The following is a 141,855-nucleotide window of genomic DNA, read 5'->3' on the forward strand; positions in this document are numbered from 1 at the left end:
TTTTTCAAAAAAATCTTTTTCTGCCGGTTCAGTTGTCGAGGGCTGATTTCTTTTCCTGTGATAAAAAGCCTTCTATTTTGACCGCCAAACGTCTCAGGGGAGCATTTTCAACCGTTTGGCACCATTTTTGAGTGAATTGCCGAAAGTCAGATTTTTTATGAAATTGTGACCCCCGGGCTTAGGATTTTTTCAAAAAAATCGTTTTCTGCCGGTTCAGTTGTCGAGGGCTGATTTCTTTTCCTGTGATAAAAAGCATTCTGTTTCGACCGCCAAACCTCTCAGGGGAGCATTTGCAACCGTTTGGCACCATTTTTGAATGAATTGCCGAAAGTCAGATTTTTTATGAAATTGTGAACCCGGGGCTTAGGATTTTTTCTAAAAAATCTTTTTCTGCCGGTGAAGTTGTCGAGGGCTGATTTCTTTTCCGGTGATTAAATGCCTTCTGTTTCGATCGCCAAACCTTTCAGGGGAGCATTTGCAACCGTTTGCCACCATTTTTGAGTGAATTGCCGAAAGTCAGATTTTTTATGAAATTGTGACCCCGGGGCTTAGGAATTTTTCAAAAAAATATTTTTCTGCCGGTGAAGTTGTCGAGGGCTGATTTCTTTTCCTGTGATTAATTGCCTTCTGTTTCGACCGCCAAACCTTTCAGGGGAGCATTTGCAAAAGTTTGCCACCATTTTTGAGTGAATTGCCGAAAGTCAGATTTTTTATGAAATTGTGACCCCGGGGTTTCGGATTTTTTCAAAACAATCTTTTTCTGCCGGTGAAGTTGTCGAGGGCTGATTTCTTTTCCTGTGATAAAAACCCTTCTGTTTCGACCGCCAAACCTTTCAGGGGAGCAGTTGCAAAAGTTTGGCACCATTTTTGAGTGAATTGCCGAAAGTCAGATTTTTTTATGAAATCGTGAACCCGGGGCTTAGGATTTTTTCAAAAAAAATTTTTCCTACCGGTTCAGTTGTCGAGGGCTGATTTCTTTTCCTGTAATAAAAAACCTTCTGTTTCGACCGCGAAACCTTTCAGGGGATCATTTGCAAAAGGTTGGCACCATTTTTGAGTGAATTGCCGAAAGTCAGATTTTTTATGAAATTGTGACCCCGGGGCTTAGGATTTTTTCAAAAAAATCTTTTTCTGCCGGTTCAGTTGTCGAGGGTTGATTTCTTTTCCTGTGATAAAATGCCTTCTGTTTCCATCGCCAAACCTCTCAGGGGAGCATTTGCAACCGTTTGGCACCATTGTTGAGTGAATTGCCGAAAGTCAGATTTTTTATGAAATTGTGACCCCGGGGCTTAGGAATTTTTCAAAAAAATATTTTTCTGCCGGTGAAGTTCTCGAGGGCTGATTTCTTTTCCTGTGATAAAAAGCCTTCTGTTTCGACCGCCAAACCTTTCAGAGGAGCATTTGCAAAAGTTTGGCACCATTTTTGAGTGAAATGCAGAAAGTCAGATTTTTTATGAAATTGTGTCCCCGGGGCTTAGGATTTTTTCAAAAAAATCTTTTTCTGCCGGTTCAGTTGTCGAGGGCTGATTTCTTTTCCTGTGATAAAAAGCCTTCTATTTTGACCGCCAAACCTCTCAGGGGAGCATTTTCAACCGTTTGGCACCATTTTTGAGTGAATTGCCGAAAGTCAGATTTTTTATGAAATTGTGACCCCGGGGTTTAGGATTTTTTCAAAAAAATCTTTTTCTGCCGGTGAAGTTGTCGAGGGCTGATTTCTTTTCCTGTGATTAAAATTCTTCTGTTTCGACCGCCAAACCTTTATGGGGAGCATTTGCAAAAGTTTGGCACCATTTTTGAGTGAATTGCCGAAAGTCAGATTTTTTATGAAATTGTGACCCCGGGGTTTAGGATTTTTTCAAAAAAATATTTTTCTGCCGGTTCAGTTGTCGGGGGCTGATTTCTTTTCCCGTGATTAAATGCCTTCTGTTTCGATCGCCAAACCTTTCAGGGGAGCATTTGCAACCGTTTGACACCATTTTTGAGTGAATTGCCGAAAGTCAGATTTTTTATGAAATTGTGACCCCGGGGTTTAGGATTTTTTCAAAAAAATCTTTTTCTGCCGGTGAAGTTGTCGGGGGCTGATATCTTTTCCGGTGATTAAATGCCTTCTGTTTCGATCGCCAAACCTTTCAGGGGAGCATTTTCAACCGTTTGGCACCATTTTTGAGTGAATCCCCGAAAGTCAGATTTTTTATGAAATTGTGACCCCGGGGCTCAGGATTTTTTCAAAAAAATATTTTTCTGCCGGTGAAGTTGTCGAGGGCTGATTTCTTTTCCTGTGATAAAAAGCCTTCTGTTTCGACGGCGAAACCTTTCAGGGGAGCATTTGCAAAAGTTTGCCACCATTTTTGAGTGAATTGCCGAAAGTCAGATTTTTTATGGAATTGTGACCCCGGGGTTTCGGATTTTTTCAAAACAATCTTTTTCTGCCGGTGAAGTTGTCGAGGGCTGATTTCTTTTCCTGTGATAAAAAGCCTTCTGTTTCGACCGCCAAACCTTTCAGGGGAGCAGTTGCAAAAGTTTGGCACCATTTTTGAGTGAATTGCCGAAAGTCAGATTTTTTATGAAATCGTGACCCCGGGGCTTAGGATTTTTTCTAAAAAATCTTTTTCTGCCGGTGAAGTTCTCGAGGGCTGATTTCTATTCCTGTGATAAAAAGCCTTCTGTTTCGACCGCCAAACCTTTCAGGGGAGCATTTGCAAAAGTTTGGCACCATTTTTGAGTGAATTGCCGAAAGTCAGATTTTTTATGAAATTGTGACCCCGGGGCTTAGGATTTTTTCAAAAAAATCTTTTTCTGCCGGTTCAGTTGTCGAGGGCTGATTTCTTTTCCTGTGATAAAAAGCATTCTGTTTCGACCGCCAAACCTCTCAGGGGAGCATTTGCAACCGTTTGGCACCATTTTTGAGTGAATTGCCGAAAGTCAGATTTTTTATGAAATTGTGACCCCGGGGTTTAGGATTTTTTCAAAAAAATATTTTTCTGCTGGTGAAGTTGTCGAGGGCTGATTTCTTTTCCTGTGATAAAAAGTCTTCTGTTTCGACCGCCAAACCTTTCAGGGGAGCATTTGCAAAAGTTTGGCACCATTTTTGAGTGAATTGCCGAAAGTCAGATTTTTTATGAAATTGTGACCCCGGGGCTTAGGATTTTTTCAAAAAAATATTTTTCTGCCGGTTCAGTTGTCGAGGGCTGATTTCTTTTCCTGTGATTAAAATCCTTTTATTTCGACCGCGAAACCTCTCAGGGGAGCATTTGCAACCGTTTGGCACCATTTTTGAGTGAATTGCCGAAAGTCAGATTTTTTATGAAATTGTGACCCCGGGGCTTAGGATTTTTTCAAAAAAATCATTTTCTGCCGGTGAAGTTGTCAAGGGCTGATTTCTTTTCCTGTGATAAAAAGCCTTCTGTTTCGACCGCGAAACCTTTCAGGGGAGCATTTGCAAAAGTTTGGCACCATTTTTGAGTGAATTGCCGAAAGTCAGATTTTTTATGAAATTGTGACCCTGGGGCTTAGAAATTTTTCAAAAAAATATTTTTCTGCCGGTGAAGTTCTCGAGGGCTGATTTCTTTTCCTGTGATAAAAAGCCTTCTGTTTCGACCGCCAAACCTTTCAGGGGAGCATTTGCAAAAGTTTGGCACCATTTTTGAGTGAATTGCCGAAAGTCAGATTTTTTATGAAATTGTGACCCTGGGGCTTAGAAATTTTTCAAAAAAATATTTTTCTGCCGGTGAAGTTCTCAAGGGCTGATTTCTTTTCCTGTGATAAAAAGCCTTCTGTTTCGACCGCCAAACATTTCAGGGGAGCATTTGCAAAAGTTTCGCACCATTTTTGAGTGAATTGCCGAAAGTCAGATTTTTTATGAAATTGTGACCCCCGGGCTCAGGATTTTTTCAAAAAAATATTTTTCTGCCGGTGCAGTTGTCGAGGGCTGATTTCTTTTCCTGTGATAAAAAGCCTTCTGTTTCGACCGCGAAACCTTTCAGGGGAGCATTTGCAAAAGTTTGGCACCATTTTTGAGTGAATTGCCGAAAGTCAGATTTTTTATGAAATTGTGACCCCGGGGCTTAGGATTTTTTCAAAAAAATCGTTTTCTGCCGGTTCAGTTGTCGAGGGCTGATTTCTTTTCCTGTGATAAAAAGCATTCTGTTTCGACCGCCAAACCTCTCAGGGGAGCATTTGCAACCGTTTGGCACCATTTTTGAGTGAATTGCCGAAAGTCAGATTTTTTATGAAATTGTGACCCCGGGGCTTAGGATTTTTTCTAAAAAATCTTTTTCTGCCGGTGAAGTTGTCGAGGGCTGATTTCTTTTCCGGTGATTAAATGCCTTCTGTTTCGATCGCCAAACCTTTCAGGGGAGCATTTGCAACCGTTTGCCACCATTTTTGAGTGAATTGCCGAAAGTCAGATTTTTTATGAAATTGTGACCCCGGGGCTTAGGAATTTTTCAAAAAAATATTTTTCTGCCGGTGAAGTTGTCGAGGGCTGATTTCTTTTCCTGTGATTAATTGCCTTCTGTTTCGACCGCCAAACCTTTCAGGGGAGCATTTGCAAAAGTTTGCCACCATTTTTGAGTGAATTGCCGAAAGTCAGATTTTTTATGAAATTGTGACCCCGGGGTTTCGGATTTTTTCAAAACAATCTTTTTCTGCCGGTGAAGTTGTCGAGGGCTGATTTCTTTTCCTGTGATAAAAACCCTTCTGTTTCGACCGCCAAACCTTTCAGGGGAGCAGTTGCAAAAGTTTGGCACCATTTTTGAGTGAATTGCCGAAAGTCAGATTTTTTATGAAATCGTGAACCCGGGGCTTAGGATTTTTTCAAAAAAAATTTTTCCTACCGGTTCAGTTGTCGAGGGCTGATTTCTTTTCCTGTAATAAAAAACCTTCTGTTTCGACCGCGAAACCTTTCAGGGGATCATTTGCAAAAGGTTGGCACCATTTTTGAGTGAATTGCCGAAAGTCAGATTTTTTATGAAATTGTGACCCCGGGGTTTAGGATTTTTTCAAAAAAATCTTTTTCTGCCGGTTCAGTTGTCGAGGGTTGATTTCTTTTCCTGTGATAAAATGCCTTCTGTTTCCATCGCCAAACCTCTCAGGGGAGCATTTGCAACCGTTTGGCACCATTGTTGAGTGAATTGCCGAAAGTCAGATTTTTTATGAAATTGTGACCCCGGGGCTTAGGAATTTTTCAAAAAAATATTTTTCTGCCGGTGAAGTTCTCGAGGGCTGATTTCTTTTCCTGTGATAAAAAGCCTTCTGTTTCGACCGCCAAACCTTTCAGAGGAGCATTTGCAAAAGTTTGGCACCATTTTTGAGTGAAATGCAGAAAGTCAGATTTTTTATGAAATTGTGTCCCCGGGGCTTAGGATTTTTTCAAAAAAATCTTTTTCTGCCGGTTCAGTTGTCGAGGGCTGATTTCTTTTCCTGTGATAAAAAGCCTTCTATTTTGACCGCCAAACGTATCAGGGGAGCATTTTCAACCATTTTGCACCATTTTTGAGTGAATTGCCGAAAGTCAGATTTTTTATGAAATTGTGACCCCGGGGTTTAGGATTTTTTCAAAAAAATCTTTTTCTGCCGGTGAAGTTGTCGGGGGCTGATTTCTTTTCCTGTGATTAAAATTCTTCTGTTTCGACCGCCAAACCTTTATGGGGAGCATTTGCAAAAGTTTGGCACCATTTTTGAGTGAATTGCCGAAAGTCAGATTTTTTATGAAATTGTGACCCCGGGGCTTAGGATTTTTTCAAAAAAATATTTTTCTGCCGGTTCAGTTGTCGGGGGCTGATTTCTTTTCCCGTGATTAAATGCCTTCTGTTTCGATCGCCAAACCTTTCAGGGGAGCATTTGCAACCGTTTGACACCATTTTTGAGTGAATTGCCGAAAGTCAGATTTTTTATGAAATTGTGACCCCGGGGTTTAGGATTTTTTCAAAAAAATCTTTTTCTGCCGGTGAAGTTGTCGGGGGCTGATATCTTTTCCGGTGATTAAATGCCTTCTGTTTCGATCGCCAAACCTTTCAGGGGAGCATTTTCAACCGTTTGGCACCATTTTTGAGTGAATCCCCGAAAGTCAGATTTTTTATGAAATTGTGACCCCGGGGCTCAGGATTTTTTCAAAAAAATATTTTTCTGCCGGTGAAGTTGTCGAGGGCTGATTTCTTTTCCTGTGATAAAAAGCCTTCTGTTTCGACGGCGAAACCTTTCAGGGGAGCATTTGCAAAAGTTTGCCACCATTTTTGAGTGAATTGCCGAAAGTCAGATTTTTTATGAAATTGTCACCCCGGGGTTTCGGATTTTTTCAAAACAATCTTTTTCTGCCGGTGAAGTTGTCGAGGGCTGATTTCTTTTCCTGTGATAAAAAGCCTTCTGTTTCGACCGCCAAACCTTTCAGGGGAGCAGTTGCAAAAGTTTGGCACCATTTTTGAGTGAATTGCCGAAAGTCAGATTTTTTATGAAATCGTGACCCCGGGGCTTAGGATTTTTTCTAAAAAATCTTTTTCTGCCGGTGAAGTTCTCGAGGGCTGATTTCTATTCCTGTGATAAAAAGCCTTCTGTTTCGACCGCCAAACCTTTCAGGGGAGCATTTGCAAAAGTTTGGCACCATTTTTGAGTGAATTGCCGAAAGTCAGATTTTTTATGAAATTGTGACCCCGGGGCTTAGGATTTTTTCAAAAAAATCTTTTTCTGCCGGTTCAGTTGTCGAGGGCTGATTTCTTTTCCTGTGATAAAAAGCATTCTGTTTCGACCGCCAAACCTCTCAGGGGAGCATTTGCAACCGTTTGGCACCATTTTTGAGTGAATTGCCGAAAGTCAGATTTTTTATGAAATTGTGACCCCGGGGTTTAGGATTTTTTCAAAAAAATATTTTTCTGCTGGTGAAGTTGTCGAGGGCTGATTTCTTTTCCTGTGATAAAAAGTCTTCTGTTTCGACCGCCAAACCTTTCAGGGGAGCATTTGCAAAAGTTTGGCACCATTTTTGAGTGAATTGCCGAAAGTCAGATTTTTTATGAAATTGTGACCCCGGGGCTTAGGATTTTTTCAAAAAAATATTTTTCTGCCGGTTCAGTTGTCGAGGGCTGATTTCTTTTCCTGTGATTAAAATCCTTTTATTTCGACCGCGAAACCTCTCAGGGGAGCATTTGCAACCGTTTGGCACCATTTTTGAGTGAATTGCCGAAAGTCAGATTTTTTATGAAATTGTGACCCCGGGGCTTAGGATTTTTTCAAAAAAATCATTTTCTGCCGGTGAAGTTGTCAAGGGCTGATTTCTTTTCCTGTGATAAAAAGCCTTCTGTTTCGACCGCGAAACCTTTCAGGGGAGCATTTGCAAAAGTTTGGCACCATTTTTGAGTGAATTGCCGAAAGTCAGATTTTTTATGAAATTGTGACCCTGGGGCTTAGAAATTTTTCAAAAAAATATTTTTCTGCCGGTGAAGTTCTCGAGGGCTGATTTCTTTTCCTGTGATAAAAAGCCTTCTGTTTCGACCGCCAAACCTTTCAGGGGAGCATTTGCAAAAGTTTGGCACCATTTTTGAGTGAATTGCCGAAAGTCAGATTTTTTATGAAATTGTGACCCTGGGGCTTAGAAATTTTTCAAAAAAATATTTTTCTGCCGGTGAAGTTCTCAAGGGCTGATTTCTTTTCCTGTGATAAAAAGCCTTCTGTTTCGACCGCCAAACATTTCAGGGGAGCATTTGCAAAAGTTTCGCACCATTTTTGAGTGAATTGCCGAAAGTCAGATTTTTTATGAAATTGTGACCCTGGGGCTTTGGATTTTTTCAAAAAAATCTTTTTCTGCCGGTGAAGTTGTCGAGGGCTGATTTCTTTTCCTGTGATTAATTGCCTTCTGTTTCGATCGCCAAACCTTTCAGGGGAGCATTTTCAACCGTTTGGCACCATTTTTGAGTGAATCCCCGAAAGTCAGATTTTTTATGAAATTGTGACCCCCGGGCTCAGGATTTTTTCAAAAAAATATTTTTCTGCCGGTGCAGTTGTCGAGGGCTGATTTCTTTTCCTGTGATAAAAAGCCTTCTGTTTCGACCGCGAAACCTTTCAGGGGAGCATTTGCAAAAGTTTGGCACCATTTTTGAGTGAATTGCCGAAAGTCAGATTTTTTATGAAATTGTGACCCCGGGGCTTAGGATTTTTTCAAAAAAATCGTTTTCTGCCGGTTCAGTTGTCGAGGGCTGATTTCTTTTCCTGTGATAAAAAGCATTCTGTTTCGACCGCCAAACCTCTCAGGGGAGCATTTGCAACCGTTTGGCACCATTTTTGAATGAATTGCCGAAAGTCAGATTTTTTATGAAATTGTGACCCCGGGGCTTAGGATTTTTTCTAAAAAATCTTTTTCTGCCGGTGAAGTTGTCGAGGGCTGATTTCTTTTCCGGTGATTAAATGCCTTCTGTTTCGATCGCCAAACCTTTCAGGGGAGCATTTGCAACCGTTTGCCACCATTTTTGAGTGAATTGCCGAAAGTCAGATTTTTTATGAAATTGTGACCCCGGGGCTTAGGAATTTTTCAAAAAAATATTTTTCTGCCGGTGAAGTTGTCGAGGGCTGATTTCTTTTCCTGTGATTAATTGCCTTCTGTTTCGACCGCCAAACCTTTCAGGGGAGCATTTGCAAAAGTTTGCCACCATTTTTGAGTGAATTGCCGAAAGTCAGATTTTTTATGAAATTGTGACCCCGGGGTTTCGGATTTTTTCAAAACAATCTTTTTCTGCCGGTGAAGTTGTCGAGGGCTGATTTCTTTTCCTGTGATAAAAACCCTTCTGTTTCGACCGCCAAACCTTTCAGGGGAGCAGTTGCAAAAGTTTGGCACCATTTTTGAGTGAATTGCCGAAAGTCAGATTTTTTATGAAATCGTGAACCCGGGGCTTAGGATTTTTTCAAAAATTTTTTTTCCTACCGGTTCAGTTGTCGAGGGCTGATTTCTTTTCCTGTAATAAAAAACCTTCTGTTTCGACCGCGAAACCTTTCAGGGGATCATTTGCAAAAGGTTGGCACCATTTTTGAGTGAATTGCCGAAAGTCAGATTTTTTATGAAATTGTGACCCCGGGGCTTAGGATTTTTTCAAAAAAATCTTTTTCTGCCGGTTCAGTTGTCGAGGGTTGATTTCTTTTCCTGTGATAAAATGCCTTCTGTTTCGATCGCCAAACCTCTCAGGGGAGCATTTGCAACCGTTTGGCACCATTTTTGAGTGAATTGCCGAAAGTCAGATTTCTTATGAAATTGTGACCCCGGGGCTTAGGAATTTTTCAAAAAAATATTTTTCTGCCGGTGAAGTTCTCGAGGGCTGATTTCTTTTCCTGTGATAAAAAGCCTTCTGTTTCGACCGCCAAACCTTTCAGAGGAGCATTTGCAAAAGTTTGGCACCATTTTTGAGTGAAATGCAGAAAGTCAGATTTTTTATGAAATTGTGTCCCCGGGGCTTAGGATTTTTTCAAAAAAATCTTTTTCTGCCGGTTCAGTTGTCGAGGGCTGATTTCTTTTCCTGTGATAAAAAGCCTTCTATTTTGACCGCCAAACGTATCAGGGGAGCATTTTCAACCATTTTGCACCATTTTTGAGTGAATTGCCGAAAGTCAGATTTTTTATGAAATTGTGACCCCGGGGTTTAGGATTTTTTCAAAAAAATCTTTTTCTGCCGGTGAAGTTGTCGAGGGCTGATTTCTTTTCCTGTGATTAAAATTCTTCTGTTTCGACCGCCAAACCTTTATGGGGAGCATTTGCAAAAGTTTGGCACCATTTTTGAGTGAATTGCCGAAAGTCAGATTTTTTATGAAATTGTGACCCCGGGGCTTAGGAATTTTTCAAAAAAATATTTTTCTGCCGGTGAAGTTGTCGAGGGCTGATTTCTTTTCCTGTGATTAATTGCCTTCTGTTTCGACCGCCAAACCTTTCAGGGGAGCATTTGCAAAAGTTTGCCACCATTTTTGAGTGAATTGCCGAAAGTCAGATTTTTTATGAAATTGTGACCCCGGGGTTTCGGATTTTTTCAAAACAATCTTTTTCTGCCGGTGAAGTTGTCGAGGGCTGATTTCTTTTCCTGTGATAAAAACCCTTCTGTTTCGACCGCCAAACCTTTCAGGGGAGCAGTTGCAAAAGTTTGGCACCATTTTTGAGTGAATTGCCGAAAGTCAGATTTTTTATGAAATCGTGAACCCGGGGCTTAGGATTTTTTCAAAAAAATTTTTTCCTACCGGTTCAGTTGTCGAGGGCTGATTTCTTTTCCTGTAATAAAAAACCTTCTGTTTCGACCGCGAAACCTTTCAGGGGATCATTTGCAAAAGGTTGGCACCATTTTTGAGTGAATTGCCGAAAGTCAGATTTTTTATGAAATTGTGACCCCGGGGCTTAGGATTTTTTCAAAAAAATCTTTTTCTGCCGGTTCAGTTGTCGAGGGCTGATTTCTTTTCCTGTGATAAAATGCCTTCTATTTTGACCGCCAAACGTATCAGGGGAGCATTTTCAACCATTTTGCACCATTTTTGAGTGAATTGCCGAAAGTCAGATTTTTTATGAAATTGTGACCCCGGGGTTTAGGATTTTTTCAAAAAAATCTTTTTCTGCCGGTGAAGTTGTCGAGGGCTGATTTCTTTTCCTGTGATTAAAATTCTTCTGTTTCGACCGCCAAACCTTTATGGGGAGCATTTGCAAAAGTTTGGCACCATTTTTGAGTGAATTGCCGAAAGTCAGATTTTTTATGAAATTGTGACCCCGGGGCTTAGGATTTTTTCAAAAAAATATTTTTCTGCCGGTTCAGTTGTCGGGGGCTGATTTCTTTTCCCGTGATTAAATGCCTTCTGTTTCGATCGCCAAACCTTTCAGGGGAGCATTTGCAACCGTTTGACACCATTTTTGAGTGAATTGCCGAAAGTCAGATTTTTTATGAAATTGTGACCCCGGGGTTTAGGATTTTTTCAAAAAAATCTTTTTCTGCCGGTGAAGTTGTCGGGGGCTGATTTCTTTTCCTGTGATTAAATGCCTTCTGTTTCGATCGCCAAACCTTTCAGGGGAGCATTTGCAAAAGTTTGGCACCATTTTTGAGTGAATTGCCGAAAGTCAGATTTTTTATGAAATTCTGACGCCGGGGCTTAGGATTTTTTCAAAAAAATCTTTTTCTGCCGGTGAAGTTGTCGAAGGCTGATTTCTTTTCCTGTGATAAAAAGCCTTCTGTTTCGACCGCCAAACGTCTCAGGGGAGCATTTGCAACCGTTTGGCACCATTTTTGAGTGAATTGCCGAAAGTCAGATTTTTTATGAAATTGTGACCCCGGGGCTTAAGATTTTTTCAAAAAAATCTTTTTGTGCCGGTTAAGTTGTCGAGGGCTGATTTCTTTTCCTGTGATTAAAATCCTTCTGTTTCGACCGCCAAACCTCTCAGGGGAGCATTTGCAACCGTTTGGCACCATTTTTGAGTGAATTGCCGAAAGTCAGATTTGTTATGAAATTGTGACCCCGGGGTTTCGGATTTTTTCAAAACAATCTTTTTCTGCCGGTTCAGTTGTCGAGGGCTGATTTCTTTTCCTGTGATAAAATGCCTTCTGTTTCGATCGCCACATCTTTCAGGGAAGCATTTGCAACCGTTTGGCACCATTTTTGAGTGAATTGCCGAAAGTCAGATTTTTTATGAAATTGTGACCCCGGGGCTTAGGATTTTTTCAAAAAAATCTTTTTCTACCCGTTCAGTGGTCGAGGGCTGATTTATTTTCCTGTGATTAAAATCCTTCTGTTTTGACCGCCAAACCTCTCAGGGGAGCATTTGCCACCGTTTGGCACCATTTTTGAGTGAATTGCCGAAAGTCAGATTTTTATGACATTGTGACCCCGGGGCTTAGGATTTTTTCTAAAAAATCTTTTTCTGCCGGTGAAGTTGTCGAGGGCTGATTTCTTTTCCGGTGATTAAATGCCTTCTGTTTCGATCGCCAAACCTTTCAGGGGAGCATTTGCAACCGTTTGCCACCATTTTTGAGTGAATTGCCGAAAGTCAGATTTTTTATGAAATTATGACCCCGGGGCTTAAGATTTTTTCAAAAAAATATTTTTCTGCCGGTGAAGTTCTCGAGGGCTGATTTCTTTTCCTGTGATAAAAAGCCTTCTGTTTCGACCGCCAAACCTTTCAGGGGAGCATTTGGAAAAGTTTGGCACCATTTTTGAGTGAATTGCCGAAAGTCGGATTTTTTATGAAATTGAGACCCTGGGGCTTTGGATTTATTCAAAAAAATATTTTTCTGCCTGTGAAGTTCTCGAGGGCTGATTTCTTTTCCTGTGATAAAAAGCCTTCTGTTTCGACCGCCAAACATTTCAGGGGAGCATTTGCAAAAGTTTCGCAGCATTTTTGAGTGAATTGCCGAAAGTCAGATTTTTTATGAAATTGTGACCCTGGGGCTTTGGATTTTTTCAAAAAAATCTTTTTCTGCCGGTTAAGTTGTCGAGGGCTGATTTCTTTTCCTGTGATAAAAAGCCTTCTGTTTCGACCACGAAACCTTTCAGGGGAGCATTTGCAAAAGTTTGCCACCATTTTTGAGTGAATTGCCGAAAGTCAGATTTTTTATGAAATTGTGACCCCGGGGCTTAGGATTTTTTCAAAAAAATCTTTTTCTGCTGGTGAAGTTTTCGAGGGCTGATTTCTTTTCCTGTGATTAAAATCCGTCTGTTTCTACCGCCAAACCTCTCAGGGGAGCATTTGCAACCATTTGGAACCATTTTTGAGTGAATTGCCGAAAGTCAGATTTGTTATGAAATTGTAACCCCGGGGTTTCGGATTTTTTCAAAACAATCTTTTTCTGCCGGTGAAGTTGTCGAGGGCTGATTTCTTTTCCTGTGATAAAAAGCCTTCTGTTTCGACCGCCAAACCTTTCAGGGGAGCAGTTGCAAAGGTTTGGCACCATTTTTGAGTGAATTGCCGAAAGTCAGATTTTTTATGAAATCGTGAACCCGGGGCTTAGGATTTTTTCAAAAAAATTTTTTTCTACCGGTTCAGTTGTCGAGGGCTGATTTCTTTTCCTGTAATAAAAAGCCTTCTGTTTCGACCGCCAAACCTCTCAGGGGAGCATTTGCAACCGTTTGGCACCATTTTTGAGTGAATTGCCGAAAGTCAGATTTTTTATGAAATTGTGACCCCGGGGCTTAGGATTTTTTCTAAAAAATCTTTTTCTGCCGGTGAAGTTGTCGAGGGCTGATTTCTTTTCCGGTGATTAAATGCCTTCTGTTTCGATCGCCAAACCTTTCAGGGGAGCATTTGCAACCGTTTCCCACCATTTTTGAGTGAATTGCCGAAAGTCAGATTTTTTATGAAATTGTGACCCCGGGGTTTAGGATTTTTTCAAAAAAATCTTTTTCTGCCGGTGAAGTTGTCGGGGGCTGATTTCTTTTCCTGTGATTAAATGCCTTCTGTTTCGATCGCCAAACCTTTCAGGGGAGCATTTGCAAAAGTTTGGCACCATTTTTGAGTGAATTGCCGAAAGTCAGATTTTTTATGAAATTCTGACGCCGGGGCTTAGGATTTTTTCAAAAAAATCTTTTTCTGCCGGTGAAGTTGTCGAAGGCTGATTTCTTTTCCTGTGATAAAAAGCCTTCTGTTTCGACCGCCAAACGTCTCAGGGGAGCATTTGCAACCGTTTGGCACCATTTTTGAGTGAATTGCCGAAAGTCAGATTTTTTATGAAATTGTGACCCCGGGGCTTAAGATTTTTTCAAAAAAATCTTTTTGTGCCGGTTAAGTTGTCGAGGGCTGATTTCTTTTCCTGTGATTAAAATCCTTCTGTTTCGACCGCCAAACCTCTCAGGGGAGCATTTGCAACCGTTTGGCACCATTTTTGAGTGAATTGCCGAAAGTCAGATTTGTTATGAAATTGTGACCCCGGGGTTTCGGATTTTTTCAAAACAATCTTTTTCTGCCGGTTCAGTTGTCGAGGGATGATTTCTTTTCCTGTGATAAAATGCCTTCTGTTTCGATCGCCACATCTTTCAGGGAAGCATTTGCAACCGTTTGGCACCATTTTTGAGTGAATTGCCGAAAGTCAGATTTTTTATGAAATTGTGACCCCGGGGCTTAGGATTTTTTCAAAAAAATCTTTTTCTACCCGTTCAGTGGTCGAGGGCTGATTTATTTTCCTGTGATTAAAATCCTTCTGTTTTGACCGCCAAACCTCTCAGGGGAGCATTTGCCACCGTTTGGCACCATTTTTGAGTGAATTGCCGAAAGTCAGATTTTTATGACATTGTGACCCCGGGGCTTAGGATTTTTTCTAAAAAATCTTTTTCTGCCGGTGAAGTTGTCGAGGGCTGATTTCTTTTCCGGTGATTAAATGCCTTCTGTTTCGATCGCCAAACCTTTCAGGGGAGCATTTGCAACCGTTTGCCACCATTTTTGAGTGAATTGCCGAAAGTCAGATTTTTTATGAAATTATGACCCCGGGGCTTAAGATTTTTTCAAAAAAATATTTATCTGCCGGTGAAGTTCTCGAGGGCTGATTTCTTTTCCTGTGATAAAAAGCCTTCTGTTTCGACCGCCAAACCTTTCAGGGGAGCATTTGGAAAAGTTTGGCACCATTTTTGAGTGAATTGCCGAAAGTCGGATTTTTTATGAAATTGAGACCCTGGGGCTTTGGATTTTTTCAAAAAAATATTTTTCTGCCTGTGAAGTTCTCGAGGGCTGATTTCTTTTCCTGTGATAAAAAGCCTTCTGTTTCGACCGCCAAACATTTCAGGGGAGCATTTGCAAAAGTTTCGCAGCATTTTTGAGTGAATTGCCGAAAGTCAGATTTTTTATGAAATTGTGACCCTGGGGCTTAGGATTTTTTCAAAAAAATCTTTTTCTGCCGGTTAAGTTGTCGAGGGCTGATTTCTTTTCCTGTGATAAAAAGCCTTCTGTTTCGACCACGAAACCTTTCAGGGGAGCATTTGCAAAAGTTTGCCACCATTTTTGAGTGAATTGCCGAAAGTCAGATTTTTTATGAAATTGTGACCCCGGGGCTTAGGATTTTTTCAAAAAAATCTTTTTCTGCTGGTGAAGTTGTCGAGGGCTGATTTCTTTTCCTGTGATTAAAATCCGTCTGTTTCTACCGCCAAACCTCTCAGGGGAGCATTTGCAACCATTTGGAACCATTTTTGAGTGAATTGCCGAAAGTCAGATTTGTTATGAAATTGTAACCCCGGGGTTTCGGATTTTTTCAAAACAATCTTTTTCTGCCGGTGAAGTTGTCGAGGGCTGATTTCTTTTCCTGTGATAAAAAGCCTTCTGTTTCGACCGCCAAACCTTTCAGGGGAGCAGTTGCAAAGGTTTGGCACCATTTTTGAGTGAATTGCCGAAAGTCAGATTTTTTATGAAATCGTGAACCCGGGGCTTAGGATTTTTTCAAAAAAATTTTTTTCTACCGGTTCAGTTGTCGAGGGCTGATTTCTTTTCCTGTAATAAAAAGCCTTCTGTTTCGACCGCCAAACCTCTCAGGGGAGCATTTGCAACCGTTTGGCACCATTTTTGAGTGAATTGCCGAAAGTCAGATTTTTTATGAAATTGTGACCCCGGGGCTTAGGATTTTTTCTAAAAAATCTTTTTCTGCCGGTGAAGTTGTCGAGGGCTGATTTCTTTTCCGGTGATTAAATGCCTTCTGTTTCGATCGCCAAACCTTTCAGGGGATCATTTGCAAAGGGTTGGCAACATTTTTGAGTGAATTGCCGAAAGTCAGATTTTTTATGAAATTGTGACCCCGGGGCTTAGGACTTTTTCAAAAAAATCTTTTTCTACCGGTTCAGTTGTCGAGGGCTGATTTCTTTTCCTGTGATAAAATGCCTTCTGTTTCGATCGCCAAACCTCTCAGGGGAGCATTTGTAACCGTTTGGCACCATTTTTGAGTGAATTGCCGAAAGTCAGATTTTTTATGAAATTGTGACCCCAGGGCTTAGGATTTTTTCAAAAAAATCTTTTTCTACCCGTTCAGTTGTCGAGGGCTGATTTCTTTTCCTGTGATTAAAATCCTTCTGTTTCGACCGCCAAACCTCTCAGGGGAGCATTTGCCACCGTTTGGCACCATTTTTGAGTGAATTGCCGAAAGTCAGATTTTTATGACATTGTGACCCCGCAGCTTAGGATTTTTTCAAAAAAATCTTTTTCTGCCGGTTCAGTTGTCGGGGGCTGATTTCTTTTCGCGTGATTAAATGCCTTCTGTTTCGATCGCCAAACCTTTCAGGGGAGCATTTGCAACCGTTTGACACCATTTTTGAGTGAATTGCCGAAAGTCAGATTTTTTATGAAATTGTGACCCCGGGGCTTAGGAATTTTTCAAAAAAATATTTTTCTGCCGGTTAAGTTGTCGAGGGCTGATTTCTTTTCCTGTGATTAAATGCCTTCTGTTTCAATCGCCAAACCTTTCAGGGGAGCATTTGCAACCGTTTGGCACCATTTTTGAGTGAATTGCCGAAAGTCAGATTTTTTATGAAATTGTGACCCCGGGGCTTAGGAATTTTTCAAAAAAATATTTTTCTGCCGGTGAAGTTCTCGAGGGCTGATTTCTTTTCCTGTGATTAAATGCCTTCTGTTTCGATCGCCAAACCTTTCAGGGGAGCATTTGCAACCGTTTGACACCATTTTTGAGTGAATTGCCGAAAGTCAGATTTTTTATGAAATTGTGACCCCGGGGCTTATGATTTTTTCAAAAAAACTTTTTCTGCTGGTTCAGTTGTCGAGGGCTGATTTCTTTTCCTGTGATTAAAATCCTTCTGTTTCGACCGCCAAACCTCTCAGGGGAGCATTTGCAACCGTTTGGCACCATTTTTGAGTGAATTGCCGAAAGTCAGATTTTTTATGAAATTGTGAGCCCGGGGTTTCGGATTTTTTCAAAACAATATTTTTCTGCCGGTGAAGTTGTCGAGGGCTGATTTCTTTTCCTGTGATTAAAATCCTTCTGTTTCGACCGCCAAACCTTTCTGGGGAGCATTTGCAAAAGTTTGGCACCATTTTTGAGTGAATTGCCGAAAGTCAGATTTTTTATGAAATTGTGACCCCGGGGCTTAGGATTTTTTCAAAAAAATCTTTTTCTGCCGGTGAAGTTGTCGGGGGCTGATTTCTTTTCCTGTGATAAAAAGCGTTCTGTTTCGACCGCCAAACCTCTCAGGGGAGCATTTGCAACCGTTTGGCACCATTTTTGAGTCAATTGCCGAAAGTCAGATTTGTTATGAAATTGTGAGCCCGGGGTTTCGGATTTTTTCAAAACAATATTTTTCTGCCGGTGAAGTTGTCGAGGGCTGATTTCTTTTCCTGTGATAAAAAGCCTTCTGTTTCGACCGCCAAACCTTTCAGGGGAGCATTTGCAAAAGTTTGGCACCATTTTTGAGTGAATTGCCAAAAGTCAGATTTTTTATGAAATTGTGACCCCGGGGTTTAGGATTTTTTCAAAAAAATATTTTTCTGCCGGTTAAGTTGTCGAGGGCTGATTTCTTTTCCTGTGATTAAAATCCTTCTGTTTCGACCGCCAAACCTCTCAGGGGAGCATTTGCAACCGTTTGGCACCATTTTTGAGTGAATTGCCGAAAGTCTGATTTTTTATGAAATTGTGACCCCGGGGCTTAGGAATTTTTCAAAAAAATCTTTTTCTGCCGGTGAAGTTGTCGAGAGCTGATTTCTTTTCCTGTGATAAAAAGCCTTCTGTTTCGACCGCGAAACCTCTCAGGGGAGCATTTGCAAAAGTTTGGCACCATTTTTGATTGAATTGCCGGAAGTCAGATTTTTTATGAAATTGTGACCCCGGGGCTTAGGATTTTTTCAAAAACATCTTTTTCTGCCGGTTCAGTTGTCGAGGGTTGATTTCTTTTCCTGTGATAAAATGCCTTCTGTTTCGACCGCCAAACCTCTCAGGGGAGCATTTGCAACCGTTTGGCACCATTTTTGAGTGAATTGCCGAAAGTCAGATTTTTTATGAAATTGTGACCCCGGGACTTAGGATTTTTTCAAAAAAATCTTTTTCTGCCGGTTCAGTTGTCGGGGGCTGATTTCTTTTCCTGTGATTAAATGCCTTCTGTTTCGATCGCCAAACCTTTCAGGGGAGCATTTGCAAAAGTTTGGCACCATTTTTGAGTGAATTGCCGAAAGTCAGATTTTTTTATGAAATTGTGACCCCGGGGTTTAGGATTTTTTCAAAAAAATCTTTTTCTGCCGGTTCAGTTGTCGAGGGCTGATTTCTTTTCCTGTGATTAAAATCCTTCTGTTTCGACCGCCAAACCTCTCAGGGGAGCATTTGCAACCATTTGGCACCATTTTTGAATGAATTGCCGAAAGTCAGATTTTTTATGAAATTGTGACCCCGGGGCTTAGGATTTTTTCAAAAAAATCTTTTTCTGCCGGTGAAGTTGTCGAGAGCTGATTTCTTTTCCTGTGATAAAAAGCCTTCTGTTTCGACCGCGAAACCTCTCAGGGGAGCATTTGCAAAAGTTTGGCACCATTTTTGATTGAATTGCCGGAAGTCAGATTTTTTATGAAATTGTGACCCCGGGGCTTAGGATTTTTTCAAAAAAATCTTTTTCTGCCGGTGAAGTTGTCGAGGGCTGGTTTCTTTTCCTGTCATTAAAATCCTTCTGTTTCGACCGCCAAACCTCTCAGGGGAGCATTTGCAACCGTTTGGCACCATTTTTGGATGAATTGCCGAAAGACAGATGTTTTATGAAATTGTGACCCCGGGGCTTAGGATTTTTTCAAAAAAATCTTTTTCTGCCGGTGAAGTTGTCGAGGGCTGATTTCTTTTCCTGTGATAAAAAGCCTTCTGTTTCGACCGCGAAACCTTTCTGGGGAGCATTTACAAACGTTTGGCACCATTTTTGAGTGAATTGCCGAAAGTCAGATTTTTTATGAAATTGTGACCCCGGGGCTTAGGATTTTTTCAAAAAAATCTTTTTCTGCCGGTGAAGTTGTCGGGGGCTGATTTCTTTTCCTGTGATAAAAAGCGTTCTGTTTCGACCGCCAAACCTCTCCGGGGAGCATTTGCAACCGTTTGGCACCATTTTTGAGTGAATTGCCGAAAGTCAGATTTGTTATGAAATTGTGACCCCGGGGTTTCGGATTTTTTCAAAACAATATTTTTCTGCCGGTGAAGTTGTCGAGGGCTGATTTCTTTTCCTGTGATAAAAAACCTTCTGTTTCGACCGCCAAACCTTTCAGGGGAGCATTTGCAAAAGTTTGGCACCATTTTTGAGTGAATTGCCGAAAGTCAGATTTTTTATGAAATTGTGACCCCGGGGTTTAGGATTTTTTCAAAAAAATATTTTTCTGCCGGTTAAGTTGTCGAGGGCTGATTTCTTTTCCTGTGATTAAAATCCTTCTGTTTCGACCGCCAAACCTCTCAGGGGAGCATTTGCAACCGTTTGGCACCATTTTTGAGTGAATTGCCGAAAGTCTGATTTTTTATGAAATTGTGACCCCGGGGCTTAGGATTTTTTCAAAAAAATCTTTTTCTGCCGGTTCAGTTATCGGGGGCTGATTTCTTTTCCTGTGATTAAATGCCTTCTGTTTCAATCGCCAAACCTTTCAGGGGAGCATTTGCAACCGTTTGGCACCATTTTTGAGTGAATTGCCGAAAGTCAGATTTTTTATGAAATTGTGACCCCGGGGCTTAGGAATTTTTCAAAAAAATATTTTTCTGCCGGTGAAGTTCTCGAGGGCTGATTTCTTTTCCTGTGATTAAATGCCTTCTGTTTCGATCGCCAAACCTTTCAGGGGAGCATTTGCAAAAGTTTGGCACCATTTTTGATTGAATTGCCGGAAGTCAGATTTTTTATGAAATTGTGACCCCGGGGCTTAGGATTTTTTCAAAAAAATCTTTTTCTGCCGGTTCAGTTGTCGAGGGCTGATTTCTTTTCCTGTGATAAAATGCCTTCTGTTTAGATCGCCAAATCTTTCAGGGGAGCATTTGCAACCGTTTGGCACCATTTTTGAGTGAATTGCCGAAAGTCAGATTTTTTATGAAATTGTGACCCCGGGGCTTAGGATTTTTTCAAAAAAATCTTTTTCTGCCGGTTCAGTGGTCGGGGGCTGATTTCTTTTCCTGTGATTAAATGCCTTCTGTTTCGACCGCCAAACCTTTCAGGGGAGCATTTGCAAAAGTTTGGCACCATTTTTGAGTGAATTGCCGAAAGTCAGATTTTTTATGAAATTGTGACCCCGGGGCTTAGGATTTTTTCAAAAAAATCTTTTTCTGCCGGTTCAGTTGTCGAGGGCTGATTTCTTTTCCTGTGATTAAAATCCTTCTGTTTCGACCGCCAAACCTCTCAGGGGAGCATTTGCAACCATTTCGCACCATTTTTGAATGAATTGCCGAAAGTCAGATTTTTTATGAAATTGTGACCCCGGGGCTTAGGATTTTTTCAAAAAAATCTTTTTCTGCCGGTTCAGTTGTCGAGGGCTGATTTCTTTTCCTGTGATTAAAATCCTTCTGTTTCGACCGCCAAACCTCTCAGGGGAGCATTTGCAACCATTTGGCACCATTTTTGAATGAATTGCCGAAAGTCAGATTTTTTATGAAATTGTGACCCCGGGGCTTAGGATTTTTTCAAAAAAATCTTTTTCTGCCGGTGAAGTTGTCGAGAGCTGATTTCTTTTCCTGTGATAAAAAGCCTTCTGTTTCGACCGCGAAACCTCTCAGGGGAGCATTTGCAAAAGTTTGGCACCATTTTTGATTGAATTGCCGGAAGTCAGATTTTTTATGAAATTGTGACCCCGGGGCTTAGGATTTTTTCAAAAAAATCTTTTTCTGCCGGTGAAGTTGTCGGGGGCTGATTTCTTTTCCTGTCATTAAAATCCTTCTGTTTCGACCGCCAAACCTCTCAGGGGAGCATTTGCAACCGTTTGGCACCATTTTTGGATGAATTGCCGAAAGACAGATGTTTTATGAAATTGTGACCCCGGGGCTTAGGATTTTTTCAAAAAAATCTTTTTCTGCCGGTTCAGTTGTCGAGGGCTGATTTCTTTTCCTGTCATTAAAATCCTTCTGTTTCGACCGCCAAACCTCTCAGGGGAGCATTTGCAACCGTTTGGCACCATTTTTGGATGAATTGCCGAAAGACAGATGTTTTATGAAATTGTGACCCCGGGGCTTAGGATTTTTTCAAAAAAATCTTTTTCTGCCGGTGAAGTTGTCGAGGGCTGATTTCTTTTCCTGTGATAAAAAGCCTTCTGTTTCGACCGCGAAACCTTTCTGGGGAGCATTTGCAAACGTTTGGCACCATTTTTGAGTGAATTGCCGAAAGTCAGATTTTTTATGAAATTGTGACCCCGGGGCTTAGGATTTTTTCAAAAAAATCTTTTTCTGCCGGTGAAGTTGTCGGGGGCTGATTTCTTTTCCTGTGATAAAAAGCGTTCTGTTTCGACCGCCAAACCTCTCCGGGGAGCATTTGCAACCGTTTGGCACCATTTTTGAGTGAATTGCCGAAAGTCAGATTTGTTATGAAATTGTGACCCCGGGGTTTCGGATTTTTTCAAAACAATATTTTTCTGCCGGTGAAGTTGTCGAGGGCTGATTTCTTTTCCTGTGATAAAAAGCCTTCTGTTTCGACCGCCAAACCTTTCAGGGGAGCATTTGCAAAGGTTTGGCACCATTTTTGAGTGAATTGCCGAAAGTCAGATTTTTTATGAAATTGTGACCCCGGGGCTTAGGATTTTTTCAAAAAAATCTTTTTCTGCCGGTGAAGTTGTCGGGGGCTGATTTCTTTTCCTGTGATAAAAAGCGTTCTGTTTCGACCGCCAAACCTCTCCGGGGAGCATTTGCAACCGTTTGGCACCATTTTTGAGTGAATTGCCGAAAGTCAGATTTGTTATGAAATTGTGACCCCGGGGTTTCGGATTTTTTCAAAACAATATTTTTCTGCCGGTGAAGTTGTCGAGGGCTGATTTCTTTTCCTGTGATAAAAAGCCTTCTGTTTCGACCGCCAAACCTTTCAGGGGAGCATTTGCAACCATTTCGCACCATTTTTGAATGAATTGCCGAAAGTCAGATTTTTTATGAAATTGTGACCCCGGGGCTTAGGATTTTTTCAAAAAAATCTTTTTCTGCCGGTGAAGTTGTCGAGAGCTGATTTCTTTTCCTGTGATAAAAAGCCTTCTGTTTCGACCGCGAAACCTCTCAGGGGAGCATTTGCAACCGTTTGGCACCATTTTTGAGTGAATTGCCGAAAGTCAGATTTGTTATGAAATTGTGACCCCGGGGTTTCGGATTTTTTCAAAACAATATTTTTCTGCCGGTGAAGTTGTCGAGGGCTGATTTCTTTTCCTGTGATAAAAAGCCTTCTGTTTCGACCGCCAAACCTTTCAGGGGAGCATTTGCAACCATTTCGCACCATTTTTGAATGAATTGCCGAAAGTCAGATTTTTTATGAAATTGTGACCCCGGGGCTTAGGATTTTTTCAAAAAAATCTTTTTCTGCCGGTGAAGTTGTCGAGAGCTGATTTCTTTTCCTGTGATAAAAAGCCTTCTGTTTCGACCGCGAAACCTCTCAGGGGAGCATTTGCAAAAGTTTGGCACCATTTTTGATTGAATTGCCGGAAGTCAGATTTTTTATGAAATTGTGACCCCGGGGCTTAGGATTTTTTCAAAAAAATCTTTTTCTGCCGGTTCAGTGGTCGGGGGCTGATTTCTTTTCCTGTGATTAAATGCCTTCTGTTTCGACCGCCAAACCTTTCAGGGGAGCATTTGCAAAAGTTTGGCACCATTTTTGAGTGAATTGCCGAAAGTCAGATTTTTTATGAAATTGTGACCCCGGGGCTTAGGATTTTTTCAAAAAAATCTTTTTCTGCCGGTTCAGTTGTCGAGGGCTGATTTCTTTTCCTGTGATTAAAATCCTTCTGTTTCGACCGCCAAACCTCTCAGGGGAGCATTTGCAACCATTTCGCACCATTTTTGAATGAATTGCCGAAAGTCAGATTTTTTATGAAATTGTGACCCCGGGGCTTAGGATTTTTTCAAAAAAATCTTTTTCTGCCGGTGAAGTTGTCGAGAGCTGATTTCTTTTCCTGTGATAAAAAGCCTTCTGTTTCGACCGCGAAACCTCTCAGGGGAGCATTTGCAAAAGTTTGGCACCATTTTTGATTGAATTGCCGGAAGTCAGATTTTTTATGAAATTGTGACCCCGGGGTTTAGGATTTTTTCAAAAAAATCTTTTTCTGCCGGTTCAGTTGTCGAGGGTTGATTTCTTTTCCTGTGATAAAATGACTTCTGTTTCGATCGCCAAATCTTTCAGGGGAGCATTTGCAACCGTTTGGCACCATTTTTGAGTGAATTGCCGAAAGTCAGATTTTTTATGAAATTGTGACCCCGGGGCTTAGGACTTTTTCAAAAAAATCTTTTTCTGCCGGTGAAATTGTCGGGGGCTGATTTCATTTGCTGTGATTAAATGCCTTCTGTTTCGATCGCCAAACCTTTCAGGGGAGCATTTGCAACCGTTTGGCACCATTTTTGAGTGAATTGCCGAAAGTCAGATTTTTTATGAAATTGTGACCCCGGGGCTTAGGATTTTTTCAAAAAAATCTTTTTCTGCCGGTTCAGTTGTCGGGGGCTGATTTCTTTTCCCGTGATTAAATGCCTTCTGTTTCGATCGCCAAACCTTTCAGGGGAGCATTTGCAACCGTTTGACACCATTTTTGAGTGAATTGCCGAAAGTCAGATTTTTTATGAAATTGTGACCCAGGGGCTTAGGATTTTTTCAAAAAAACTTTTTCTGCTGGTTCAGTTGTCGAGGGCTGATTTCTTTTCCTGTGATTAAAATCCTTCTGTTTCGACCGCCAAACCTCTCAGGGGAGCATTTGCAACCGTTTGGCACCATTTTTGAGTGAATTGCCGAAAGTCAGATTTTTTATGAAATTGTGACCCCGGGGCTTAGGATTTTTTCAAAAAAATCTTTTTCTGCCGGTTAAGTTGTCGAGGGCTGATTTCTTTTCCTGTGATTAAAATCCTTCTGTTTCGACCGCGAAACCTTTCTGGGGAGCATTTGCAAAAGTTTGGCACCATTTTTGAGTGAATTGCCGAAAGTCAGATTTTTTATGAAATTGTGACCCCGGGGCTTAGGATTTTTTCAAAAAAATCTTTTTCTGCCGGTTCAGTGGTCGGGGGCTGATTTCTTTTCCTGTGATAAAAAGCGTTCTGTTTCGACCGCCAAACCTCTCAGGGGAGCATTTGCAACCGTTTGGCACCATTTTTGAGTCAATTGCCGAAAGTCAGATTTGTTATGAAATTGTGAGCCCGGGGTTTCCGATTTTTTCAAAAAAACTTTTTCTGCTGGTTCAGTTGTCGAGGGCTGATTTCTTTTCCTGTGATTAAAATCCTTCTGTTTCGACCGCCAAACCTCTCAGGGGAGCATTTGCAACCGTTTGGCACCATTTTTGAGTGAATTGCCGAAAGTCAGATTTTTTATGAAATTGTGACCCCGGGGCTTAGGATTTTTTCAAAAAAATCTTTTTCTGCCGGTTAAGTTGTCGAGGGCTGATTTCTTTTCCTGTGATTAAAATCCTTCTGTTTCGACCGCGAAACCTTTCTGGGGAGCATTTGCAAAAGTTTGGCACCATTTTTGAGTGAATTGCCGAAAGTCAGATTTTTTATGAAATTGTGACCCCGGGGCTTAGGATTTTTTCAAAAAAATCTTTTTCTGCCGGTGAAGTTGTCGGGGGCTGATTTCTTTTCCTGTGATAAAAAGCGTTCTGTTTCGACCGCCAAACCTCTCAGGGGAGCATTTGCAACCGTTTGGCACCATTTTTGAGTCAATTGCCGAAAGTCAGATTTGTTATGAAATTGTGAGCCCGGGGTTTCGGATTTTTTCAAAACAATCTTTTTCTGCCGGTGAAGTTGTCGAGGGCTAATTTCTTTTCCTGTGATAAAAAGCCTTCTGTTTCGACCGCCAAACCTTTCAGGGGAGCATTTGCAAAAGTTTGGCACCATTTTTGAGTGAATTGCCGAAAGTCAGATTTTTTATGAAATTGTGACCAAGGGGTTTAGGATTTTTTCAAAAAAATATTTTTCTGCCGGTTAAGTTGTCGAGGGCTGATTTCTTTTCTTGTGATTAAAATCCTTCTGTTTCGACCGCCAAACCTCTCAGGGGAGCATTTGCAACCTTTTGGCACCATTTTTGAGTGAATTGCCGAAAGTCTGATTTTTTATGAAATTGTGACCCCGGGGCTTAGGATTTTTTCAAAAAAATCTTTTTCTGCCGGTTCAGTTGTCGGGGGCTGATTTCTTTTCCTGTGATTAAATGCCTTCTGTTTCGACCGCCAAACCTTTCAGGGGAGCATTTGCAAAAGTTTGGCACCATTTTTGAGTGAATTGCCGAAAGTCAGATTTTTTATGAAATTGTGACCCCGGGGCTTAGGATTTTTTCAAAAAAATCTTTTTCTGCCGGTTAAGTTGTCGAGGGCTGATTTCTTTTCCTGTGATTAAATGCCTTCTGTTTCAATCGCCAAACCTTTCAGGGGAGCATTTGCAACCGTTTGGCACCATTTTTGAGTGAATTGCCGAAAGTCAGATTTTTTATGAAATTGTGACCCCGGGGCTTAGGAATTTTTCAAAAAAATATTTTTCTGCCGGTGAAGTTCTCGAGGGCTGATTTCTTTTCCTGTGATTAAATGCCTTCTGTTTCGATCGCCAAACCTTTCAGGGGAGCATTTGCAAACGTTTGGCACCATTTTTGAGTGAATTGCCGAAAGTCAGATTTTTTATGAAATTGTGACCCCGGGGCTTAGGATTTTTTCAAAAAAATCTTTTTCTGCCGGTGAAGTTGTCGGGGGCTGATTTCTTTTCCTGTGATAAAAAGCGTTCTGTTTCGACCGCCAAACCTCTCCGGGGAGCATTTGCAACCGTTTGGCACCATTTTTGAGTGAATTGCCGAAAGTCAGATTTGTTATGAAATTGTGACCCCGGGGTTTCGGATTTTTTCAAAACAATATTTTTCTGCCGGTGAAGTTGTCGAGGGCTGATTTCTTTTCCTGTGATAAAAAGCCTTCTGTTTCGACCGCCAAACCTTTCAGGGGAGCATTTGCAAAGGTTTGGCACCATTTTTGAGTGAATTGCCGAAAGTCAGATTTTTTATGAAATTGTGACCCCGGGGCTTAGGATTTTTTCAAAAAAATCTTTTTCTGCCGGTGAAGTTGTCGGGGGCTGATTTCTTTTCCTGTGATAAAAAGCGTTCCGTTTCGACCGCCAAACCTCTCCGGGGAGCATTTGCAACCGTTTGGCACCATTTTTGAGTGAATTGCCGAAAGTCAGATTTGTTATGAAATTGTGACCCCGGGGTTTCGGATTTTTTCAAAACAATATTTTTCTGCCGGTGAAGTTGTCGAGGGCTGATTTCTTTTCCTGTGATAAAAAGCCTTCTGTTTCGACCGCCAAACCTTTCAGGGGAGCATTTGCAACCATTTCGCACCATTTTTGAATGAATTGCCGAAAGTCAGATTTTTTATGAAATTGTGACCCCGGGGCTTAGGATTTTTTCAAAAAAATCTTTTTCTGCCGGTGAAGTTGTCGAGAGCTGATTTCTTTTCCTGTGATAAAAAGCCTTCTGTTTCGACCGCGAAACCTCTCAGGGGAGCATTTGCAAAAGTTTGGCACCATTTTTGATTGAATTGCCGGAAGTCAGATTTTTTATGAAATTGTGACCCCGGGGTTTAGGATTTTTTCAAAAAAATCTTTTTCTGCCGGTTCAGTTGTCGAGGGTTGATTTCTTTTCCTGTGATAAAATGCCTTCTGTTTCGATCGCCAAATCTTTCAGGGGAGCATTTGCAACCGTTTGGCACCATTTTTGAGTGAATTGCCGAAAGTCAGATTTTTTATGAAATTGTGACCCCGGGACTTAGGATTTTTTCAAAAAAATCTTTTTCTGCCGGTTCAGTTGTCGGGGGCTGATTTCTTTTCCTGTGATTAAATGCCTTCTGTTTCGACCGCCAAACCTTTCAGGGGAGCATTTGCAAAAGTTTGGCACCATTTTTGAGTGAATTGCCGAAAGTCAGATTTTTTATGAAATTGTGACCCCGGGGCTTAGGATTTTTTCAAAAAAATCTTTTTCTGCCGGTTCAGTTGTCGAGGGCTGATTTCTTTTCCTGTGATTAAAATCCTTCTGTTTCGACCGCCAAACCTCTCAGGGGAGCATTTGCAACCATTTGGCACCATTTTTGAATGAATTGCCGAAAGTCAGATTTTTTATGAAATTGTGACCCCGGGGCTTAGGATTTTTTCAAAAAAATCTTTTTCTGCCGGTGAAGTTGTCGAGAGCTGATTTCTTTTCCTGTGATAAAAAGCCTTCTGTTTCGACTGCGAAACCTCTCAGGGGAGCATTTGCAAAAGTTTGGCACCATTTTTGATTGAATTGCCGGAAGTCAGATTTTTTATGAAATTGTTACCCCGGGGTTTAGGATTTTTTCAAAAAAATCTTTTTCTGCCGGTTCAGTTGTCGAGGGCTGATTTCTTTTCCTGTGATAAAATGCCTTCTGTTTCGATCGCCAAATCTTTCAGGGGAGCATTTGCAACCGTTTGGCACCATTTTTGAGTGAATTGCCGAAAGTCAGATTTTTTATGAAATTGTGACCCCGGGGCTTAGGATTTTTTCAAAAAAATCTTTTTCTGCCCGTTCAGTTGTCGAGGGCTGATTTCTTTTCCTGTGATTAAAATCCTTCTGTTTTGACCGCCAAACCTCTCAGGGGAGCATTTGCCACCGTTTGGCACCATTTTTGAGTGAATTGCCGAAAGTCAGATTTTTTATGAAATTGTGACCCCGGGGCTTAGGATTTTTTCTAAAAAATCTTTTTCTGCCGGTGAAGTTGTCGAGGGCTGATTTCTTTTCCTGTGATTAAATGCCTTCTGTTTCGATCGCCAAACCTTTCAGGGGAGCATTTGCAACCGTTTGCCACCATTTTTGAGTGAATTGCTGAAAGTCAGATTTTTTATGAAATTGTGACCCCGGGGCTTAGGATTTTTTCAAAAAAATATTTTTCTTCCGGTGAAGTTCTCGAGGGCTGATTTCTTTTCCTGTGATAAAAAGCCTTCTGTTTCGATCGCCAAACCTTTCAGGGGAGCATTTGCAAAAGTTTGGCACCATTTTTGATTGAATTGCCGGAAGTCAGATTTTTTATGAAATTGTGACCCCGGGGCTTAGGATTTTTTCAAAAAAATCTTTTTCTGCCGGTTCAGTGGTCGGGGGCTGATTTCTTTTCCTGTGATTAAATGCCTTCTGTTTCGACCGCCAAACCTTTCAGGGGAGCATTTGCAAAAGTTTGGCACCATTTTTGAGTGAATTGCCGAAAGTCAGATTTTTTATGAAATTGTGACCCCGGGGCTTAGGATTTTTTCAAAAAAATCTTTTTCTGCCGGTTCAGTTGTCGAGGGCTGATTTCTTTTCCTGTGATTAAAATCCTTCTGTTTCGACCGCCAAACCTCTCAGGGGAGCATTTGCAACCATTTCGCACCATTTTTGAATGAATTGCCGAAAGTCAGATTTTTTATGAAATTGTGACCCCGGGGCTTAGGATTTTTTCAAAAAAATCTTTTTCTGCCGGTGAAGTTGTCGAGAGCTGATTTCTTTTCCTGTGATAAAAAGCCTTCTGTTTCGACCGCGAAACCTCTCAGGGGAGCATTTGCAAAAGTTTGGCACCATTTTTGATTGAATTGCCGGAAGTCAGATTTTTTATGAAATTGTGACCCCGGGGTTTAGGATTTTTTCAAAAAAATCTTTTTCTGCCGGTTCAGTTGTCGAGGGTTGATTTCTTTTCCTGTGATAAAATGACTTCTGTTTCGATCGCCAAATCTTTCAGGGGAGCATTTGCAACCGTTTGGCACCATTTTTGAGTGAATTGCCGAAAGTCAGATTTTTTATGAAATTGTGACCCCGGGGCTTAGGACTTTTTCAAAAAAATCTTTTTCTGCCGGTGAAATTGTCGGGGGCTGATTTCATTTGCTGTGATTAAATGCCTTCTGTTTCGATCGCCAAACCTTTCAGGGGAGCATTTGCAACCGTTTGGCACCATTTTTGAGTGAATTGCCGAAAGTCAGATTTTTTATGAAATTGTGACCCCGGGGCTTAGGATTTTTTCAAAAAAATCTTTTTCTGCCGGTTCAGTTGTCGGGGGCTGATTTCTTTTCCCGTGATTAAATGCCTTCTGTTTCGATCGCCAAACCTTTCAGGGGAGCATTTGCAACCGTTTGACACCATTTTTGAGTGAATTGCCGAAAGTCAGATTTTTTATGAAATTGTGACCCAGGGGCTTAGGATTTTTTCAAAAAAACTTTTTCTGCTGGTTCAGTTGTCGAGGGCTGATTTCTTTTCCTGTGATTAAAATCCTTCTGTTTCGACCGCCAAACCTCTCAGGGGAGCATTTGCAACCGTTTGGCACCATTTTTGAGTGAATTGCCGAAAGTCAGATTTTTTATGAAATTGTGACCCCGGGGCTTAGGATTTTTTCAAAAAAATCTTTTTCTGCCGGTTAAGTTGTCGAGGGCTGATTTCTTTTCCTGTGATTAAAATCCTTCTGTTTCGACCGCGAAACCTTTCTGGGGAGCATTTGCAAAAGTTTGGCACCATTTTTGAGTGAATTGCCGAAAGTCAGATTTTTTATGAAATTGTGACCCCGGGGCTTAGGATTTTTTCAAAAAAATCTTTTTCTGCCGGTTCAGTGGTCGGGGGCTGATTTCTTTTCCTGTGATAAAAAGCGTTCTGTTTCGACCGCCAAACCTCTCAGGGGAGCATTTGCAACCGTTTGGCACCATTTTTGAGTCAATTGCCGAAAGTCAGATTTGTTATGAAATTGTGAGCCCGGGGTTTCCGATTTTTTCAAAAAAACTTTTTCTGCTGGTTCAGTTGTCGAGGGCTGATTTCTTTTCCTGTGATTAAAATCCTTCTGTTTCGACCGCCAAACCTCTCAGGGGAGCATTTGCAACCGTTTGGCACCATTTTTGAGTGAATTGCCGAAAGTCAGATTTTTTATGAAATTGTGACCCCGGGGCTTAGGATTTTTTCAAAAAAATCTTTTTCTGCCGGTTAAGTTGTCGAGGGCTGATTTCTTTTCCTGTGATTAAAATCCTTCTGTTTCGACCGCGAAACCTTTCTGGGGAGCATTTGCAAAAGTTTGGCACCATTTTTGAGTGAATTGCCGAAAGTCAGATTTTTTATGAAATTGTGACCCCGGGGCTTAGGATTTTTTCAAAAAAATCTTTTTCTGCCGGTGAAGTTGTCGGGGGCTGATTTCTTTTCCTGTGATAAAAAGCGTTCTGTTTCGACCGCCAAACCTCTCAGGGGAGCATTTGCAACCGTTTGGCACCATTTTTGAGTCAATTGCCGAAAGTCAGATTTGTTATGAAATTGTGAGCCCGGGGTTTCGGATTTTTTCAAAACAATCTTTTTCTGCCGGTGAAGTTGTCGAGGGCTAATTTCTTTTCCTGTGATAAAAAGCCTTCTGTTTCGACCGCCAAACCTTTCAGGGGAGCATTTGCAAAAGTTTGGCACCATTTTTGAGTGAATTGCCGAAAGTCAGATTTTTTATGAAATTGTGACCAAGGGGTTTAGGATTTTTTCAAAAAAATATTTTTCTGCCGGTTAAGTTGTCGAGGGCTGATTTCTTTTCTTGTGATTAAAATCCTTCTGTTTCGACCGCCAAACCTCTCAGGGGAGCATTTGCAACCTTTTGGCACCATTTTTGAGTGAATTGCCGAAAGTCTGATTTTTTATGAAATTGTGACCCCGGGGCTTAGGATTTTTTCAAAAAAATCTTTTTCTGCCGGTTCAGTTGTCGGGGGCTGATTTCTTTTCCTGTGATTAAATGCCTTCTGTTTCGACCGCCAAACCTTTCAGGGGAGCATTTGCAAAAGTTTGGCACCATTTTTGAGTGAATTGCCGAAAGTCAGATTTTTTATGAAATTGTGACCCCGGGGCTTAGGATTTTTTCAAAAAAATCTTTTTCTGCCGGTTAAGTTGTCGAGGGCTGATTTCTTTTCCTGTGATTAAATGCCTTCTGTTTCAATCGCCAAACCTTTCAGGGGAGCATTTGCAACCGTTTGGCACCATTTTTGAGTGAATTGCCGAAAGTCAGATTTTTTATGAAATTGTGACCCCGGGGCTTAGGAATTTTTCAAAAAAATATTTTTCTGCCGGTGAAGTTCTCGAGGGCTGATTTCTTTTCCTGTGATTAAATGCCTTCTGTTTCGATCGCCAAACCTTTCAGGGGAGCAGTTGCAACCGTTTGGCACCATTTTTGAGTGAATTGCCGAAAGTCAGATTTTTTATGAAATTGTGACCCCGGGGCTTAGGATTTTTTTAAAAAAATTTTTTTTTTTACCGGTTCAGTTGTCGAGGGCTGATTTCTTTTCCTGTGATTAAAATCCTTCTGTTTCGACCGCCCAACCTCTCAGGGGAGCATTTGCAAAAGTTTGGCACCATTTTTGAGTGAATTGCCGGAAGTCAGATTTTTTATGAAATTGTGACCCCGGGGCTTAGGATTTTTTCAAAAAAATCTTTTTCTGCCGGTGAAGTTGTCGAGGGCTGGTTTCTTTTCCTGTCATTAAAATCCTTCTGTTTCGACCGCCAAACCTCTCAGGGGAGCATTTGCAACCGTTTGGCACCATTTTTGGATGAATTGCCGAAAGACAGATGTTTTATGAAATTGTGACCCCGGGGCTTAGGATTTTTTCAAAAAAATCTTTTTCTGCCGGTGAAGTTGTCGAGGGCTGATTTCTTTTCCTGTGATTAAAATCCTTCTGTTTCGACCGCGAAACCTTTCTGGGGAGCATTTGCAAAAGTTTGGCACCATTTTTGAGTGAATTGCCGAAAGTCAGATTTTTTATGAAATTGTGACCCCGGGGCTTAGGATTTTTTCAAAAAAATCTTTTTCTGCCGGTTCAGTGGTCGGGGGCTGATTTCTTTTCCTGTGATAAAAAGCGTTCTGTTTCGACCGCCAAACCTCTCAGGGGAGCATTTGCAACCGTTTGGCACCATTTTTGAGTCAATTGCCGAAAGTCAGATTTGTTATGAAATTGTGAGCCCGGGGTTTCCGATTTTTTCAAAAAAACTTTTTCTGCTGGTTCAGTTGTCGAGGGCTGATTTCTTTTCCTGTGATTAAAATCCTTCTGTTTCGACCGCCAAACCTCTCAGGGGAGCATTTGCAACCGTTTGGCACCATTTTTGAGTGAATTGCCGAAAGTCAGATTTTTTATGAAATTGTGACCCCGGGGCTTAGGATTTTTTCAAAAAAATCTTTTTCTGCCGGTTAAGTTGTCGAGGGCTGATTTCTTTTCCTGTGATTAAAATCCTTCTGTTTCGACCGCGAAACCTTTCTGGGGAGCATTTGCAAAAGTTTGGCACCATTTTTGAGTGAATTGCCGAAAGTCAGATTTTTTATGAAATTGTGACCCCGGGGCTTAGGATTTTTTCAAAAAAATCTTTTTCTGCCGGTGAAGTTGTCGGGGGCTGATTTCTTTTCCTGTGATAAAAAGCGTTCTGTTTCGACCGCCAAACCTCTCAGGGGAGCATTTGCAACCGTTTGGCACCATTTTTGAGTCAATTGCCGAAAGTCAGATTTGTTATGAAATTGTGAGCCCGGGGTTTCGGATTTTTTCAAAACAATCTTTTTCTGCCGGTGAAGTTGTCGAGGGCTAATTTCTTTTCCTGTGATAAAAAGCCTTCTGTTTCGACCGCCAAACCTTTCAGGGGAGCATTTGCAAAAGTTTGGCACCATTTTTGAGTGAATTGCCGAAAGTCAGATTTTTTATGAAATTGTGACCAAGGGGTTTAGGATTTTTTCAAAAAAATATTTTTCTGCCGGTTAAGTTGTCGAGGGCTGATTTCTTTTCTTGTGATTAAAATCCTTCTGTTTCGACCGCCAAACCTCTCAGGGGAGCATTTGCAACCTTTTGGCACCATTTTTGAGTGAATTGCCGAAAGTCTGATTTTTTATGAAATTGTGACCCCGGGGCTTAGGATTTTTTCAAAAAAATCTTTTTCTGCCGGTTCAGTTGTCGGGGGCTGATTTCTTTTCCTGTGATTAAATGCCTTCTGTTTCGACCGCCAAACCTTTCAGGGGAGCATTTGCAAAAGTTTGGCACCATTTTTGAGTGAATTGCCGAAAGTCAGATTTTTTATGAAATTGTGACCCCGGGGCTTAGGATTTTTTCAAAAAAATCTTTTTCTGCCGGTTAAGTTGTCGAGGGCTGATTTCTTTTCCTGTGATTAAATGCCTTCTGTTTCAATCGCCAAACCTTTCAGGGGAGCATTTGCAACCGTTTGGCACCATTTTTGAGTGAATTGCCGAAAGTCAGATTTTTTATGAAATTGTGACCCCGGGGCTTAGGAATTTTTCAAAAAAATATTTTTCTGCCGGTGAAGTTCTCGAGGGCTGATTTCTTTTCCTGTGATTAAATGCCTTCTGTTTCGATCGCCAAACCTTTCAGGGGAGCAGTTGCAACCGTTTGGCACCATTTTTGAGTGAATTGCCGAAAGTCAGATTTTTTATGAAATTGTGACCCCGGGGCTTAGGATTTTTTTAAAAAAAATTTTTTTTTTACCGGTTCAGTTGTCGAGGGCTGATTTCTTTTCCTGTGATTAAAATCCTTCTGTTTCGACCGCCCAACCTCTCAGGGGAGCATTTGCAAAAGTTTGGCACCATTTTTGAGTGAATTGCCGGAAGTCAGATTTTTTATGAAATTGTGACCCCGGGGCTTAGGATTTTTTCAAAAAAATCTTTTTCTGCCGGTGAAGTTGTCGAGGGCTGGTTTCTTTTCCTGTCATTAAAATCCTTCTGTTTCGACCGCCAAACCTCTCAGGGGAGCATTTGCAACCGTTTGGCACCATTTTTGGATGAATTGCCGAAAGACAGATGTTTTATGAAATTGTGACCCCGGGGCTTAGGATTTTTTCAAAAAAATCTTTTTCTGCCGGTGAAGTTGTCGAGGGCTGATTTCTTTTCCTGTGATAAAAAGCCTTCTGTTTCGACCGCGAAACCTTTCTGGGGAGCATTTGCAAAAGTTTGGCACCATTTTTGAGTGAATCGCCGAAAGTCAGATTTTTTATGAAATTGTGACCCCGGGGCTTAGGATTTTTTCAAAAAAATCTTTTTCTGCCGGTGAAGTTGTCGGGGGCTGATTTCTTTTCCTGTGATAAAAAGCGTTCTGTTTCGACCGCCAAACCTCTCCGGGGAGCATTTGCAACCGTTTGGCACCATTTTTGAGTGAATTGCCGAAAGTCAGATTTGTTATGAAATTGTGACCCCGGGGTTTCGGATTTTTTCAAAACAATATTTTTCTGCCGGTGAAGTTGTCGAGGGCTGATTTCTTTTCCTGTGATAAAAAGCCTTCTGTTTCGACCGCCAAACCTTTCAGGGGAGCATTTGCAAAAGTTTGGCACCATTTTTGAGTGAATTGCCGAAAGTCAGATTTTTTATGAAATTGTGACCCCGGGGTTTAGGATTTTTTCAAAAAAATATTTTTCTGCCGGTTAAGTTGTCGAGGGCTGATTTCTTTTCCTGTGATTAAAATCCTTCTGTTTCGACCGCCAAACCTCTCAGGGGAGCATTTGCAACCGTTTGGCACCATTTTTGAGTGAATTGCCGAAAGTCAGATTTTTTATGAAATTGTGACCCCGGGGCTTAGGAATTTTTCAAAAAAATATTTTTCTGCCGGTTAAGTTGTCGAGGGCTGATTTCTTTTCCTGTGATTAAATGCCTTCTGTTTCGATCGCCAAACCTTTCAGGGGAGCATTTGCAACCGTTTGGCACCATTTTTGAGTGAATTGCCGAAAGTCAGATTTTTTATGAAATTGTGACCCCGGGGCTTAGGATTTTTTCAAAAAAATCTTTTTCTGACGGTGAAGTTGTCGAGGGCTGGTTTCTTTTCCTGTCATTAAAATCCTTCTGTTTTGACCGCCAAACCTCTCAGGGGAGCATTTGCAACCGTTTGGCACCATTTTTGGATGAATTGCCGAAAGTCAGATGTTTTATGAAATTGTGACCCCGGGCCTTAGGATTTTTTCAAAAAAATCTTTTTCTGCCGGTGAAGTTGTCGAGGGCTGATTTCTTTTCCTGTGATAAAAAGCCTTCTGTTTCGACCGCCAAACCGTTCAGGGGAGCATTTGCAAAAGTTTGGCACCATTTTTGAGTGAATTGCCGAAAGTCAGATTTTTTATGACATTGTGACACCAGGTCTTAGGATTTTTTCAAAAAAATCTTTTTCTGCCGGTGAAGTTGTCGAGAGCGGATTTCTTTTCCTGTGATAAAAAGCCTTCTGTTTCGACCGCGAAACCTCTCAGGGGAGCATTTGCAAAAGTTTGGCACCATTTTTGATTGAATTGCCGGAAGTCAGATTTTTTATGAAATTGTGACCCCGCAGCTTAGGATTTTTTCAAAAAAATCTTTTTCTGCCGGTTCAGTTGTCGAGGGTTGATTTCTTTTCCTGTGATAAAATGCCTTCTGTTTCGATCGCCAAATCTTTCAGGGGAGCATTTGCAACCATTTGGCACCATTTTTGAGTGAATTGCCGAAAGTCAGATTTTTTATGAAATTGTGACCCCGGGGCTTAGGATTTTTTCAAAAAAATCTTTTTCTGCCGGTTCAGTTGTCGAGGGCTGATTTCTTTTCCTGTGATTAAAATCCTTCTGTTTCGACCGCGAAACCTTTCAGGGGAGCATTTGCAAAAGTTTGACACCATTTTTGAGTGAATTGCCGAAAGTCAGATTTTTATGAAATTGTGACCCCGGGGCTTAGGATTTTTTCAAAAAAATCTTTTTCTGCCGGTTCAGTTGTCGAGGGCTGATTTCTTTTCCTGTGATTAAAATCCTTCTGTTTCGACCGCGAAACCTTTCAGGGGAGCATTTGCAAAAGTTTGACACCATTTTTGAGTGAATTGCCGAAAGTCAGATTTTTATGAAATTGTGACCCCGGGGCTTAGGATTTTTTCAAAAAAATCTTTTTCTGCCGGTTCAGTTGTCGAGGGCTGATTTCTTTTCCTGTGATTAAAATCCTTCTGTTTCGACCGCCAAACCTCTCAGGGGATCATTTGCAACCGTTTGGCACCATTTTTGAGTGAATTGCCGAAAGTCAGATTTTTTATGAAATTGTGACCCCGGGGCTTAGGATTTTTTCAAAAAAATCTTTTTCTGCCGGTGAAGTTGTCGAGGGCTGATTTCTTTTCCTGTGATTAAATGCCTTCTGTTTCGATCGCCAAACCTTTCAGGGGAGCATTTGCAACCGTTTGCCACCATTTTTGAGTGAATTGCTGAAAGTCAGATTTTTTATGAAATTGTGACCCCGGGGCTTAGGATTTTTTCAAAAAAATCTTTTTCTGCCGGTGAAGTTCTCGAGGGCTGATTTCTTTTCCTGTGATAAAAAGCCTTCTGTTTCGACCGCCAAACCTTTCAGGGGAGCATTTGCAAAAGTTTGGCACCATTTTTGAGTGAATTGCCGAAAGTCAGATTTTTTATGAAATTGTGACCCTGGGGCTTAGGATTTTTTCAAAAAAATCTTTTTCTGCCGGTTCAGTTGTCGAGGGCTGATTTCTTTTCCTGTGATTAAAATCCTTCTGTTTCGACCGCGAAACCTTTCAGGGGAGCATTTGCAAAAGTTTGGCACCATTTTTGAGTGAATTGCCGAAAGTCAGATTTTTATGAAATTGTGACCCCGGGGCTTAGGATTTTTTCAAAAAAATCTTTTTCTGCCGGTTCAGTTGTCGAGGGCTGATTTCTTTTCCTGTGATTAAAATCCTTCTGTTTCGACCGCCAAACCTCTCAGGGGATCATTTGCAACCGTTTGGCACCATTTTTGAGTGAATTGCCGAAAGTCAGATTTTTTATGAAATTGTGACCCCGGGGCTTAGGATTTTTTCAAAAAAATCTTTTTCTGCCGGTTCAGTTGTCGGGGGCTGATTACTTTTCCTGTGATAAAAAGCCTTCTGTTTCGACCGCCAAACCTTTCAGGGGAGCATTTGCAAACGTTTGGCACCATTTTTGAGTGAATTGCCGAAAGTCAGATTTTTTATGAAATTGTGACCCCGGGGCTTAGGATTTTTTCAAAAAAATCTTTTTCTGCCCGTGAAGTTGTCAAGGGCTGATTTCTTTTCCTGTGATTAAAATCCTTCTGTTTCGACCGCGAAACCTTTCAGGGGAGCATTTGCAAAAGTTTGGCACCATTTTTGAGTGAATTGCCGAAAGTCAGATTTTTATGAAATTGTGACCCCGGGGCTTAGGATTTTTTCAAAAAAATCTTTTTCTGCCGGTGAAGTTGTCGAGGGTTGATTTCTTTTCCTGTGATAAAATGCCTTCTGTTTCGATCGCCAAACCTTTCAGGGGAGCATTTGCAACCGTTTGGCACCATTTTTGAGTGAATTGCCGAAAGTCAGATTTTTTATGAAATTGTGACCCCGGGGCTTAGGATTTTTTCAAAAAAATCTTTTTCTGCCCGTTCAGTTGTCGAGGGCTGATTTCTTTTCCTGTGATTAAAATCCTTCTGTTTTTACCGCCAAACCTCTCAGGGGAGCATTTGCCACCGTTTGGCACCATTTTTGAGTGAATTGCCGAAAGTCAGATTTTTTATGAAATTGTGACCCCGGGGCTTAGGATTTTTTCTAAAAAATCTTTTTCTGCCGGTGAAGTTGTCGAGGGCTGATTTCTTTTCCTGTGATTAAATGCCTTCTGTTTCGATCGCCAAACCTTTCAGGGGAGCATTTGCAACCGTTTGCCACCATTTTTGAGTGAATTGCTGAAAGTCAGATTTTTTATGAAATTGTGACCCCGGGGCTTAGGATTTTTTCAAAAAAATCTTTTTCTGCCGGTGAAGTTCTCGAGGGCTGATTTCTTTTCCTGTGATAAAAAGCCTTCTGTTTCGACCGCCAAACCTTTCAGGGGAGCATTTGCAAAAGTTTGGCACCATTTTTGAGTGAATTGCCGAAAGTCAGATTTTTTATGAAATTGTGACCCTGGGGCTTAGGATTTTTTCAAAAAAATCTTTTTCTGCCGGTTCAGTTGTCGAGGGCTGATTTCTTTTCCTGTGATTAAAATCCTTCTGTTTCGACCGCGAAACCTTTCAGGGGAGCATTTGCAAAAGTTTGGCACCATTTTTGAGTGAATTGCCGAAAGTCAGATTTTTATGAAATTGTGACCCCGGGGCTTAGGATTTTTTCAAAAAAATCTTTTTCTGCCGGTTCAGTTGTCGAGGGCTGATTTCTTTTCCTGTGATTAAAATCCTTCTGTTTCGACCGCCAAACCTCTCAGGGGATCATTTGCAACCGTTTGGCACCATTTTTGAGTGAATTGCCGAAAGTCAGATTTTTTATGAAATTGTGACCCCGGGGCTTAGGATTTTTTCAAAAAAATCTTTTTCTGCCGGTTCAGTTGTCGGGGGCTGATTACTTTTCCTGTGATAAAAAGCCTTCTGTTTCGACCGCCAAACCTTTCAGGGGAGCATTTGCAAACGTTTGGCACCATTTTTGAGTGAATTGCCGAAAGTCAGATTTTTTATGAAATTGTGACCCCGGGGCTTAGGATTTTTTCAAAAAAATCTTTTTCTGCCCGTGAAGTTGTCAAGGGCTGATTTCTTTTCCTGTGATTAAAATCCTTCTGTTTCGACCGCGAAACCTTTCAGGGGAGCATTTGCAAAAGTTTGGCACCATTTTTGAGTGAATTGCCGAAAGTCAGATTTTTATGAAATTGTGACCCCGGGGCTTAGGATTTTTTCAAAAAAATCTTTTTCTGCCGGTTCAGTTGTCGAGGGCTGATTTCTTTTCCTGTGATTAAAATCCTTCTGTTTCGACCGCCAAACCTCTCAGGGGATCATTTGCAACCGTTTGGCACCATTTTTGAGTGAATTGCCGAAAGTCAGATTTTTTATGAAATTGTGACCCCGGGGCTTAGGATTTTTTCAAAAAAATCTTTTTCTGCTGGTTCAGTTGTCGGGGGCTGATTACTTTTCCTGTGATAAAAAGCCTTCTGTTTCGACCGCCAAACCTTTCAGGGGAGCATTTGCAAACGTTTGGCACCATTTTTGAGTGAATTGCCGAAAGTCAGATTTTTTATGAAATTGTGACCCCGGGGCTTAGGATTTTTTCAAAAAAATCTTTTTCTGCCCGTGAAGTTGTCAAGGGCTGATTTCTTTTCCTGTGATAAAAAGCCTTCTGTTTCGACCGCCAAACCTCTCAGGGGAGCATTTGTAACCGTTTGGCACCATTTTTGAGTGAATTGCCGAAAGTCAGATTTTTTATGAAATTGTGACCCCGGGGCTTAGGATTTTTTCTAAAAATTCTTTTTCTGCCGGTGATGTTGTCGAGGGCTGATTTCTTTTCCTGTGATTAAATGCCTTCTGTTTCGATCGCCAAGCCTTTCAGGGGAGCATTTGCAACCGTTTGGCACCATTTTTGAGTGAATTGACGAAAGTCAGATTTTTTATGAAATTGTGACCCCGGGGCTTAGGAATTTTTCAAAAAAATATTTTTCTCCCGGTGAAGTTCTCGAGGGCTGATTTTTTTTCCCGTGATAAAAAGCCTTCTGTTTCGACCGCCAAACCTTTCAGGGGAGCATTTGCAAAAGTTTGGCACCATTTTTGAGTGAATTGCCGAAAGTCAGATTTTTTATGAAATTGTGACCCCGGGGCTTAGGATTTTTTCAAAAAAATCTTTTTCTGCCGGTTCAGTTGTCGAGGGCTGATTTCTTTTCCTGTGATTAAAATCCTTCTGTTTCGACCGCCAAACCTCTCAGGGGATCATTTGCAACCGTTTGGCACCATTTTTGAGTGAATTGCCGAAAGTCAGATTTTTTATGAAATTGTGACCCCGGGGCTTAGGATTTTTTCAAAAAAATCTTTTTCTGCCGGTTCAGTTGTCGGGGGCTGATTACTTTTCCTGTGATAAAAAGCCTTCTGTTTCGACCGCCAAACCTTTCAGGGGAGCATTTGCAAACGTTTGGCACCATTTTTGAGTGAATTGCCGAAAGTCAGATTTTTTATGAAATTGTGACCCCGGGGCTTAGGATTTTTTCAAAAAAATCTTTTTCTGCCCGTGAAGTTGTCAAGGGCTGATTTCTTTTCCTGTGATAAAAAGCCTTCTGTTTCGACCGCCAAACCTCTCAGGGGAGCATTTGTAACCGTTTGGCACCATTTTTGAGTGAATTGCCGAAAGTCAGATTTTTTATGAAATTGTGACCCCGGGGCTTAGGATTTTTTCTAAAAATTCTTTTTCTGCCGGTGATGTTGTCGAGGGCTGATTTCTTTTCCTGTGATTAAATGCCTTCTGTTTCGATCGCCAAGCCTTTCAGGGGAGCATTTGCAACCGTTTGGCACCATTTTTGAGTGAATTGCCGAAAGTCAGATTTTTTATGAAATTGTGACCCCGGGGCTTAGGAATTTTTCAAAAAAATATTTTTCTCCCGGTGAAGTTCTCGAGGGCTGATTTTTTTTCCCGTGATAAAAAGCCTTCTGTTTCGACCGCGAAACCTCTCAGGGGAGCATTTGCAAAAGTTTGGCACCATTTTTGATTGAATTGCCGGAAGTCAGATTTTTTATGAAATTGTGACCCCGCAGCTTAGGATTTTTTCAAAAAAATCTTTTTCTGCCGGTTCAGTTGTCGAGGGTTGATTTCTTTTCCTGTGATAAAATGCCTTCTGTTTCGATCGCCAAATCTTTCAGGGGAGCATTTGCAACCATTTGGCACCATTTTTGAGTGAATTGCCGAAAGTCAGATTTTTTATGAAATTGTGACCCCGGGGCTTAGGATTTTTTCAAAAAAATCTTTTTCTGCCGGTTCAGTTGTCGAGGGCTGATTTCTTTTCCTGTGATTAAAATCCTTCTGTTTCGACCGCGAAACCTTTCAGGGGAGCATTTGCAAAAGTTTGACACCATTTTTGAGTGAATTGCCGAAAGTCAGATTTTTATGAAATTGTGACCCCGGGGCTTAGGATTTTTTCAAAAAAATCTTTTTCTGCCGGTTCAGTTGTCGAGGGCTGATTTCTTTTCCTGTGATTAAAATCCTTCTGTTTCGACCGCGAAACCTTTCAGGGGAGCATTTGCAAAAGTTTGACACCATTTTTGAGTGAATTGCCGAAAGTCAGATTTTTATGAAATTGTGACCCCGGGGCTTAGGATTTTTTCAAAAAAATCTTTTTCTGCCGGTTCAGTTGTCGAGGGCTGATTTCTTTTCCTGTGATTAAAATCCTTCTGTTTCGACCGCCAAACCTCTCAGGGGATCATTTGCAACCGTTTGGCACCATTTTTGAGTGAATTGCCGAAAGTCAGATTTTTTATGAAATTGTGACCCCGGGGCTTAGGATTTTTTCAAAAAAATCTTTTTCTGCCGGTGAAGTTGTCGAGGGCTGATTTCTTTTCCTGTGATTAAATGCCTTCTGTTTCGATCGCCAAACCTTTCAGGGGAGCATTTGCAACCGTTTGCCACCATTTTTGAGTGAATTGCTGAAAGTCAGATTTTTTATGAAATTGTGACCCCGGGGCTTAGGATTTTTTCAAAAAAATCTTTTTCTGCCGGTGAAGTTCTCGAGGGCTGATTTCTTTTCCTGTGATAAAAAGCCTTCTGTTTCGACCGCCAAACCTTTCAGGGGAGCATTTGCAAAAGTTTGGCACCATTTTTGAGTGAATTGCCGAAAGTCAGATTTTTTATGAAATTGTGACCCTGGGGCTTAGGATTTTTTCAAAAAAATCTTTTTCTGCCGGTTCAGTTGTCGAGGGCTGATTTCTTTTCCTGTGATTAAAATCCTTCTGTTTCGACCGCGAAACCTTTCAGGGGAGCATTTGCAAAAGTTTGGCACCATTTTTGAGTGAATTGCCGAAAGTCAGATTTTTATGAAATTGTGACCCCGGGGCTTAGGATTTTTTCAAAAAAATCTTTTTCTGCCGGTTCAGTTGTCGAGGGCTGATTTCTTTTCCTGTGATTAAAATCCTTCTGTTTCGACCGCCAAACCTCTCAGGGGATCATTTGCAACCGTTTGGCACCATTTTTGAGTGAATTGCCGAAAGTCAGATTTTTTATGAAATTGTGACCCCGGGGCTTAGGATTTTTTCAAAAAAATCTTTTTCTGCCGGTTCAGTTGTCGGGGGCTGATTACTTTTCCTGTGATAAAAAGCCTTCTGTTTCGACCGCCAAACCTTTCAGGGGAGCATTTGCAAACGTTTGGCACCATTTTTGAGTGAATTGCCGAAAGTCAGATTTTTTATGAAATTGTGACCCCGGGGCTTAGGATTTTTTCAAAAAAATCTTTTTCTGCCCGTGAAGTTGTCAAGGGCTGATTTCTTTTCCTGTGATTAAAATCCTTCTGTTTCGACCGCGAAACCTTTCAGGGGAGCATTTGCAAAAGTTTGGCACCATTTTTGAGTGAATTGCCGAAAGTCAGATTTTTATGAAATTGTGACCCCGGGGCTTAGGATTTTTTCAAAAAAATCTTTTTCTGCCGGTGAAGTTGTCGAGGGTTGATTTCTTTTCCTGTGATAAAATGCCTTCTGTTTCGATCGCCAAACCTTTCAGGGGAGCATTTGCAACCGTTTGGCACCATTTTTGAGTGAATTGCCGAAAGTCAGATTTTTTATGAAATTGTGACCCCGGGGCTTAGGATTTTTTCAAAAAAATCTTTTTCTGCCCGTTCAGTTGTCGAGGGCTGATTTCTTTTCCTGTGATTAAAATCCTTCTGTTTTTACCGCCAAACCTCTCAGGGGAGCATTTGCCACCGTTTGGCACCATTTTTGAGTGAATTGCCGAAAGTCAGATTTTTTATGAAATTGTGACCCCGGGGCTTAGGATTTTTTCTAAAAAATCTTTTTCTGCCGGTGAAGTTGTCGAGGGCTGATTTCTTTTCCTGTGATTAAATGCCTTCTGTTTCGATCGCCAAACCTTTCAGGGGAGCATTTGCAACCGTTTGCCACCATTTTTGAGTGAATTGCTGAAAGTCAGATTTTTTATGAAATTGTGACCCCGGGGCTTAGGATTTTTTCAAAAAAATCTTTTTCTGCCGGTGAAGTTCTCGAGGGCTGATTTCTTTTCCTGTGATAAAAAGCCTTCTGTTTCGACCGCCAAACCTTTCAGGGGAGCATTTGCAAAAGTTTGGCACCATTTTTGAGTGAATTGCCGAAAGTCAGATTTTTTATGAAATTGTGACCCTGGGGCTTAGGATTTTTTCAAAAAAATCTTTTTCTGCCGGTTCAGTTGTCGAGGGCTGATTTCTTTTCCTGTGATTAAAATCCTTCTGTTTCGACCGCGAAACCTTTCAGGGGAGCATTTGCAAAAGTTTGGCACCATTTTTGAGTGAATTGCCGAAAGTCAGATTTTTATGAAATTGTGACCCCGGGGCTTAGGATTTTTTCAAAAAAATCTTTTTCTGCCGGTTCAGTTGTCGAGGGCTGATTTCTTTTCCTGTGATTAAAATCCTTCTGTTTCGACCGCCAAACCTCTCAGGGGATCATTTGCAACCGTTTGGCACCATTTTTGAGTGAATTGCCGAAAGTCAGATTTTTTATGAAATTGTGACCCCGGGGCTTAGGATTTTTTCAAAAAAATCTTTTTCTGCCGGTTCAGTTGTCGGGGGCTGATTACTTTTCCTGTGATAAAAAGCCTTCTGTTTCGACCGCCAAACCTTTCAGGGGAGCATTTGCAAACGTTTGGCACCATTTTTGAGTGAATTGCCGAAAGTCAGATTTTTTATGAAATTGTGACCCCGGGGCTTAGGATTTTTTCAAAAAAATCTTTTTCTGCCCGTGAAGTTGTCAAGGGCTGATTTCTTTTCCTGTGATTAAAATCCTTCTGTTTCGACCGCGAAACCTTTCAGGGGAGCATTTGCAAAAGTTTGGCACCATTTTTGAGTGAATTGCCGAAAGTCAGATTTTTATGAAATTGTGACCCCGGGGCTTAGGATTTTTTCAAAAAAATCTTTTTCTGCCGGTTCAGTTGTCGAGGGCTGATTTCTTTTCCTGTGATTAAAATCCTTCTGTTTCGACCGCCAAACCTCTCAGGGGATCATTTGCAACCGTTTGGCACCATTTTTGAGTGAATTGCCGAAAGTCAGATTTTTTATGAAATTGTGACCCCGGGGCTTAGGATTTTTTCAAAAAAATCTTTTTCTGCTGGTTCAGTTGTCGGGGGCTGATTACTTTTCCTGTGATAAAAAGCCTTCTGTTTCGACCGCCAAACCTTTCAGGGGAGCATTTGCAAACGTTTGGCACCATTTTTGAGTGAATTGCCGAAAGTCAGATTTTTTATGAAATTGTGACCCCGGGGCTTAGGATTTTTTCAAAAAAATCTTTTTCTGCCCGTGAAGTTGTCAAGGGCTGATTTCTTTTCCTGTGATAAAAAGCCTTCTGTTTCGACCGCCAAACCTCTCAGGGGAGCATTTGTAACCGTTTGGCACCATTTTTGAGTGAATTGCCGAAAGTCAGATTTTTTATGAAATTGTGACCCCGGGGCTTAGGATTTTTTCTAAAAATTCTTTTTCTGCCGGTGATGTTGTCGAGGGCTGATTTCTTTTCCTGTGATTAAATGCCTTCTGTTTCGATCGCCAAGCCTTTCAGGGGAGCATTTGCAACCGTTTGGCACCATTTTTGAGTGAATTGACGAAAGTCAGATTTTTTATGAAATTGTGACCCCGGGGCTTAGGAATTTTTCAAAAAAATATTTTTCTCCCGGTGAAGTTCTCGAGGGCTGATTTTTTTTCCCGTGATAAAAAGCCTTCTGTTTCGACCGCCAAACCTTTCAGGGGAGCATTTGCAAAAGTTTGGCACCATTTTTGAGTGAATTGCCGAAAGTCAGATTTTTTATGAAATTGTGACCCCGGGGCTTAGGATTTTTTCAAAAAAATCTTTTTCTGCCGGTTCAGTTGTCGAGGGCTGATTTCTTTTCCTGTGATTAAAATCCTTCTGTTTCGACCGCCAAACCTCTCAGGGGATCATTTGCAACCGTTTGGCACCATTTTTGAGTGAATTGCCGAAAGTCAGATTTTTTATGAAATTGTGACCCCGGGGCTTAGGATTTTTTCAAAAAAATCTTTTTCTGCCGGTTCAGTTGTCGGGGGCTGATTACTTTTCCTGTGATAAAAAGCCTTCTGTTTCGACCGCCAAACCTTTCAGGGGAGCATTTGCAAACGTTTGGCACCATTTTTGAGTGAATTGCCGAAAGTCAGATTTTTTATGAAATTGTGACCCCGGGGCTTAGGATTTTTTCAAAAAAATCTTTTTCTGCCCGTGAAGTTGTCAAGGGCTGATTTCTTTTCCTGTGATAAAAAGCCTTCTGTTTCGACCGCCAAACCTCTCAGGGGAGCATTTGTAACCGTTTGGCACCATTTTTGAGTGAATTGCCGAAAGTCAGATTTTTTATGAAATTGTGACCCCGGGGCTTAGGATTTTTTCTAAAAATTCTTTTTCTGCCGGTGATGTTGTCGAGGGCTGATTTCTTTTCCTGTGATTAAATGCCTTCTGTTTCGATCGCCAAGCCTTTCAGGGGAGCATTTGCAACCGTTTGGCACCATTTTTGAGTGAATTGCCGAAAGTCAGATTTTTTATGAAATTGTGACCCCGGGGCTTAGGAATTTTTCAAAAAAATATTTTTCTCCCGGTGAAGTTCTCGAGGGCTGATTTTTTTTCCCGTGATAAAAAGCCTTCTGTTTCGACCGCCAAACCTTTCAGGGGAGCATTTGCAAAAGTTTGGCACCATTTTTGAGTGAATTGCCGAAAGTCAGATTTTTTATGAAATTGTGACCCCGGGGCTTAGGATTTTTTCAAAAAAATCTTTTTCTGCCGGTGAAGTTGTCGGGGGCTGATTTCTTTTCCTGTGATAAAAAGCGTTCTGTTTCGACCGCCAAACCTCTCAGGGGAGCATTTGCAACCGTTTGGCACCATTTTTGAGTGAATTGACGAAAGTCAGATTTTTTATGAAATTGTGACCCCGGGGCTTAGGATTTTTTTAAAAAAATCTTTTTCTGCCGGTTCAGTTGTCGAGGGCTGATTTCTTTTCCTGTGATTAAAATCCTTCTGTTTCGACCGACAAACCTCTCAGGGGAGCATTTGCAAAAGGTTGGCACCATTTTTGAGTGAATTGCCGAAAGTCAGATTTTTTATGAAATTGTAACCCCGGGACTTAGGTTTTTTTTCAAAAAAATCTTTTTCTGCCGGTTCAGTTGTCGAGGGCTGATTTCTTTTCCTGTGATTAAAGTCCTTCTGTTTCGACCGCCCAACCTCTCAGGGGAGCATTTGCAAAAGTTTGGCACCATTTTTGAGTGAATTGCCGGAAGTCAGATTTTTTATGAAATTGTGACCCCGGGGCTTAGGATTTTTTCAAAAAAATCTTTTTCTGTCGGTGAAGTTGTCGAGGGCTGGTTTCTTTTCCTGTCATTAAAATCCTTCTGTTTCGACCGCCAAACCTCTCAGGGGAGCATTTGCAACCGTTTGGCACCATTTTTGGATGAATTGCCGAAAGTTAGATGTTTTATGAAATTGTGACCCCGGGGCTTAGGATTTTTTCAAAAAAATCTTTTTCTGCCGGTGAAGTTGTCGAGGGCTGATTTCTTTTCCTGTGATAAAAAGCGTTCTGTTTCGACCGCCAAACCTCTCAGGGGAGCATTTGCAACCGTTTGGCACCATTTTTGAGTGAATTGCCGAAAGTCAGATTTTTTATGAAATTGTGACCCCAGGGCTTAGGATTTTTTCAAAAAAATCTTTTACCGCCGGTGAAGTTGTCGGGGGCTGATTTCTTTTCCTGTGATAAAAAGCGTTCTGTTTCGACCGCCAAACCTCTCAGGGGAGCATTTGCAACCGTTTGGCACCATTTTTGAGTGAATTGCCGAAAGTCATGTTTTTTATGAAATTGTGACCCCGGGGCTTAGGATTTTTTCAAAAAAATCTTTTTCTCCTGGTTCAGTGGTCGGGGGCTGATTTCTTTTCCCGTGATTAAATGCCTTCTGTTTCGATCGCCAAACCTTTCAGGGGAGCATTTGCAACCGTTTGACACCATTTTTGAGTGAATTGCCGAAAGTCAGATTTTTTATGAAATTGTGACCAACGGGGCTTAGGATTTTTTCAAAAAAACTTTTTCTGCTGGTTCAGTTGTCGAGGGCTGATTTCTTTTCCTGTGATTAAAATCCTTCTGTTTCGACCGCCAAACCTCTCAGGGGAGCATTTGCAACCGTTTGGCACCATTTTTGAGTGAATTGCCAAAAGTCAGATTTTTTATGAAATTGTGACCCCGGGGCTTAGGATTTTTTCAAAAAAATCTTTTTCTGCCGGTGAAGTTGTCGGGGGCTGATTTCTTTTCCTGTGATAAAAAGCGTTCTGTTTCGACCGCCAAACCTCTCGGGGGAGCATTTGCAACCGTTTGGCACCATTTTTGAGTGAATTGCCGAAAGTCAGATTTTTTATGAAATTGTGACCCCGGGGCTTAGGATTTTTTCAAAAAAATCTTTTTCTGCAGGTTCAGTTGTTGAGGGCTGATTTCTTTTCCTGTGATTAAAATCCTTCTGTTTCGACCGCCAAACCTCTCAGGGGATCATTTGCAAAAGGTTGGCACCATTTTTGAGTGAATTGCCGAAAGTCAGATTTTTTATGAAATTGTGACCCCGGGGCTTAGGAATTTTCAAAAAAACTTTTTCTGCTGGTTCAGTTGTCGAGGGCTGATTTCTTTTCCTGTGATTAAAATCCTTCTGTTTCGACCGCCAAACCTCTCAGGGGAGCATTTGCAACCGTTTGGCACCATTTTTGAGTGAATTGCCGAAAGTCAGATTTTTTATGAAATTGTGACCCCGGGGCTTAGGATTTTTTCAAAAAAATCTTTCTCTGCCGGTTCAGTTGTCGAGGGCTGATTTCTTTTCCTGTGATTAAAATCCTTCTGTTTCGACCGCCAAACCTTTCTGGGGAGCATTTGCAAACGTTTGGCACCATTTTTGAGTGAATTGCCGAAAGTCAGATTTTATATGAAATTGTGACCCCGGGGCTTAGGATGTTTTCAAAAAAATCTTTTTCTGCCAGTGAAGTTGTCGGGGGCTGATTTCTTTTCCTGTGATAAAAAGCGTTCTGTTTCGACCGCCAAACCTCTCAGGGGAGCATTTGCAACCGTTTGGCACCATTTTTGAGTGAATTGCCGAAAGTCAGATTTTTTATGAAATTGTGACCCCGGGGCTTAGGATGTTTTCAAAAAAATCTTTTTCCGCCAGTGAAGTTGTCGGGGGCTGATTTCTTTTCCTGTGATAAAAAGCGTTCTGTATCGACTGCCAAACCTCTCAGGGGAGCATTTGCAACCGTTTGGCACCATTTTTGAGTGAATTGCCGAAAGTCAGATTTTTTATGAAATTGTGACCCCGGGGCTTAGGATTTTTTCAAAAAAACTTTTTCTGCTGGTTCAGTTGTCGAGGGCTGATTTCTTTTCCTGTGATTAAAATCCTTCTGTTTCGACCGCCAAACCTCTCAGGGGAGCATTTGCCACCGTTTGGCACCATTTTTGAGTGAATTGCCAAAAGTCAGATTTTTTATGAAATTGTGACCCCGGGGCTTAGGATTTTTTCAAAAAAATCTTTTTCTCCTGGTTCAGTTGTCGGGGGCTGATTTCTTTTCCCGTGATTAAATGCCTTCTGTTTCGATCGCCAAACCTTTCAGGGGAGCATTTGCAACCGTTTGACACCATTTTTGAGTGAATTGCCGAAAGTCAGATTTTTTATGAAATTGTGACCGCGGGGCTTAGGATTTTTTCAAAAAAACTTTTTCTGCTGGTTCAGTTGTCGAGGGCTGATTTCTTTTCCTGTGATTAAAATCCTTCTGTTTCGACCGCCAAACCTCTCAGGGGAGCATTTGCAACCGTTTGGCACCATTTTTGAGTGAATTGCCGAAAGTCAGATTTTTTATGAAATTGTGACCCCGGTGCTTAGGATTTTTTCAAAAAAATCTTTTTCTGCCGGTTAAGTTGTCGAGGGCTGATTTCTTTTCCTGTGATTAAAATCCTTCTGTTTCGACCGCGAAACCTTTCTGGGGAGCATTTGCAAAAGTTTGGCACCATTTTTGAGTGAATTGCCGAAAGTCAGATTTTTTATGAAATTGTGACCCCGGGGCTTAGGATTTTTTCAAAAAAATCTTTTTCTGCCGGTGAAGTTGTCGGGGGCTGATTTCTTTTCCTGTGATAAAAAGTGTTCTGTTTCGACCGCCAAACCTCTCAGGGGAGCATTTGCAACCGTTTGGCACCATTTTTGAGTGAATTGCCGAAAGTCAGATTTTTTTATGAAATTGTGACCCCGGGGCTTAGGATTTTTTCAAAAAAATCTTTTTCTGCAGGTTCAGTTGACGAGGGCTGATTTCTTTTCCTGTGATTAAAATCCTTCTGTTTCGACCGCCAAACCTCTCAGGGGATCATTTGCAAAAGGTTGGCACCATTTTTGAGTGAATTGCCGAAAGTCAGATTTTTTATGAAATTGTGACCCCGGGGCTTAGGATTTTTTCAAAAAAATCTTTTTCTCCTGGTTCAGTTGTCGGGGGCTGATTTCTTTTCCCGTGATTAAATGCCTTCTGTTTCGATCGCCAAACCTTTCAGGGGAGCATTTGCAACCGTTTGACACCATTTTTGAGTGAATTGCCGAAAGTCAGATTTTTTATGAAATTGTGACCCCGGGGCTTAGGATTTTTTCAAAAAAACTTTTTCTGCTGGTTCAGTTGTCGAGGGCTGATTTCTTTTCCTGTGATTAAAATCCTTCTGTTTCGACCGCCAAACCTCTCAGGGGATCATTTGCAAAAGGTTGGCACCATTTTTGAGTGAATTGCCAAAAGTCAGATTTTTTATGAAATTGTGACCCCGGGGCTTAGGATTTTTTCAAAAAAATCTTTTTCTGCCGGTGAAGTTGTCGGGGGCTGATTTCTTTTCCTGTGATAAAAAGCGTTCTGTTTCGACCGCCAAACCTCTCAGGGGAGCATTTGCAACCGTTTGGCACCATTTTTGAGTGAATTGCCGAAAGTCAGATTTTTTATGAAATTGTGACCCCGGGGCTTAGGATTTTTTCAAAAAAATCTTTTTCTGCAGGTTCAGTTGTCGAGGGCTGATTTCTTTTCCTGTGATTAAAATCCTTCTGTTTCGACCGCCAAACCTCTCAGGGGATCATTTGCAAAAGGTTGGCACCATTTTTGAGTGAATTGCCGAAAGTCAGATTTTTTATGAAATTGTGACCCCGGGGCTTAGGAATTTTCAAAAAAACTTTTTCTGCTGGTTCAGTTGTCGAGGGCTGATTTCTTTTCCTGTGATTAAAATCCTTCTGTTTCGACCGCCAAACCTCTCAGGGGAGCATTTGCAACCGTTTGGCACCATTTTTGAGTGAATTGCCGAAAGTCAGATTTTTTATGAAATTGTGACCCCGGGGCTTAGGATTTTTTCAAAAAAATCTTTCTCTGCCGGTTCAGTTGTCGAGGGCTGATTTCTTTTCCTGTGATTAAAATCCTTCTGTTTCGACCGCCAAACCTTTCTGGGGAGCATTTGCAAACGTTTGGCACCATTTTTGAGTGAATTGCCGAAAGTCAGATTTTTTATGAAATTGTGACCCCGGGGCTTAGGATTTTTTCAAAAAAATCTTTTTCTCCTGGTTCAGTTGTCGGGGGCTGATTTCTTTTCCCGTGATTAAATGCCTTCTGTTTCGATCGCCAAACCTTTCAGGGGAGCATTTGCAACCGTTTGACACCATTTTTGAGTGAATTGCCGAAAGTCAGATTTTTTATGAAATTGTGACCGCGGGGCTTAGGTTTTTTTCAAAAAAACTTTTTCTGCTGGTTCAGTTGTCGAGGGCTGATTTCTTTTCCTGTGATTAAAATCCTTCTGTTTCGACCGCCAAACCTCTCAGGGGAGCATTTGCAACCGTTTGGCACCATTTTTGAGTGAATTGCCGAAAGTCAGATTTTTTATGAAATTGTGACCCCGGTGCTTAGGATTTTTTCAAAAAAATCTTTTTCTGCCGGTTAAGTTGTCGAGGGCTGATTTCTTTTCCTGTGATTAAAATCCTTCTGTTTCGACCGCGAAACCTTTCTGGGGAGCATTTGCAAAAGTTTGGCACCATTTTTGAGTGAATTGCCGAAAGTCAGATTTTTTATGAAATTGTGACCCCGGGGCTTAGGATTTTTTCAAAAAAATCTTTTTCTGCCGGTGAAGTTGTCGGGGGCTGATTTCTTTTCCTGTGATAAAAAGTGTTCTGTTTCGACCGCCAAACCTCTCAGGGGAGCATTTGCAACCGTTTGGCACCATTTTTGAGTGAATTGCCGAAAGTCAGATTTTTTTATGAAATTGTGACCCCGGGGCTTAGGATTTTTTCAAAAAAATCTTTTTCTGCAGGTTCAGTTGACGAGGGCTGATTTCTTTTCCTGTGATTAAAATCCTTCTGTTTCGACCGCCAAACCTCTCAGGGGAGCATTTGCCACCGTTTGGCACCATTTTTGAGTGAATTGCCGAAAGTCAGATTTTTTATGAAATTGTGACCCCGGGGCTTAGGATTTTTTCAAAAAAATCTTTTTCTCCTGGTTCAGTTGTCGGGGGCTGATTTCTTTTCCCGTGATTAAATGCCTTCTGGTTCGATCGCCAAACCTTTCAGGGGAGCATTTGCAACCGTTTGACACCATTTTTGAGTGAATTGCCGAAAGTCAGATTTTTTATGAAATTGTGACCCCGGGGCTTAGGATTTTTTCAAAAAAACTTTTTCTGCTGGTTCAGTTGTCGAGGGCTGATTTCTTTTCCTGTGATTAAAATCCTTCTGTTTCGACCGCCAAACCTCTCAGGGGAGCATTTGCAACCGTTTGGCACCATTTTTGAGTGAATTGCCAAAAGTCAGATTTTTTATGAAATTGTGACCCCGGGGCTTAGGATTTTTTCAAAAAAATCTTTTTCTGCCGGTGAAGTTGTCGAGGGCTGGTTTCTTTTCCTGTCATTAAAATCCTTCTGTTTCGACCGCCAAACCTCTCAGGGGAGCATTTGCAACCGTTTGGCACCATTTTTGGATGAATTGCCGAAAGTCAGATGTTTTATGAAATTGTGACCCCGGGGCTTAGGATTTTTTCAAAAAAATCTTTTTCTGCCGGTGAAGTTGTCGAGGGCTGATTTCTTTTCCTGTGATAAAAAGCGTTCTGTTTCGACCGCCAAACCTCTCAGGGGAGCATTTGCAACCGTTTGGCACCATTTTTGAGTGAATTGCCGAAAGTCAGATTTTTTATGAAATTGTGACCCCAGGGCTTAGGATTTTTTCAAAAAAATCTTTTACCGCCGGTGAAGTTGTCGGGGGCTGATTTCTTTTCCTGTGATAAAAAGCGTTCTGTTTCGACCGCCAAACCTCTCAGGGGAGCATTTGCAACCGTTTGGCACCATTTTTGAGTGAATTGCCGAAAGTCATGTTTTTTATGAAATTGTGACCCCGGGGCTTAGGATTTTTTCAAAAAAATCTTTTTCTCCTGGTTCAGTGGTCGGGGGCTGATTTCTTTTCCCGTGATTAAATGCCTTCTGTTTCGATCGCCAAACCTTTCAGGGGAGCATTTGCAACCGTTTGACACCATTTTTGAGTGAATTGCCGAAAGTCAGATTTTTTATGAAATTGTGACCCCGGGGCTTAGGATTTTTTCAAAAAAACTTTTTCTGCTGGTTCAGTTGTCGAGGGCTGATTTCTTTTCCTGTGATTAAAATCCTTCTGTTTCGACCGCCAAACCTCTCAGGGGAGCATTTGCAACCGTTTGGCACCATTTTTGAGTGAATTGCCAAAAGTCAGATTTTTTATGAAATTGTGACCCCGGGGCTTAGGATTTTTTCAAAAAAATCTTTTTCTGCCGGTGAAGTTGTCGGGGGCTGATTTCTTTTCCTGTGATAAAAAGCGTTCTGTTTCGACCGCCAAACCTCTCAGGGGAGCATTTGCAACCGTTTGGCACCATTTTTGAGTGAATTGCCGAAAGTCAGATTTTTTATGAAATTGTGACCCCGGGGCTTAGGATTTTTTCAAAAAAATCTTTTTCTGCAGGTTCAGTTGTCGAGGGCTGATTTCTTTTCCTGTGATTAAAATCCTTCTGTTTCGACCGCCAAACCTCTCAGGGGATCATTTGCAAAAGGTTGGCACCATTTTTGAGTGAATTGCCGAAAGTCAGATTTTTTATGAAATTGTGACCCCGGGGCTTAGGAATTTTCAAAAAAACTTTTTCTGCTGGTTCAGTTGTCGAGGGCTGATTTCTTTTCCTGTGATTAAAATCCTTCTGTTTCGACCGCCAAACCTCTCAGGGGAGCATTTGCAACCGTTTGGCACCATTTTTGAGTGAATTGCCGAAAGTCAGATTTTTTATGAAATTGTGACCCCGGGGCTTAGGATTTTTTCAAAAAAATCTTTCTCTGCCGGTTCAGTTGTCGAGGGCTGATTTCTTTTCCTGTGATTAAAATCCTTCTGTTTCGACCGCCAAACCTTTCTGGGGAGCATTTGCAAACGTTTGGCACCATTTTTGAGTGAATTGCCGAAAGTCAGATTTTATATGAAATTGTGACCCCGGGGCTTAGGATGTTTTCAAAAAAATCTTTTTCTGCCAGTGAAGTTGTCGGGGGCTGATTTCTTTTCCTGTGATAAAAAGCGTTCTGTTTCGACCGCCAAACCTCTCAGGGGAGCATTTGCAACCGTTTGGCACCATTTTTGAGTGAATTGCCGAAAGTCAGATTTTTTATGAAATTGTGACCCCGGGGCTTAGGATGTTTTCAAAAAAATCTTTTTCCGCCAGTGAAGTTGTCGGGGGCTGATTTCTTTTCCTGTGATAAAAAGCGTTCTGTATCGACTGCCAAACCTCTCAGGGGAGCATTTGCAACCGTTTGGCACCATTTTTGAGTGAATTGCCGAAAGTCAGATTTTTTATGAAATTGTGACCCCGGGGCTTAGGATTTTTTCAAAAAAACTTTTTCTGCTGGTTCAGTTGTCGAGGGCTGATTTCTTTTCCTGTGATTAAAATCCTTCTGTTTCGACCGCCAAACCTCTCAGGGGAGCATTTGCCACCGTTTGGCACCATTTTTGAGTGAATTGCCAAAAGTCAGATTTTTTATGAAATTGTGACCCCGGGGCTTAGGATTTTTTCAAAAAAATCTTTTTCTCCTGGTTCAGTTGTCGGGGGCTGATTTCTTTTCCCGTGATTAAATGCCTTCTGTTTCGATCGCCAAACCTTTCAGGGGAGCATTTGCAACCGTTTGACACCATTTTTGAGTGAATTGCCGAAAGTCAGATTTTTTATGAAATTGTGACCGCGGGGCTTAGGATTTTTTCAAAAAAACTTTTTCTGCTGGTTCAGTTGTCGAGGGCTGATTTCTTTTCCTGTGATTAAAATCCTTCTGTTTCGACCGCCAAACCTCTCAGGGGAGCATTTGCAACCGTTTGGCACCATTTTTGAGTGAATTGCCGAAAGTCAGATTTTTTATGAAATTGTGACCCCGGTGCTTAGGATTTTTTCAAAAAAATCTTTTTCTGCCGGTTAAGTTGTCGAGGGCTGATTTCTTTTCCTGTGATTAAAATCCTTCTGTTTCGACCGCGAAACCTTTCTGGGGAGCATTTGCAAAAGTTTGGCACCATTTTTGAGTGAATTGCCGAAAGTCAGATTTTTTATGAAATTGTGACCCCGGGGCTTAGGATTTTTTCAAAAAAATCTTTTTCTGCCGGTGAAGTTGTCGGGGGCTGATTTCTTTTCCTGTGATAAAAAGTGTTCTGTTTCGACCGCCAAACCTCTCAGGGGAGCATTTGCAACCGTTTGGCACCATTTTTGAGTGAATTGCCGAAAGTCAGATTTTTTTATGAAATTGTGACCCCGGGGCTTAGGATTTTTTCAAAAAAATCTTTTTCTGCAGGTTCAGTTGACGAGGGCTGATTTCTTTTCCTGTGATTAAAATCCTTCTGTTTCGACCGCCAAACCTCTCAGGGGATCATTTGCAAAAGGTTGGCACCATTTTTGAGTGAATTGCCGAAAGTCAGATTTTTTATGAAATTGTGACCCCGGGGCTTAGGATGTTTTCAAAAAAATCTTTTTCTGCCAGTGAAGTTGTCGGGGGCTGATTTCTTTTCCTGTGATAAAAAGCGTTCTGTTTCGACCGCCAAACCTCTCAGGGGAGCATTTGCAACCGTTTGGCACCATTTTTGAGTGAATTGCCGAAAGTCAGATTTTTTATGAAATTGTGACCCCAGGGCTTAGGATTTTTTCAAAAAAATCTTTTTCCGCCGGTGAAGTTGTCGGGGGCTGATTTCTTTTCCTGTGATAAAAAGCGTTCTGTTTCGACTGCCAAACCTCTCAGGGGAGCATTTGCAACCGTTTGGCACCATTTTTGAGTGAATTGCCGAAAGTCAGATTTTTTATGAAATTGTGACCCCGGGGTTTAGGATTTTTTCAAAAAAATCTTTTTCTCCTGGTTCAGTTGTCGGGGGCTGATTTCTTTTCCCGTGATTAAATGCCTTCTTTTTCGATCGCCAAACCTTTCAGGGGAGCATTTGCAACCGTTTGACACCATTTTTGAGTGAATTGCCGAAAGTCAGATTTTTTATGAAATTGTGACCCCGGGGCTTAGGATTTTTTCAAAAAAACTTTTTCTGCTGGTTCAGTTGTCGAGGGCTGATTTCTTTTCCTGTGATTAAAATCCTTCTGTTTCGACCGCCAAACCTCTCAGGGGAGCATTTGCAACCGTTTGGCACCATTTTTGAGTGAATTGCCGAAAGTCAGATTTTTTATGAAATTGTGACCCCGGGGCTTAGGATTTTTTCAAAAAAATCTTTTTCTGCAGGTTCAGTTGACGAGGGCTGATTTCTTTTCCTGTGATTAAAATCCTTCTGTTTCGACCGCCAAACCTCTCAGGTGATCATTTGCAAAAGGTTGGCACCATTTTTGAGTGAATTGCCGAAAGTCAGATTTTTTATGAAATTGTGACCCCGGGGCTTAGGATGTTTTCAAAAAAATCTTTTTCTGCCATTGAAGTTGTCGGGGGTTGATTTCTTTTCCTGTGATAAAAAGCGTTCTGTTTCGACCGCCAAACCTCTCAGGGGAGCATTTGCAACCGTTTGGCACCATTTTTGAGTGAATTGCCGAAAGTCAGATTTTTTATGAAATTGTGACCCCAGGGCTTAGGATTTTTTCAAAAAAATCTTTTTCTCCTGGTTCAGTTGTCGGGGGCTGATTTCTTTTCCCGTGATTAAATGCCTTCTGTTTCGATCGCCAAACCTTTCAGGGGAGCATTTGCAACCGTTTGACACCATTTTTGAGTGAATTGCCGAAAGTCAGATTTTTTATGAAATTGTGACCCCGGGGCTTAGGATTTTTTCAAAAAAACTTTTTCTGCTGGTTCAGTTGTCGAGGGCTGATTTCTTTTCCTGTGATTAAAATCCTTCTGTTTCGACCGCCAAACCTCTCAGGGGAGCATTTGCAACCGTTTGGCACCATTTTTGAGTGAATTGCCGAAAGTCAGATTTTTTATGAAATTGTGACCCCGGGGCTTAGGATTTTTTCAAATAAATCTTTTTCTGCAGGTTCAGTTGACGAGGGCTGATTTCTTTTCCTGTGATTAAAATCCTTCTGTTTCGACCGCCAAACCTCTCAGGTGATCATTTGCAAAAGGTTGGCACCATTTTTGAGTGAATTGCCGAAAGTCAGATTTTTTATGAAATTGTGACCCCGGGGCTTAGGATGTTTTCAAAAAAATCTTTTTCTGCCAGTGAAGTTGTCGGGGGCTGATTTCTTTTCCTGTGATAAAAAGCGTTCTGTTTCGACCGCCAAACCTCTCAGGGGAGCATTTGCAACCGTTTGGCACCATTTTTGAGTGAATTGCCGAAAGTCAGATTTTTTATGAAATTGTGACCCCAGGGCTTAGGATTTTTTCAAAAAAATCTTTTTCCGCCGGTGAAGTTGTCGGGGGCTGATTTCTTTTCCTGTGATAAAAAGCGTTCTGTTTCGACTGCCAAACCTCTCAGGGGAGCATTTGCAACCGTTTGGCACCATTTTTGAGTGAATTGCCGAAAGTCAGATTTTTTATGAAATTGTGACCCCGGGGTTTAGGATTTTTTCAAAAAAATCTTTTTCTCCTGGTTCAGTTGTCGGGGGCTGATTTCTTTTCCCGTGATTAAATGCCTTCTGTTTCGATCGCCAAACCTTTCAGGGGAGCATTTGCAACCGTTTGACACCATTTTTGAGTGAATTGCCGAAAGTCAGATTTTTTATGAAATTGTGACCCCGGGGCTTAGGATTTTTTCAAAAAAACTTTTTCTGCTGGTTCAGTTGTCGAGGGCTGATTTCTTTTCCTGTGATTAAAATCCTTCTGTTTCGACCGCCAAACCTCTCAGGGGAGCATTTGCAACCGTTTGGCACCATTTTTGAGTGAATTGCCGAAAGTCAGATTTTTTATGAAATTGTGACCCCGGGGCTTAGGATTTTTTCAAAAAAATCTTTTTCTGCCGGTTCAGTTGTCGAGGGCTGATTTCTTTTCCTTTGATTAAAATCCTTCTGTTTCGACCGTGACACCTTTCAGGGGAGCATTTGCAAAAGTTTGGCACCATTTTTGAGTGAATTGCCGAAAGTCAGATTTTTTATGAAATTGTGACCCCGGGGCTTAGGATTTTTTCAAAAAAATCTTTTTCTGCCCGTTCAGTTGTCGAGGGCTGATTTCTTTTCCTGTGATTAAAATCCTTCTGTTTTGACCGCCAAACCTCTCAGGGGAGCATTTGCCACCGTTTGGCACCATTTTTGAGTGAATTGCCGAAAGTCAGATTTTTTATGAAATTGTGACCCCGGGGCTTAGGATTTTTTCTAAAAAATCTTTTTCTGCCGGTGAAGTTGTCGAGGGCTGATTTCTTTTCCTGTGATTAAATGCCTTCTGTTTCGACCGCCAAACCTCTCAGGGGAGCATTTGCAACCGTTTGGCACCATTTTTGAGTGAATTGCCGAAAGTCAGATTTTTTATGAAATTGTGACCCCGGGGCTTAGGATTTTTTCAAAAAAATCTTTTTCTGCCGGTTCAGTTGTCGGGGGCTGATTTCTTTTCCCGTGATTAAATGCCTTCTGTTTCGATCGCCAAACCTTTCAGGGGAGCATTTGCAACCGTTTGACACCATTTTTGAGTGAATTGCCGAAAGTCAGATTTTTTATGAAATTGTGACCCCGGGGCTTAGGATTTTTTCAAAAAAACTTTTTCTGCTGGTTCAGTTGTCGAGGGCTGATTTCTTTTCCTGTGATTAAAATCCTTCTGTTTCGACCGCCAAACCTCTCAGGGGAGCATTTGCAACCGTTTGGCACCATTTTTGAGTGAATTGCCGAAAGTCAGATTTTTTATGAAATTGTGACCCCGGGGCTTAGGATTTTTTCAAAAAAATCTTTTTCTGCCGGTTAAGTTGTCGAGGGCTGATTTCTTTTCCTGTGATTAAAATCCTTCTGTTTCGACCGCGAAACCTCTCAGGGGAGCATTTGCAACCGTTTGGCACCATTTTTGAGTGAATTGCCGAAAGTCAGATTTTTTATGAAATTGTGACCCCGGTGCTTAGGATTTTTTCAAAAAAATCTTTTTCTGCCGGTTAAGTTGTCGAGGGCTGATTTCTTTTCCTGTGATTAAAATCCTTCTGTTTCGACCGCGAAACCTTTCTGGGGAGCATTTGCAAAAGTTTGGCACCATTTTTGAGTGAATTGCCGAAAGTCAGATTTTTTATGAAATTGTGACCCCGGGGCTTAGGATTTTTTCAAAAAAATCTTTTTCTGCCGGTGAAGTTGTCGGGGGCTGATTTCTTTTCCTGTGATAAAAAGTGTTCTGTTTCGACCGCCAAACCTCTCAGGGGAGCATTTGCAACCGTTTGGCACCATTTTTGAGTGAATTGCCGAAAGTCAGATTTTTTTATGAAATTGTGACCCCGGGGCTTAGGATTTTTTCAAAAAAATCTTTTTCTGCAGGTTCAGTTGACGAGGGCTGATTTCTTTTCCTGTGATTAAAATCCTTCTGTTTCGACCGCCAAACCTCTCAGGGGATCATTTGCAAAAGGTTGGCACCATTTTTGAGTGAATTGCCGAAAGTCAGATTTTTTATGAAATTGTGACCCCGGGGCTTAGTATTTTTTCAAAAAAACTTTTTCTGCCGGTTCAGTTGTCGAGGGCTGATTTCTTTTCCTGTTATAAAAAGCCTTCTGTTTCGACCGACAAACGTCTCAGGGGAGCATTTGCAACCGTTTGGCACCATTTTTGAGTGAATTGCCGAAAGTCAGATTTTTTATGAAATTGTGTCCCCGGGGCTTAGGATTTTTTCAAAAAAATCTTTTTCTGCCGGTTCAGTTGTCGGGGGCTGATTTCTTTTCCTGTAATAAAAAACCTTCTGTTTCGACCGTGAAACCTTTCAGGGGAGCATTTGCAAAAGTGTGGCACCATTTTTGAGTGAATTGCCGAAAGTCAGATTTTTTATGAAATTGTGACCCCGGGGCTTAGGATTTTTTCAAAAAAATCTTTTTCTGCTGGTTCAGTTGTCGGGGGCTGATTTCTTTTCCTGTGATTAAATGCCTTCTGTTTTGATCGCCAAACCTTTCAGGGGAGCATTTGCAAAAGTTTGGCAGCATTTTTGAGTGAATTGCCGAAAGTCAGATTTTTTATGAAATTGTGACCCCGGGGTTTAGGATTTCTTCAAAAAAATCTTTTTCTGCCGCTTCAGTTGTCGAGGGCTGATTTCTTTTCCTGTGATAAAAAGCCTTCTGTTTCGACCGCGAAACCTCTCAGGGGAGCATTTGCAAAAGTTTGGCACCATTTTTGATTGAATTGCCGGAAGTCAGTTTTTTTATGAAATTGTGACCCCGGGGCTTAGGATTTTTTCAAAAAAAACTTTTTCTGCCAGTTCAGAAGCCGAGGGTTGATTTCTTTTCCTGTGATAAAATGCCTTCTGTTTTGATCGCCAAACCTTTCAGGGGAGCATTTGCAAAAGTTTGGCACCAATTTTGAGTGAATTGCCGAAAGTCAGATTTTTTATGAAATTGTGACCCCGGGGCTTAGGATTTTTTCAAAAAAATCTTTTTCTGCCGGTGAAGTTGTCGAGGGCTGATTTCTTTTCCTGTGATTAAATGCCTTCTGTTTCGATCGCCAAACCTTTCAGGGGAGCATTTGCAACCGTTTGGCACCATTTTTGAGTGAATTGCCGAAAGTCAGTTTTTTTATGAAATTGTGACCCCGGGGCTTAGGATTTTTTTCAAAAAAAATCTTTTTCTGCCGGTGAAGTTGTCGAGGGCTGATTTCTTTTCCTGTGATAAAATGCCTTCTGTTTTGATCGCCAAACCTTTCAGGGGAGCATTTGCAAAAGTTTGGCACCAATTTTGAGTGAATTGCCGAAAGTCAGATTTTTTATGAAATTGTGACCCCGGGGCTTAGGATTTTTTCAAAAAAATCTTTTTCTGCCGGTGAAGTTGTCGAGGGCTGATTTCTTTTCCTGTGATTAAATGCCTTCTGTTTCGATCGCCAAACCTTTCAGGGGAGCATTTGCAACCGTTTGCCACCATTTTTGAGTGAATTGCCGAAAGTCAGATTTTTTATGAAATTGTGACCCCGGGGCTTAGGAATTTTTCAAAAAAATATTTTTCTGCCGGTTAAGTTGTCGAGGGCTGATTTCTTTTCCTGTGATTAAAATCCTTCTGTTTCGACCGCGAAACCTTTCTGGGGAGCATTTGCAAAAGTTTGGCACGATTTTTGAGTGAATTGCCGAAAGTCAGATTTTTTATGAAATTGTGACCCCGGGGCTTAGGATTTTTTGAAAAAAATCTTTTTCTGCCGGTGAAGTTGTCGGGGGCTGATTTCTTTTCCTGTGATTAAATGCCTTCTGTTTCGACCGCCAAACCTCTCAGGGGAGCATTTGCAACCGTTTGGCACCATTTTTGAGTGAATTGCCGAAAGTCAGATTTTTTATGAAATTGTGACCCCGGGGCTTAGGATTTTTTTCAAAAAAAATCTTTTTCTGCCGGTGAAGTTGTCGAGGGCTGATTTCTTTTCCTGTGATTAAAATCCTTCTGTTTCGACCGCCAAACCTCTCAGGGGAACATTTGCAACCGTTTGGCACCATTTTTGAGTGAATTGCCGAAAGTCAGATATTTTATGAAATTGTGACCCCGGGGCTTAGGATTTTTTCAAAAAAATCTTTTTCTTCCTCTTAAGTTGTCGAGGGCTGATTTCTTTTCCTGTGATAAAAAGCCTTCTGTTTCGACCGCGAAACCTTTCAGGGGAGCATTTGCAACCGTTTGGCACCATTTTTGAATGAATTGCCAAAGTCAGATTTTTTATGAAATTGTGACCCCGGGGCTTAGGATTTTTTCAAAAAAATCTTTTTCTGCCGGTGAAGTTGTCGAGGGCTGATTTCTTTTCCTGTGATAAAAAGCCTTCTATTTCGACCGCCAAACCTTTCAGGGGAGCATTTGCAACCGTTTGGCACCATTTTTGAGTGAATTGCCGAAAGTCAGATTTTTTATGAAATTGTGACCCCGGGGCTTAGGATTTTTTCAAAAAAATATTTTTCTGCCAGTGAAGTTGTCGAGGGCTGATTTTTTTTCCTGTGATTAAATGCCTTCTGTTTCGATCACCAAACCTTTCAGGGGAGCATTTGCAACCGTTTGGCACCATTTTTTAGTGAATTGCCGAAAGTCAGATTTTTTATGAAATTGTGACCCCGGGGCTTAGGATTTTTTTCAAAAAAAATCTTTTTCTGCCGGTGAAGTTGTCGAGGGCTGATTTCTTTTCCTGTGATTAAAATCCTTCTGTTTCGACCGCCCAACCTCTCAGGGGAACATTTGCAACCGTTTGGCACCATTTTTGAGTGAATTGCCGAAAGTCAGATTTTTTATGAAATTGTGACCCCGGGGCTTAGGATTTTTTCAAAAAAATCTTTTTCTTCCTCTTAAGTTGTCGAGGGCTGATTTCTTTTCCTGTGATAAAAAGCCTTCTGTTTCGACCGCGAAACCTTTCAGGGGAGCATTTGCAACCGTTTGGCACCATTTTTGAATGAATTGCCAAAGTCAGATTTTTTATGAAATTGTGACCCCGGGGCTTAGGATTTTTTCAAAAAAATCTTTTTCTGCCGGTGAAGTTGTCGAGGGCTGATTTCTTTTCCTGTGATAAAAAGCCTTCTATTTCGACCGCCAAACCTTTCAGGGGAGCATTTGCAACCGTTTGGCACCATTTTTGAGTGAATTGCCGAAAGTCAGATTTTTTATGAAATTGTGACCCCGGGGCTTAGGATTTTTTCAAAAAAATATTTTTCTGCCAGTGAAGTTGTCGAGGGCTGATTTTTTTTCCTGTGATTAAATGCCTTCTGTTTCGATCACCAAACCTTTCAGGGGAGCATTTGCAACCGTTTGGCACCATTTTTGAGTGAATTGCCGAAAGTCAGATTTTTTATGAAATTGTTACCCCGGGGCTTAGGGATTTTTTCAAAAAAATCTTTTTCTGCTGGTGAAGTTGTCGAGGGCTGATTTCTTCTCCTGTGATTAAAATCCTTCAGTTTCGACCGCCAAACATTTTAGGGGAGCATTTCCAAAAGTTTGGCACCATTTTTGAGTGAATTGCTGAAAGTCAGATTTTTTATGAAATTGTGACCCCGGGGCTTAGGGATTTTTTCAAAAAAATCTTTTTCTTCCTCTTATGTTGTCGAGGGCTGATTTCTTTTCCTGTGATAAAAAGCCTTCTGTTTCGACCGCGAAACCTTTCAGGGGAGCATTTGTAAAAGTTTGGCACCATTTTTGAGTGAATTGCCAAAGTCAGATTTTTTATGAAATTGTGACCCCGGGGCTTAGGATTTTTTCAAAAAAATCTTTTTCTGCCGGTGAAGTTGTCGAGGGCTGATTTCGTTTCCTGTGATAAAAAGCCTCCTATTTCGACCGCCAAACCTTTCAGGGGAGCATTTGCAACCGTTTGGCACCATTTTTGAGTGAATTGCCGAAAGTCAGATTTTTTATGAAATTGTGACCCCGGGGCTTAGGATTTTTTCAAAAAAATCTTTTTCTGCTGGTGAAGTTGTCGAGGGCTGATTTCTTTTCCTGTGATTAAAATCCTTCAGTTTCGACCGCCAAACCTTTTAGGGGAGCATTTGCAAAAGTTTGGCACCATTTTTGAGTGAATTGCCGAAAGGCTGATTTTTTATGAAATTGTGACCCCGGGGCTTAGGATTTTTTCCAACAAATCTTTTTCTGCCGGTTCAGTTGTCGAGGGCTGATTTCTTTTCCTTTGATTAAAATCCTTCTGTTTCGACCGTGACACCTTTCAGGGGAGCATTTGCAAAAGGTTGGCACCATTTTTGAGTGAATTGCCGAAAGTCAGATTTTTTATGAAATTGTGACTCCAGGGCTTAGGATTTTTTCAAAAAAATCTTTTTCTGCCGGTGAAGTTGTCGGGGGTTGATTTCTTTTCCTGTGATTAAATGCCTTCTGGTTCGATCGCCAAACCTTTCAGGGGAGCATTTGCAACCGTTAGGCACCATTTTTGAGTGAATTGCCGAAAGTCAGATTTTTTATGAAATTGTGACCCCGGGGCTTAGGATTTTTTCAAAAAAATATTTTTCTGCCGGTTCAGTTGTCGAGGGCTGATTTCATTTCCTGTGATTAAAATCCTTCTGTTTCAACTGCCATACCTCTCATGGGAGCATTTGCAACCGTTTGGCACCATTTTTGAGTGAATTGCCGAAAGTCAGATTTTTTATGAAATTGTGACCCCGGGGTTTAGGATTTTTTCAAAAAAATATTTACTGCCGGTGAAGTTGTCGGGGGCTGATTTCTTTTCCTGTGATAAAAAGCGTTCTGTTTCGACCGCCAAACCTCTCAGGGGAGCATTTGCAAAGGTTTGGCACCATTTTTGAGTGAATTGCCGAAAGTCAGATTTTTTATGAAATTGTGACCCCGGGGCTTAGGATTTTTTGAAAAAAATCTTTTTCTGCCGGTTCAGTTGTCGAGGGCTGATTTCTTTTCCTGTGATTAAAATCCTTCTGTTTCGACCGCGAAACCTTTCAGGGGAGCATTTGCAAAGGTTTGGCACCATTTTTGAGTGAATTGCCGAAAGTCAGATTTTTTATGAAATTGTGACCCTGGGGCTTAGGATTTTTTCAAAAAAATCTTTTTCTGCCGGTTCAGTTGTCGGGGGCTGATTTCTTTTCCCGTGATTAAATGCCTTCTGTTTCGACCGCCAAACCTTTCAGGGGAGCATTTGCAACCGTTTGGCACCATTTTTGAGTGAATTGCCGAAAGTCAGATTTTTTATGAAATTGTGACCCCGGGGCTTAGGATTTTTTCAAAAAAATCTTTTTCTGCTGGTTCAGTTGTCGGCGGCTGATTTCTTTTCCCGTGATTAAATGCCTTCTGTTTCGATCGCCAAACCTTTCAGGGGAGCATTTGCAACCGTTTGACACCATTTTTGAGTGAATTGCCGAAAGTCAGATTTTTTATGAAATTGTGACCCCGGGGCTTAGGATTTTTCCAAAAAAATCTTTTTCTGCCGGTGAAGTTGTCGAGGGCTGATTTCTTTTCCTGTGATTAAATGCCTTCGGTTTCGACCGCCAAACCTTTCAGGGGAGCATTTGCAAAAGTTTGGCACCATTTTTGAGTGAATTGCCGAAAGTCAGATTTTTTATGAAATTGTGACCCCGGGGCTTAGGATTTTTTCAAAAAAATCTTTTTCTGCCGCTTCAGTTGTCGAGGGCTGATTTCTTTTCCTGTGATAAAAAGCCTTCTGTTTCGACCGCGAAACCTTTCAGGGGAGCATTTGCAAAAGTTTGGCACCATTTTTGAGTGAATTGCAGAAAGTCAGATTTTTTATGAAATTGTGACCCCGGGGTTTAGGATTTTTTCAAAAAAATCTTTTTCTGCCGGTTCAGTTGTCGAGGGCTGATTGCTTTTCCTGTGATTAAAATCCTTCTGTTTCGACCGCCAAACCTCTCAGGGGAGCATTTGCAAAAGTTTGGCAGCATTTTTGAGTGAATTGCCGAAAGTCAGATTTTTTATGAAATTGTGACCCCGGGGCTTAGGATTTTTTCCAAAAAATCTTTTTCTGCCGGTGAAGTTGTCGAGGGCTGATTTCTTTTCTTGTGATTAAATGCCTTCTGTTTCGATCGCCAAACCTTTCAGGGGAGCATTTGGAACCGTTTGGCACCATTTTTGAGTGAATTGCCAAAAGTCAGATTTTTTATGAAATTGTGACCCCGGGGCTTAGGATTTTTTCAAAAAAATCTTTTTCTGCCGGTGAAGTTGTCGAGGGCTGATTTCTTTTCCTGTGATTAAAATCCTTCTGTTTCGACCGCCAAACCTCTCAGGGGAGCATTTGCAACCGTTTGGCACCATTTTTGAGTGAATTGCCGAAAGTCAGATTTTTTATGAAATTGTGACCCCGGGGCTTAGGATTTTTTCAATAAAATCTTTTTCTGCCGGTGAAGTTGTCGAGAGCTGATTTCTTTTCCTGTGATAAAAAGCCTTCTGTTTCGACCGCCAAACCTTTCAGGGGAGCATTTGCAAAAGTTTGGCACCATTTTTGAGTGAATTGTCGAAAGTCAGATTTTTTATGAAATTGTGACCCCGGGGCTTAGGATTTTTTCAAAAAAACTTTTTCTGCTGGTTCAGTTGTCGAGGGCTGATTTCTTTTCCTGTGATTAAAATCCTTCTGTTTCGACCGCCAAACCTCTCAGGGGAGCATTTGCAACCGTTTGGCACCATTTTTGAGTGAATTGCCGAAAGTCAGATTTTTTATGAAATTGTGACCCCGGGGCTTAGGATTTTTTCAAAAAAATCTTTTTCTGCCGGGGAAGTTGTCGAGGGCTCATTTCTTTTTCTGTGATAAAAAGCCTTCTGTTTCGACCGCCAAACCTCTCAGGGGAGCATTTGCAAATGTTTGGCACCAATTTTGAGTGAATTGCCGAAAGTCAGATTTTTTATGAAATTGTGACCCCGGGGCTTAGGATTTTTTCAAAAAAATCTTTTTCTGCCGGTGAAGTTGTCGAGGGCTGATTTCTTTTCCTGTGATTAAATGCCTTCTGTTTCGATCGCCAAACCTTTCAGGGGAGCATTTGCAAAAGTTTGGCAGCATTTTTGAGTGAATTGCCGAAAGTCAGATTTTTTATGAAATTGTGACCCCGGGGCTTAGGATTTTTTCAATAAAATCTTTTTCTGCCGGTGAAGTTGTCGAGAGCTGATTTCTTTTCCTGTGATTAAAATCCTTCTATTTCGACCGCCAAACCTTTCAGGGGAGCATTTGCAAAGGTTTGGCACCATTTTTGAGTGAATTGCCGAAAGTCAGATTTTTTATGAAATTGTGACCCCGGGGCTTAGGATTTCTTCAAAAAAATCTTTTTCTGCCGCTTCAGTTGTCGAGGGCTGATTTCTTTTCCTGTGATAAAAAGCCTTCTGTTTCGACCGCGAAACCTCTCAGGGGAGCATTTGCAAAAGTTTGGCACCATTTTTGATTGAATTGCCGGAAGTCAGTTTTTTTATGAAATTGTGACCCCGGGGCTTAGGATTTTTTCAAAAAAAACTTTTTCTGCCAGTTCAGAAGTCGAGGGTTGATTTCTTTTCCTGTGATAAAATGCCTTCTGTTTTGATCGCCAAACCTTTCAGGGGAGCATTTGCAAAAGTTTGGCACCAATTTTGAGTGAATTGCCGAAAGTCAGATTTTTTATGAAATTGTGACCCCGGGGCTTAGGATTTTTTCAAAAAAATCTTTTTCTGCCGGTGAAGTTGTCGAGGGCTGATTTCTTTTCCTGTGATTAAATGCCTTCTGTTTCGATCGCCAAACCTTTCAGGGGAGCATTTGCAACCGTTTGGCACCATTTTTGAGTGAATTGCCGAAAGTCAGTTTTTTTATGAAATTGTGACCCCGGGGCTTAGGATTTTTTTCAAAAAAAATCTTTTTCTGCCGGTGAAGTTGTCGAGGGCTGATTTCTTTTCCTGTGATAAAATGCCTTCTGTTTTGATCGCCAAACCTTTCAGGGGAGCATTTGCAAAAGTTTGGCACCAATTTTGAGTGAATTGCCGAAAGTCAGATTTTTTATGAAATTGTGACCCCGGGGCTTAGGATTTTTTCAAAAAAATCTTTTTCTGCCGGTGAAGTTGTCGAGGGCTGATTTCTTTTCCTGTGATTAAATGCCTTCTGTTTCGATCGCCAAACCTTTCAGGGGAGCATTTGCAACCGTTTGCCACCATTTTTGAGTGAATTGCCGAAAGTCAGATTTTTTATGAAATTGTGACCCCGGGGCTTAGGAATTTTTCAAAAAAATATTTTTCTGCCGGTTAAGTTGTCGAGGGCTGATTTCTTTTCCTGTGATTAAAATCCTTCTGTTTCGACCGCGAAACCTTTCTGGGGAGCATTTGCAAAAGTTTGGCACGATTTTTGAGTGAATTGCCGAAAGTCAGATTTTTTATGAAATTGTGACCCCGGGGCTTAGGATTTTTTGAAAAAAATCTTTTTCTGCCGGTGAAGTTGTCGGGGGCTGATTTCTTTTCCTGTGATAAAAAGCGTTCTGTTTCGACCGCCAAACCTCTCAGGGGAGCATTTGCAACCGTTTGGCACCATTTTTGAGTGAATTGCCAAAAGTCAGATTTTTTATGAAATTGTGACCCCGGGGCTTAGGATTTTTTTCAAAAAAAATCTTTTTCTGCCGGTGAAGTTGTCGAGGGCTGATTTCTTTTCCTGTGATTAAAATCCTTCGGTTTCGACCGCCAAACCTCTCAGGGGAACATTTGCAACCGTTTGGCACCATTTTTGAGTGAATTGCCGAAAGTCAGATATTTTATGAAATTGTGACCCCGGGGCTTAGGATTTTTTCAAAAAAATCTTTTTCTTCCTCTTAAGTTGTCGAGGGCTGATTTCTTTTCCTGTGATAAAAAGCCTTCTGTTTCGACCGCGAAACCTTTCAGGGGAGCATTTGCAACCGTTTGGCACCATTTTTGAATGAATTGCCAAAGTCAGATTTTTTATGAAATTGTGACCCCGGGGCTTAGGATTTTTTCAAAAAAATCTTTTTCTGCCGGTGAAGTTGTCGAGGGCTGATTTCTTTTCCTGTGATAAAAAGCCTTCTATTTCGACCGCCAAACCTTTCAGGGGAGCATTTGCAACCGTTTGGCACCATTTTTGAGTGAATTGCCGAAAGTCAGATTTTTTATGAAATTGTGACCCCGGGGCTTAGGATTTTTTCAAAAAAATATTTTTCTGCCAGTGAAGTTGTCGAGGGCTGATTTTTTTTCCTGTGATTAAATGCCTTCTGTTTCGATCACCAAACCTTTCAGGGGAGCATTTGCAACCGTTTGGCACCATTTTTGAGTGAATTGCCGAAAGTCAGATTTTTTATGAAATTGTGACCCCGGGGCTTAGGATTTTTTTCAAAAAAAATCTTTTTCTGCCGGTGAAGTTGTCGAGGGCTGATTTCTTTTCCTGTGATTAAAATCCTTCTGTTTCGACCGCCCAACCTCTCAGGGGAACATTTGCAACCGTTTGGCACCATTTTTGAGTGAATTGCCGAAAGTCAGATTTTTTATGAAATTGTGACCCCGGGGCTTAGGATTTTTTCAAAAAAATCTTTTTCTTCCTCTTAAGTTGTCGAGGGCTGATTTCTTTTCCTGTGATAAAAAGCCTTCTGTTTCGACCGCGAAACCTTTCAGGGGAGCATTTGCAACCGTTTGGCACCATTTTTGAATGAATTGCCAAAGTCAGATTTTTTATGAAATTGTGACCCCGGGGCTTAGGATTTTTTCAAAAAAATCTTTTTCTGCCGGTGAAGTTGTCGAGGGCTGATTTCTTTTCCTGTGATAAAAAGCCTTCTATTTCGACCGCCAAACCTTTCAGGGGAGCATTTGCAACCGTTTGGCACCATTTTTGAGTGAATTGCCGAAAGTCAGATTTTTTATGAAATTGTGACCCCGGGGCTTAGGATTTTTTCAAAAAAATATTTTTCTGCCAGTGAAGTTGTCGAGGGCTGATTTTTTTTCCTGTGATTAAATGCCTTCTGTTTCGACCGCGAAACCTTTCAGGGGAGCATTTGCAACCGTTTGGCACCATTTTTGAATGAATTCCCAAAGTCAGATTTTTTATGAAATTGTGACCCCGGGGCTTAGGATTTTTTCAAAAAAATCTTTTTCTGCCGGTGAAGTTGTCGAGGGCTGATTTCTTTTCCTGTGATAAAAAGCCTTCTATTTCGACCGCCAAACCTTTCAGGGGAGCATTTGCAACCGTTTGACACCATTTTTGAGTGAATTGCCGAAAGTCAGATTTTTTATGAAATTGTGACCCCGGGGCTTAGGATTTTTTCAAAAAAATATTTTTCTGCCAGTGAAGTTGTCGAGGGGTGATTTTTTTCCCTGTGATTAAATGCCTTCTGTTTCGATCACCAAACCTTTCAGGGGAGCATTTGCAACCGTTTGGCACCATTTTTGAGTGAATTGCCGAAAGTCAGATTTTTTATGAAATTGTTACCCCGGGGCTTAGGGATTTTTTCAAAAAAATCTTTTTCTGCTGGTGAAGTTGTCGAGGGCTGATTTCTTCTCCTGTGATTAAAATCCTTCAGTTTCGACCGCCAAACATTTTAGGGGAGCATTTCCAAAAGTTTGGCACCATTTTTGAGTGAATTGCTGAAAGTCAGATTTTTTATGAAATTGTGACCCCGGGGCTTAGGGATTTTTTCAAAAAAATCTTTTTCTTCCTCTTAAGTTGTCGAGGGCTGATTTCTTTTCCTGTGATAAAAAGCCTTCTGTTTCGACCGCGAAACCTTTCAGGGGAGCATTTGTAAAAGTTTGGCACCATTTTTGAGTGAATTGCCAAAGTCAGATTTTTTATGAAATTGTGACCCCGGGGCTTAGGATTTTTTCAAAAAAATCTTTTTCTGCCGGTGAAGTTGTCGAGGGCTGATTTCGTTTCCTGTGATAAAAAGCCTCCTATTTCGACCGCCAAACCTTTCAGGGGAGCATTTGCAACCGTTTGGCACCATTTTTGAGTGAATTGCCGAAAGTCAGATTTTTTATGAAATTGTGACCCCGGGGCTTAGGATTTTTTCAAAAAAATCTTTTTCTGCTGGTGAAGTTGTCGAGGGCTGATTTCTTTTCCTGTGATTAAAATCCTTCAGTTTCGACCGCCAAACCTTTTAGGGGAGCATTTGCAAAAGTTTGGCACCATTTTTGAGTGAATTGCCGAAAGGCTGATTTTTTATGAAATTGTGACCCCGGGGCTTAGGATTTTTTCAAAAAAATCTTTTTCTGCCGGTTCAGTTGTCGAGGGCTGATTTCTTTTCCTGTGATTAAAATCCTTCTGTTTCGACCGCCCAACCTCTCAGGGGAACATTTGCAACCGTTTGGCACCATTTTTGAGTGAATTGCCGAAAGTCAGATTTTTTATGAAATTGTGACCCCGGGGCTTAGGATTTTTTCAAAAAAATCTTTTTCTTCCTCTTAAGTTGTCGAGGGCTGATTTCTTTTCCTGTGATAAAAAGCCTTCTGTTTCGACCGCGAAACCTTTCAGGGGAGCATTTGCAACCGTTTGGCACCATTTTTGAATGAATTCCCAAAGTCAGATTTTTTATGAAATTGTGACCCCGGGGCTTAGTATTTTTTCAAAAAAATCTTTTTCTGCCGGTGAAGTTGTCGAGGGCTGATTTCTTTTCCTGTGATAAAAAGCCTTCTATTTTGACCGCCAAACCTTTCAGGGGAGCATTTGCAACCGTTTGGCACCATTTTTGAGTGAATTGCCGAAAGTCAGATTTTTTATGAAATTGTGACCCCGGGGCTTAGGATTTTTTCAAAAAAATATTTTTCTGCCAGTGAAGTTGTCGAGGGCTGATTTTTTTCCCTGTGATTAAATGCCTTCTGTTTCGATCACCAAACCTTTCAGGGGAGCATTTGCAACCGTTTGGCACCATTTTTGAGTGAATTGCCGAAAGTCAGATTTTTTATGAAATTGTGACCCCGGGGCTTAGGGATTTTTTCAAAAAAATCTTTTTCTGCTGGTGAAGTTGACGAGGGCTGATTTCTTCTCCTGTGATTAAAATCCTTCAGTTTCGACCGCCAAACATTTTAGGGGAGCATTTCCAAAAGTTTGGCACCATTTTTGAGTGAATTGCCGAAAGTCTGATTTTTTATGAAATTGTGACCCCGGGGCTTAGGATTTTTTCAAAAAAATCTTTTTCTGCTGGTTCAGTTGTCGAGGGCTGATTTCTTTTCCTGTGATTAAAATCCTTCTGTTTCGACCGCCAAACCTCTCAGGGGAGCATTTGCAACCGTTTGGCACCATTTTTGAGTGAATTGCTGAAAGTCAGATTTTTTATGAAATTGTGACCCCGGGGCTTAGGGATTTTTTCAAAAAAATCTTTTTCTTCCTCTTAAGTTGTCGAGGGCTGATTTCTTTTCCTGTGATAAAAAGCCTTCTGTTTCGACCGCGAAACCTTTCAGGGGAGCATTTGTAAAAGTTTGGCACCATTTTTGAGTGAATTGCCAAAGTCAGATTTTTTATGAAATTGTGACCCCGGGGCTTAGGATTTTTTCAAAAAAATCTTTTTCTGCCGGTGAAGTTGTCGAGGGCTGATTTCGTTTCCTGTGATAAAAAGCCTCCTATTTCGACTGCCAAACCTTTCAGGGGAGCATTTGCAACCGTTTGGCACCATTTTTGAGTGAATTGCCGAAAGTCAGATTTTTTATGAAATTGTGACCCTGGGGCTTAGGACTTTTTCAAAAAAATATTTTTCTGCCAGTGAAGTTGTCGAGGGCTGATTTCTTTTCCTGTGATTAAATGCCTTCTGTTTCGATCGCCAAACCTTTCAGCGGAGCATGTGCAACCGTTTGGCACCATTTTTGAGTGAATTGCCGAAAATCAGATTTTTTATGAAATTGTGACCCCGGGGCTTAGGATTTTTTCAAAAAAATCTTTTTCTGCTGGTGAAGTTGTTGAGGGCTGATTTCTTCTCCTGTGATTAAAATCCTTCAGTTTCGACCGCCAAACCTTTTAGGGGAGCATTTGCAAAAGTTTGGCACCATTTTTGAGTGAATTGCCGAAAGTCAGATTTTTTATGAAATTGTGACCCCGGGGGTTAGGATTTTTTCAAAAAAATCTTTTCCTGCCGGTTCAGTTGTCGAGGGCTGATTTCTTTTCCTGTGATTAAAATCCTTCTGTTTCGACCGCCAAACCTCTCAGGGGAGCATTTGCAACCGTTTGGCACCATTTTTGAGTGAATTGCCGAAAGTCTGATTTTTTATGAAATTGTGACCCCGGGGCTTAGGATTTTTTCAAAAAAATCTTTTTCTGCCAGTGAAGTTGTTGAGGGCTGATTTCTTTTCCTGTTATTGAATGCCTTCTGTTTCGATCGCCAAACCTTTCAGGGGAGCATTTGGAACCGTTTGGCACCATTTTTGAGTGAATTGCCGAAAGTCAGATTTTTTATGAAATTGTGACCCCGGGGCTTAGGGACTTTTTCAAAAAAATCTTTTTCTTCCTCTTAAGTTGTCGAGGGCTGATTTCTTTTCCTGTGATAAAAAGCCTTCTGTTTCGACCGCGAAACCTTTCAGGGGAGCATTTGTAAAAGTTTGGCACCATTTTTGAGTGAATTGCCGAAAGTCTGATTTTTTATGAAATTGTGACCCCGGGGCTTAGGATTTTTTCAAAAAAATCTTTTTCTGCCGGTGAAGTTGTCGAGGGCTGATTTCGTTTCCTGTGATAAAAAGCCTCCTATTTCGACCGCCAAACCTTTCAGGGGAGCATTTGCAACCGTTTGGCACCATTTTTGAGTGAATTGCCGAAAGTCAGATTTTTTATGAAATTGTGACCCCGGGGGTTAGGATTTTTTCAAAAAAATATTTTTCTGCCAGTGAAGTTGTCGAGGGCTGATTTCTTTTCCTGTGATTAAATGCCTTCAGTTTCGACCGCCAAACCTTTTAGGGGAGCATTTGCAAAACTTTGGCACCATTTTTGAGTGAATTGCCGAAAGTCAGATTTTTTATGAAATTGTGACCCCGGAGCTTGGGATTTTTTCAAAAAAATCTTTTCCTGCCGGTTCAGTTGTCGAGGGCTGGTTTCTTTTCCTGTGATTAAAATCCTTCTGTTTCGACCGCCAAACCTCTCAGGGGAGCATTTGCAACCGTTTGGCACCATTTCTGAGTGAATTGCCGAAAGTCTGATTTTTTATGAAATTGTGACCCCGGGGCTTAGGATTTTTTCAAAAAAATCTTTTTCTGCCGGTGAAGTTGTCGAGGGCTGATTTCTTTTCCTGTGATAAAAATCCTTCAGTTTCGACCGCCAAACATTTTAGGGAAGCATTTGCAAAAGTTTGGCACCATTTTTGAGTGAATTGCCGAAAGTCTGATTTTTTATGAAATTGTGACCCCGGGCCTTAGGATTTTTTCAAAAAAATCTTTTTCTGCCGGTGAAGTTGTCGAGGGCTGATTTCTTTTCCTGTGATTAAATGCCTTCTGTTTCGATCACCAAGCCTTTCAGGGGAGCATTTGCAACCGTTTGGCACCATTTTTGAGTGAATTGCCTAAAGTCAGATTTTTTATGAAATTGTGACCCCGGGGGTTAAGATTTTTTCAAAAAAATCTTTTCCTGCCGGTTCAGTTGTCGAGGGCTGGTTTCTTTTCCTGTGATTAAAATCTTTCTGTTTCGACCGCCAAACCTCTCAGGGGAGCATTTGCAACCGTTTGGCACCATTTTTGAGTGAATTGCCAAAAGTCAGATTTTTTATGAAATTGTGACCCCGGGGCTTAGGATTTTTTCAAAAAAATCTTTTTCTGCCGGTGAAGTTGTCGAGGGCTGATTTCTTTTCCTGTGATAAAAAGCCTTCTGTTTCGACAGCCAAACCTTTCAGGGGAGCATTTGCAAAGGTTTGGCACCATTTTTGAGTGAATTGCTGAAAGTCAGATTTTTTATGAAATTGTGATCCCGGAGCTTGGGATTTTTTCAAAAAAATCTTTTTCTGCCGGTTCAGTTGTCGAGGGCTGATTTCTTTTCCTGTGATTAAAATCCTTCTGTTTCGACCGCCAAACCTCTCAGGGGAGCATTTGCAACCGTTTGGCACCATTTTTGAGTGAATTGCCGAAAGTCTGATTTTTTATGAAATTGTGACCCCGGGGCTTAGGATTTTTTCAAAAAAATCTTTTTCTGCCGGTGAAGTTGTCGAGGGCTGATTTCTTTTCCTGTGATAAAAATCCTTCAGTTTCGACCGCCAAACATTTTAGGGAAGCATTTGCAAAAGTTTGGCACCATTTTTGAGTGAATTGCCGAAAGTCTGATTTTTTATGAAATTGTGACCCCGGGCCTTAGGATTTTTTCAAAAAAATCTTTTTCTGCCGGTTCAGTTGTCGAGGGCTGATTTCTTTTCCTGTGATTAAAATCCTTCTGTTTCGACCGCCCAACCTCTCAGGGGAACATTTGCAACCGTTTGGCACCATTTTTGAGTGAATTGCCGAAAGTCAGATTTTTTATGAAATTGTGACCCCGGGGCTTAGGATTTTTTCAAAAAAATCTTTTTCTTCCTCTTAAGTTGTCGAGGGCTGATTTCTTTTCCTGTGATAAAAAGCCTTCTGTTTCGACCGCGAAACCTTTCAGGGGAGCATTTGCAACCGTTTGGCACCATTTTTGAATGAATTCCCAAAGTCAGATTTTTTATGAAATTGTGACCCCGGGGCTTAGTATTTTTTCAAAAAAATCTTTTTCTGCCGGTGAAGTTGTCGAGGGCTGATTTCTTTTCCTGTGATAAAAAGCCTTCTATTTCGACCGCCAAACCTTTCAGGGGAGCATTTGCAACCGTTTGGCACCATTTTTGAGTGAATTGCCGAAAGTCAGATTTTTTATGAAATTGTGACCCCGGGGCTTAGGATTTTTTCAAAAAAATATTTTTCTGCCAGTGAAGTTGTCGAGGGCTGATTTTTTTCCCTGTGATTAAATGCCTTCTGTTTCGATCACCAAACCTTTCAGGGGAGCATTTGCAACCGTTTGGCACCATTTTTGAGTGAATTGCCGAAAGTCAGATTTTTTATGAAATTGTGACCCCGGGGCTTAGGGATTTTTTCAAAAAAATCTTTTTCTGCTGGTGAAGTTGTCGAGGGCTGATTTCTTCTCCTGTGATTAAAATCCTTCAGTTTCGACCGCCAAACATTTTAGGGGAGCATTTCCAAAAGTTTGGCACCATTTTTGAGTGAATTGCTGAAAGTCTGATTTTTTATGAAATTGTGACCCCGGGGCTTAGGATTTTTTCAAAAAAATCTTTTTCTGCTGGTTCAGTTGTCGAGGGCTGATTTCTTTTCCTGTGATTAAAATCCTTCTGTTTCGACCGCCAATCCTCTCAGGGGAGCATTTGCAACCGTTTGGCACCATTTTTGAGTGAATTGCTGAAAGTCAGATTTTTTATGAAATTGTGACCCCGGGGCTTAGGGATTTTTTCAAAAAAATCTTTTTCTTCCTCTTAAGTTGTCGAGGGCTGATTTCTTTTCCTGTGATAAAAAGCCTTCTGTTTCGATCGCCAAGCCTTTCAGGGGAGCATTTGCAACCGTTTGGCACCATTTTTGAGTGAATTGCCGAAAGTCAGATTTTTTATGAAATTGTGACCCCGGGGCTTAGGATTTTTTCAAAAAAATCTTTTTCTGCTGGTGAAGTTGTCGAGGGCTGATTTCTTTTCCTGTGATTAAAATCCTTCAGTTTCGACCGCCAAACCTTTTAGGGGAGCATTTGCAAAAGTTTGGCACCATTTTTGAGTGAATTGCCGAAAGGCTGATTTTTTATGAAATTGTGACCCCGGGGCTTAGGATTTTTTCAAAAAAATCTTTTTCTGCCGGTTCAGTTGTCGAGGGCTGATTTCTTTTCCTGTGATTAAAATCCTTCTGTTTCGACCGCCCAACCTCTCAGGGGAACATTTGCAACCGTTTGGCACCATTTTTGAGTGAATTGCCGAAAGTCAGATTTTTTATGAAATTGTGACCCCGGGGCTTAGGATTTTTTCAAAAAAATCTTTTTCTTCCTCTTAAGTTGTCGAGGGCTGATTTCTTTTCCTGTGATAAAAAGCCTTCTGTTTCGACCGCGAAACCTTTCAGGGGAGCATTTGCAACCGTTTGGCACCATTTTTGAATGAATTCCCAAAGTCAGATTTTTTATGAAATTGTGACCCCGGGGCTTAGTATTTTTTCAAAAAAATCTTTTTCTGCCGGTGAAGTTGTCGAGGGCTGATTTCTTTTCCTGTGATAAAAAGCCTTCTATTTTGACCGCCAAACCTTTCAGGGGAGCATTTGCAACCGTTTGGCACCATTTTTGAGTGAATTGCCGAAAGTCAGATTTTTTATGAAATTGTGACCCCGGGGCTTAGGATTTTTTCAAAAAAATATTTTTCTGCCAGTGAAGTTGTCGAGGGCTGATTTTTTTCCCTGTGATTAAATGCCTTCTGTTTCGATCACCAAACCTTTCAGGGGAGCATTTGCAACCGTTTGGCACCATTTTTGAGTGAATTGCCGAAAGTCAGATTTTTTATGAAATTGTGACCCCGGGGCTTAGGGATTTTTTCAAAAAAATCTTTTTCTGCTGGTGAAGTTGTCGAGGGCTGATTTCTTCTCCTGTGATTAAAATCCTTCAGTTTCGACCGCCAAACATTTTAGGGGAGCATTTCCAAAAGTTTGGCACCATTTTTGAGTGAATTGCCGAAAGTCTGATTTTTTATGAAATTGTGACCCCGGGGCTTAGGATTTTTTCAAAAAAATCTTTTTCTGCTGGTTCAGTTGTCGAGGGCTGATTTCTTTTCCTGTGATTAAAATCCTTCTGTTTCGACCGCCAAACCTCTCAGGGGAGCATTTGCAACCGTTTGGCACCATTTTTGAGTGAATTGCTGAAAGTCAGATTTTTTATGAAATTGTGACCCCGGGGCTTAGGGATTTTTTCAAAAAAATCTTTTTCTTCCTCTTAAGTTGTCGAGGGCTCATTTCTTTTCCTGTGATAAAAAGCCTTCTGTTTCGACCGCGAAACCTTTCAGGGGAGCATTTGTAAAAGTTTGGCACCATTTTTGAGTGAATTGCCAAAGTCAGATTTTTTATGAAATTGTGACCCCGGGGCTTAGGATTTTTTCAAAAAAATCTTTTTCTGCCGGTGAAGTTGTCGAGGGCTGATTTCGTTTCCTGTGATAAAAAGCCTCCTATTTCGACTGCCAAACCTTTCAGGGGAGCATTTGCAACCGTTTGGCACCATTTTTGAGTGAATTGCCGAAAGTCAGATTTTTTATGAAATTGTGACCCTGGGGCTTAGGATTTTTTCAAAAAAATATTTTTCTGCCAGTGAAGTTGTCGAGGGCTGATTTCTTTTCCTGTGATTAAATGCCTTCTGTTTCGATCGCCAAACCTTTCAGCGGAGCATGTGCAACCGTTTGGCACCATTTTTGAGTGAATTGCCGAAAGTCAGATTTTTTATGAAATTGTGACCCCGGGGCTTAGGATTTTTTCAAAAAAATCTTTTTCTGCTGGTGAAGTTGTTGAGGGCTGATTTCTTCTCCTGTGATTAAAATCCTTCAGTTTCGACCGCCAAACCTTTTAGGGGAGCATTTGCAAAAGTTTGGCACCATTTTTGAGTGAATTGCCGAAAGTCAGATTTTTTATGAAATTGTGACCCCGGGGGTTAGGATTTTTTCAAAAAAATCTTTTCCTGCCGGTTCAGTTGTCGAGGGCTGATTTCTTTTCCTGTGATTAAAATCCTTCTGTTTCGACCGCCAAACCTCTCAGGGGAGCATTTGCAACCGTTTGGCACCATTTTTGAGTGAATTGCCGAAAGTCTGATTTTTTATGAAATTGTGACCCCGGGGCTTAGGATTTTTTCAAAAAAATCTTTTTCTACCAGTGAAGTTGTTGAGGGCTGATTTCTTTTCCTGTGATTGAATGCCTTCTGTTTCGATCGCCAAACCTTTCAGGGGAGCATTTGGAACCGTTTGGCACCATTTTTGAGTGAATTGCCGAAAGTCAGATTTTTTATGAAATTGTGACCCCGGGGCTTAGGGACTTTTTCAAAAAAATCTTTTTCTTCCTCTTAAGTTGTCGAGGGCTGATTTCTTTTCCTGTGATAAAAAGCCTTCTGTTTCGACCGCGAAACCTTTCAGGGGAGCATTTGTAAAAGTTTGGCACCATTTTTGAGTGAATTGCCGAAAGTCTGATTTTTTATGAAATTGTGACCCCGGGGCTTAGGATTTTTTCAAAAAAATCTTTTTCTGCCGGTGAAGTTGTCGAGGGCTGATTTCGTTTCCTGTGATAAAAAGCCTCCTATTTCGACCGCCAAACCTTTCAGGGGAGCATTTGCAACCGTTTGGCACCATTTTTGAGTGAATTGCCGAAAGTCAGATTTTTTATGAAATTGTGACCCCGGGGGTTAGGATTTTTTCAAAAAAATATTTTTCTGCCAGTGAAGTTGTCGAGGGCTGATTTCTTTTCCTGTGATTAAATGCCTTCAGTTTCGACCGCCAAACCTTTTAGGGGAGCATTTGCAAAACTTTGGCACCATTTTTGAGTGAATTGCCGAAAGTCAGATTTTTTATGAAATTGTGACCCCGGAGCTTGGGATTTTTTCAAAAAAATCTTTTCCTGCCGGTTTAGTTGTCGAGGGCTGGTTTCTTTTCCTGTGATTAAAATCCTTCTGTTTCGACCGCCAAACCTCTCAGGGGAGCATTTGCAACCGTTTGGCACCATTTCTGAGTGAATTGCCGAAAGTCTGATTTTTTATGAAATTGTGACCCCGGGGCTTAGGATTTTTTCAAAAAAATCTTTTTCTGCCGGTGAAGTTGTCGAGGGCTGATTTCTTTTCCTGTGATAAAAATCCTTCAGTTTCGACCGCCAAACATTTTAGGGAAGCATTTGCAAAAGTTTGGCACCATTTTTGAGTGTATTGCCGAAAGTCTGATTTTTTATGAAATTGTGACCCCGGGCCTTAGGATTTTTTCAAAAAAATCTTTTTCTGCCGGTGAAGTTGTCGAGGGCTGATTTCTTTTCCTGTGATTAAATGCCTTCTGTTTCGATCGCCAAGCCTTTCAGGGGAGCATTTGCAACCGTTTGGCACCATTTTTGAGTGAATTGCCGAAAGTCAGATTTTTTATGAAATTGTGACCCCGGGGCTTAGGATTTTTTCAAAAAAATCTTTTTCTGCCGGTGAAGTTGTCGAGGGCTGATTTCTTTTCCTGTGATAAAAAGCCTTCTGTTTCGACAGCCAAACCTTTCAGGGGAGCATTTGCAAAGGTTTGGCACCATTTTTGAGTGAATTGCTGAAAGTCAGATTTTTTATGAAATTGTGACCCCGGAGCTTGGGATTTTTTCAAAAAAATCTTTTTCTGCCGGTTCAGTTGTCGAGGGCTGATTTCTTTTCCTGTGATTAAAATCCTTCTGTTTCGACCGCCAAACCTCTCAGGGGAGCATTTGCAACCGTTTGGCACCATTTTTGAGTGAATTGCCGAAAGTCTGATTTTTTATGAAATTGTGACCCCGGGGCTTAGGATTTTTTCAAAAAAATCTTTTTCTGCCGGTGAAGTTGTCGAGGGCTGATTTCTTTTCCTGTGATAAAAATCCTTCAGTTTCGACCGCCAAACATTTTAGGGAAGCATTTGCAAAAGTTTGGCACCATTTTTGAGTGAATTGCCGAAAGTCTGATTTTTTATGAAATTGTGACCCCGGGCCTTAGGATTTTTTCAAAAAAATCTTTTTCTGCCGGTGAAGTTGTCGAGGGCTGATTTCTTTTCCTGTGATTAAATGCCTTCTGTTTCGATCGCCAAGCCTTTCAGGGGAGCATTTGCAACCGTTTGGCACCATTTTTGAGTGAATTGCCGAAAGTCAGATTTTTTATGAAATTGTGACCCCGGGGCTTAGGATTTTTTCAAAAAAATCTTTTTCTGCTGGTGAAGTTGTCGAGGGCTGATTTCTTTTCCTGTGATTAAAATCCTTCAGTTTCGACCGCCAAACCTTTTAGGGGAGCATTTGCAAAAGTTTGGCACCATTTTTGAGTGAATTGCCGAAAGGCTGATTTTTTATGAAATTGTGAGTGAATTGCCGAAAGTCTGAAAGTCGGCTTAGGATTTTTTCAAACAAATCTTTTTCTGCCGGTTCAGTTGTCGAGGGCTGATTTCTTTTCCTGTGATTAAAATCCTTCTGTTTCGACCGCCCAACCTCTCAGGGGAACATTTGCAACCGTTTGGCACCATTTTTGAGTGAATTGCCGAAAGTCAGATTTTTTATGAAATTGTGACCCCGGGGCTTAGGATTTTTTCAAAAAAATCTTTTTCTGCCGGTGAAGTTGTCGAGGGCTGATTTCTTTTCCTGTGATAAAAAGCCTTCTATTTCGACCGCCAAACCTTTCAGGGGAGCATTTGCAACCGTTTGGCACCATTTTTGAGTGAATTGCCGAAAGTCTGATTTTTTATGAAATTGTGACCCCGGGCCTTAGGATTTTTTCAAAAAAATCTTTTTCTGCCGGTGAAGTTGTCGAGGGCTGATTTCTTTTCCTGTGATTAAATGCCTTCTGTTTCGATCGCTAAGCCTTTCAGGGGAGCATTTGCAACCGTTTGGCACCATTTTTGAGTGAATTGCCGAAAGTCAGATTTTTTATGAAATTGTGACCCTGGGGCTTAGGATTTTTTCAAAAAAATCTTTTTCTGCCGGTGAAGTTGTCGAGGGCTGATTTCTTTTCCGAAAGTCAGATTTTTTATGAAATTGTGACCCCGGGCCTTAGGATTTTTTCAAAAAAATCTTTTTCTGCCGGTGAAGTTGTCGAGGGCTGATTTCTTTTCCTGTGATTAAATGCCTTCTGTTTCGATCGCCAAGCCTTTCAGGGGAGCATTTGCAACCGTTTGGCACCATTTTTGAGTGAATTGCCGAAAGTCAGATTTTTTATGAAATTGTGACCCCCGGCCTTAGGATTTTTTCAAAAAAATCTTTTTCTGCTGGTGAAGTTATCGAGGGCTGATTTCTTTTCCTGTGATTAAAATCCTTCAGTTTCGACCGCCAAACCTTTTAGGGGAGCATTTGCAAAAGTTTGGCACCATTTTTGAGTGTATTGCCGAAAGTCAGATTTTTTATGAAATTGTGACCCCGGGGCTTAGGATTTTTTCAAACAAATCTTTTTCTGCCGGTTCAGTTGTCGAGGGCTGATTTCTTTTCCTGTGATTAAATGCCTTCTGTTTCGATCGCCAAGACTTTTAGGGGAGCATTTGCAACCGTTTGGCACCATTTTTGAGTGAATTGCCGAAAGTCAGATTTTTTATGAAATTGTGACCCCGGGGGTTAAGATTTTTTCAAAAAAATCTTTTCCTGCCGGTTCAGTTGTCGAGGGCTGGTTTCTTTTCCTGTGATTAAAATCTTTCTGTTTCGACCGCCAAACCTCTCAGGGGAGCATTTGCAACCGTTTGGCACCATTTTTGAGTGAATTGCCAAAAGTCAGATTTTTTATGAAATTGTGACCCCGGGGCTTAGGATTTTTTCAAAAAAATCTTTTTCTGCCGGTGAAGTTGTCGAGGGCTGATTTCTTTTCCTGTGATAAAAAGCCTTCTGTTTCGACAGCCAAACCTTTCAGGGGAGCATTTGCAAAGGTTTGGCACCATTTTTGAGTGAATTGCTGAAAGTCAGATTTTTTATGAAATTGTGACCCCGGAGCTTGGGATTTTTTCAAAAAAATCTTTTTCTGCCGGTTCAGTTGTCGAGGGCTGATTTCTTTTCCTGTGATTAAAATCCTTCTGTTTCGACCGCCAAACCTCTCAGGGGAGCATTTGCAACCGTTTGGCACCATTTTTGAGTGAATTGCCGAAAGTCTGATTTTTTATGAAATTGTGACCCCGGGGCTTAGGATTTTTTCAAAAAAATCTTTTTCTGCCGGTGAAGTTGTCGAGGGCTGATTTCTTTTCCTGTGATAAAAATCCTTCAGTTTCGACCGCCAAACATTTTAGGGAAGCATTTGCAAAAGTTTGGCACCATTTTTGAGTGAATTGCCGAAAGTCTGATTTTTTATGAAATTGTGACCCCGGGCCTTAGGATTTTTTCAAAAAAATCTTTTTCTGCCGGTGAAGTTGTCGAGGGCTGATTTCTTTTCCTGTGATTAAATGCCTTCTGTTTCGATCGCCAAGCCTTTCAGGGGAGCATTTGCAACCGTTTGGCACCATTTTTGAGTGAATTGCCGAAAGTCAGATTTTTTATGAAATTGTGACCCCGGGGCTTAGGATTTTTTCAAAAAAATCTTTTTCTGCTGGTGAAGTTGTCGAGGGCTGATTTCTTTTCCTGTGATTAAAATCCTTCAGTTTCGACCGCCAAACCTTTTAGGGGAGCATTTGCAAAAGTTTGGCACCATTTTTGAGTGAATTGCCGAAAGGCTGATTTTTTATGAAATTGTGAGTGAATTGCCGAAAGTCTGAAAGTCGGCTTAGGATTTTTTCAAACAAATCTTTTTCTGCCGGTTCAGTTGTCGAGGGCTGATTTCTTTTCCTGTGATTAAAATCCTTCTGTTTCGACCGCCCAACCTCTCAGGGGAACATTTGCAACCGTTTGGCACCATTTTTGAGTGAATTGCCGAAAGTCAGATTTTTTATGAAATTGTGACCCCGGGGCTTAGGATTTTTTCAAAAAAATCTTTTTCTGCCGGTGAAGTTGTCGAGGGCTGATTTCTTTTCCTGTGATAAAAAGCCTTCTATTTCGACCGCCAAACCTTTCAGGGGAGCATTTGCAACCGTTTGGCACCATTTTTGAGTGAATTGCCGAAAGTCTGATTTTTTATGAAATTGTGACCCCGGGCCTTAGGATTTTTTCAAAAAAATCTTTTTCTGCCGGTGAAGTTGTCGAGGGCTGATTTCTTTTCCTGTGATTAAATGCCTTCTGTTTCGATCGCTAAGCCTTTCAGGGGAGCATTTGCAACCGTTTGGCACCATTTTTGAGTGAATTGCCGAAAGTCAGATTTTTTATGAAATTGTGACCCTGGGGCTTAGGATTTTTTCAAAAAAATCTTTTTCTGCCGGTGAAGTTGTCGAGGGCTGATTTCTTTTCCGAAAGTCAGATTTTTTATGAAATTGTGACCCCGGGCCTTAGGATTTTTTCAAAAAAATCTTTTTCTGCCGGTGAAGTTGTCGAGGGCTGATTTCTTTTCCTGTGATTAAATGCCTTCTGTTTCGATCGCCAAGCCTTTCAGGGGAGCATTTGCAACCGTTTGGCACCATTTTTGAGTGAATTGCCGAAAGTCAGATTTTTTATGAAATTGTGACCCCCGGCCTTAGGATTTTTTCAAAAAAATCTTTTTCTGCTGGTGAAGTTATCGAGGGCTGATTTCTTTTCCTGTGATTAAAATCCTTCAGTTTCGACCGCCAAACCTTTTAGGGGAGCATTTGCAAAAGTTTGGCACCATTTTTGAGTGTATTGCCGAAAGTCAGATTTTTTATGAAATTGTGACCCCGGGGCTTAGGATTTTTTCAAACAAATCTTTTTCTGCCGGTTCAGTTGTCGAGGGCTGATTTCTTTTCCTGTGATTAAATGCCTTCTGTTTCGATCGCCAAGACTTTCAGGGGAGCATTTGCAACCGTTTGGCACCATTTTTGAGTGAATTGCCGAAAGTCAGATTTTTTATGAAATTGTGACCCCGGGGCTTAGGATTTTTTCAAAAAAATCTTTTTCTGCTGGTGAAGTTGTCGAGGGCTGATTTCTTTTCCTGTGATTAAAATCCTTCAGTTTCGACCGCCAAACCTTTTAGGGGAGCATTTGCAAAAGTTTGGCACCATTTTTGAGTGAATTGCCGAAAGGCTGATTTTTTTTGAAATTGTGAGTGAATTGCCGAAAGTCTGAAAGTCGGCTTAGGATTTTTTCAAACAAATCTTTTTCTGCCGGTTCAGTTGTCGAGGGCTGATTTCTTTTCCTGTGATTAAAATCCTTCTGTTTCGACCGCCCAACCTCTCAGGGGAACATTTGCAACCGTTTGGCACCATTTTTGAGTGAATTGCCGAAAGTCAGATTTTTTATGAAATTGTGACCCCGGGGCTTAGGATTTTTTCAAAAAAATCTTTTTCTGCCGGTGAAGTTGTCGAGGGCTGATTTCTTTTCCTGTGATAAAAAGCCTTCTATTTCGACCGCCAAACCTTTCAGGGGAGCATTTGCAACCGTTTGGCACCATTTTTGAGTGAATTGCCGAAAGTCAGATTTTTTATGAAATTGTGACCCCGGGGCTTAGGATTTTTTCAAAAAAATATTTTCCTGCCGGTGAAGTTGTCGAGGGCTGATTTCTTCTCCTGTGATTAAAATCCTTCAGTTTCGACCGCCAAACATTTTAGGGGAGCATTTCCAAAAGTTTGGCACCATTTTTGAGTGAATTGCCGAAAGTCTGATTTTTTATGAAATTATGACCCCGGGGCTTAGGATTTTTTCAAAAAAATCTTTTTCTGCTGGTTCAGTTGTCGAGGGCTGATTTCTTTTCCTGTGATTAAAATCCTTCTGTTTCGACCGCCAAACCTCTCAGGGGAGCATTTGCAACCGTTTGGCACCATTTTTGAGTGAATTGCTGAAAGTCAGATTTTTTATGAAATTGTGACCCCGGGGCTTAGTGATTTTTTCAAAAAAATCTTTTTCTTCCTCTTAAGTTGTCGAGGGCTGATTTCTTTTCCTGTGATAAAAAGCCTTCTGTTTCGACCGCGAAACCTTTCAGGGGAGCATTTGTAAAAGTTTGGCACCATTTTTGAGTGAATTGCCAAAGTCAGATTTTTTATGAAATTGTGACCCCGGGGCTTAGGATTTTTTCAAAAAAATCTTTTTCTGCCGGTGAAGTTGTCGAGGGCTGATTTCTTTTCCTGTGATAAAAAGCCTTCTATTTCGACCGCCAAACCTTTCAGGGGAGCATTTGCAACCGTTTGGCACCATTTTTGAGTGAATTGCCGAAAGTCTGATTTTTTATGAAATTGTGACCCCGGGCCTTAGGATTTTTTCAAAAAAATCTTTTTCTGCCGGTGAAGTTGTCGAGGGCTGATTTCTTTTCCTGTGATTAAATGCCTTCTGTTTCGATCGCTAAGCCTTTCAGGGGAGCATTTGCAACCGTTTGGCACCATTTTTGAGTGAATTGCCGAAAGTCAGATTTTTTATGAAATTGTGACCCCCGGCCTTAGGATTTTTTCAAAAAAATATTTTTCTGCTGGTGAAGTTGTCGAGGGCTGATTTCTTTTCTTGTGATTAAAATCCTTCAGTTTCGACCGCCAAACCTTTTAGGGGAGCATTTGCAACCGTTTGGCACCATTTTTGAGTGAATTGCCAAAAGTCAGATTTTTTATGAAATTGTGACCCTGGGGCTTAGGATTTTTTCAAAAAAATCTTTTTCTGCCGGTGAAGTTGTCGAGGGCTGATTTCTTTTCCGAAAGTCAGATTTTTTATGAAATTGTGACCCCGGGCCTTAGGATTTTTTCAAAAAAATCTTTTTCTGCCGGTGAAGTTGTCGAGGGCTGATTTCTTTTCCTGTGATTAAATGCCTTCTGTTTCGATCGCCAAGCCTTTCAGGGGAGCATTTGCAACCGTTTGGCACCATTTTTGAGTGAATTGCCGAAAGTCAGATTTTTTATGAAATTGTGACCCCGGGCCTTAGGATTTTTTCAAAAAAATCTTTTTCTGCCGGTGAAGTTGTCGAGGGCTGATTTCTTTTCCTGTGATTAAATGCCTTCTGTTTCGATCGCTAAGCCTTTCAGGGGAGCATTTGCAACCGTTTGGCACCATTTTTGAGTGAATTGCCGAAAGTCAGATTTTTTATGAAATTGTGACCCCCGGCCTTAGGATTTTTTCAAAAAAATATTTTTCTGCTGGTGAAGTTGTCGAGGGCTGATTTCTTTTCTTGTGATTAAAATCCTTCAGTTTCGACCGCCAAACCTTTTAGGGGAGCATTTGCAACCGTTTGGCACCATTTTTGAGTGAATTGCCAAAAGTCAGATTTTTTATGAAATTGTGACCCTGGGGCTTAGGATTTTTTCAAAAAAATCTTTTTCTGCCGGTGAAGTTGTCGAGGGCTGATTTCTTTTCCGAAAGTCAGATTTTTTATGAAATTGTGACCCCGGGCCTTAGGATTTTTTCAAAAAAATCTTTTTCTGCCGGTGAAGTTGTCGAGGGCTGATTTCTTTTCCTGTGATTAAATGCCTTCTGTTTCGATCGCCAAGCCTTTCAGGGGAGCATTTGCAACCGTTTGGCACCATTTTTGAGTGAATTGCCGAAAGTCAGATTTTTTATGAAATTGTGACCCCCGGCCTTAGGATTTTTTCAAAAAAATCTTTTTCTGCTGGTGAAGTTATCGAGGGCTGATTTCTTTTCCTGTGATTAAAATCCTTCAGTTTCGACCGCCAAACCTTTTAGGGGAGCATTTGCAAAAGTTTGGCACCATTTTTGAGTGTATTGCCGAAAGTCAGATTTTTTATGAAATTGTGACCCCGGGGCTTAGGATTTTTTCAAACAAATCTTTTTCTGCCGGTTCAGTTGTCGAGGGCTGATTTCTTTTCCTGTGATTAAATGCCTTCTGTTTCGATCGCCAAGACTTTCAGGGGAGCATTTGCAACCGTTTGGCACCATTTTTGAGTGAATTGCCGAAAGTCAGATTTTTTATGAAATTGTGACCCCGGGGCTTAGGATTTTTTCAAAAAAATCTTTTTCTGCTGGTGAAGTTGTCGAGGGCTGATTTCTTTTCCTGTGATTAAAATCCTTCAGTTTCGACCGCCAAACCTTTTAGGGGAGCATTTGCAAAAGTTTGGCACCATTTTTGAGTGAATTGCCGAAAGGCTGATTTTTTTTGAAATTGTGAGTGAATTGCCGAAAGTCTGAAAGTCGGCTTAGGATTTTTTCAAACAAATCTTTTTCTGCCGGTTCAGTTGTCGAGGGCTGATTTCTTTTCCTGTGATTAAAATCCTTCTGTTTCGACCGCCCAACCTCTCAGGGGAACATTTGCAACCGTTTGGCACCATTTTTGAGTGAATTGCCGAAAGTCAGATTTTTTATGAAATTGTGACCCCGGGGCTTAGGATTTTTTCAAAAAAATCTTTTTCTGCCGGTGAAGTTGTCGAGGGCTGATTTCTTTTCCTGTGATAAAAAGCCTTCTATTTCGACCGCCAAACCTTTCAGGGGAGCATTTGCAACCGTTTGGCACCATTTTTGAGTGAATTGCCGAAAGTCAGATTTTTTATGAAATTGTGACCCCGGGGCTTAGGATTTTTTCAAAAAAATATTTTCCTGCCGGTGAAGTTGTCGAGGGCTGATTTCTTCTCCTGTGATTAAAATCCTTCAGTTTCGACCGCCAAACATTTTAGGGGAGCATTTCCAAAAGTTTGGCACCATTTTTGAGTGAATTGCCGAAAGTCTGATTTTTTATGAAATTATGACCCCGGGGCTTAGGATTTTTTCAAAAAAATCTTTTTCTGCTGGTTCAGTTGTCGAGGGCTGATTTCTTTTCCTGTGATTAAAATCCTTCTGTTTCGACCGCCAAACCTCTCAGGGGAGCATTTGCAACCGTTTGGCACCATTTTTGAGTGAATTGCTGAAAGTCAGATTTTTTATGAAATTGTGACCCCGGGGCTTAGTGATTTTTTCAAAAAAATCTTTTTCTTCCTCTTAAGTTGTCGAGGGCTGATTTCTTTTCCTGTGATAAAAAGCCTTCTGTTTCGACCGCGAAACCTTTCAGGGGAGCATTTGTAAAAGTTTGGCACCATTTTTGAGTGAATTGCCAAAGTCAGATTTTTTATGAAATTGTGACCCCGGGGCTTAGGATTTTTTCAAAAAAATCTTTTTTCTGCCGGTGAAGTTGTCGAGGGCTGATTTCGTTTCCTGTGATAAAAAGCCTCCTATTTCGACCGCCAAACCTTTCAGGGGAGCATTTGCAACCGTTTGGCACCATTTTTGAGTGAATTGCCGAAAGTCAGATTTTTTATGAAATTGTGACCCCGGGGCTTAGGATTTTTTCAAAAAAATATTTTTCTGCCAGTGAAGTTGTCGAGGGCTGATTTTTTCCCCTGTGATTAAATGCCTTCTGTTTCGATCACCAAACCTTTCAGGGGAGCATTTGCAACCGTTTGGCACCATTTTTGAGTGAATTGCTGAAAGTCAGATTTTTTATGAAATTGTGACCCCGGGGCTTAGTGATTTTTTCAAAAAAATCTTTTTCTTCCTCTTAAGTTGTCGAGGGCTGATTTCTTTTCCTGTGATAAAAAGCCTTCTGTTTCGACCGCGAAACCTTTCAGGGGAGCATTTGTAAAAGTTTGGCACCATTTTTGAGTGAATTGCCAAAGTCAGATTTTTTATGAAATTGTGACCCCGGGGCTTAGGATTTTTTCAAAAAAATCTTTTTTCTGCCGGTGAAGTTGTCGAGGGCTGATTTCGTTTCCTGTGATAAAAAGCCTCCTATTTCGACCGCCAAACCTTTCAGGGGAGCATTTGCAACCGTTTGGCACCATTTTTGAGTGAATTGCCGAAAGTCAGATTTTTTATGAAATTGTGACCCCGGGGCTTAGGATTTTTTCAAAAAAATATTTTTCTGCCAGTGAAGTTGTCGAGGGCTGATTTTTTTCCCTGTGATTAAATGCCTTCTGTTTCGATCACCAAACCTTTCAGGGGAGCATTTGCAACCGTTTGGCACCATTTTTGAGTGAATTGCCGAAAGTCAGATTTTTTATGAAATTGTGACCCCGGGGCTTAGGATTTTTTCAAAAAAATATTTTCCTGCCGGTTCAGTTGTCGAGGGCTGATTTCTTTTCCTGTGATTAAAATCCTTCTGTTTCGACCGCCAAACCTCTCAGGGGAGCATTTGCAACCGTTTGGCACCATTTTTGAGTGAATTGCCGAAAGTCTGATTTTTTATGAAATTGTGACCCCGGGGCTTAGGATTTTTTCAAAAAAATCTTTTTCTGCCAGTGAAGTTGTCGAGGGCTGATTTCTTTTCCTGTGATTAAATGCCTTCAGTTTCGACCGCCAAACCTTTTAGGGGAGCATTTGCAAAAGTTTGGCACCATTTTTGAGTGAATTGCCGAAAGTCAGATTTTTTATGCAATTGTGACCCCGGGGCTTAGGGACTTTTTCAAAAAAATATTTTTCTTCCTCTTAAGTTGTCGAGGGCTGATTTCTTTTCCTGTGATAAAAAGCCTTCTGTTTCGACCGCGAAACCTTTCAGGGGAGCATTTGTAAAAGTTTGGCACCATTTTTGAGTGAATTGCCAAAGTCAGATTTTTTATGAAATTGTGACCCCGGGGCTTAGGATTTTTTCAAAAAAATCTTTTTCTGCCAGTGAAGTTGTCGAGGGCTGATTTCTTTTCCTGTGATTAAATGCCTTCAGTTTCGACTGCCAAACCTTTTAGGGGAGCATTTGCAAAAGTTTGGCACCATTTTTGAGTGAATTGCCGAAAGTCAGATTTTTTATGAAATTGTGACCCCGGGGGTTAGGATTTTTTCAAAAAAATCTTTTCCTGCCGGTTCAGTTGTCGAGGGCTGGTTTCTTTTCCTGTGATTAAAATCTTTCTGTTTCGACCGCCAAACCTCTCAGGGGAGCATTTGCAACCGTTTGGCACCATTTTTGAGTGAATTGCCGAAAGTCTGATTTTTTATGAAATTGTGACCCCGGGGCTTAGGATTTTTTCAAAAAAATCTTTTTCTGCCGGTGAAGTTGTCGAGGGCTGATTTCTTTTCCTGTGATAAAAGGCCTTCTGTTTCGACCGCCAAACCTTTCAGGGGAGCATTTGCAAAGGTTTGGCACCATTTTTGAGTGAATTGCTGAAAGTCAGATTTTTTATGAAATTGTGACCCCGGAGCTTGGGATTTTTTCAAAAAAATCTTTTTCTGCCGGTTCAGTTGTCGAGGGCTGATTTCTTTTCCTGTGATTAAAATCCTTCTGTTTCGACCGCCAAACCTCTCAGGGGAGCATTTGCAACCGTTTGGCACCATTTTTGAGTGAATTGCCGAAAGTCTGATTTTTTATGAAATTGTGACCCCGGGGCTTAGGATTTTTTCAAAAAAATCTTTTTCTGCCAGTGAAGTTGTCGAGGGCTGATTTCTTTTCCTGTGTTAAAAAAAGACCTTCTGTTTCGACCGCGAAACCTTTCAGGGGAGCATTTGCAAAAGTTTGGCACCATTTTTGAGTGAATTGCCGAAAGTCAGATTTTTTATGAAATTGTGACCCCGGGGCTTAGGATTTTTTCAAAAAAATCTTTTTCTGCCGGTTCAGTTGTCGAGGGCTGATTTCTTTTCCTGTGATTAAATGCCTTCTGTTTCGATCGCCAAACCTTTCAGGGGAGCATTTGCAAAAGTTTGGCACCATTTTTGAGTGAATTGCCGAAAGTCAGATTTTTTATGAAATTGTGACCCCGGGGCTTAGGATTTTTTCAAAAAAATCTTTTTCTGCCAGTGAAGTTGTTGACGGCTGATTTCTTTTCCTGTGATTAAATGCCTTCTGTTTCGATCGCCAAACCTTTCAGGGGAGCATTTGGAACCGTTTGGCACCATTTTTGAGTGAATTGCCGAAAGTCAGATTTTTTATGAAATTGTGACCCCGGGGCTTAGGATTTTTTCAAAAAAATCTTTTTCTGCCGCTTCAGTTGTCGAGGGCTGATTTCTTTTCCTGTGATTAAAATCCTTCTGTTTCGACCGCCAAACCTTTCAGGGGAGCATTTGCAAAAGTTTGGCACCATTTTTGAGTGAATTGCCAAAAGTCAGATTTTTTATGAAATTGTGACCCCGAGGCTTAGGGATTTTTTCAAAAAAATCTTTTTCTTCCTCTTAAGTTGTCGAGGTCTGATTTCTTTTCCTGTGATAAAAAGCCTTCTGTTTCGACCGCCAAACCTTTCAGGGGAGCATTAGCAAAAGTTTGGCACCATTTTTGAGTGAATTGCAGAAAGTCAGATTTTTTATGAAATTGTGACCCCGGGGCTTAGGATTTTTTCAAAAAAATCTTTTTCTGCCGGTTCAGTTGTCGAGGGCTGATTTCTTTTCCTGTGATTAAATGCCTTCTGTTTCGATCACCAAACCTTTCAGGGGAGCATTTGCAACCGTTTGGCACCATTTTTGAGTGAATTGCCGAAAGTCAGATTTTTTATGAAATTGTGACCCCGGGGCTTAGGATTTTTTCAAAAAAATATTTTCCTGCCGGTGAAGTTGTCGAGGGCTGATTTCTTCTCCTGTGATTAAAATCCTTCAGTTTCGACCGCCAAACATTTTAGGGGAGCATTTCCAAAAGTTTGGCACCATTTTTGAGTGAATTGCCGAAAGTCTGATTTTTTATGAAATTATGACCCCGGGGCTTAGGATTTTTTCAAAAAAATCTTTTTCTGCTGGTTCAGTTGTCGAGGGCTGATTTCTTTTCCTGTGATTAAAATCCTTCTGTTTCGACCGCCAAACCTCTCAGGGGAGCATTTGCAACCGTTTGGCACCATTTTTGAGTGAATTGCCGAAAGTCAGATTTTTTATGAAATTGTGACCCCCGGCCTTAGGATTTTTTCAAAAAAATCTTTTTCTGCTGGTGAAGTTGTCGAGGGCTGATTTCTTTTCCTGTGATTAAAATCCTTCAGTTTCGACCGCCAAACCTTTTAGGGGAGCATTTGCAAAAGTTTGGCACCATTTTTGAGTGAATTGCCGAAAGGCTGATTTTTTATGAAATTGTGAGTGAATTGCCGAAAGTCTGAAAGTCGGCTTAGGATTTTTTCAAACAAATCTTTTTCTGCCGGTTCAGTTGTCGAGGGCTGATTTCTTTTCCTGTGATTAAAATCCTTCTGTTTCGACCGCCCAACCTCTCAGGGGAACATTTGCAACCGTTTGGCACCATTTTTGAGTGAATTGCCGAAAGTCAGATTTTTTATGAAATTGTGACCCCGGGGCTTAGGATTTTTTCAAAAAAATCTTTTTCTTCCTCTTAAGTTGTCGAGGGCTGATTTCTTTTCCTGTGATAAAAAGCCTTCTGTTTCGACCGCGAAACCTTTCAGGGGAGCATTTGCAACCGTTTGGCACCATTTTTGAATGAATTCCCAAAGTCAGATTTTTTATGAAATTGTGACCCCGGGGCTTAGTATTTTTTCAAAAAAATCTTTTTCTGCCGGTGAAGTTGTCGAGGGCTGATTTCTTTTCCTGTGATAAAAAGCCTTCTATTTCGACCGCCAAACCTTTCAGGGGAGCATTTGCAACCGTTTGGCACCATTTTTGAGTGAATTGCCGAAAGTCAGATTTTTTATGAAATTGTGACCCCGGGGCTTAGGGATTTTTTCAAAAAAATCTTTTTCTGCTGGTGAAGTTGTCGAGGGCTGATTTCTTCTCCTGTGATTAAAATCCTTCAGTTTCGACCGCCAAACATTTTAGGGGAGCATTTGCAAAAGTTTGGCACCATTTTTGAGTGAATTGCCGAAAATCAGATTTTTTATGAAATTGTGACCCCGGGGCTTAGGATTTTTTCAAACAAATCTTTTTCTGCCGGTTCAGTTGTCGAGGGCTGATTTCTTTTCCTGTGATTAAATGCCTTCTGTTTCGATCGCCAAGCCTTTCAGGGGAGCATTTGCAACCGTTTGGCACCATTTTTGAGTGAATTGCCGAAAGTCAGATTTTTTATGAAATTGTGACCCCGGGGCTTAGGATTTTTTCAAACAAATCTTTTTCTGCCGGTTCAGTTGTCGAGGGCTGATTTCTTTTCCTGTGATTAAAATCCTTCTGTTTCGACCGCCCAACCTCTCAGGGGAACATTTGCAACCGTTTGGCACCATTTTTGAGTGAATTGCCGAAAGTCAGATTTTTTATGAAATTGTGACCCCGGGGCTTAGGATTTTTTCAAAAAAATCTTTTTCTTCCTCTTAAGTTGTCGAGGGCTGATTTCTTTTCCTGTGATAAAAAGCCTTCTGTTTCGACCGCGAAACCTTTCAGGGGAGCATTTGCAACCGTTTGGCACCATTTTTGAATGAATTCCCAAAGTCAGATTTTTTATGAAATTGTGACCCCGGGGCTTAGTATTTTTTCAAAAAAATCTTTTTCTGCCGGTGAAGTTGTCGAGGGCTGATTTCTTTTCCTGTGATAAAAAGCCTTCTATTTCGACCGCCAAACCTTTCAGGGGAGCATTTGCAACCGTTTGGCACCATTTTTGAGTGAATTGCCGAAAGTCAGATTTTTTATGAAATTGTGACCCCGGGGCTTAGGATTTTTTCAAAAAAATATTTTTCTGCCAGTGAAGTTGTCGAGGGCTGATTTTTTTCCCTGTGATTAAATGCCTTCTGTTTCGATCACCAAACCTTTCAGGGGAGCATTTGCAACCGTTTGGCACCATTTTTGAGTGAATTGCCGAAAGTCAGATTTTTTATGAAATTGTGACCCCGGGGCTTAGGGATTTTTTCAAAAAAATCTTTTTCTGCTGGTGAAGTTGTCGAGGGCTGATTTCTTCTCCTGTGATTAAAATCCTTCAGTTTCGACCGCCAAACATTTTAGGGGAGCATTTCCAAAAGTTTGGCACCATTTTTGAGTGAATTGCCGAAAGTCTGATTTTTTATGAAATTGTGACCCCGGGGCTTAGGATTTTTTCAAAAAAATCTTTTTCTGCTGGTTCAGTTGTCGAGGGCTGATTTCTTTTCCTGTGATTAAAATCCTTCTGTTTCGACCGCCAAACCTCTCAGGGGAGCATTTGCAACCGTTTGGCACCATTTTTGAGTGAATTGCTGAAAGTCAGATTTTTTATGAAATTGTGACCCCGGGGCTTAGGGATTTTTTCAAAAAAATCTTTTTCTTCCTCTTAAGTTGTCGAGGGCTGATTTCTTTTCCTGTGATAAAAAGCCTTCTGTTTCGATCGCCAAGCCTTTCAGGGGAGCATTTGCAACCGTTTGGCACCATTTTTGAGTGAATTGCCGAAAGTCAGATTTTTTATGAAATTGTGACCCCGGGGCTTAGGATTTTTTCAAAAAAATCTGTTTCTGCTGGTGAAGTTGTCGAGGGCTGATTTCTTTTCCTGTGATTAAAATCCTTCAGTTTCGACCGCCAAACCTTTTAGGGGAGCATTTGCAAAAGTTTGGCACCATTTTTGAGTGAATTGCCGAAAGGCTGATTTTTTATGAAATTGTGACCCCGGGGCTTAGGATTTTTTCAAAAAAATCTTTTTCTGCCGGTTCAGTTGTCGAGGGCTGATTTCTTTTCCTGTGATTAAAATCCTTCTGTTTCGACCGCCCAACCTCTCAGGGGAACATTTGCAACCGTTTGGCACCATTTTTGAGTGAATTGCCGAAAGTCAGATTTTTTATGAAATTGTGACCCCGGGGCTTAGGATTTTTTCAAAAAAATCTTTTTCTTCCTCTTAAGTTGTCGAGGGCTGATTTCTTTTCCTGTGATAAAAAGCCTTCTGTTTCGACCGCGAAACCTTTCAGGGGAGCATTTGCAACCGTTTGGCACCATTTTTGAATGAATTCCCAAAGTCAGATTTTTTATGAAATTGTGACCCCGGGGCTTAGTATTTTTTCAAAAAAATCTTTTTCTGCCGGTGAAGTTGTCGAGGGCTGATTTCTTTTCCTGTGATAAAAAGCCTTCTATTTCGACCGCCAAACCTTTCAGGGGAGCATTTGCAACCGTTTGGCACCATTTTTGAGTGAATTGCCAAAGTCAGATTTTTTATGAAATTGTGACCCCGGGGCTTAGTATTTTTTCAAAAAAATCTTTTTCTGCCAGTGAAGTTGTCGAGGGCTGATTTTTTTCCCTGTGATTAAATGCCTTCTGTTTCGATCACCAAACCTTTCAGGGGAGCATTTGCAACCGTTTGGCACCATTTTTGAGTGAATTGCCGAAAGTCAGATTTTTTATGAAATTGTGACCCCGGGGCTTAGGGATTTTTTCAAAAAAATCTTTTTCTGCTGGTGAAGTTGTCGAGGGCTGATTTCTTCTCCTGTGATTAAAATCCTTCAGTTTCGACCGCCAAACATTTTAGGGGAGCATTTCCAAAAGTTTGGCACCATTTTTGAGTGAATTGCCGAAAGTCTGATTTTTTATGAAATTGTGACCCCGGGGCTTAGGATTTTTTCAAAAAAATCTTTTTCTGCTGGTTCAGTTGTAGAGGGCTGATTTCTTTTCCTGTGATTAAAATCCTTCTGTTTCGACCGCCAAACCTCTCAGGGGAGCATTTGCAACCGTTTGGCACCATTTTTGAGTGAATTGCTGAAAGTCAGATTTTTTATGAAATTGTGACCCCGGGGCTTAGGGATTTTTTCAAAAAAATCTTTTTCTTCCTCTTAAGTTGTCGAGGGCTGATTTCTTTTCCTGTGATAAAAAGCCTTCTGTTTCGATCGCCAAGCCTTTCAGGGGAGCATTTGCAACCGTTTGGCACCATTTTTGAGTGAATTGCCGAAAGTCAGATTTTTTATGAAATTGTGACCCCGGGGCTTAGGATTTTTTCAAAAAAATCTGTTTCTGCTGGTGAAGTTGTCGAGGGCTGATTTCTTTTCCTGTGATTAAAATCCTTCAGTTTCGACCGCCAAACCTTTTAGGGGAGCATTTGCAAAAGTTTGGCACCATTTTTGAGTGAATTGCCGAAAGGCTGATTTTTTATGAAATTGTGACCCCGGGGCTTAGGATTTTTTCAAAAAAATCTTTTTCTGCCGGTTCAGTTGTCGAGGGCTGATTTCTTTTCCTGTGATTAAAATCCTTCTGTTTCGACCGCCCAACCTCTCAGGGGAACATTTGCAACCGTTTGGCACCATTTTTGAGTGAATTGCCGAAAGTCAGATTTTTTATGAAATTGTGACCCCGGGGCTTAGGATTTTTTCAAAAAAATCTTTTTCTTCCTCTTAAGTTGTCGAGGGCTGATTTCTTTTCCTGTGATAAAAAGCCTTCTGTTTCGACCGCGAAACCTTTCAGGGGAGCATTTGCAACCGTTTGGCACCATTTTTGAATGAATTCCCAAAGTCAGATTTTTTATGAAATTGTGACCCCGGGGCTTAGTATTTTTTCAAAAAAATCTTTTTCTGCCGGTGAAGTTGTCGAGGGCTGATTTCTTTTCCTGTGATAAAAAGCCTTCTATTTCGACCGCCAAACCTTTCAGGGGAGCATTTGCAACCGTTTGGCACCATTTTTGAGTGAATTGCCAAAGTCAGATTTTTTATGAAATTGTGACCCCGGGGCTTAGTATTTTTTCAAAAAAATCTTTTTCTGCCAGTGAAGTTGTCGAGGGCTGATTTTTTTCCCTGTGATTAAATGCCTTCTGTTTCGATCACCAAACCTTTCAGGGGAGCATTTGCAACCGTTTGGCACCATTTTTGAGTGAATTGCCGAAAGTCAGATTTTTTATGAAATTGTGACCCCGGGGCTTAGGGATTTTTTCAAAAAAATCTTTTTCTGCTGGTGAAGTTGTCGAGGGCTGATTTCTTCTCCTGTGCTTAAAATCCTTCAGTTTCGACCGCCAAACATTTTAGGGGAGCATTTCCAAAAGTTTGGCACCATTTTTGAGTGAATTGCCGAAAGTCTGATTTTTTATGAAATTGTGACCCCGGGGCTTAGGATTTTTTCAAAAAAATCTTTTTCTGCTGGTTCAGTTGTCGAGGGCTGATTTCTTTTCCTGTGATTAAAATCCTTCTGTTTCGACCGCCAAACCTCTCAGGGGAGCATTTGCAACCGTTTGGCACCATTTTTGAGTGAATTGCTGAAAGTCAGATTTTTTATGAAATTGTGACCCCGGGGCTTAGGGATTTTTTCAAAAAAATCTTTTTCTTCCTCTTAAGTTGTCGAGGGCTGATTTCTTTTCCTGTGATAAAAAGCCTTCTGTTTCGACCGCGAAACCTTTCAGGGGAGCATTTGTAAAAGTTTGGCACCATTTTTGAGTGAATTGCCAAAGTCAGATTTTTTATGAAATTGTGACCCCGGGGCTTAGGATTTTTTCAAAAAAATCTTTTTCTGCCGGTGAAGTTGTCGAGGGCTGATTTCGTTTCCTGTGATAAAAAGCCTCCTATTTCGACTGCCAAACCTTTCAGGGGAGCATTTGCAACCGTTTGGCACCATTTTTGAGTGAATTGCCGAAAGTCAGATTTTTTATGAAATTGTGACCCTGGGGCTTAGGATTTTTTCAAAAAAATATTTTTCTGCCAGTGAAGTTGTCGAGGGCTGATTTCTTTTCCTGTGATTAAATGCCTTCTGTTTCGATCGCCAAACCTTTCAGCGGAGCATGTGCAACCGTTTGGCACCATTTTTGAGTGAATTGCCGAAAGTCAGATTTTTTATGAAATTGTGACCCCGGGGCTTAGGATTTTTTCAAAAAAATCTTTTTCTGCTGGTGAAGTTGTTGAGGGCTGATTTCTTCTCCTGTGATTAAAATCCTTCAGTTTCGACCGCCAAACCTTTTAGGGGAGCATTTGCAAAAGTTTGGCACCATTTTTGAGTGAATTGCCGAAAGTCAGATTTTTTATGAAATTGTGACCCCGGGGGTTAGGATTTTTTCAAAAAAATCTTTTCCTGCCGGTTCAGTTGTCGAGGGCTGATTTCTTTTCCTGTGATTAAAATCCTTCTGTTTCGACCGCCAAACCTCTCAGGGGAGCATTTGCAACCGTTTGGCACCATTTTTGAGTGAATTGCCGAAAGTCTGATTTTTTATGAAATTGTGACCCCGGGGCTTAGGATTTTTTCAAAAAAATCTTTTTCTGCCAGTGAAGTTGTTGAGGGCTGATTTCTTTTCCTGTGATTGAATGCCTTCTGTTTCGATCGCCAAACCTTTCAAGGGAGCATTTGGAACCGTTTGGCACCATTTTTGAGTGAATTGCCGAAAGTCAGATTTTTTATGAAATTGTGACCCCGGGGCTTAGGGACTTTTTCAAAAAAATCTTTTTCTTCCTCTTAAGTTGTCGAGGGCTGATTTCTTTTCCTGTGATAAAAAGCCTTCTGTTTCGACCGCGAAACCTTTCAGGGGAGCATTTGTAAAAGTTTGGCACCATTTTTGAGTGAATTGCCGAAAGTCTGATTTTTTATGAAATTGTGACCCCGGGGCTTAGGATTTTTTCAAAAAAATCTTTTTCTGCCGGTGAAGTTGTCGAGGGCTGATTTCGTTTCCTGTGATAAAAAGCCTCCTATTTCGACCGCCAAACCTTTCAGGGGAGCATTTGCAACCGTTTGGCACCATTTTTGAGTGAATTGCCGAAAGTCAGATTTTTTATGAAATTGTGACCCCGGGGGTTAGGATTTTTTCAAAAAAATATTTTTCTGCCAGTGAAGTTGTCGAGGGCTGATTTCTTTTCCTGTGATTAAATGCCTTCAGTTTCGACCGCCAAACCTTTTAGGGGAGCATTTGCAAAACTTTGGCACCATTTTTGAGTGAATTGCCGAAAGTCAGATTTTTTATGAAATTGTGACCCCGGAGCTTGGGATTTTTTCAAAAAAATCTTTTCCTGCCGGTTCAGTTGTCGAGGGCTGGTTTCTTTTCCTGTGATTAAAATCCTTCTGTTTCGACCGCCAAACCTCTCAGGGGAGCATTTGCAACCGTTTGGCACCATTTCTGAGTGAATTGCCGAAAGTCTGATTTTTTATGAAATTGTGACCCCGGGGCTTAGGATTTTTTCAAAAAAATCTTTTTCTGCCGGTGAAGTTGTCGAGGGCTGATTTCTTTTCCTGTGATAAAAATCCTTCAGTTTCGACCGCCAAACATTTTAGGGAAGCATTTGCAAAAGTTTGGCACCATTTTTGAGTGAATTGCCGAAAGTCTGATTTTTTATGAAATTGTGACCCCGGGCCTTAGGATTTTTTCAAAAAAATCTTTTTCTGCCGGTGAAGTTGTCGAGGGCTGATTTCTTTTCCTGTGATTAAATGCCTTCTGTTTCGATCGCCAAGCCTTTCAGGGGAGCATTTGCAACCGTTTGGCACCATTTTTGAGTGAATTGCCGAAAGTCAGATTTTTTATGAAATTGTGACCCCGGGGGTTAAGATTTTTTCAAAAAAATCTTTTCCTGCCGGTTCAGTTGTCGAGGGCTGGTTTCTTTTCCTGTGATTAAAATCTTTCTGTTTCGACCGCCAAACCTCTCAGGGGAGCATTTGCAACCGTTTGGCACCATTTTTGAGTGAATTGCCGAAAGTCAGATTTTTTATGAAATTGTGACCCCGGGGCTTAGGATTTTTTCAAAAAAATCTTTTTCTGCCGGTGAAGTTGTCGAGGGCTGATTTCTTTTCCTGTGATAAAAAGCCTTCTGTTTCGACAGCCAAACCTTTCAGGGGAGCATTTGCAAAGGTTTGGCACCATTTTTGAGTGAATTGCTGAAAGTCAGATTTTTTATGAAATTGTGACCCCGGAGCTTGGGATTTTTTCAAAAAAATCTTTTTCTGCCGGTTCAGTTGTCGAGGGCTGATTTCTTTTCCTGTGATTAAAATCCTTCTGTTTCGACCGCCAAACCTCTCAGGGGAGCATTTGCAACCGTTTGGCACCATTTTTGAGTGAATTGCCGAAAGTCTGATTTTTTATGAAATTGTGACCCCGGGGCTTAGGATTTTTTCAAAAAAATCTTTTTCTGCCGGTGAAGTTGTCGAGGGCTGATTTCTTTTCCTGTGATAAAAATCCTTCAGTTTCGACCGCCAAACATTTTAGTGAAGCATTTGCAAAAGTTTGGCACCATTTTTGAGTGAATTGCCGAAAGTCTGATTTTTTATGAAATTGTGACCCCGGGCCTTAGGATTTTTTCAAAAAAATCTTTTTCTGCCGGTGAAGTTGTCGAGGGCTGATTTCTTTTCCTGTGATTAAATGCCTTCTGTTTCGATCGCCAAGCCTTTCAGGGGAGCATTTGCAACCGTTTGGCACCATTTTTGAGTGAATTGCCGAAAGTCAGATTTTTTATGAAATTGTGACCCCCGGCCTTAGGATTTTTTCAAAAAAATATTTTTCTGCTGGTGAAGTTGTCGAGGGCTGATTACTTTTCCTGTGATTAAAATCCTTCAGTTTCGACCGCCAAACCTTTTAGGGGAGCATTTGCAACCGTTTGGCACCATTTTTGAGTGAATTGCCAAAAGTCAGATTTTTTATGAAATTGTGACCCTGGGGCTTAGGATTTTTTCAAAAAAATCTTTTTCTGCCGGTGAAGTTGTCGAGGGCTGATTTCTTTTCCGAAAGTCAGATTTTTTATGAAATTGTGACCCCGGGCCTTAGGATTTTTTCAAAAAAATCTTTTTCTGCCGGTGAAGTTGTCGAGGGCTGATTTCTTTTCCTGTGATTAAATGCCTTCTGTTTCGATCGCCAAGCCTTTCAGGGGAGCATTTGCAACCGTTTGGCACCATTTTTGAGTGAATTGCCGAAAGTCAGATTTTTTATGAAATTGTGACCCCCGGCCTTAGGATTTTTTCAAAAAAATCTTTTTCTGCTGGTGAAGTTATCGAGGGCTGATTTCTTTTCCTGTGATTAAAATCCTTCAGTTTCGACCGCCAAACCTTTTAGGGGAGCATTTGCAAAAGTTTGGCACCATTTTTGAGTGAATTGCCGAAAGTCAGATTTTTTATGAAATTGTGACCCCGGGGCTTAGGATTTTTTCAAACAAATCTTTTTCTGCCGGTTCAGTTGTCGAGGGCTGATTTCTTTTCCTGTGATTAAATGCCTTCTGTTTCGATCGCCAAGACTTTCAGGGGAGCATTTGCAACCGTTTGGCACCATTTTTGAGTGAATTGCCGAAAGTCAGATTTTTTATGAAATTGTGACCCCGGGGCTTAGGATTTTTTCAAAAAAATCTTTTTCTGCTGGTGAAGTTGTCGAGGGCTGATTTCTTTTCCTGTGATTAAAATCCTTCAGTTTCGACCGCCAAACCTTTTAGGGGAGCATTTGCAAAAGTTTGGCACCATTTTTGAGTGAATTGCCGAAAGGCTGATTTTTTATGAAATTGTGAGTGAATTGCCGAAAGTCTGAAAGTCGGCTTAGGATTTTTTCAAACAAATCTTTTTCTGCCGGTTCAGTTGTCGAGGGCTGATTTCTTTTCCTGTGATTAAAATCCTTCTGTTTCGACCGCCCAACCTCTCAGGGGAACATTTGCAACCGTTTGGCACCATTTTTGAGTGAATTGCCGAAAGTCAGATTTTTTATGAAATTGTGACCCCGGGGCTTAGGATTTTTTCAAAAAAATCTTTTTCTGCCGGTGAAGTTGTCGAGGGCTGATTTCTTTTCCTGTGATAAAAAGCCTTCTATTTCGACCGCCAAACCTTTCAGGGGAGCATTTGCAACCGTTTGGCACCATTTTTGAGTGAATTGCCGAAAGTCTTTTATGAAATTGTGACCCCGGGGCTTAGGATTTTTTCAAAAAAATCTTTTTCTGCCAGTGAAGTTGTCTAGGGCTGATTTCTTTTCCTGTGATTAAAATCCTTCTGTTTCGACCGCCAAACCTCTCAGGGGAGCCCAAAAAAGATATCTCAAACGAAAAGGAGATGTTATTTTTAGCCTCCCTTGAGCAGATTCAACAGTCCCAGGATGCGTTAATAGCTAGGTTACAAACCATTAAAAAATCCTTACTCCTCCAAGGCTTTTCTGCTCCTTTGGAATTTAATTTTGCTACTAACACGACAAAGCCCTTATCCAACGAAGACTGGACGCGGTGCCGGTTCCTGTCCCCCGAAGAAGTGGGTTCTCCCACACAACCCTTAATACCTCAAACAACAATACACCAGGCAGACCTTGCCATGCCGATGAGTAGGAACGGTTCAATCTTTGTGGACGCCTCAGGATCCTTAGATGACATTCAGGTGGAGGATTGAAAGACAGATACAGCGAGGGGACACCATGCCGGGGAAACAAAACTCACTAGGTTAGTACCTACCACAAATGATTTTAACAGCTCACTCCACCTCAAAAACATTCATTCCATCATCCTAAAGAACAAACGGAGGAGTCTACCTTTGTTCCCCTCACCACCATATTTCCACATCTTATCGTGGAATGTGGCGGGCTGGCTGTCTAAGCAGGGTGATGCTGATTTTCTGGATTTCCTCTCAAAATTCCAGATTATTTGTTTACAAGAGACCTGGTGCCTAGACTCTCATCCCCCTTACTTACAGGGCTATGTGGCTTTTGCTACCCCTGCGAAAAAACTAAATAACCGTGGCCGACCTAGCGGCGGTTTGGTCACTTTTATTCCTATAGAGCAAGGGTACAGGGTGCGACAACTGCAGTGGATGAAGAGTAACAATTTTCAGATTTTACTTATCTCCAATAACACAGGAGGAGATTTTCTATGTTTCAACGTTTATATTCCCCCCATGTGTACTTCCTCTCAGACAGTACAAATCTGGGAAGATTTGGAGTCATGCTTGGAGAAGGCCAAAATAGAATTTCCTGACTGGAACATCCTGCTGGCAGGTGACTTTAACGCTAGGATAGGCAGTGACATCAATTCGTATGGCTCCAAAACCCAGTTTTTACCAGAGGCAGACTGGTTTATCCCTTGGAGTTCTGATGAAAAGGTCCTGAATAAGGCAGGTAATACATTACTGGAGATTGCCTTTAAGCATAATTTATACAACCTGCATGGCACTTACATGGATAGGTCAGGAGGTTTCTTCTCTTTTATCGGCCCTCGTGGTGCAAGTGTGATTGACCATATCCTGGTCTCTCCAACAATTTTGGAGAGGGCACAGGGTCTCAGCACTTTTAACAGAACTGAGAGCGACCATCTTCCTAGAGCAATCTCACTAACTCCCCTCGAATCAGGAGGATTACAACATCTACATTGTGCAGTCCCTCCTCAAGCACCGGCCCCACGCAGGCGCAAATGGAACAGCGAGCTGGAGCTTAAAATTAAACAACACCTGCACTCTCCAGATTTATTGGCTCTGAGAGACCAGTGTCTTTTACCTAACTTTGATCCTTTTTCATTATATCAGCGGGTCTCAGGGTCTCTTTTCCCATTTCTTATAAACACCAGGCCTCCCAAACAACATAACAAATCGGGGGTCTGGTTTGATAAAGACTGCCGGAAGCTAAGATCCCTGCTTAGGAAACAACAAAACAAGGTAAAACAGGAGAGGACTCTGTCATCTATGGTAAACTTCCACAGATGGCGCTCTTACTATAAAAACACCTTAAAACTCAAGAAATCCCTTTATAGGAAGGAACAATGGGAGGCACTTGATAAGGCGATTAAATCGTGAGACGATAGAAAATTTTGGGCAATAGTAGCACAGGGAGTCTCATCCAAAGGAAAAATTGTAAACAGCAGTATTCCATCCGATGTGTGGTATCAACACTTTTCCAAGCTATACACACCCTCAAATACTGCTAATTCGAGTCCGTCCCTCCTATTGAAGAATGATCATCTAGCTAGTTGGGATCCGGTTACGGAATCAGAGTGCCTACAGCTAATTAAAACTTTAAAAAATGGCAAAGCTCCTGGTGAGGATATGATCCCCCCTGAGGTTTTTAAATCAAATGCCCAATGGTGGGCCATCTTTTTGGCCAAACTTTTTACGGCAATAAACAACACATGTAAAATCCCAGCAAATTGGAAACTAAGTGTGGTAGCCCCTATCTACAAGAAGGGAGACATTCAAGATCCAGCAAACTACCGCCCTGTAAGCCTTCTGGACACTGCATACAAACTTTATACCCGGTACTTATTAAACAAGCTGGTAGATTGGGCGGACCATTCTAACCTGTTCAACCAGGAACAGGCAGGATTTAGAAAGGGCCACAATACGATAGGTCACTGTATGGTACTACAGACCCTGGTAGCTAAATATGCAAAAGCGTATAAGAGCAGACTCTTCGTGGCCTTCATTGACTTGACATCTGCCTTTGACTCAATCTGTAGAGATAGACTATGGAAAAAATTATATGAAACGGATATTGACAGACGACTTTTAAAAATTCTCAGAGAGTTACACACAGATATTACAGTCAAAATCAGAACTGGGCCATCGGGAACTCTTACGGACCCACTGCCATTGGGGAAAGGGGTCAAACAGGGATGCCTGCTAGCCCCATTTCTTTTTAACTTTTATATAAACGACATTGTGCAGTACATGGCAAAGTACAAGTCATCGGCTCCAGCCCTTGAAGGTAAACGTCTGAATATATTGCTATATGCCGATGACATGGCTTTAATGGCACTCACCCGAAGAGGCCTACGCAGCATGCTGGAGGGGATCGCAGCCTACTGTTCCCATAACTCACTAAAGATAAACTATGACAAAACAAAAATTGTGGTGTTCACTAGAGCTCGCCACACCTTTAGATGGTCTTTAGATGAACATGTGATTGAACAGTGCCCTTTTTTTAAATATCTGGGTGTTACATTCCAGGCTACATCTAGTTGGTTAGCCCACTTTAAGGCTGTAACCATCCTAACACGAAGAACAATTGGTGTCCTGCTTAATTTCTTTCATACCCGGGGAGGACAATTGGTGATCCCAGCATTAAGAGCTTTTGTTGGGAAAGCTATTCCCCAGATGTTATATGGGATAGAACTCTGGGGGTGGAACCAGAGGCTGATGGAACGGCTCGAAATTTTGCAAAATTATTATCTCAGGAGGATTCTAGGCCTTCCTCAAGGAACCCCAGCAGCTTTCTTGAGGGTGGAGGTTGGATTACCCTCTGTGTCTGCCAGGGCCCATTTAAGATTCCTACGATTTTACATCAACCTTGCAAATACCTCAAACACCTTATTAGCCAAACAAGCCTTTGTATCTCTTCAAAAGAACACCACTTGGCGTCAAAACCTATCTGAGATCCTGGTTAGATACACCCTACCGGAGTTTAATATCCTCAAACTGTGGAGCCCGGACAAAGTTCGGGAATGGATCCTGCAGAGAGACGCTCTGTTAGATATCACAAAAATACAGAACCCAGGGTCCTCCCACTGGCTTCCCCGACTGAAAACAGTCAAAACCTGCGCCAATTACTTAGCGAATATCACCAATCCCACCCTTCGGAGAGCCTTCACCAGGGCCCGTTTTCAAACCATTCCTACGGCCTATCTGTCAGGCAGATATGCAAAAATCCCAGTAGAGCAGCGTATATGTCCTTGTCATATGAGAACCAAAGAGGATCTCATACATTACATGTTGTATTGTCCCATCTATTCGGCCTTCAGGGATGCGATGTTACAAACTATTCCCAAATCAATAGTCAACTCTGAGGACCAAGTAAAGTTTTTACTGGTGGACGCTGATCCACGGATTTCTCACGTGGTAGCAGTCTTTGTGGTGAAGGCTATGAAAACTAGGGTATGGTTCCTGGATGAAACGGTGAGGTCCCTTCCATTGATCTCCTAACCTGTTGCTGTATCTTCTTTCCTGAATGGTGGGGTTTTTTGGGTAGTTTCCTTGCCGGGATAGCATGACATGAATTTTAGCTTACTTTTATAATTTTATTGTTTATCTTTTAACAATGTTTTATGGTATTTTGTGTAAAGGCATGGACCTCACAAATTTAATAAACTTGGTGGAAACTTGGTGCCAGTGAAGTTGTTGAGGGCTGATTTCTTTTCCTGTGATTATATGCCTTCTGTTTCGATCGCCAAACCTTTCAGGGGAGCATTTGCAAAAGTTTGGCACCATTTTTGAGTGAATTGCCGAAAGTCAGATTTTTTATGAAATTGTGACCCCGGGGCTTAGGATTTTTTCAAAAAAATCTTTTTCTGCCAGTGAAGTTGTTGACGGCTGATTTCTTTTCCTGTGATTAAATGCCTTCTGTTTCGATCGCCAAACCTTTCAGGGGAGCATTTGGAACCGTTTGGCACCATTTTTGAGTGAATTGCCGAAAGTCAGATTTTTTATGAAATTGTGACCCCGGGGCTTAGGATTTTTTCAAAAAAATCTTTTTCTGCCGCTTCAGTTGTCGAGGGCTGATTTCTTTTCCTGTGATTAAAATCCTTCTGTTTCGACCGCCAAACCTTTCAGGGGAGCATTTGCAAAAGTTTGGCACCATTTTTGAGTGAATTGCCAAAAGTCAGATTTTTTATGAAATTGTGACCCCGAGGCTTAGGGATTTTTTCAAAAAAATCTTTTTCTTCCTCTTAAGTTGTCGAGGTCTGATTTCTTTTCCTGTGATAAAAAGCCTTCTGTTTCGACCGCCAAACCTTTCAGGGGAGCATTAGCAAAAGTTTGGCACCATTTTTGAGTGAATTGCAGAAAGTCAGATTTTTTATGAAATTGTGACCCCGGGGCTTAGGATTTTTTCAAAAAAATCTTTTTCTGCCGGTTCAGTTGTCGAGGGCTGATTTCTTTTCCTGTGATTAAATGCCTTCTGTTTCGATCACCAAACCTTTCAGGGGAGCATTTGCAACCGTTTGGCACCATTTTTGAGTGAATTGCCGAAAGTCAGATTTTTTATGAAATTGTGACCCCGGGGCTTAGGATTTTTTCAAAAAAATATTTTCCTGCCGGTGAAGTTGTCGAGGGCTGATTTCTTCTCCTGTGATTAAAATCCTTCAGTTTCGACCGCCAAACATTTTAGGGGAGCATTTCCAAAAGTTTGGCACCATTTTTGAGTGAATTGCCGAAAGTCTGATTTTTTATGAAATTATGACCCCGGGGCTTAGGATTTTTTCAAAAAAATCTTTTTCTGCTGGTTCAGTTGTCGAGGGCTGATTTCTTTTCCTGTGATTAAAATCCTTCTGTTTCGACCGCCAAACCTCTCAGGGGAGCATTTGCAACCGTTTGGCACCATTTTTGAGTGAATTGCTGAAAGTCACATTTTTTATGAAATTGTGACCCCGGGGCTTAGTGATTTTTTCAAAAAAATCTTTTTCTTCCTCTTAAGTTGTCGAGGGCTGATTTCTTCTCCTGTGATTAAAATCCTTCAGTTTCGACTGCCAAACCTTTTAGGGGAGCATTTGCAAAAGTTTGGCACCATTTTTGAGTGAATTGCCGAAAGTCAGATTTTTTATGAAATTGTGACCCCGGGGGTTAGGATTTTTTAAAAAAAATCTTTTCCTGCCGGTTCAGTTGTCGAGGGCTGATTTCTTTTCCTGTGATTAAAATCCTTCTGTTTCGACCGCCAAACCTCTCAGGGGAGCATTTGCAACCGTTTGGCACCATTTTTGAGTGAATTGCCGAAAGTCTGATTTTTTATGAAATTGTGACCCCGGGGCTTAGGATTTTTTCAAAAAAATCTTTTTCTGCCAGTGAAGTTGTCGAGGGCTGATTTCTTTTCCTGTGATTAAATGCCTTCAGTTTCGACCGCCAAACCTTTTAGGGGAGCATTTGCAAAAGTTTGGCACCATTTTTGAGTGAATTGCCGAAAGTCAGATTTTTTATGCAATTGTGACCCCGGGGCTTAGGGACTTTTTCAAAAAAATCTTTTTCTTCCTCTTAAGTTGTCGAGGGCTGATTTCTTTTCCTGTGATAAAAAGCCTTCTGTTTCGACCGCGAAACCTTTCAGGGGAGCATTTGTAAAAGTTTGGCACCATTTTTGAGTGAATTGCCAAAGTCAGATTTTTTATGAAATTGTGACCCCGGGGCTTAGGATTTTTTCAAAAAAATCTTTTTCTGCCGGTGAAGTTGTCGAGGGCTGATTTCGTTTCCTGTGATAAAAAGCCTCCTATTTCGACCGCCAAACCTTTCAGGGGAGCATTTGCAACCGTTTGGCACCATTTTTGAGTGAATTGCCGAAAGTCAGATTTTTTATGAAATTGTGACCCCGGGGCTTAGGATTTTTTCAAAAAAATCTTTTTCTGCCAGTGAAGTTGTCGAGGGCTGATTTCTTTTCCTGTGATTAAATGCCTTCAGTTTCGACCGCCAAACCATTTAGGGGAGCATTTGCAAAAGTTTGGCACCATTTTTGAGTGAATTGCCGAAAGTCAGATTTTTTATGAAATTGTGACCCCGGGGGTTAGGATTTTTTCAAAAAAATCTTTTCCTGCCGGTTCAGTTGTCGAGGGCTGGTTTCTTTTCCTGTGATTAAAATCTTTCTGTTTCGACCGCCAAACCTCTCAGGGGAGCATTTGCAACCGTTTGGCACCATTTTTGAGTGAATTGCCGAAAGTCTGATTTTTTATGAAATTGTGACCCCGGGGCTTAGGATTTTTTCAAAAAAATCTTTTTCTGCCGGTGAAGTTGTCGAGGGCTGATTTCTTTTCCTGTGATAAAAGGCCTTCTGTTTCGACCGCCAAACCTTTCAGGGGAGCATTTGCAAAGGTTTGGCACCATTTTTGAGTGAATTGCTGAAAGTCAGATTTTTTATGAAATTGTGACCCCGGAGCTTGGGATTTTTTCAAAAAAATCTTTTTCTGCCGGTTCAGTTGTCGAGGGCTGATTTTTTTTCCTGTGATTAAAATCCTTCTGTTTCGACCGCCAAACCTCTCAGGGGAGCATTTGCAACCGTTTGGCACCATTTTTGAGTGAATTGCCGAAAGTCTGATTTTTTATGAAATTGTGACCCCGGGGCTTAGGATTTTTTCAAAAAAATCTTTTTCTGCCAGTGAAGTTGTCGAGGGCTGATTTCTTTTCCTGTGTTAAAAAAAGACCTTCTGTTTCGACCGCGAAACCTTTCAGGGGAGCATTTGCAAAAGTTTGGCACCATTTTTGAGTGAATTGCCGAAAGTCAGATTTTTTATGAAATTGTGACCCCGGGGCTTAGGATTTTTTCAAAAAAATCTTTTTCTGCCAGTGAAGTTGTTGAGGGCTGATTTCTTTTCCTGTGATTATATGCCTTCTGTTTCGATCGCCAAACCTTTCAGGGGAGCATTTGCAAAAGTTTGGCACCATTTTTGAGTGAATTGCCGAAAGTCAGATTTTTTATGAAATTGTGACCCCGGGGCTTAGGATTTTTTCAAAAAAATCTTTTTCTGCCAGTGAAGTTGTTGACGGCTGATTTCTTTTCCTGTGATTAAATGCCTTCTGTTTCGATCGCCAAACCTTTCAGGGGAGCATTTGGAACCGTTTGGCACCATTTTTGAGTGAATTGCCGAAAGTCAGATTTTTTATGAAATTGTGACCCTGGGGCTTAGGATTTTTTCAAAAAAATCTTTTTCTGCCGCTTCAGTTGTCGAGGGCTGATATCTTTTCCTGTGATTAAAATCCTTCTGTTTCGACCGCCAAACCTTTCAGGGGAGCATTTGCAAAAGTTTGGCACCACTTTTGAGTGAATTGCCAAAAGTCAGATTTTTTATGAAATTGTGACCCCGAGGCTTAGGGATTTTTTCAAAAAAATCTTTTTCTTCCTCTTAAGTTGTCGAGGTCTGATTTCTTTTCCTGTGATAAAAAGCCTTCTGTTTCGACCGCCAAACCTTTCAGGGGAGCATTAGCAAAAGTTTGGCACCATTTTTGAGTGAATTGCAGAAAGTCAGATTTTTTATGAAATTGTGACCCCGGGGCTTAGGATTTTTTCAAAAAAATCTTTTTCTGCCGGTTCAGTTGTCGAGGGCTGATTTCTTTTCCTGTGATTAAAATCCTTCTGTTTCGACCGCAAAACCTCTCAGGGGAGCATTTGCAACTGTTTGGCACCATTTTTGAGTGAATTGCTGAAAGTCAGATTTTTTATGAAATTGTGACCCCGGGGCTTAGGATTTCTTCAAAAAAATATTTTTCTGCCGGTGAAGTTGTCAAGGGCTGATTTCTTTTCCTGTGATTAAAATCCTTCTATTTCGACCACCAAACCTCTCAGGGGAGCATTTGCAACCGTTTGGCACCATTTTTGAGTGAATTGCCGAAAGTCACATTTTTTATGAAATTGTGACCCCGGGGCTTAGGATTTTTTCAAAAAAATCTTTTTCTGCCAGTGAAGTTGTCGAGGGCTGATTTCTTTTCCTGTGATTAAAATCCTTCTGTTTCGACCGCCAAACCTCTCAGGGGAGCATTTGCAACCGTTTGGCACCATTTTTGAGTGAATTGCCGAAAGTCAGATTTTTTATGAAATTGTGACCCCGGGGCTTAGGATTTTTTCAAAAAAATATTTTTCTGCCAGTGAAGTTGTCGAGGGCTGATTTCTTTTCCTGTGATTAAAATCCTTCTGTTTCGACCGCCAAACCTCTCAGGGGAGCATTTGCAACCGTTTGGCACCATTTTTGAGTGAATTGCCGAAAATCAGATTTTTTATGAAATTGTGACCCCGGGGCTTAGGATTTTTTCAAAAAAATATTTTCCTGCCGGTGAAGTTGTCGAGGGCTGATTTCTTTTCCTGTGATTAAAATCCTTCTGTTTCGACCGCCAAACCTCTCAGGGGAGCATTTGCAACCGTTTGGCACCATTTTTGAGTGAATTGCCGAAAGTCAGATTTTTTATGAAATTGTGACCCCGGGGCTTAGGATTTTTTCAAAAAAATCTTTTTCTGCCAGTGAAGTTGTCTAGGGCTGATTTCTTTTCCTGTGATTAAAATCCTTCTGTTTCGACCGCCAAACCTCTCAGGGGAGCATTTGCAACCGTTTGGCACCATTTTTGAGTGAATTGCCGAAAGTCAGATTTTTTATGAAATTGTGACCCCGGGCCTTAGGATTTTTTCAAAAAAATCTTTTTCTTCCTCTTAAGTTGTCGAGGGCTGATTTCTTTTCCTGTGATTAAATGCCTTCTGTTTCGATCGCCAAACCTCTCGGGGGAGCATTTGCAACCGTTTGGCACCATTTTTGAGTGAATTGCCGAAAGTCAGATTTTTTATGAAATTGTGACCCCGGGGCTTAGGATTTTTTCAAAAAAATCTTTTTCTGCCAGTGAAGTTGTCTAGGGCTGATTTCTTTTCCTGTGATTAAAATCCTTCTGTTTCGACCGCCAAACCTCTCAGGGGAGCATTTGCAACCGTTTGGCACCATTTTTGAGTGAATTGCCGAAAGTCAGATTTTTTATGAAATTGTGACCCCGGGCCTTAGGATTTTTTCAAAAAAATCTTTTTCTTCCTCTTAAGTTGTCGAGGGCTGATTTCTTTTCCTGTGATTAAATGCCTTCTGTTTCGATCGCCAAACCTCTCGGGGGAGCATTTGCAACCGTTTGGCACCATTTTTGAGTGAATTGCCGAAAGTCAGATTTTTTATGAAATTGTGACCCCGGGGCTTAGGATTTTTTCAAAAAAATCTTTTTCTGCCAGTGAAGTTGTCTAGGGCTGATTTCTTTTCCTGTGATTAAAATCCTTCTGTTTCGACCGCCAAACCTCTCAGGGGAGCATTTGCAACCGTTTGGCACCATTTTTGAGTGAATTGCCGAAAGTCAGATTTTTTATGAAATTGTGACCCCGGGCCTTAGGATTTTTTCAAAAAAATCTTTTTCTTCCTCTTAAGTTGTCGAGGGCTGATTTCTTTTCCTGTGATTAAATGCCTTCTGTTTCGATCGCCAAACCTCTCGGGGGAGCATTTGCAACCGTTTGGCACCATTTTTGAGTGAATTGCCGAAAGTCAGATTTTTTATGAAATTGTGACCCCGGGGCTTAGGATTTTTTCAAAAAAATCTTTTTCTGCCGGTTCAGTTGTCGAGGGCTGATTTCTTTTCCTGTGATTAAAATCATTCTGTTTCGACCGCCAAACCTCTCAGGGGAGCATTTGGAACCGTTTGGCACCATTTTTGAGTGAATTGCCGAAAGTCAGATTTTTTATGAAATTGTGACCCCGGGGCTTAGGATTTTTTCAAAAAAATCTTTTTCTGCCGGTTCAGTTGTCGAGGGCTGATTTCTTTTCCTGTGATTAAAATCCTTCTGTTTCGACCGCCAAACCTCTCAGGTGAGCATTTGCAACCGTTTGGCACCATTTTTGAGTGAATTGCCGAAAGTCAGATTTTTTATGAAATTGTGACCCCGGGGCTTAGGATTTTTTCAAAAAAATCTTTTTCTGCCGGTTCAGTTGTCGAGGGCTGATTTCTTTTCCTGTGATTAAAATCCTTCTGTTTCGACCGCGAAACCTTTCAGGGGAGCATTTGCAAAAGTTTGGCACCATTTTTGAGTGAATTGCCGAAAGTCAGATTTTTTAGGAAATTGTGACCCCGGGGCTTAGGATTTTTTCAAAAAAATCTTTTTCTGCCGGTTCAGTTGTCGAGGGCTGATTTCTTTTCCTGTGATTAAAATCATTCTGTTTCGACCGCCAAATCTTTCAGGGGAGCATTTGCAACCGTTTGGCACCATTTTTGAGTGAATTGCCGAAAGTCAGATTTTTTATGAAATTGTGACCCCGGGGCTTAGGGATTTTTTCAAAAAAATCCTTTTCTTCCTCTTAAATATTTTTCTGCCGGTTAAGTTGTCGAGGGCTGATTTCTTTTCCTGTGATTAAAATCCTTTCAGGGGAGCATTTGCAAAAGTTTGGCACCATTTTTGAGTGAATTGCCAAAGTCAGATTTTTTATGAAATTGTGATCCCGGGGCTTAGGATTTTTTCAAAAAAATCTTTTTCTGCCGGTGAAGTTGTCGAGGGCTGATTTCTTTTCCTGTGATAAAAAGCCTTCTGTTTCGACCGCCAAACCTTTCAGGGGAGTATTTGCAACCGTTTGGCACCATTTTTGAGTGAATTGCCGAAAGTCAGATTTTTTTATGAAATTGTGACCCCGGGGCTTAGGATTTTTTCAAAAAAATCTTTTTCTGCCGGTTCAGTTGTCGAGGGCTGATTTCTTTTCCTGTGATAAAAAGCCTTCTGTTTCGACCGCCAAACCTTTCAGGGGAGCATTTGCAACCGTTTGGCACCATTTTTGAGTGATTTGCCGAAAGTCAGATTTTTTATGAAATTGTGACCCCGGGGCTTGGGATTTTTTCAAAAAAATATTTTTCTGCCGGTGAAGTTGCCGAGGGCTGATTTCTTTTCCTGTGATTAAAATCCTTCTGTTTCGACCGCCAAACCTCTCAGGGGAGCATTTGCAAAAGTTTGGCACCATTTTTGAGTGAATTGCCGAAAGTCAGATTTTTTATGAAATTGTGACCCCGGGGCTTAGGGATTTTTTCAAAAAAATCCTTTTCTTCCTCTTAAATATTTTTCTGCCGGTTAAGTTGTCGAGGGCTGATTTCTTTTCCTGTGATAAAAAGCCTTCTGTTTCGACCGCGAAACCTCTCAGGGGAGCATTTGCAACCGTTTGGCACCATTTTTGAGTGAATTGCCGAAAGTCAGATTTTTTTATGAAATTGTGACCCAGGGGCTTAGGGATTTTTCAAAAAAATCTTTCTCTGCCGGTTCAGTTGTCGAGGGCTGATTTCTTTTCCTGTGATTAAAATCCTTCTGTTTCGACCGCGAAACCTTTCAGGGGAGCATTTGCAAAAGTTTGGCACAATTTTTGAGTGAATTGCCGAAAGTCAGATTTTTTATGAAATTGTGACCCAGGGGCTTAGGGATTTTTCAAAAAAATCTTTTTCTGCCGGTTCAGTTGTCGAGGGCTGATTTCTTTTCCTTTGATTAAAATCCTTCTGTTTCGACCGCGACACCTTTCAGGGGAGCATTTGCAAAAGTTTGGCACCATTTTTGAGTGAATTGCCGAAAGTCAGATTTTTTATGAAATTGTGACCCCGGGGCTTAGGGATTTTTCAAAAAAATCTTTTTCTGCCGGTTCAGTTGTCGAGGGCTGATTTCTTTTCCTGTGATTAAAATACTTCTGTTTCGACTGCTAAACCTTTCAGGGGAGCATTTGCAAAAGTTTGGCACCATTTTTGAGTGAATTGCCGAAAGTCAGATTTTTTATGAAATTGTGACCCCGGGGCTTAGGATTTTTTCAAAAAAATCTTTTTCTGCCGGTTCAGTTGTCGAGGGCTGATTTCTTTTCCTGTGATAAAAAGCCTTCTGTTTCGACCGTGAAACCTCTCAGGGGAGCATTTGCAACCGTTTGGCACCATTTTTGAGTGAATTGCCGAAAGTCAGATTTTTTATGAAATTGTGACCCCGGGGCTTAGGATTTTTTCAAAAAAATCTTTTTCTGCCGGTTCAGTTGTCGAGGGCTGATTTCTTTTCCTGTGATAAAAAGCCTTCAGTTTCGACCGCCAAACCTCTCAGGGGATCATTTGCAACCGTTTGGCACCATTTTTGAGTGAATTGCAAAAAGTCAGATTATTTATGAAATTGTGACCCCGGGGTTTAGGATTTTTTCAAAAAAATATTTTTCTGCCGGTGAAGTTGTCGAGGGCTGATTTCTTTTCCTGTGATAAAAAGCCTTCAGTTTCGACCGCCAAACCTCTCAGGGGAGCATTTGCAACCGTTTGGCACCATTTTTGAGTAAATTGCCGAAAGTCAGATTTTTTATGAAATTGTGACCCCGGGGCTTAGGATTTTCTCAATAAAAACTTTTTCTGCCGGTTCAGTTGTCGAGGGCTGATTTCTTTTCCTGTGATTAAAATCCTTTTGTTTCGACCGCCAAACCTCTCAGGGGAGCATTTGCAACCGTTTGGCACCATTTTTGAGTGAATTGCCGAAAGTCAGATTTTTTATGAAATTTTGACCATGGGTTTAGGATTTTTTCAAAAAGATATTTTTCTGCCGGTGAAGTTGTCGAGGGCTGATTTCTTTTCCTGTGATTAAATGCCTTCTGTTTCGATCGCCAAACCTTTCAGGGGAGCATTTGCAACCGTTTGGCACCATTTTTGAGTGAATTGCCGAAAGTCAGATTATTTATGAAATTGTGACCCCGGGGCTTAGGATTTTTTCAAAAAAATATTTTTCTGCCGGTGAAGTTGTCGAGGGCTGATTTCTTTTCCTGTGATAAAAAGTCAGATTTTTTATGAAATTGTGACCCCGGGGCTTAGGATTTTTTCAAAAAAATCTTTTTCTGCCGGTTCAGTTGTCGAGGGCTGATTTCTTTTCCTGTGATAAAAAGCCTTCTGTTTCGACCGCCAAATCTTTCAGGGGAGCATTTGCAACCGTTTGGCACCATTTTTGAGTGAATTGCCGAAAGTCAGATTTTTTATGAAATTGTGACCCCGGGGCTCAGGATTTTTTCAAAAAAATCTTTTTCTGCCGATTCAGTTGTCGAGGGCTGATTTCTTTCCCTGTGATAAAAAGCCTTCAGTTTCGACCGCCAAACCTCTCAGGGGAGCATTTGCAACCGTTTGGCACCATTTTTGAGTAAATTGCCGAAAGTCAGATTTTTTATGAAATTGTGACCCCGGGGCTTAGGATTTTCTCAATAAAAACTTTTTCTGCCGGTTCAGTTGTCGAGGGCTGATTTCTTTTCCTGTGATTAAAATCCTTTTGTTTCGACCGCCAAACCTCTCAGGGGAGCATTTGCAACCGTTTGGCACCATTTTTGAGTGAATTGCCGAAAGTCAGATTTTTTATGAAATTGTGACCCCGGGGCTTAGGATTTTTTCAAAAAAATCTTTTTCTGCCGGTTCAGTTGTCGAGGGCTGATTTCTTTTCCTGTGATAAAAAGCCTTCTGTTTCGACCGTGAAACCTCTCAGGGGAGCATTTGCAACCGTTTGGCACCATTTTTGAGTGAATTGCCGAAAGTCAGATTTTTTATGAAATTGTGACCCCGGGGCTTAGGATTTTTTCAAAAAAATCTTTTTCTGCCGGTTCAGTTGTCGAGGGCTGATTTCTTTTCCTGTGATAAAAAGCCTTCAGTTTCGACCGCCAAACCTCTCAGGGGAGCATTTGCAACCGTTTGGCACCATTTTTGAGTGAATTGCCGAAAGTCAGATTTTTTATGAAATTTTGACCATGGGTTTAGGATTTTTTCAAAAAGATATTTTTCTGCCGGTGAAGTTGTCGAGGGCTGATTTCTTTTCCTGTGATTAAATGCCTTCTGTTTCGATCGCCAAACCTTTCAGGGGAGCATTTGCAACCGTTTGGCACCATTTTTGAGTGAATTGCCGAAAGTCAGATTATTTATGAAATTGTGACCCCGGGGCTTAGGATTTTTTCAAAAAAATATTTTTCTGCCGGTGAAGTTGTCGAGGGCTGATTTCTTTTCCTGTGATAAAAAGCCTTCTGTTTCGACCGCCAAATCTTTCAGGGGAGCATTTGCAACCGTTTGGCACCATTTTTGAGTGAATTGCCGAAAGTCAGATTTTTTATGAAATTGTGACCCCGGGGCTCAGGATTTTTTCAAAAAAATCTTTTTCTGCCGGTTCAGTTGTCGAGGGCTGATTTCTTTCCCTGTGATTAAAATCCTTCTATTTCGACCGCCAAACCTCTCAGGGGAGCATTTGCAACCGTTTGGCACCATTTTTGAGTGAATTGCCGAAAGTCAGATTTTTTATGAAATTGTTGTTGGGAAACTGCCAGGGAGATATTGTCCATCATGGCCCCAAGCCGGCTGCCGGACGTCCATCGATCTCCCATAGCCAGGCAGATCCAGCAGTTAGCGACACGAAGCCTCAGAAATAGATTGCCACATTCTAGGCTTTTCACACTGTTCTTTATCAGCAGAAAACACAGCCAGAAAGCTTGCACCCCAGAAGAGCATAATTTACAGACTTTATTTAGCGTTGAACAGAACAAAGGAAAAACATGACCGTTCTGAGTCAGTGACTCCGACCGACTGAAATCGAAAGGAAACAGCAAACATAAACATCCTGTAACAGGAAATACGCAGACTCTGTGACTCACAAGCCTGCTCTCTCTTAAGGTGGAACGGAAATATCCTAACATCCTCCCCCTTTCCGTGTAACCTGTTGTACCTGTGGTTCACTCAATTGCAACCTTTGTACATAAACCTTATGTTGTTCTCTGTTAACAACCTTAGACAACAGATCAGCAGGAATTTCATTTCCTGGCATGTAGGACACCTGAATCAGTCCTTTCTGAATACACTCTCTTGCACGATGTAGCTTAATCTGCAAGTACTTGGTTCTTTGCTTGCAGCTCTCGGAGTTCAGCAAAGCCAAACACGATCTATTGTCTTGATACACTTGTATAGGACATTTCACAGAAACCCCGATGTCCTTAAACAGTTGCATCAACCATTCACAATCCATGAGTGAAAATGACAGAGCATTGAGTTCTGCTTCACAGGAACTTAGGCTCACTGTTGTTTGCTTCTTGCACAACCAGTCAAACAGGCAGTGGTTGTACATGTAGCATACTCCAGAAGTGCTCGTACCATCCGTGGTGTCACTTCCAAAACTTGCATCTGCAAAGATTTCAAGACCTCCAGTCTTCTGACTGGTGAACCTCAGCCTGTAGTGCATAGTCCCTTTCAAATAGCGGGCTATGCGCTTCAGAGCTTTCCAATCCTGAATCGTAGGATTGTTGGCATGTCTGCTAAGCAGATTACAGCTTACAGCTATGTCAGGTCTTGAACATCTGGCAATGAAATTCAGCTTGCCTAGAATGCATCTGTACAGCGTTGTGTCAGAAAACACTTCAGCAGTACTGTCAACCTGGTAACCTGTCACCATCGGTGTGTCTGCTGGGTTTGCATCAACCAAATTCAACCTGGTTAATACATCAGCAATTTTCTGTGTTTGGTGTACCAGAAAATTACCTGCTTGGTCCTCCTCCACCTGCAGAGAAAGATAGTTGGATACCTCACCAAGATCCTTCATGTCAAAGTGCTCCTTCAGCTGAGCTAGGGTGCTTTGATAGAAAGCCTGATTCTTCCAAAACATCAGAAGATCATCAACAAAACATAAACAATACAGTTTGTTTTGCCCCTCCTCCTTGACAAACACACATGGATCAGCTTTGCCCTGGTGAAAACCTAGAGAAAGCAATGTCTCAGTGAGTTTTGTGTTCCAACACCTGGCACTCTGCTTGAGACCATATAAGGATTTCCGCAGTTTACAGACCATTCCCTTCTGTATCTGCATCCCGTCAGGTGGAAGCATAAACAGCTCCTCGTTCAAAATCCCGTACAAAAAAGCTGTATTAATGTCATGATGAGAAACATGCAGTTTCTCCTCCGCAGCGATCTTGAGCATCAGCCGAATGCTCTCATATTTGACTGTGGGTGAGTAGGTCTCGTGGTAATCCTGTCCTGGTACCTGTGAAAAACCTCTGGCAACCAATCTGGCTTTGTGTCTGACAACCTTGCCATTTTGGTCTGTCTTGGCCTTGAAGACCCATTTGCTGCCAACCAGTCTCATACCTGGGACTACCGGTACCAGCTCCCAAGTTTGGTTCCTGTTCAAGGAATCAACTTCAGCCTTCATGGCATTAAGCCAAGGCTCAGCATCTTTAGAGGTTAACTCCTGAACCTCTTTGAAGCTTGAAGGTTCCCACACCTTCTCTGAGCTACTAAGAACAGCAGTTGCTGTCTTAGCAAACTCATCAGCAAATCTCTTAGGAGGTCTGCCTTTGGTCGCCCTTTCAGACCTGCGAACCAGACGCAAGTCTTCTGGACTCATCTCCTCTTTCTTAGGAGAAAAATGACCAATGGTGAACAGTGGTTCCTCCAGTTCATTGTCAGACGCATCAGATGGTCTGACTGAGGCCTTTGCACTCTTGTAGTCTGCTGTGTCATCACTCTCACTGACATCAGCAGCAGCGCCGCCCAATGAACTGGAATCCGAACTCTGATCATCATCATCATCCTCATCCTCATCCTCATCCTCATCATCATCCTCAGCAGCTTCCTCAGCTTTAGCTGCTTGCTTGACATCACCTTCATCCTCCTCTGGGTAACTCTGGAAAATTCCCACATTTTCCCCCCACTTTGGATTGTACTCAACACTCCTTGTGAACTTTATGGACTTAGAGTCAGTCATCCATACCCTGTATGCACCTTTTTCGTACCCCATGAACAAACCATGTGCCCCACGCTTCCCAAGCTTGTTGGTTTGTGGGGTGCGTACCCACATGTCAGAACCAAAAATTCTCATGTGTTTGGTGTTGGGTTTCTTGCCAAACATCTTCTCATAGGGGGTACAACCAATGGGTGATGACAATCTGCGATTAACGGTATAAGCTACCGTTGACAGAGCTTCCCCCCAAAACTTCTCAGGGAGATTGGCATCATGCAACAAGGTTTTCATTCCTTGCAGCAATGTCTGATTTGCTCTCTCCGCAAGCCCATTCATCCATGGCGATCTGGGGGTTGACATGTCATGCTGGATTCCCTTCTCAGTCAGGAAAGCTTCAAACTGCTGAGAAGTGAATTCCCCACCTCGATCGGAAAACAGACAGGAAATACGTTTACCGTGCACATTCTCCAACCAAGCACAGAATGCTTTAAACTTCGGAAACGCTTGCGATTTCTGTTCGAGCAAAAACACATGAATGTACCTAGAAAAAGAATCAATTAGAACCATGAAGAACCTTGCTCCTCCTAAAGAGGGCGTAAGTGGCCCAACCAGGTCCACATGCACTAGCTGGTAGGGTTTGGAAGCCTGCCTGCTAGACTCCTTGCCTTTTGGAGCAACCTTCACCTTGTTCTCTGCACAAGATACACATTTCATGTGATACTTACAAGGTTTGATGTTCAAACCTTCAACCAATCCAGGCATCTTGGCCAGCGCCTGCCAAGACATGTGACAAAATCTTCGATGTGCATCATGAATGCATCCTGCATGAAGAACCTTGTTAGTTTGTGCAACACAACAAGAATCAGCATTAGACACAACAGCATTGTCATCATAAGTTATACAGAATAAACCATCTATAAACTTTGCATGCAAAATGTCCTCTTTGCCTTTTCTGATGACACAGACGCTCCTCTTGAAGGATATCTCAAAGCCACGCCCAGTCAGCTGTGGGACGCTAAGCAAATTATCCGCAGCTCCAGGAACATACAGTACATTACTGATGGTTGTATGCAAACTTGCAAGTTTCACAGTCCCTTCTCCTGCAATTTGCAACGTCCTTCCATCAGCCAGGTGGATCTCTCCTTCTTGAGGCGAGAAGGAGATAAACAGGTGCTTATCCTTTGAAAGATGGCGGCTCGCACCAGAGTCCACAATAAACCTGGCTTTAGCCTTTGGAGCAGTCTTTGCAGCAAGCTAAACCTTGTTTTCCACCGGCGTGGGCTTTTGCAGCTTGCCCCCCTGCTCCTGGCCATGAGACTTGCCTTTAGCCTTTGGTGAAGCAGTGCCAGCTAACAAAGCCTTGTTTTCCACTGGCGTGGGCTCTTCACCCCCCTTCTGCTTCGGGCCATCTGCAGGCATCTGTCTTTGTTTACCTCTGGCCTTCCGGCCTCTGCAAAGACGATGACCTTGGTTCCCATGAGAAACAGAGCTCTCAGCTGCCGTCTCCTTGGCTCCCCCTGGAGGCTGGAATGCTGCCTGGGATGACATCACAGTCTGCTCCCCCTGCAGCTTGCAACCGGTGCCCTCAGCATCCCTGCATTCACTCGCATTCTGGGAAACAGCCAGGACCTCCGATGCAGTCAAACTCTGGGCATTCAAACTCTGAGCTGGGATGATTGGCATGTGGTGATGATTGGCTATCTTCAAAGCATTCCACATCTTACGTGCCGTCACGTTGCCAGCAAGCGTAGCAATTTCCTCCAGAGAGACGGATAAGACTATTATGTCAATGGCCCTCGAATTCTGGGCCTCCCATTTCTCTGTCAGAGGATCTGGGGGGGCTTGAGACACAGTATGCCAGACTCCATACTGACGCAGCAAACTCTCACACCATTTTGCCCAGGTCTGATAATTGTGCCGATTTAACTTTGGGCACTCAATGGCCTCTGAAGCTTCAAAAGCGTGGAAAAACTCCATTCCAGCTTTTACTTGAGCCGTGAGCCTTTATGCCTTCAAAGACTCCTTATCGTGGCAGCTCATTAATCACGATGCCTTTTGGCTCGGCTCCCAGGCCAATTAAGCCTTGCGGAGTTCATAGGCTCCGTCCGAGGTAAAACAGAAAAGCCTCCCTTTCTTTTGCTTTCCCCACGTACCTCTCAAACGCAGTCTGTTGCAGCTTTACTCCCCTGTAGGTGCTGTGAATCTGGGCCCGAAACCTTGTTGTTGGGAAACTGCCAGGGAGATATTGTCCATCATGGCCCCAAGCCGGCTGCCGGACGTCCATCGATCTCCCATAGCCAGGCAGATCCAGCAGTTAGCGACACGAAGCCTCAGAAATAGATTGCCACATTCTAGGCTTGTGCACACTGTTCTTTATCAGCAGAAAACACAGCCAGAAAGCTTGCACCCCAGAAGAGCATAATTTACAGACTTTATTTAGCGTTGAACAGAACAAAGGAAAAACATGACCGTTCTGAGTCAGTGACTCCGACCGACTGAAATCGAAAGGAAACAGCAAACATAAACATCCTGTAACAGGAAATACGCAGACTCTGTGACTCACAAGCCTGCTCTCTCTTAAGGTGGAACGGAAATATCCTAACAATTGTGACCCCGGTGCTTAGGATTTTTTCAAAAAAATATTTTTCTGCCGGTGAAGTTGTCGAGGGCTGATTTCTTTTCCTGTGATTAAAATCCTTCTGTTTCGACCGCCAAACCTCTCAGGGGAGCATTTGCAAAAGTTTGGCACCATTTTTGAGTGAATTGCCGAAAGTCAGATTTTTTATGAAATTGTGACCCCGGGGCTTAGGATTTTTTCAAAAAAATCTTTTTCTGCCGGTTAAGTTGTCGAGGGCTGATTTCTTTTCCTGTGATTAAAATCCTTCTGTTTCGACCGCGAAACCTTTCAGGGGAGCATTTGCAACCGTTTGGCACCATTTTTGAGTGAATTGCCAAAGTCAGATTTTTTATGAAATTGTGACCCCGTGGCTTAGGATTTTTTCAAAAAAATCTTTTTCTGCCGGTTCAGTTGTCGAGGGCTGATTTCTTTTCCTGTGATAAAAAGCCTTCTGTTTCGATCGCCAAACCTTTCAGGGGAGCATTTGCAAAAGTTTGGCACCATTTTTGAGTGAATTGCCGAAAGTCAGATTTTTTATGAAATTGTGACCCCAGGGCTTAGGATTTTTTCAAAAAAATCGTTTTCTGCCGGTTCAGTTGTCGAGGGCTGATTTCTTTTCCTGTGATTAAATGCCTTCTGTTTCGACCGCCAAACCTTTTAGGGGAGCATTTGCAACCGTTTGGCACCATTTTTGAGTGAATTGCCGAAAGTCAGATTTTTTATGAAATTGTGACCCCGGGGCTTAGGATTTTTTCAAAAAAATCTTTTTCTGCCGGTTCAGTTGTCGAGGGCTGATTTCTTTTCCTGTGATAAAAAGCCTTCTGTTTCGACCGCGAAACCTTTCAGGGGAGTATTTGCAAAAGTTTGGCACCATTTTTGAGTGAATTGCCGAAAGTCAGATTTTTTATGAAATTGTGACCCCGTGGCTTAGGATTTTTTCAAAAAAATCTTTTTCTGCCGGTTCAGTTGTCGAGGGCTGATTTCTTTTCCTGTGATTAACATCCTTCTATTTCGACCGCCAAACCTCTCAGGGGAGCATTTGCAACGGTTTGGCACCATTTTTGAGTGAATTGCCGAAAGTCAGATTTTTTATGAAATTGTGACCCCGCGGCTTAGGATTTTTTCAAAAAAATCTTTTTCTGCCGGTTCAGTTGTCGAGGGCTGATTTCTTTTCCTGTGATTAACATCCTTCTATTTCGACCGCCAAACCTCTCAGGGGAGCATTTGCAACCGTTTGGCACCATTTTTGAGTGAATTGCCGAAAGTCAGATTTTTTATGATATTGTGACCCCGGGGTTTAGGATTTTTTCAAAAAAATCTTTTTCTGCCGGTGAAGTTGTCAAGGGCTGATTTCTTTTCCTGTGATTAAATGCCTTCTGTTTCGATCGCCAAACCTCTCAGGGGAGCATTTGCAACCGTTTGGCACCATTTTTGAGTGAATTGCCGAAAGTCAGATTTTTTATGAAATTGTGACCCCGGGCCTTAGGATTTTTTCAAAAAAATCTTTTTCTGCCGGTGAAGTTGTCGAGGGCTGATTTCTTTTCCTGTGATAAAAAGCCTTCTGTTTCGACCGCCAAATCTTTCAGGGGAGCATTTGCAAAAGTTTGGCACCATTTTTGAGTGAATTGCCGAAAGTCAGATTTTTTATGAAATTGTGACCCCGGGGCTTAGGATTTCTTCAAAAAAATCTTTTCCTGCCGGTTCAGTTGTCGAGGGCTGATTTCTTTTCCTGTGAATAAAAATCTTCTATTTCGACCGCCAAACCTCTCAGGGGAGCATTTGCAACCGTTTGGCACCATTTTTGAGTGAATTGCCGAAAGTCAGATTTTTTATGAAATTGTGACCCCGGGGCTTAGGATTTTTTCAAAAAAATCTTTTTCTGCCGGTGAAGTTGTCGAGGGCTGATTTCTTTTCCGAAAGTCAGATTTTTTATGAAATTGTGACCCCGGGCCTTAGGATTTTTTCAAAAAAATCTTTTTCTGCCGGTGAAGTTATCGAGGGCTGATTTCTTTTCCTGTGATAAAAAGCCTTCTGTTTCGACCGCAGGAAATTGTGACCCCGGGGCTTAGGATTTTTTCAAAAAAATCTTTTTCTGCCGGTGAAGTTGTCGAGGGCTGATTTCTTTTCCTGTGATTAAAATCCTTCTGTTTCGAACGCCAAACCTCTCAGGGGAGCATTTGCAACCGTTTGGCACCATTTTTGAGTGAATTGCCGAAAGTCAGATTTTTTTATGAAATTGTGAGCCCGGGCCTTAGGATTTTTTCAAAGAAATCTTTTTCTGCCGGTGAAGTTGTCGAGGGCTGATTTCTTTTCCTGTGATAAAAAGCCTTCTGTTTCGACCGCCAAATCTTTCAGGGGAGCATTCGCAAAAGTTTGGCACCATTTTTGAGTGAATTGCCGAAAGTCAGATTTTTTATGAAATTGTGACCCCGGGGCTTAGGATTTCTTCAAAAAAATCTTTTTCTGCCGGTACAGTTGTCGAGGGCTGATTTCTTTTCCTGTGAATAAAATCCTTCTGTTTCGACCGCCAAACCTCTCAGGGGAGCATTTGCAACCGTTTGGCACCGTTTGGTTGTGAGATTTTTTATGAAATTGTGACCCCGCGGCTTAGGATATTTTCAAAAAAATCTTTTTCTGCCGGTTCAGTTGTCGAGGGCTGATTTCTTTTCCTGTGATTAAATGCCTTCTGTTTCAATCGCCAAACCTTTCAGGGGAGCATTTGCAACCGTTTGGCACCATTTTTGAGTGAATTGCCGAAAGTCAGATTTTTTATGATATTGTGACCCCGGGGTTTAGGATTTTTTCAAAAAAATCTTTTTCTGCCGGTGAAGTTGTCGAGGGCTGATTTCTTTTCCTGTGATTAAATGCCTTCTGTTTCGATCGCCAAACCTCTCAGGGGAGCATTTGCAACCGTTTGGCACCATTTTTGAGTGAATTGCCGAAAGTCAGATTTTTTATGAAATTGTGACCCCGGGGCTTAGGATTTTTTCAAAAAAATCTTTTTCTGCCGGTTCAGTTGTCGAGGGCTGATTTCTTTTCCTGTGATTAAAATCCTTCTGTTTCGAACGCCAAACCTCTCAGGGGAGCATTTGCAACCGTTTGGCACCATTTTTGAGTGAATTGCCGAAAGTCAGATTTTTTATGAAATTGTGACCCCGGGCCTTAGGATTTTTTCAAAAAAATCTTTTTCTGCCGGTGAAGTTGTCGAGGGCTGATTTCTTTTCCTGTGATAAAAAGCCTTCTGTTTCGACCGCCAAATCTTTCAGGGGAGCATTTGCAAAAGTTTGGCACCATTTTTGAGTGAATTGCCGAAAGTCAGATTTTTTATGAAATTGTGACCCCGGGGCTTAGGATTTCTTCAAAAAAATCTTTTCCTGCTGGTTCAGTTGTCGAGGGCTGATTTCTTTTCCTGTGAATAAAAATCTTCTATTTCGACCGCCAAACCTCTCAGGGGAGCATTTGCAACCGTTTGGCACCATTTTTGAGTGAATTGCCGAAAGTCAGATTTTTTATGAAATTGTGACCCCGGGGCTTAGGATTTTTTCAAAAAAATCTTTTTCTGCCGGTGAAGTTGTCGAGGGCTGATTTCTTTTCCGAAAGTGAGATTTTTTATGAAATTGTGACCCCGGGCCTTAGGATTTTTTCAAAAAAATCTTTTTCTGCCGGTGAAGTTATCGAGGGCTGATTTCTTTTCCTGTGATAAAAAGCCTTCTGTTTCGACCGCAGGAAATTGTGACCCCGGGGCTTAGGATTTTTTCAAAAAAATCTTTTTCTGCCGGTGAAGTTGTCGAGGGCTGATTTCTTTTCCTGTGATTAAAATCCTTCTGTTTCGAACGCCAAACCTCTCAGGGGAGCATTTGCAACCGTTTGGCACCATTTTTGAGTGAATTGCCGAAAGTCAGATTTTTTTATGAAATTGTGAGCCCGGGCCTTAGGATTTTTTCAAAGAAATCTTTTTCTGCCGGTGAAGTTGTCGAGGGCTGATTTCTTTTCCTGTGATAAAAAGCCTTCTGTTTCGACCGCCAAATCTTTCAGGGGAGCATTTGCAAAAGTTTGGCACCATTTTTGAGTGAATTGCCGAAAGTCAGATTTTTTATGAAATTGTGACCCCGGGGCTTAGGATTTCTTCAAAAAAATCTTTTTCTGCCGGTACAGTTGTCGAGGGCTGATTTCTTTTCCTGTGAATAAAATCCTTCTGTTTCGACCGCCAAACCTCTCAGGGGAGCATTTGCAACCGTTTGGCACCGTTTGGTTGTGAGATTTTTTATGAAATTGTGACCCCGCGGCTTAGGATATTTTCAAAAAAATCTTTTTCTGCCGGTTCAGTTGTCGAGGGCTGATTTCTTTTCCTGTGATTAACATCCTTCTATTTCGACCGCCAAACCTCTCAGGGGAGCATTTGCAACCGTTTGGCACCATTTTTGAGTGAATTGCCGAAAGTCAGATTTTTTATGATATTGTGACCCCGGGGTTTAGGATTTTTTCAAAAAAATCTTTTTCTGCCGGTGAAGTTGTCGAGGGCTGATTTCTTTTCCTGTGATTAAATGCCTTCTGTTTCGATCGCCAAACCTCTCAGGGGAGCATTTGCAACCGTTTGGCACCATTTTTGAGTGAATTGCCGAAAGTCAGATTTTTTATGAAATTGTGACCCCAGGGCTTAGGATTTTTTCAAAAAAATCTTTTTCTGCCGGTTCAGTTGTCGAGGGCTGATTTCTTTTCCTGTGATTAAAATCCTTCTGTTTCGAACGCCAAACCTCTCAGGGAAGCATTTGCAACCGTTTGGCACCATTTTTGAGTGAATTGCCGAAAGTCAGATTTTTTATGAAATTGTGACCCCGGGCCTTAGGATTTTTTCAAAAAAATCTTTTTCTGCCGGTGAAGTTGTCGAGGGCTGATTTCTTTTCCTGTGATAAAAAGCCTTCTGTTTCGACCGCCAAATCTTTCAGGGGAGCATTTGCAAAAGTTTGGCACCATTTTTGAGTGAATTGCCGAAAGTCAGATTTTTTATGAAATTGTGACCCCGGGGCTTAGGATTTCTTCAAAAAAATCTTTTTGCCGGTTCAGTTGTCGAGGGCTGATTTCTTTTCCTGTGAATAAAAATCTTCTATTTCGACCGCCAAACCTCTCAGGGGAGCATTTGCAACCGTTTGGCACCATTTTTGAGTGAATTGCCGAAAGTCAGATTTTTTATGAAATTGTGACCCCGGGGCTTAGGATTTTTTCAAAAAAATCTTTTTCTGCCGGTGAAGTTGTCGAGGGCTGATTTCTTTTCCGAAAGTCAGATTTTTTATGAAATTGTGACCCCGGGCCTTAGGATTTTTTCAAAAAAATCTTTTTCTGCCGGTGAAGTTATCGAGGGCTGATTTCTTTTCCTGTGATAAAAAGCCTTCTGTTTCGACCGCAGGAAATTGTGACCCCGGGGCTTAGGATTTTTTCAAAAAAATCTTTTTCTGCCGGTGAAGTTGTCGAGGGCTGATTTCTTTTCCTGTGATTAAAATCCTTCTGTTTCGAACGCCAAACCTCTCAGGGGAGCATTTGCAACCGTTTGGCACCATTTTTGAGTGAATTGCCGAAAGTCAGATTTTTTTATGAAATTGTGAGCCCGGGCCTTAGGATTTTTTCAAAGAAATCTTTTTCTGCCGGTGAAGTTGTCGAGGGCTGATTTCTTTTCCTGTGATAAAAAGCCTTCTGTTTCGACCGCCAAATCTTTCAGGGGAGCATTTGCAAAAGTTTGGCACCATTTTTGAGTGAATTGCCGAAAGTCAGATTTTTTATGAAATTGTGACCCCGGGGCTTAGGATTTCTTCAAAAAAATCTTTTTCTGCCGGTACAGTTGTCGAGGGCTGATTTCTTTTCCTGTGAATAAAATCCTTCTGTTTCGACCGCCAAACCTCTCAGGGGAGCATTTGCAACCGTTTGGCACCGTTTGGTTGTGAGATTTTTTATGAAATTGTGACCCCGCGGCTTAGGATTTTTTCAAAAAAATCTTTTTCTGCCGGTTCAGTTGTCGAGGGCTGATTTCTTTTCCTGTGATTAACATCCTTCTATTTCGACCGCCAAACCTCTCAGGGGAGCATTTGCAACCGTTTGGCACCATTTTTGAGTGAATTGCCGAAAGTCAGATTTTTTATGATATTGTGACCCCGGGGTTTAGGATTTTTTCAAAAAAATCTTTTTCTGCCGGTGAAGTTGTCGAGGGCTGATTTCTTTTCCTGTGATTAAATGCCTTCTGTTTCGATCGCCAAACCTCTCAGGGGAGCATTTGCAACCGTTTGGCACCATTTTTGAGTGAATTGCCGAAAGTCAGATTTTTTATGAAATTGTGACCCCAGGGCTTAGGATTTTTTCAAAAAAATCTTTTTCTGCCGGTTCAGTTGTCGAGGGCTGATTTCTTTTCCTGTGATTAAAATCCTTCTGTTTCGAACGCCAAACCTCTCAGGGGAGCATTTGCAACCGTTTGGCACCATTTTTGAGTGAATTGCCGAAAGTCAGATTTTTTATGAAATTGTGACCCCGGGCCTTAGGATTTTTTCAAAAAAATCTTTTTCTGCCGGTGAAGTTGTCGAGGGCTGATTTCTTTTCCTGTGATAAAAAGCCTTCTGTTTCGACCGCCAAATCTTTCAGGGGAGCATTTGCAAAAGTTTGGCACCATTTTTGAGTGAATTGCCGAAAGTCAGATTTTTTATGAAATTGTGACCCCGGGGCTTAGGATTTCTTCAAAAAAATCTTTTCCTGCCGGTTCAGTTGTCGAGGGCTGATTTCTTTTCCTGTGAATAAAATCCTTCTGTTTCGACCGCGTAACCTTTCAGGGAAGCATTTGCAACCGTTTGGCACCATTTTTGAGTGAATTGCCGAAAGTCAGATTTTTTATGAAATTGTGACCCCGCGGCTTAGGATTTTTTCAAAAAAATCTTTTTCTGCCGGTTCAGTTGTCGAGGGCTGATTTCTTTTCCTGTGATTAAATGCCTTCTGTTTCGACCGCCAAACCTTTTAGGGGAGCATTTGCAAAAGTTTGGCACCATTTTTGAGTGAATTGCCGAAAGTCAGAATTTTTATGAAATTGTGACCCCGCGGCTTAGGATTTTTTCAAAAAAATCTTTTTCTGCCGGTTCAGTTGTCGAGGGCTGATTTCTTTTCCTGTGATTAACATCCTTCTATTTCGACCGCCAAACCTCTCAGGGGAGCATTTGCAACCGTTTGGCACCATTTTTGAGTGAATTGCCGAAAGTCAGATTTTTTATGAAATTGTGACCCCGCGGCTTAGGATTTTTTCAAAAAAATCTTTTTCTGCCGGTTCAGTTGTCGAGGGCTGATTTCTTTTCCTGTGATTAACATCCTTCTATTTCGACCGCCAAACCTCTCAGGGGAGCATTTGCAAAGGTTTGGCACCATTTTTGAGTGAATTGCCGAAAGTCAGATTTTTTATGATATTGTGACCCCGGGGTTTAGGATTTTTTCAAAAAAATCTTTTTCTGCCGGTTCAGTTGTCGAGGGCTGATTTCGTTTCCTGTGATTAAATGCCTTCTGTTTCGATCGCCAAACCTCTCAGGGGAGCATTTGCAACCGTTTGGCACCATTTTTGAGTGAATTGCCGAAAGTCAGATTTTTTATGAAATTTTGACCCCGGGGCTTAGGATTTTTTCAAAAAAATCTTTTTCTGCCGGTTCAGTTGTCGAGGGCTGATTTCTTTTCCTGTGATTAAATGCCTTCTGTTTCGACCGCCAAACCTCTCAGGGGAGCATTTGCAACCGTTTGGCACCATTTTTGAGTGAATTGCCGAAAGTCAGATTTTTTATGAAATTGTGACCCCGGGGCTTAGGATTTTTTCAAAAAAATCTTTTTCTGCCGGTTCAGTTGTCGAGGCCTGATTTCTTTTCCTGTGATAAAAAGCCTTCTGTTTCGACCGCGAAACCTTTCAGGGGAGCATTTGCAAAAGTTTGGCACCATTTTTGAGTGAATTGCCGAAAGTCAGAATTTTTATGAAATTGTGACCCCGGGCCTTAGGATTTTTACAAAAAAATCTTTTTCTGCCGGTGAAGTTGTCGAGGGCTGATTTCTTTTCCTGTGATAAAAAGCCTTCTGTTTCGACCGCCAAATCTTTCAGGGGAGCATTTGCAAAAGTTTGGCACCATTTTTGAGTGAATTGCCGAAAGTCAGATTTTTTATGAAATTGTGACCCCGGGGCTTAGGATTTCTTCCAAAAAATCTTTTTCTGCCGGTTCAGTTGTCGAGGGCTGATTTCTTTTCCTGTGAATAAAATCCTTCTGTTTCGACCGCGAAACCTTTCAGGGGAGCATTTGCAACCGTTTGGCACCATTTTTGAGTGAATTGCCGAAAGTCAGATTTTTTATGAAATTGTGACCCCGGGGCTTAGGATTTTTTCAAAAAAATCTTTTTCTGCCGGTTCAGTTGTCGAGGGCTGATTTCTTTTCCTGTGATAAAAAGCCTTCTGTTTCGACCGCGAAACCTTTCAGGGGAGTATTTGCAAAAGTTTGGCACCATTTTTGAGTGAATTGCCGAAAGTCAGAATTTTTATGAAATTGTGACCCCGCGGCTTAGGATTTTTTCAAAAAAATCTTTTTCTGCCGGTTCAGTTGTCGAGGGCTGATTTCTTTTCCTGTGATAAAAAGCCTTCTGTTTCGACCGCCAAACCTTTTACGGGAGCATTTGCAACCGTTTGGCACCATTTTTGAGTGAATTGCCGAAAGTCAGATTTTTTATGAAATTGTGACCCCGGGCCTTAGGATTTTTTCAAAAAAATCTTTTTCTGCCGGTGAAGTTGTCGAGGGCTGATTTCTTTTCCTGTGATAAAAAGCCTTCTGTTTCGACCGCCAAATCTTTCAGGGGAGCATTTGCAAAAGTTTGGCACCATTTTTGAGTGAATTGCCGAAAGTCAGATTTTTTATGAAATTGTGACCCCGGGGCTTAGGATTTCTTCAAAAAAATCTTTTCCTGCCGGTTCAGTTGTCGAGGGCTGATTTCTTTTCCTGTGAATAAAAATCTTCTATTTCGACCGCCAAACCTCTCAGGGGAGCATTTGCAACCGTTTGGCACCATTTTTGAGTGAATTGCCGAAAGTCAGATTTTTTATGAAATTGTGACCCCGGGGCTTAGGATTTTTTCAAAAAAATCTTTTTCTGCCGGTGAAGTTGTCGAGGGCTGATTTCTTTTCCGAAAGTCAGATTTTTTATGAAATTGTGACCCCGGGCCTTAGGATTTTTTCAAAAAAATCTTTTTCTGCCGGTGAAGTTATCGAGGGCTGATTTCTTTTCCTGTGATAAAAAGCCTTCTGTTTCGACCGCAGGAAATTGTGACCCCGGGGCTTAGGATTTTTTCAAAAAAATCTTTTTCTGCCGGTGAAGTTGTCGAGGGCTGATTTCTTTTCCTGTGATTAAAATCCTTCTGTTTCGAACGCCAAACCTCTCAGGGGAGCATTTGCAACCGTTTGGCACCATTTTTGAGTGAATTGCCGAAAGTCAGATTTTTTATGAAATTGTGACCCCAGGGCTTAGGATTTTTTCAAAAAAATCTTTTTCTGCCGGTTCAGTTGTCGAGGGCTGATTTCTTTTCCTGTGATTAAAATCCTTCTGTTTCGAACGCCAAACCTCTCAGGGGAGCATTTGCAACCGTTTGGCACCATTTTTGAGTGAATTGCCGAAAGTCAGATTTTTTATGAAATTGTGACCCCGGGCCTTAGGATTTTTTCAAAAAAATCTTTTTCTGCCGGTGAAGTTGTCGAGGGCTGATTTCTTTTCCTGTGATAAAAAGCCTTCTGTTTCGACCGCCAAATCTTTCAGGGGAGCATTTGCAAAAGTTTGGCACCATTTTTGAGTGAATTGCCGAAAGTCAGATTTTTTATGAAATTGTGACCCCGGGGCTTAGGATTTCTTCAAAAAAATCTTTTCCTGCCGGTTCAGTTGTCGAGGGCTGATTTCTTTTCCTGTGAATAAAATCCTTCTGTTTCGACCGCGTAACCTTTCAGGGGAGCATTTGCAACCGTTTGGCACCATTTTTGAGTGAATTGCCGAAAGTCAGATTTTTTATGAAATTGTGACCCCGGGGTTAGGATTTTTTCAAAAAAATCTTTTTCTGCCGGTTCAGTTGTCGAGGGCTGATTTCTTTTCCTGTGATTAAATGCCTTCTGTTTCGACCGCCAAACCTTTTAGGGGAGCATTTGCAAAAGTTTGGCACCATTTTTGAGTGAATTGCCGAAAGTCAGATTTTTTATGAAATTGTGACCCCGCGGCTTAGGATTTTTTCAAAAAAATCTTTTTCTGCCGGTTCAGTTGTCGAGGGCTGATTTCTTTTCCTGTGATTAACATCCTTCTATTTCGACCGCCAAACCTCTCAGGGGAGCATTTGCAACCGTTTGGCACCATTTTTGAGTGAATTGCCGAAAGTCAGATTTTTTATGATATTGTGACCCCGGGGTTTAGGATTTTTTCAAAAAAATCTTTTTCTGCCGGTTCAGTTGTCGAGGGCTGATTTCTTTTCCTGTGATTAACATCCTTCTATTTCGACCGCCAAACCTCTCAGGGGAGCATTTGCAACCGTTTGGCACCATTTTTGAGTGAATTGCCGAAAGTCAGATTTTTTATGATATTGTGACCCCGGGGTTTAGGATTTTTTCAAAAAAATCTTTTTCTGCCGGTGAAGTTGTCGAGGGCTGATTTCGTTTCCTGTGATTAAATGCCTTCTGTTTCGATCGCCAAACCTCTCAGGGGAGCATTTGCAACCGTTTGGCACCATTTTTGAGTGAATTGCCGAAAGTCAGATTTTTTATGAAATTGTGACCCCGGGGCTTAGGATTTTTTCAAAAAAATCTTTTTCTGCCGGTTCAGTTGTCGAGGGCTGATTTCTTTTCCTGTGATTAAATGCCTTCTGTTTCGACCGCCAAACCTTTTAGGGGAGCATTTGCAACCGTTTGGCACCATTTTTGAGTGAATTGCCGAAAGTCAGATTTTTTATGAAATTGTGACCCCGCGGCTTAGGATTTTTTCAAAAAAATCTTTTTCTGCCGGTTCAGTTGTCGAGGGCTGATTTCTTTTCCTGTGATTAACATCCTTCTATTTCGACCGCCAAACCTCTCAGGGGAGCATTTGCAACCGTTTGGCACCATTTTTGAGTGAATTGCCGAAAGTCAGATTTTTTATGAAATTGTGACCCCGGGGCTTAGGATTTTTTCAAAAAAATCTTTTTCTGCCGGTGAAGTTGTCGAGGGCTGATTTCTTTTCCGAAAGTCAGATTTTTTATGAAATTGTGACCCCGGGCCTTAGGATTTTTTCAAAAAAATCTTTTTCTGCCGGTGAAGTTATCGAGGGCTGATTTCTTTTCCTGTGATAAAAAGCCTTCTGTTTCGACCGCAGGAAATTGTGACCCCGGGGCTTAGGATTTTTTCAAAAAAATCTTTTTCTGCCGGTTCAGTTGTCGAGGGCTGATTTCTTTTCCTGTGATTAAAATCCTTCTGTTTCGAACGCCAAACCTCTCAGGGGAGCATTTGCAACCGTTTGGCACCATTTTTGAGTGAATTGCCGAAAGTCAGATTTTTTATGAAATTGTGACCCCGGGCCTTAGGATTTTTTCAAAAAAATCTTTTTCTGCCGGTGAAGTTGTCGAGGGCTGATTTCTTTTCCTGTGATAAAAAGCCTTCTGTTTCGACCGCCAAATCTTTCAGGGGAGCATTTGCAAAAGTTTGGCACCATTTTTGAGTGAATTGCCGAAAGTCAGATTTTTTATGAAATTGTGACCCCGGGGCTTAGGATTTCTTCAAAAAAATCTTTTCCTGCCGGTTCAGTTGTCGAGGGCTGATTTCTTTTCCTGTGAATAAAATCCTTCTGTTTCGACCGCGTAACCTTTCAGGGGAGCATTTGCAACCGTTTGGCACCATTTTTGAGTGAATTGCCGAAAGTCAGATTTTTTATGAAATTGTGACCCCGGGGTTAGGATTTTTTCAAAAAAATCTTTTTCTGCCGGTTCAGTTGTCGAGGGCTGATTTCTTTTCCTGTGATTAAATGCCTTCTGTTTCGACCGCCAAACCTTTTAGGGGAGCATTTGCAAAAGTTTGGCACCATTTTTGAGTGAATTGCCGAAAGTCAGATTTTTTATGAAATTGTGACCCCGGGGTTAGGATTTTTTCAAAAAAATCTTTTTCTGCCGGTTCAGTTGTCGAGGGCTGATTTCTTTTCCTGTGATTAACATCCTTCTATTTCGACCGCCAAACCTCTCAGGGGAGCATTTGCAACCGTTTGGCACCATTTTTGAGTGAATTGCCGAAAGTCAGATTTTTTATGATATTGTGACCCCGGGGTTTAGGATTTTTTCAAAAAAATCTTTTTCTGCCGGTTCAGTTGTCGAGGGCTGATTTCTTTTCCTGTGATTAACATCCTTCTATTTCGACCGCCAAACCTCTCAGGGGAGCATTTGCAACCGTTTGGCACCATTTTTGAGTGAATTGCCGAAAGTCAGATTTTTTATGATATTGTGACCCCGGGGTTTAGGATTTTTTCAAAAAAATCTTTTTCTGCCGGTGAAGTTGTTGAGGGCTGATTTCGTTTCCTGTGATTAAATGCCTTCTGTTTCGATCGCCAAACCTCTCAGGGGAGCATTTGCAACCGTTTGGCACCATTTTTGAGTGAATTGCCGAAAGTCAGATTTTTTATGAAATTGTGACCCCGGGGCTTAGGATTTTTTCAAAAAAATCTTTTTCTGCCGGTTCAGTTGTCGAGGGCTGATTTCTTTTCCTGTGATTAAATGCCTTCTGTTTCGACCGCCAAACCTCTCAGGGGAGCATTTGCAAAAGTTTGGCACCATTTTTGAGTGAATTGCCGAAAGTCAGAATTTTTATGAAATTGTGACCCCGCGGCTTAGGATTTTTTCAAAAAAATCTTTTTCTGCCGGTTCAGTTGTCGAGGGCTGATTTCTTTTCCTGTGATTAACATCCTTCTATTTCGACCGCCAAACCTCTCAGGGGAGCATTTGCAACCGTTTGGCACCATTTTTGAGTGAATTGCCGAAAGTCAGATTTTTTATGATATTGTGACCCCGGGGTTTAGGATTTTTTCAAAAAAATCTTTTTCTGCCGGTGAAGTTGTCGAGGGCTGATTTCGTTTCCTGTGATTAAATGCCTTCTGTTTCGATCGCCAAACCTCTCAGGGGAGCATTTGCAACCGTTTGGCACCATTTTTGAGTGAATTGCCGAAAGTCAGATTTTTTATGAAATTTTGACCCCGGGGCTTAGGATTTTTTCAAAAAAATCTTTTTCTGCCGGTTCAGTTGTCGAGGGCTGATTTCTTTTCCTGTGATTAAATGCCTTCTGTTTCGACCGCCAAACCTTTTAGGGGAGCATTTGCAACCGTTTGGCACCATTTTTGAGTGAATTGCCGAAAGTCAGATTTTTTATGAAATTGTGACCCCGGGGCTTAGGATTTTTTCAAAAAAATCTTTTTCTGCCGGTTCAGTTGTCGAGGCCTGATTTCTTTTCCTGTGATAAAAAGCCTTCTGTTTCGACCGCGAAACCTTTCAGGGGAGTATTTGCAACCGTTTCGCACCATTTTTGAGTAAATTGCCGAAAGTCAGATTTTTTATGAAATTGTGACCCCGCGGCTTAGGATTTTTTCAAAAAAATCTTTTTCTGCCGGTTCAGTTGTCGAGGGCTGATTTCTTTTCCTGTGATTAAAATCCTTCTGTTTCGAACGCCAAACCTCTCAGGGGAGCATTTGCAACCGTTTGGCACCATTTTTGAGTGAATTGCCGAAAGTCAGATTTTTTATGAAATTGTGACCCCGGGCCTTAGGATTTTTTCAAAAAAATCTTTTTCTGCCGGTGAAGTTGTCGAGGGCTGATTTCTTTTCCTGTGATAAAAAGCCTTCTGTTTCGACCGCCAAATCTTTCAGGGGAGCATTTGCAAAAGTTTGGCACCATTTTTGAGTGAATTGCCGAAAGTCAGATTTTTTATGAAATTGTGACCCCGGGGCTTAGGATTTCTTCCAAAAAATCTTTTTCTGCCGGTTCAGTTGTCGAGGGCTGATTTCTTTTCCTGTGAATAAAATCCTTCTGTTTCGACCGCGAAACCTTTCAGGGGAGCATTTGCAACCGTTTGGCACCATTTTTGAGTGAATTGCCGAAAGTCAGATTTTTTATGAAATTGTGACCCCGGGGCTTAGGATTTTTTCAAAAAAATCTTTTTCTGCCGGTTCAGTTGTCGAGGGCTGATTTCTTTTCCTGTGATAAAAAGCCTTCTGTTTCGACCGCGAAACCTTTCAGGGGAGTATTTGCAAAAGTTTGGCACCATTTTTGAGTGAATTGCCGAAAGTCAGAATTTTTATGAAATTGTGACCCCGGGGCTTAGGATTTTTTCAAAAAAATCTTTTTCTGCCGGTTCAGTTGTCGAGGGCTGATTTCTTTTCCTGTGATTAAATGCCTTCTGTTTCGACCGCCAAACCTTTTAGGGGAGCATTTGCAACCGTTTGGAACCATTTTTGAGTGAATTGACGAAAGTCAGATTTTTTATGAAATTGTGACCCCGGGGATTAGGATTTTTTCAAAAAAATCTTTTTCTGCCGGTTCAGTTGTCGAGGGCTGATTTCTTTTCCTGTGATAAAAAGCCTTCTGTTTCGACTGCGAAACCTTTCAGGGGAGTATTTGCAAAAGTTTGGCACCATTTTTGAGTGAATTGCCGAAAGTCAGAATTTTTATGAAATTGTGACCCCGCGGCTTAGGATTTTTTCAAAAAAATCTTTTTCTGCCGGTTCAGTTGTCGAGGGCTGATTTCTTTTCCTGTGATTAACATCCTTCTATTTCGACCGCCAAACCTCTCAGGGGAGCATTTGCAACCGTTTGGCACCATTTTTGAGTAAATTGCCGAAAGTCAGATTTTTTATGAAATTGTGACCCCGCGGCTTAGGATTTTTTCAAAAAAATCTTTTTCTGCCGGTTCAGTTGTCGAGGGCTGATTTCTTTTCCTGTGATTAAAATCCTTCTGTTTCGAACGCCAAACCTCTCAGGGGAGCATTTGCAACCGTTTGGCACCATTTTTGAGTGAATTGCCGAAAGTCAGATTTTTTATGAAATTGTGACCCCGGGCCTTAGGATTTTTTCAAAAAAATCTTTTTCTGCCGGTGAAGTTGTCGAGGGCTGATTTCTTTTCCTGTGATAAAAAGCCTTCTGTTTCGACCGCCAAATCTTTCAGGGGAGCATTTGCAAAAGTTTGGCACCATTTTTGAGTGAATTGCCGAAAGTCAGATTTTTTATGAAATTGTGACCCCGGGGCTTAGGATTTCTTCAAAAAAATCTTTTTCTGCCGGTTCAGTTGTCGAGGGCTGATTTCTTTTCCTGTGAATAAAATCCTTCTGTTTTGACCGCGAAACCTTTCAGGGGAGCATTTGCAACCGTTTGGCACCATTTTTGAGTGAATTGCCGAAAGTCAGATTTTTTATGAAATTGTGACCCCGGGGCTTAGGATTTTTTCAAAAAAATCTTTTTCTGCCGGTTCAGTTGTCGAGGGCTGATTTCTTTTCCTGTGATAAAAAGCCTTCTGTTTCGACCGCGAAACCTTTCAGGGGAGTATTTGCAAAAGTTTGGCACCATTTTTGAGTGAATTGCCGAAAGTCAGAATTTTTATGAAATTGTGACCCCGCGGCTTAGGATTTTTTCAAAAAAATCTTTTTCTGCCGGTTCAGTTGTCGAGGGCTGATTTCTTTTCCTGTGATTAACATCCTTCTATTTCGACCGCCAAACCTCTCAGGGGAGCATTTGCAACCGTTTGGCACCATTTTTGAGTGAATTGCCGAAAGTCAGATTTTTTATGATATTGTGACCCCGGGGTTTAGGATTTTTTCAAAAAAATCTTTTTCTGCCGGTGAAGTTGTCGAGGGCTGATTTCTTTTCCTGTGATTAAATGCCTTCTGTTTCGATCGCCAAACCTCTCAGGGGAGCATTTGCAACCGTTTGGCACCATTTTTGAGTGAATTGCCGAAAGTCAGATTTTTTATGAAATTGTGACCCCGGGGCTTAGGATTTTTTCAAAAAAATCTTTTTCTGCCGGTTCAGTTGTCGAGGGCTGATTTCTTTTCCTGTGATTAAATGCCTTCTGTTTCGACCGCCAAACCTTTCAGGGGAGCATTTGCAACCGTTTGGCACCATTTTTGAGTGAATTGCCGAAAGTCAGATTTTTTATGAAATTGTGACCCCGCGGCTTAGGATTTTTTCAAAAAAATCTTTTTCTGCCGGTTCAGTTGTCGAGGGCTGATTTCTTTTCCTGTGATAAAAAGCCTTCTGTTTCGACCGCGAAACCTTTCAGGGGAGTATTTGCAAAAGTTTGGCACCATTTTTGAGTGAATTGCCGAAAGTCAGAATTTTTATGAAATTGTGACCCCGCGGCTTAGGATTTTTTCAAAAAAATCTTTTTCTGCCGGTTCAGTTGTCGAGGGCTGATTTATTTTCCTGTGATTAACATCCTTCTATTTCGACCGCCAAACCTCTCAGGGGAGCATTTGCAACCGTTTGGCACCATTTTTGAGTGAATTGCCGAAAGTCAGATTTTTTATGAAATTGTGACCCCGGGGCTTAGGATTTTTTCAAAAAAATCTTTTTCTGCCGGTTCAGTTGTCGAGGGCTGATTTCTTTTCCTGTGATTAAAATCCTTCTGTTTCGACCGCCAAACCTCTCAGGGGAGCATTTGCAACCGTTTGGCACCATTTTTGAGTGAATTGCCGAAAGTCAGATTTTTTATGATATTGTGACCCCGGGGTTTAGGATTTTTTCAAAAAAATCTTTTTCTGCCGGTGAAGTTGTCGAGGGCTGATTTCTTTTCCTGTGATTAAATGCCTTCTGTTTCGATCGCCAAACCTCTCAGGGGAGCATTTGCAACCGTTTGGCACCATTTTTGAGTGAATTGCCGAAAGTCAGATTTTTTATGAAATTGTGACCCCGGGGCTTAGGATTTTTTCAAAAAAATCTTTTTCTGCCGGTTCAGTTGTCGAGGGCTGATTTCTTTTCCTGTGATTAAAATCCTTCTATTTCGACCGCCAAACCTCTCAGGGGAGCATTTGCAACCGTTTGGCACCATTTTTGAGTGAATTGCCGAAAGTCAGATTTTTTATGATATTGTGACCCCGGGGCTTAGGATTTTTTCAAAAAAATCTTTTTCTGCCGGTTCAGTTGTCGAGGGCTGATTTCTTTTCCTGTGATTAAAATCCTTCTGTTTCGACCGCCAAACCTCTCAGGGGAGCATTTGCAACCGTTTGGCACCATTTTTGAGTGAATTGCCGAAAGTCAGATTTTTTATGAAATTGTGACCCCGGGGCTTAGGATTTTTTCAAAAAAATCTTTTTCTGCCGGTTCAGTTGTCGAGGGCTGATTTCTTTTCCTGTGATAAAAAGCCTTCTGTTTCGACCGCGAAACCTTTCAGGGGAGCATTTGCAAAAGTTTGGCACCATTTTTGAGTGAATTGCCGAAAGTCAGATTTTTTATGAAATTGTGACCCCGGGGTTTAGGATTTTTTCAAAAAAATCTTTTTCTGCCGGTGAAGTTGTCGAGGGCTGATTTCTTTTCCTGTGATAAAAAGCCTTATGTTTCGACCACCAAATCTTTCAGGGGAGCATTTGCAACCGTTTGGCACCATTTTTGAGTGAATTGCCGAAAGTCAGATTATTTATGAAATTGTGACCCCGGGGCTTAGGATTTTTTCAAAAAAATATTTTTCTGCCGATGAAGTTGTCGAGGGCTGATTTCTTTTCCTGTGATAAAAAGTCAGATTTTTTATGAAATTGTGACCCTGGGGCTTAGGATTTTTTCAAAAAAATATTTTTCTGCCGATGAAGTTGTCGAGGGCTGATTTCTTTTCCTGTGATTAAAATCCTTTCAGGGGAGCATTTGCAAAAGTTTGGCACCATTTTTGAGTGAATTGCCAAAGTCAGATTTTTAATGAAATTGTGACCCCGGGGTTTAGGATTTTTTCAAAAAAATCTTTTTCTTCCTCTTAAGTTGTCGAGGGCTGATTTCTTTTCCTGTGATAAAAAGCCTTCTGTTTCGACCGCCAAACCTTTCAGGGGAGCATTTGCAACCGTTTGGCACCATTTTTGAGTGAATTGCCGAAAGTCAGATTTTTTATGAAATTGTGACCCCGGGGCTTAGGATTTTTTCAAAAAAATCTTTTTCTGCCGGTTCAGTTGTCGAGGGCTGATTTCTTTTCCTGTGATAAAAAGCCTTCTGTTTCGACCGCCAAACCTCTCAGGGGAGCATTTGCAACCGTTTGGCACCATTTTTGAGTGAATTGCCGAAAGTCAGATTTTTTATGATATTGTGACCCCGGGGTTTAGGATTTTTTCAAAAAAATCTTTTTCTGCCGGTTCAGTTGTCGAGGGCTGATTTCTTTTCCTGTGATTAAATGCCTTCTGTTTCGACCGCCAAACCTTTTAGGGGAGCATTTGCAACCGTTTGGCACCATTTTTGAGTGAATTGACGAAAGTCAGATTTTTTATGAAATTGTGACCCCGGGGATTAGGATTTTTTCAAAAAAATCTTTTTCTGCCGGTTCAGTTGTCGAGGGCTGATTTCTTTTCCTATGATTAACATCCTTCTATTTCGACCGCCAAACCTCTCAGGGGAGCATTTGCAACCGTTTGGCACCATTTTTGAGTGAATTGCCGAAAGTCAGATTTTTTATGAAATTGTGACCCCGGGGCTTAGGATTTTTTCAAAAAAATCTTTTTCTGCCGGTTCAGTTGTCGAGGGCTGATTTCTTTTCCTGTGATAAAAAGCCTTCTGTTTCGACCGCGAAACCTTTCAGGGGAGTATTTGCAAAAGTTTGGCACCATTTTTGAGTGAATTGCCGAAAGTCAGAATTTTTATGAAATTGTGACCCCGCGGCTTAGGATTTTTTCAAAAAAATCTTTTTCTGCCGGTTCAGTTGTCGAGGGCTGATTTCTTTTCCTGTGATTAACATCCTTCTATTTCGACCGCCAAACCTCTCAGGGGAGCATTTGCAACCGTTTGGCACCATTTTTGAGTGAATTGCCGAAAGTCAGATTTTTTATGATATTGTGACCCCGGGGTTTAGGATTTTTTCAAAAAAATCTTTTTCTGCCGGTGAAGTTGTCGAGGGCTGATTTCTTTTCCTGTGATTAAATGCCTTCTGTTTCGATCGCCAAACCTCTCAGGGGAGCATTTGCAACCGTTTGGCACCATTTTTGAGTGAATTGCCGAAAGTCAGATTTTTTATGAAATTGTGACCCCGGGGCTTAGGATTTTTTCAAAAAAATCTTTTTCTGCCGGTTCAGTTGTCGAGGGCTGATTTCTTTTCCTGTGATTAAATGCCTTCTGTTTCGACCGCCAAACCTTTCAGGGGAGCATTTGCAACCGTTTGGCACCATTTTTGAGTGAATTGCCGAAAGTCAGATTTTTTATGAAATTGTGACCCCGCGGCTTAGGATTTTTTCAAAAAAATCTTTTTCTGCCGGTTCAGTTGTCGAGGGCTGATTTCTTTTCCTGTGATAAAAAGCCTTCTGTTTCGACCGCGAAACCTTTCAGGGGAGTATTTGCAAAAGTTTGGCACCATTTTTGAGTGAATTGCCGAAAGTCAGAATTTTTATGAAATTGTGACCCCGCGGCTTAGGATTTTTTCAAAAAAATCTTTTTCTGCCGGTGAAGTTGTCGAGGGCTGATTTCTTTTCCTGTGATTAAATGCCTTCTGTTTCGATCGCCAAACCTCTCAGGGGAGCATTTGCAACCGTTTGGCACCATTTTTGAGTGAATTGCCGAAAGTCAGATTTTTTATGAAATTGTGACCCCGGGGCTTAGGATTTTTTCAAAAAAATCTTTTTCTGCCGGTTCAGTTGTCGAGGGCTGATTTCTTTTCCTGTGATTAAAATCCTTCTATTTCGACCGCCAAACCTCTCAGGGGAGCATTTGCAACCGTTTGGCACCATTTTTGAGTGAATTGCCGAAAGTCAGATTTTTTATGATATTGTGACCCCGGGGCTTAGGATTTTTTCAAAAAAATCTTTTTCTGCCGGTTCAGTTGTCGAGGGCTGATTTCTTTTCCTGTGATTAAAATCCTTCTGTTTCGACCGCCAAACCTCTCAGGGGAGCATTTGCAACCGTTTGGCACCATTTTTGAGTGAATTGCCGAAAGTCAGATTTTTTATGAAATTGTGACCCCGGGGCTTAGGATTTTTTCAAAAAAATCTTTTTCTGCCGGTTCAGTTGTCGAGGGCTGATTTCTTTTCCTGTGATAAAAAGCCTTCTGTTTCGACCGCGAAACCTTTCAGGGGAGCATTTGCAAAAGTTTGGCACCATTTTTGAGTGAATTGCCGAAAGTCAGATTTTTTATGAAATTGTGACCCCGGGGTTTAGGATTTTTTCAAAAAAATCTTTTTCTGCCGGTGAAGTTGTCGAGGGCTGATTTCTTTTCCTGTGATAAAAAGCCTTATGTTTCGACCACCAAATCTTTCAGGGGAGCATTTGCAACCGTTTGGCACCATTTTTGAGTGAATTGCCGAAAGTCAGATTATTTATGAAATTGTGACCCCGGGGCTTAGGATTTTTTCAAAAAAATATTTTTCTGCCGATGAAGTTGTCGAGGGCTGATTTCTTTTCCTGTGATAAAAAGTCAGATTTTTTATGAAATTGTGACCCCGGGGCTTAGGATTTTTTCAAAAAAATATTTTTCTGCCGATGAAGTTGTCGAGGGCTGATTTCTTTTCCTGTGATTAAAATCCTTTCAGGGGAGCATTTGCAAAAGTTTGGCACCATTTTTGAGTGAATTGCCAAAGTCAGATTTTTAATGAAATTGTGACCCCGGGGTTTAGGATTTTTTCAAAAAAATCTTTTTCTTCCTCTTAAGTTGTCGAGGGCTGATTTCTTTTCCTGTGATAAAAAGCCTTCTGTTTCGACCGCCAAACCTTTCAGGGGAGCATTTGCAACCGTTTGGCACCATTTTTGAGTGAATTGCCGAAAGTCAGATTTTTTATGAAATTGTGAC

The sequence above is a fragment of the Podarcis muralis genome, chromosome 8 (assembly GCF_964188315.1).
Source record: "Podarcis muralis chromosome 8, rPodMur119.hap1.1, whole genome shotgun sequence".
Classification (NCBI taxonomy): Eukaryota; Metazoa; Chordata; class Lepidosauria; order Squamata; family Lacertidae; genus Podarcis; species Podarcis muralis.